This window comes from Oreochromis niloticus, linkage group LG2 (genome assembly GCF_001858045.2).
Source record: "Oreochromis niloticus isolate F11D_XX linkage group LG2, O_niloticus_UMD_NMBU, whole genome shotgun sequence".
NCBI lineage: Eukaryota > Metazoa > Chordata > Actinopteri > Cichliformes > Cichlidae > Oreochromis > Oreochromis niloticus.
Genome location: NC_031966.2, coordinates 9922124 through 10066302, shown reverse-complemented (window position 1 = coordinate 10066302; position 144179 = coordinate 9922124). Strand labels below are relative to the sequence as shown.

The following is a 144179-nucleotide window of genomic DNA, read 5'->3' as shown; positions in this document are numbered from 1 at the left end:
TTATGATGATTTATAGGTTTCTGTAGTGAATATATTCAACACGCTGTTTTAAAGTCCTTGAGTATAATTTAGTGTATTGTCTCACTAAGTGTACCACTGCCTCTGTCACCAAGTGTGGAGTGCTTAGCGTAATCACAAGTGGCCCCGTTTGTCCTGGAAATGATGCCAACTCAGTGTTGTTTTTGGAAGTTCGCAATTCACAGAGCTCTCTCGATAGAGTGAACGCCGTTCTGAGGTTTATACAGACTGGCGTTCGGTTTCTATCACTCTCCCTCTTTGCTGGTGTTGCCTCCTTCGACAGCTCAGAATTCAGTTGTTCCATCATCTAACCTATGTCTTCCTTGCAAAACAAGAACTTCATCCTCTTCGTGCTTAGGTGCACGATTGAGGCCTTATCGTGCCAGACATACAGCAGTTTTGAGAAGAAAGTGATCAATCTAAAAGTGGCAGTGTTGTCATTCTAGTGTGTGTTCTATTAGACTGTGGAATCTATATTTTCTTCATTAAAAATTAAAGTGAATAAAACTTTAATCTGTTGCAATCCCTCAGTCTCCAGGAGGGATACTGTACAGAATAGAGACATCACCATCTTTCTAATCCATTTAAGCCATTTGTCTGGATTTCACTAAAGTTATTACCATAAACTAGATAAAAGCTTTTTTTTTTCCTCTTTTTCTTTCATGGTCCTACTTACTGCACCACATGGGACTGTTATAATCAGACAAACAATAAAGAAAGATCATTTAAAAATGATTACATAAAGATTTTTAGATACTGGCTTGTTTCTCTGAAGAATTGCTGAAGAATATGCAAAAAGTATTTTTCTTACCCTTCGAGCTATAAAAATTAAAAATGGAAAAAACACAGCTCTTATTATAGAAGTATATTTAATCTCTGAGGAGTCCAAAATAGCAGGATAATTAACCAGAGAATTCTAACATTGTTACATTGTTATACAAGTTATGTTAGAAGTTCACTTTTACATAAACATTTTGGGTCTAATTAGATCTTAGAGAATATTTCAGAATGTATGTGTAAGAATTAAGAAGCTTTATGGGGAGACGGTGAGTCGCGTCACCAATAACTTTGAGCATCAGAAATATTCTATGCCAAATATCTGTCCTCTAACACGCCCTTCACCACACTTTCATCTGCTGATCAATGCTTAATTGAATATAATGAGTTTTGGGCACTGCCCCTATAGTGCTAATGTACTGTCATAATCAAGTTCTCACCACTAGTGCCGTGTTTATGAGTCGGGGCCAAATTGGTTTTTCTCTGCACAAGGACAAAAAAGGAGCAATTCTGAATGCTGCATCTCACAGTGTCTTAGATAACACAGCATAACAGCTGCTGTTTCCTGTCGCACCTGTGAGAAAAGTCCTTTTAGAGTTTTGTACCACACTTTTAAAACCAGAGCTCTGTGAAGCCTAGGCATGAAATATTCACATGAACCTGCACTTGAGGTTCAGGTACAGAGATCTGATTTTTTTTTCTTGGAACAAAAATGTCTTGTTCCTGGACTAACAGCTCAGTTTTATACCAGTGAAAATTATGCAATGAGTTTTGAGAAACTTCCTTAAAAGAAACGTATTTAAAGTCATGCAGTAATAAAAAGAGCGCAGATAGAAAATATTTCAAAGAATAATGCAAAATAATTAGAAGAATCCTTGAGGATTTGAATATAATATAAGTTAACTTATTTAGAAAGGTATCAAATATCATGGGTTTGTCTCTCTCAAGATAAAAATGTTAGAAACATGGTGTCTAACCAGATATTTGCCCTGGATGGTAATACCTTGCTCTCCGGTAACACTGTGCTCAATCTTGAAGTCATTGTGTATTCATATTAAACAAATATGTTCGTCTTCTGTCATTTGCGCTACATCTCTAAAATTAGAAACATCCTGTCTCAGACTGATGCTGAAAAACTAGTTCATGCATATTTCTTCTAGTCTGGACTGCTGTAAATCATTATTATCAGGATGGTCTAGAAACTCATTGAAACGCTGTCCGTTGATCCAAAATGCTGCAGCAAGAGTCCTGACAGGGACTAGAAAGAGAAAGCAGATTTCCCCTATACTGGCTTCTCTTCATTGGCTCCCTGTTAAATCCAGAATTTAATTTAAAATTTTCTCATCACATACAAGATCTTGAATAATCAGGCCCCATCTTTTCTGACCTTATATTGTACCCCCTTATATCACCCCATTAGAGCTCTTTGCTCTCAGACTGACGGTTTACTTGTGGTTTGAAAAGTAGAATGGGAGGCAGCTTTTAGGCCCCTCTTCTGCAGAACCAGCTCCCAGTTTGGATTCAGGAGACAGACACCGTCTCTACTTTTAAGATTAAGTTTAAAACTTTCCTTTCTCTGGCTCTCTTCCACAGTATTTCTTTGTCCTGTCCTCACCCCCAACCAGTCAGGGCAGATGGCCACCCCTCCCTGAGCCTGGTTCTGCTGGAGGTTTCTTCCTGTTAAGTTTTTCCGTCCCACCTATGACTTGCTCATAGGGGGTTATCTGATTGCTGAAGTTTTCTCTTATTCTAGGGTCTTTGCCTTTCATTATAAAGTGCCTTGAGGCTACTATTGTTGTGCTTTAGTGCTATAAAAATAAAATTAATATGAAAATTAAAAAAACAAACAAACAACAAAATGTTGTGATTTTGTTATTAGGGTTAAAGTGGGATTAGTCAGGTGGGAGATCCTGGTACAGTGGTGCAGCTGGGAGAAATAATTCTCTTTATATAAAGTCCCAGCTTGTACTGTGAGCTCCCCTGGATGTGTTTTCTGTGTGGTCAGCTGAGCTTTGTGACTGCTGTGGCCTTGAGATTTACAGATCTGCAGATTTAATACGCATTTTCAAAGAAATTCTAAAACACACATTCACAAGCAAACAGATTTAACCTGATAACACAGAAGATGCAGAAGATCAAACAATTTTGTCATATTGCATTTCAGTTGAGCTTTAGGATATAAATTAACTTTTGTCAGAAACACTAAATCATTGAGGATATGACTAGCTTTGACTGTCAAAGACTGAATAATTCTAAATTTGTCTTCCAAGGAATGTTTTTGTCTAATCAGAAGAAATTCCCTGCAATAAGCAGCTCATACCTTAGTTATATACGGTTTTAAAAATCTACTCAACAACAACAGGACAGTGGTATGCAGGAGATATAACAAAACAGCCTGCATTTTGGAAAAATGAAAAATGCCCTCTTCATTAAGTCCTTCTGTTGCATCTCCGCTCCAATTAGCTTGTGTAGGAGACTACTCTGCTGCACTAATGATGCTATAGTAGGCCCTGCTGGTCCGATAGAGCACATAGTTCACCCAAAGCCCCTTAAAAACAGATCCATACTGGATTTACAGCAGCAGCCTGAAGGAGAACAACCACATATTTGTTGGCTGTGCAGCTACATCACAGTTTGTGAGACCGATAGGCAATAAGCACACGAGGCGCACATTAAATACATCTCTGTGTTTCATGCTGGCTGCTTTGCATTAAAAATGATTACCAACGATAATTATTTTCTTCGACTCTCGTTCAACCCCAAGGTGTGCTGATTAGGCACAATGCTAAACAATAACAAGTGACTTAAGCCAGTAGAAGCAACTTCCTTGATAGCTTGCAGCTAAGGACTCAAAGGTGATAATGATTTTTTCAGGTTACTTTTTAAAGGGTCATTTATCTGCATGTAACAGGATATTAACTTAATGATGGTGTACTAATTAAAAACTATCCTAAGACTCCTGTAGACTACTCTACTGACAAACTGATTCTTTTTTCAGCTGATGAAAAGATGGATATAGCTAAAACTTGCATTAGCCTATAGTCTGTGTTAGACATACAGCTTGCTAACAGTGCTCCATCTCGTCTGGTTGTGTAAATATGTACAAGAGCTCCATTCAGAGTTTAACATATTTATGTTACTCATTGCTAGGATGCAGCAGTCAGTGTTGCTAATTTATCCCAGCAAGTAAATAAATCACTGGAGCAAAAACACTCATCTAGAGCTCTAAAGCTTGTGTAATTATTACAAAACAGACTCTGTAGATGTGCAAAACTCTTTAAAACATATTCTAAGTGTCACATGGTTGTGTTGGTATCCTTGGGCAAGACATCAACATGTGTGTTAACATAATGTCACAATCTTCCCACGAGTGGACAACCAAGCAAATTCCCCTTTAAGGTCAGACTGTGCAATGCTCAGAGAAGTTGCCAGTTAGCATGTTAAATGTTAAAGTTAATGACAGTAGAATTAGAAAATGACAGAACAAGTGTGGATTATTTTAAAGGGAAAAGTCTCTCTCTCTCTCTAAAACGAACATGACAGCACTGATTAGGTTTCCAAAGTTGCATCTAAACAACAACATGGCCTCTGGAACAATGTCATTTTGGACAGACGAGACTAAAGTGGGGGTGTTTGTCTGTAGCACAGCACCATGTTTGGAGAAAACAAACACTGTCATGAGGGGCAGGACAGACTCACGTGCAGACTGAGAATCACAAATTAGAGTCTTTATTCACACAACACCAGGTGCTCTATATACAAGTGGGGGGAGAGGGTGTCCAGGGGTTCCAAGGTTCACGGGAAGGGTAATCGGGAAACGTGGTCTCCACTCTTGCACACAGCTCCACGCACTCGTTCCATTCGCTCCTCACGGGGGATCTTCCTCCATGCACACTTGTCAGGCAAACCCACGTACAGGCTCAGGGGGACGAGGTGAATCTATATGCAAAGACGAGATATTAACACTAGGAAAACACAAAGGAATACTCTGAATAATAAGAGCCAGAATTTCACTAACGAGGGTTACTCAACAGTCCAGCAACGAGATGCTCACAGCCACTGCCTCAAGTAGTGATAAGCAGACGGGGTGATGAACCACAGGTGAGTGATTGCTTGCAGGTGCGAGGGCCAGGGGCGGGAGCCCGTAATGAACAGGCAGCACGGAGCGAGCGCACAAAGACCTCATAATAAATGTGAGCACTGTGGTGGAGGGGTGATGATTTGGGCATCTTGCGGTCATCGAATCAACCATGAGCTCTTTAGAGTCAAACGTGAGGCCATCAGTCTTACAGCTAAAGCTTGACCCAAACTGGAAAATGATCATAAGCACAACTGCAAAGTTACTGCCATTAAAAGTGTTTGGATAAGCTATTGAAACACGGGTTTAATAAATTTTCACACGGCTACACAGAGTCCTATGAAAACTAAATTTTTTTACATGCATCTTTTTCTATAGTTCTTGTTGTGGCAAAGCTTTGATTTCCAAAGCTGACCATGGACAGATGGACTGATGGACTTTTATAGTCAGAATTTCCAGGCTTTAAAACGCAAGGTTACAAAGTTACAAGGTTCAGCGTATTCTTTTTTTTTTTTTTTTTAAATTCATTTTCTTCTGTCTTTCAACAGTCATTTATCTTTACAATTAGATGGATGTCCTGTTTAAGAAGAGCTAACAAAGTGAAACACAAGCAGGAATTTTCTTGCTTAGGCATTATTTTTTTGACTCCAGAGAGCTGGATTGGTGTGAAACAGGAAACCTGATCCTCTAATTATCAGCGAACACAGTGGGACTGCATTCTTCATGCTGTTTGACATTTTGATTTGAGACAAAATAATGGAAGCAATCAGAAGCTCAGCCCGGCTCTCCAACTGGGCTCACAACCCATTTGTGGCATGTTTACTCTCGGCTTTGAAGACCTCCACACTTCTGCTCGTCTGCTCCTGGGTCTGTCCCCATCACCACCATTGTTTAGAAAAACGCAAAAAGCCTGTAAACCATATGTGAAAGGAAAGTTATAACTTCCTGTGTGCTTGGTGTGTTTGCGTTAACTGAGTCATTAATGTCTATGTTATTAATTTAAAGAGTGGTACCCTTTTCTACTGAATTTTGAACACTCAAAGCGCTTTCCTACTCATTCACAGATTCATACAAGTGTTTTTTGTTTTCTATGCCTTTTCTGAGCTTTTAACTGTGTGTGTGTGAACTTTTAACGTTCTCACACACACACACACACACACACACACACACACACACACACACACACACACACACACACACACTCTCTGATGGATGCATTGGGAAACGCTGAGGTCAGCATCTTGCCCAAAGATACTTTGACATGGAACTTGGAGGAGCTAAGCATCCTGCATCGAATCACTGATATTCTGATTATTTAACGACCTGCTCTTTGTGATAATATACAGTATAGTATATAACAAAGTTAAGCAAATCCAGTAAAATGTATTGCAAAAGTAGTGAAAACACAAATAAAGTAATTTCTGATACAAAATACTCAAATTTGTTTAAAATCTCTTTAATTTATTCCATTTTATAAGCTGCTTCTTATGTTATGAAGTTGGTTTTATAGAAGCAGACATGCACTTAGACAGTATTGTCTTAATGGAGAGGTATGAGATATGACTTCTTTGTTCTCTGTCCTCTTGCCAACAGATAAATAATCCACAAGAACGAAAACACATTTTCAGTCTCAACAATAGATTTCTTTTTTCTCATCCTAAAGGTGCATCAGTGGCTTTGATTAGGTCTTGATTATGGAATAAATGAGCCCTTCTGCTAATAAGACCACTCCTTTCATGATGAACTGAGCATGTTTCCTCAGTTGTTTGTATTGTTTGCTCACCATGTATTGGTGTGTAGTAAATGTATTCTATTTTGATACCTAAAAAAAAAAGCACACAGTTTGGGTTTTTATTATTTTGAGTTTAAAGATGATTTCCAAACTGTGAAAGTCACTGCAGCACTTAAAAAGATGAACAAATTATGTGTTTTGCTACCGATGCAGCAAAGTAGCTGAACTCTATTCCCAAAAGCTGATATCATTCTGAAAGGATTGTTAAGTTCTCTGAGCTTGGTCTGCTCCATTTGAGTGACGCTGACATCAAATCTGCAGGTCGATACGACCTGACAGTACAACTGCTACTGCCGTCGCCTCAGACAGTAGTCTGTGTCCTCAGCTCACATCTGGTGTAGACACATTCGTATAAATCCCCCCAAATAACTGTGCAGGCAGGTTAGCCGAGCCCAATCTTTCTCAGCTGCATATGTAGGTTTTTTTTTGTTCTCTGAGTAACCTACATTAGGGAAACTAAGCTACTTTTTATAGTTAACCTAAAACCTAAATCTATCCTATGTTGTTTTATTACAGCAGAAGATTTCTGGTATTTTTAATCCTGTATTGCTTCCACCTGTGCTTACTACAGATAGCACTCTTGATTTGAGGTCTTAACGTAAATTACCATATGCTTCGGTTATTGTGCTTACATATTGGTAATGGCGAACAATAGGATTGACACTCAAACCGACACTGAGCTTCATCTATCCATTCTCTGCTTTGTATGCAGTGGTATAAAGTACACCATCGCTGGATTCTAGAGCCATGCAGCCGTGTTCTCTGGAGTCACGTTTTTCCATCCGCCAATCTGATGGTTGAATCTGGGTTTGTTGGTTGTCAGGAGAACGGAGTAGAGTTGGTGGAGGGGGGATTATGGTGTGGGCTTGTTTTTCAGGAGTTGGGCTCGGCCCCTTAATTCCAGTTGAAGGAACTCTTAACACTCCACCATGCCAAGGCAGTTTGAACTTAAGATGATCAAAATTCCAGACCTTTTCTTACCCTGCAGAGCTGTAAATGTAGTTATGCTACGGCTATAGTTAGTACTGGTATGTACTCTAAAAACTAAAGATGATATTCTGGTAAAAAAGTTCAGTACTGGAGGGTTGCAGATTAACATGAACCCTGCGATGCTGCAATCAATTTAATATGTCTCTGGACCATATTAGGCTTCAGCTGCCAAAACTAACCTGTCTCACGACGGTCTAATCCCAGCTCACATTCCCTATTAGTGGGTGAACAATCCAACGCTTGGTGAATTCTGCTTCACAATGATAGGAAGACCTTTCTTTGTCTCTTTGCTATTGTTAACTCAGCTGCAGGCTGTGTGTGAGCTCACTTAAAGTTAACTGGTAGATATATTTATCTTAGCACTTCGCACACTCTCACTGCTGCTTGAGAGTTGTTAGTGTTAAAAAAAAAGTAAAGGTGAGTGAGAACCCATTTGAACTCATTTTGTTTATTTAGATTTCAGCTCCTCTGTGAGTGACTGTAACCTTTTGTAAAGCACGATGTGTCACATCTTCTTCACTTCATCATAACTGTGTGAGCGCGGTTCAGTTAAGAAATGTCTAGATTTTTGCACAGTAATTGCAGTGTTTTAAAATCAAACCTCTCTGTCACATTGTGTTGTAAAAAGGCCCCAAATGCATCACACCTGCAGACAAAATAAAAAACCCCAATTAAGATTAAAATACTGAGGTTAAAATATCGAAAGACAAAATAGTCCAAAATTGACAGAGGGCTGATGGGAGATTAGATTAGAAACAGGAAGGAAATGAGACACAGGTGCACTTAATTAACACAAGTGAGACATTCAGACAGACAGCAAAAAAACCCTGAAATAAGACACTTGAGATTAACCAGAATAAAAAAGAAATAACAAAGGAAGAAACACTAAACACAACTGAGGCAGGAGTAGAGATAAAACAGTGATGCGCTGTAAAAAACAAGAATCAAAAACTTAAGTACAAGAACAGTAACCAGAACTCAAGCAATACAAGAAGAACTAAAGAATCAGAATCAGAATACTTTATTGATCCCAAGGGGAGATTATGTTGGTTACAGTGCTCTAGTACAAACAGTAACAAAAACAGACAATACAAGAAGTATGAAATAGCACAACATATACAACATATATATATATATATATATATATATATATATATATATATATATATATATATATATAATAAAAGTCACTTACTCTTCTTTTTTATTCAGATATTTATTAGTATGTGCAAAAAGGGTGTAGCTGTTGCAGTGTTTACAGTGTATTAGGTGGATGAGTTGTACAGGGAGATGGCCACAGGCAGGAATGATTTCCTGTGTTGTTCAGTGGTGCTTTTTGGTAATCTCAGTCTCTCATTGAACGTGCTCCTGTGGCTAGCCAGCACGTCATGGAGCGGGTGGGAGGAATTATCCAACATTGTCTTTATCCTGGACAACATTCACCTCTCCATCACCATCCTAAGAGAGTCCAGCTCCATCCCCACAACATTGCTGGCCTTGCAGATCAGTTTATTGAGTCTGTTAGCATCAGCAACCCTCAATCTGCTCCCCCAGCATGCAACAGCACAGAGGATCGCACTGGCCACAACACACTCGTAGAAAATCCTGAGCATTGTCCGACAGATGTAGAAGAACCTCAGCCGCCTCAAAAATAGAGTCGGCTCTGGCCTTTCCTGTAAAGTGCTGTGGTGTTTTTAGCCCAGTCCAGTTTATTGTCAATGTGTACTCCAAGGTATTTATAGTCATCCACAATGTCAACATCGACCCCCTGGATTGAAACAGGGGACAAGTGTTTCCTGGTCTTCCTGAAGTCCACAACTAATTTCTTGGTCTTTGCCACGTTGAGCTGCAGATGATTCTGCTCACACCATGTGACAAATGAGTCGACCACAGCCCGGTACTCTGTCTCATCATCCCTGCTGATGTGTCCAACCACCGCAGAGTCATCAGAAAACTTCTGAAAATGGCAGGTCTCTGTGCAGTGGCTGAAGTCTGCGGTGTAGAGGGTGAAGAGGAGAGGACAGTCCCTGTGGTGCCCCTGTGTTGCTGATTACCTTGTCAGACACACACTGTGGGAGACGCACATATTGTGGTCTTCCTGTCAGGTAATCAACAATCCAGGACACCAGAGATGCATCCACCTGCATCACTGTTAGCTTATCACCCAGGAGGGTTGGCCTGATGGTGCACTGGAAAAGTCAAAAAGCATGACCCTCACAGTGCTCTCCGGCTGGTCCAGGTGGGTGTAGACACGATTGAGTAAAGCTCTGCATTACTACACTGGAAAGTAGGACTATCATCTTGGATCATGGGTTTGAATCCAGCAGCTGGTTCTGGTTTCCTCTGAGGAGTTTGCATGTTCTCTTTGTGCCTGCATGGGTTCTCTTCAGGTACTCCAGCCTCCTGCCACTTCCAAACACATGCATGTTTGGGTATCTGTTGATTCTAAACTGGCAGTAGGTCTTATGTGAGTGTGACTGGTTGTTTGTTACCCTGTTGGAGTGACAGACGGCTGAGGCTCACATCCATGGTTTGGTCAGTATTTGCAAAGTAGGTGACATATATGTCAATGATGTTTTAGTGAAAGAAAAGGCTCTACTGTGGGGTTGTTGCTACAAATGTGTGCAGCTGTGTGACTGACTGGACCGTGCTACACACAATAGGTCACCAGAAGAGCATTCCTATTACCCATTCTAGACGCTTAATAACTTCCTGAACACACAGCCGCTCTAGCAGCTGGTCACTGACTCCAGATGATGCATGCTTGGTGCAGAGCAGCACACAGACAATCAATCACATGCACATGCAGTTCAGAGAGGCATTTTCTGTGCTGTGCACATGCACGTGCACACAGCAAGTTAATAGATGCATAAATTGTTATGGAAATTTCCCTGCATGTTCAAAATGACACAAAGATGGCTCCAAGGCTGTCCACATGACAAAGAAAGCAATCGCTCTGAGCTGGATAACATGTCAGACTGTCAGCTGATAAGAAATTTGTTTAGGAGGAGGTTGCTGAAAGATGAGCGTTCTCCCTGTTTGGTGTCAGGATGAGATTTTATCCATTTGGCAGTGTTTTGCAGTCAAAATTGGTCTGCAATACAATAGAGAGGATTCAGATTGGTTCAAGGCACTTTCCAGACGTGTATAAACAGCTGTGATTTATCCTTGATATTATCTGATGGTAATAGTTAATGCGCTAATTGTTCAGATTATTGTGTGCTGGGTTAGTTATTTAAAGACGAGCCCAAAAAGCCTTGGAGTGAAGCTCAGTGTGGACAATGTGGTTCTTCGAGTCCCTGATACCAAAGGCAACTAGCAGGGAAGGTTTGAAAACAGCTCTCAAGAGCTCATTGAGAGAGTGAACCCTTCAAGTGGAACTAAGCTCCCAAAATATGATACATTGCCATGTCAGGAATCTTGTGAAAATAAGCCAATTCAATTATGATTATGAAGCTAATATCATTTGTTTACATCAGAGTGGGAGCACATGATTAATGTACTTCCATGTTTGCATTTATTTTTGTGAATCCTGGTTTGCACATTCAGTGGGAGTGCCTTCAGTCAAGGCTCTCTTATTAATATGAGGATATTATGGGCATAATCTACTTACAGCCTAATTTTTAATAGAGACTTGGCATTTAATGTGTGCAGAGTGGCTTCAAGTAGTTACAAGAGTCATGCAGCCATGATGATGGAGGAATAATAAAAAGTGTGGCAAAACGTCCAATAACAGCAGTGAAACAGCCTCTAGGGTTATACAAACAACCACTGTTTTTGCTGAACTTCGTCTAAGAGACACTAATGCTGTGTTCACACATACAGAGTCAAAGCAGCAGCCTCTATCTTCTCTGTCACACGCTTTTAAGCTTACAGACATGGCTGGTGTTGTGTATCTAATTTATATTCTCTCCTTGGGTTGTGATGGGTTTTTGTCTCCTTTTTCCAAATTAGTCAGTTACTGTATGCACACGTCCCATTCTGGTTCAGTTTGGACTTGCATCTTATTAATCTATCAAACATTCCAGCTATTTAATTTTATTAAGAAATATGAAGGAGTTTAATAAAACATTTAATAAAACTCCCTATTTATTAAGGAGTTTTATTAAATGAAATTCAGTTTTCAGATGGAAACAAGCCAGTTAAACTGGGTGAATTGGGGTTAATGCTCTCATGCATCTTTATCTTATATTTATATTTTCACCAAGTGGAAAGTTCCTCAGTTTCTTTGAGACCCCACAGCTGGTGAGCATTGAGCTGTTAAATTTCTGGGCTTTAATAGAAATGTGTATAAATAGCCTCCATAATACAGGAAAAAAAATCCATGCATATCCTCAGCACCATGTGGGGCAGGTGCAGGCTAGAATTCCAATTTTCTTATTTATTGCATCTAGTTTATGATAATATGTATCACTTGCGAGTGTTTTTCAGCTGTTTATCCTACACAAAATGAGGCAGTGACTGAATATTATTGGCATTGGTAATGGTCACGTCACCTATGGCATGTGATTTACGTTGGCGTTGCCCTTCATCGTCTTAAGAGATGGTGTGCTCGAAATGTCACACACTATTAGATGCAATAAATAAATATTACTATAGGCACTATTTTGTGATTCTTCCATATTTTTATTTTTATCTTTTTATAAATTTTTTGGAAGACACTTTGGAAGTAAGCCTAATTATAAATGTCTGCATTGGACATCTCTCTTGTGTTCAGATGAGCAATAACTCCTTACCTTAATCTGACCAATCCTTACCCATGAAAATAATAATTTTTCTAATATGGCAATATACATTTTGAAATTTTCTCTCAAATGCAGACAGCTGGATCAGATAATATTTGTTTGGTAAGCTCTCGTAAACTTTTGATTTGGAGGAATTACAAGCATCCACCGCCCCAGTGATCTGTATATCCACCAGAAACTGTTCTGCAACTTCTTCACAGGACACTGTGAACTAACCTAATTGAACAAGTATCCCTGGTTTCTGCTACAAGACCACAGCTGTTAAGGTGCACCTGTGAAGATGGGACTTGTGTTCTGGGCAGCTTCCTGTGAGTTTAATTACATGGATGTACAGCAGGATTATAAAAGAGATGAGAAGGGCACACTCAGTGGGTCTACACTCACTATTCTGTTTCCAGCCTTTAATTTTACAACTATTTGTAATAATGTTTAATGCAGATCATCCAGCACGAAAGAAACAAATGTATTTAATATGCACTTCGTACATTTATTCCCAAACGTTTTTGAGCAGCAACTCAATACAAAACTATCCAACTCAAACAGCAGTCCCCCCCACCCCCCGCCCCACATACTACTACTGAAAATAAGAGCTCTGTTTTAAAGGCTCTTCGGATTTATCAAAACAGCAGGAATTGCAGCACAGTCAGCACAGAGTCTCCTCCCTCCTGACTGAGCCTCTTCATCATTTAGTCATTTCGTGACATAGTCTGTCAGAGCGGAAAATTCTATATTTGCCATAGACACGGCAAAGCAGACAAAGTTAGCAAGCACACTGGTTTATAAGCTAGGAGATTATTACTAATATTTGTGGTTAACGGGAATATGTTTGATCTGAAGGAAGGAAAATGGATATAAAATCTGAAAAGGAAGGAGATGTTAGCTTCTCCAACTTTCCCTATTCCCTCAGTGTCCCCTTTAGGGCCATTTCATATTCCCTGAGGATCTGTTTCTCGTTCGCCATGGGAATAGGGAATAGCTATAAAATGGCAGATCATAAAATATTTATTTAAACAACCCAAATGCCCCTGTGTTGTATGGGGCAGATGGTTTACTGATTTAGAAACAATTAACCAAATAACTGAACCATGTTTATGTTGCTTTGTCACTGCTGTTTCCAAGGTGACAGATGAAATGTCAGTCTTCCATTAAATATCTGTTTATACAAAGTGCCAGATTCTTTTATACAGTTTTCCAATTTATATTAGCAGTTATATAAGTAAATAGGATTTTTGTGGTAAGTATAAGTGTGTAAGGAAGTGCAGTTTCATTTGGCACCAGGTACAGACACACTAAGCTCTCACTATGGTGCAACGCTTCCATCCAAGATCATGAATGTCAATTAAGCCCATTTGATAACGCTCCCATCATGTGGCGGAGCTGCATAATTAGTGGCTATAATTCAGAAACAATGATCTGGGCTCCAGCTGCCCACACTGGCCTCCAGGCACTGCACAGGACAAGATGAACGGCCCTGCTCACTGGCTCCACACAGCCAACAGCACCCATGGGTGAAGTCCAGAACCCTTGTGACAGATTGACTTTGTTATTAAGTAGCAGCTAGTAACGGGCTCCGGGTCCCGTGAACAGATCCCGACACATCGTTACTCATTAGGTAAGGGGTAGTGACTAATTAATATGCCTGGACATTAATCATTGTGTAATGAAGTGCAGTTTTTATTTTAATTTAATTTTATTTAATTTTAAATTTGTTTGCCACCAACATAGTGTGAAAAGCAACACAGTAACAATAATGCAGTGGAGTTTACATAAAATACCACCAAATGTAAGACATCAAAGCACATGCCATAAGACATCTTCATTCCACATTATACCCTTTGTCAAGAATAACTGAAAAATGTGACTTAATTCTTGTCACTTTTGAACCCAAATCCAGTGTTGATATGAAGATATGCAGCTCAAAGAGGTGAAAAAAAGGCATGCAGGACAGCAGGTCATCTATACTGATATAAAGGGTTAGAAATAGAAGGATGCCACATTGTTGGACTCCTACAGATCACTTATTTTTATTGATATGCCAGTGTCTCTGACCGCACATCAATGCTACACTTTAACTGTGTTTAACCTCCTTAAGTCGTGAGAGAGACCGTGCTGTTACCTGTTATTTTACTTGCGTTGCGTCGGGAACCTAAACTATCAAATCCTGCAAAGATTTTGGTTTGGGTTAAAATATTCCTCTTCAATAATGTGTAGACTGCATGTTGATGAATCACTGCTGTGTTTAAATATGATGCCAATCATTCACAAACAAACATGCATATATCAGGAGAGATACTGCCATAACCCAGTAAGGTACAGACACAAACAGCAGTATTTAAAACACCAGGACTGACAGTTAGTTCAAATACATCATTATCAGTGTGTGGTACTTGTACCAAATCAAAATGTCTGCTGAGAACTATTTTGTGTATTTAGATCATGCTTGCAGGTTTCATCCACATCACTCCAATTGTTGAACTGTGAATAACAGCCAGCTCTGTGCAGTGACCTTTAAAAAACACGATGATTGCATAAATTGATCACATAAATCTTTATCTGAACTCTCTGCGCCTTTCACAACTGGAAAGATCAATTTAGAAAATTAGGTTTGTTGTAGTGTAGTAACCTGATCAGACATGCTTGATACTTTAAAGTAAAATGAAAATATATTACAGTGGCTGATAAGAGAGACAGAAACATTCAAATTTTCACTGTGCTTAGAAAGAAAACAAACCAATGAAACCTAAAAGTGTGAGCTACTGCCTTTTATTAATGTGTTTTATACAACACTTAAACTGCAGGCACTGGCTACATGCACAGATAAATATCCTTTTAAGAGAAGCAGATCGTAGAGATCTTTTTGTCCGGCCTCTCTTTGTATCCCTGGTCACTCACAGACATCAGTCATCACTCAGGCGGCCCTCCCAAATGTTTTTGTTTATCTCGAGGAGGAAAATGCCGCAGTATTTTTCTTTGTCACGAAGGAAATACTGACGTGACAGAGTGACACCACTTCGACTGCAGCTCATCACTGAGATGACACTTCAGTCCCTTGCAGGATGCTTCAGTGTGTGTGTTTGTATAGTGTAGGAGGTGGTGGCGGGGTGTGGTACGTACAGACAGTTTTATCTGAACTACTGTTGCTAGGAGACATGAAAACCTTCTAGTAGAATGTTAATTAAGTGAATCTTCTCATAGTTAACGAAAACTTGTATCATTTATGACTATTTTGGTTTACTGTTCTCACATAAGTAGACATACAAAATGTTTAGACTTTTACTAACAAGATTCATTTTTTAAAATACAGTTTTAATGATTAATAGATTTTTGGTTAATTTGGCTTTTCAGCCAGGACAGATCTGCTGAGTAATGTGATTACTAAAAACACCAAAATGAAATTTTTCAGTTATTTCTACTTGTATCCAGCCTCTATAGTTGCACCTGCTTTATTCAGTTGCATAATGATCCCTGTAAGGCCCAAAATAACTTGAGTTGCTTTGCTTGTTGTGGCTGCTAACTTCCAAATTTAAATTAGAAGCTTATGGTTTAGTCAAACTAGAATAACAATAGGATGGCAGTCTTCTTGCAACTAGGGAAAAAAAGTGGTTGCTCAATGGCTGACTGACTTTCAATCAGGAGGTCACCTGGTGGAAGGTAACCTGTCTCCAAATAATTGCAGTTAGATTGAAGCTGACTGCAGTCACCTCTCAGACAGAGAAGTAAAGATTTGCAAATAACTGCTGTCTAATTAATAAATGCAGACAGACACTGCAATCAGCATGACTCAGTCTGCGGTGATTAGGGCAACTTGTCTCAACTCAACTGGTTGCCAGCTGGTTGTATTCTGGTTCTATTCCTGTGTAAAACCAAGGTTGCCGTGTGTCTCTCATTTTGAAGTTAAATCGTCATCAGGTAGCAACTATCTATGAGGTTCTGTCTGGACCTCACAGATCTGAATGGCAACAGATCTTGCTGTATTATTACAAACACTGTATTGTATGTAAATAACAGCAACATGACCCCATTCAAATGCAAACTGGCAACTGAAAGCAGACAACTCCATCTCATTGCTGTTCTAATGCTGTATTGTCGCAACAAAGTTGCTTTGAACACGACGACCTGGTTCCTGTCAGTTTCAAAAGCGATGATTGTTCACGGTGCACGCGGTGGAAACACTTTTGGTGATGCTGCAGTCTCCAGCCACTTTTTGTCCTAGTGTGACTGTCGCATTAACAACACTTATTTCTATTCAGGCATTCTAGAAACTCACAAAGGACGTCAAAATACAAAATTCTAGGCCTCTGGACTGGAGCACCTACAAGATTCTTTCACTTTTTTTTTTTTTTTACATTTGAGTTTTGACTACATACACCTATGAAAATATCATCTGTGATACATGCAGTTTGTTTTAGTGATAATATGTTAATGATTTTCTCTTGGTTTCTTAAAGTACGAAACTCTCTTCTCTTGGACTATTCAGCAGGAAAACTAAAGGAAAGAGAAAAGAAGAGCTCGGGGAGTCCATTATAAGACTTTTGAGTGACATTTAATTGAATCAGATAACATAAAAGAGAACACAATGCACTGACACGATAAAAGAATAACAGAAATGCTTAATTCTAGCTCCAGAGAGTGATTTAATACAGCTAGCACACATGGGTATTTAACAACATTCTAACACTGTCTTTAGATTTTGCAAGCTGCTGCATCCCATAAAGAGAGACATGGTCCATGTTATTGGTGCTTCTAATGGCTTCTATCTTCAATTTGAGGCCTTGCACACCCATGTATTTATTTCAACCAGTGCCTCAATAAGAAGTTTATATTGGCTATGTGGTTAGATTTGGGGACATAAACTAACATAAACTAACAATATAGCTTGGTTTGGGTTAAAATATGACTTAAAAGGAGTTTGGCAGAAGTTGAATTGAGACCCCTTTTGAAATTTGTTATGATACAGTTGAAAGTACCAATGTTGTTTGTATGGCGTTCTGTTGGCAGTTAGGTCAAACCTCACGAGAACAAAAAGATGTAAGCTGATTGTACCTTAACAGATGGAGAGTAGGGAGGTGTCAGTCTCTCACAGGCAAAATAATTAAATTGGCTGTTTCAAAGAAAAATGGTTAGAACCTTTGCTGTCAGCATTTAAAGTGGTTCAGTATTCATCAGCGTGCTAAACAGCTTTTAGATCTCTAAGGAAGTGGTATTCTTTATCTTGGTATTGAACTCGACAGATTCATAAATATTCAGGATGCAAAAAGATTAAGTAAGCTACTTGACAGCTTGAAAGTGACTCATTTTTCTCCACACTGTAATTATTTGCTTTATGGGTATTTATGTATTTATTATGGTTAATGTCTATGATCCCAAAACCTCCATAGTTGTGGAAATTAGTTAAAAATGTATAAACTGCTTGGTGTATCTTTGAAGGAAAATCATGTATATGTCATCAATAACAATGGTAAAACCATCATCATAATCTCATAATTACAGGACTGGATGTGTTTTGACAAAATGAGCCATTATAAAACAAAGAAGAAATATCTGATGTTACATTCATGCATCTTGTTTAGTGTCGAGGTTGTGTTTGAACAGCAGCGTCTGTGATGAGCCAAATTCAATTAGGACCTTATCTCTTATTCAAAGTCAATTAAAATGACAAAGAACTGTCACAACGCTGCAGACTGCTGCACCGGCTGCCTGCCAGGTAACCTTTAAAGTCACTTTTACCAGAAAACAATGAACACAAGGCAACATTCACCACAGCAAAGGCAGAAAGGTTTGGTACTTGGGTTAAATGTGAGTTGTTATATTTGTTTGCACACAAACAAATATAACAGGTCTCTTCCTGTCAAAGGGGATTTCTTTCTTCCCACTTTGGCCAAGTGTTTTTTTTAAAGGGATTCTCTATTGTAATATCTTTATATTAGAGTACATAAAACATCTTGAGGGTACCACTGTTGTGAATTGGCACAATATAAATACTGATTTGCACTGAGATGAATTAAATAGTAATTTTTCAGCTAGAGTATTTAACATCTGATAGTTTTTGGGTGTCGTTTATGACCACAATGGATGATGTACTTTTAACCTCATGGTATCTTGAAGAGGAACTTCAGAACGATGTTTTGAAAGTCAAAGTGAGTAAAAGGTAAAACAATTTACTGTTATGCATTCAATGTTATAAGGCTTTGGTATCGCTGTAATTAGAAAGTATTACTGGTGATTATAATAGGTATAAATAATAGGAGTGACAAATTCCAAAATAAACACGTTGGGTTATTAGATTTTAATAAAATATCACATAGTTGGAAGAGATTTTCCAAAATATTTGCAGTTACTTTTCAGAAGCTGCTTAGTGAGGCATTCCCAGTGCAAATTCCCAATGCTTAGACAGCGTGTCGTCTTCTGAATGTTTTACTCTCAACTTAAATCGCCTTACAATGAGAACTTGAGAAATATTGAGCAGCAAATTTCCTATATATTTCCAGGCAAATGTTAGAACAAGTTAGAACAAAAGAGACAAATTCAGTTTGAAGTTTAGTCCCGCAGAGCTGTGGTGATGCAAGAACCTGGTTTTAACAGAGCTTCTTTGAAATGGCACCGGCTTTGTGTGGTTTTGAAGTGAAAAAGAACAAACAGGCATGTATTCTGAGTTTTTTTCCTGCACCTTGCAGAATGAGTTCATTGGCAAGTTGCTTTATTTAGAAACAAACAGACGTCTGCTCGCCTTGAGACCTCAGTTTCCCACAGAAAGCCCAGATGTAATATGCTAATGCAATCATGCACTTCTTCTGGCTCTCTGAGAAAGTAGTGCTGCACCCTCGTAACACTTCACAATGATTTAAACTTGCCATTTGTATAAATCCCCCCCATTCAAATCACTCACAACTCCAAATAATACTAATTTCTGATCCTCTTTTGAATTTTTAACCATTATAAATGTGGTATTTGCATCCAGACTTGTCTGCATTGATGCTTAGCCAAATGTTACAAAATTGTTTTGTGTTGCAGGGATTTGGGACACACTGAAGGTCCCGCTGGTGCTGATCCACAGCACACAGAACAAGCATGAATCATTAAAGGGAGGCTTTGCTTTGATGTTTATCAGTGGCTGCCTGAGTCTCTACGCATATTTCCCACAGGGATGGGGAATCTCTTCCCTTCCAGATGTGGCTGTAACCTGGAACAACCTGCACTTTTATGTACTTGTAGCCAACAGATCTGTTAGATCTAGCCTGGGTCTTAGTGTGTCACTGATATTCTCAGGTAAATTCAGAAATGTGCACGATCTTTAGATCTTAATATTTAATGATGTGATGAGCATTATACGTTAACAGTTTATATATTTATTTATATAGCTTGAAGCTTATGGATCAGTGGAATTGGGGTGAAATTGACAGTAACACCAGATTACAGCCTAACGTGTACAGTGTAAGTAATCTAATCCACAACTGCAGGTCCAAAGGAAAAGACTTACATTTTTATGGAACAACAAAAGCACGGTTATTCCAAATCAGATCCCGATCTGCTCTCATTATGAGCTATGTATAGCCATTACTGTAGGCTACTTGCTGTGAGTTTGGGGGAAGATGGGATCATTGATTCTGTAACCATTATTATTCAGAGATTGTATTTTTAAATTAACATGGCCTACTTACCAGCACTGGAGGGGGAAACACAAAATAACAAAGCAAAATGGGGGTAGGCAGAGGACACACTTCTTTTTATAGGTTTTGGGGTTTTGTTGTGTAACTAGAAGGGAATCTCAGTTTCTGAACACTTCATCAGCAAACTATTGTTTTGATGCTCATCTATGAGTCATATGAGCTCATCAATGATCCACAGGACATCTGAAAATACCCTGCCATCAGTGGCACACAGCCTATCTTGAGCATAATAACTGTAACATAGTGATTGTTCGCTTAATTTGAAGTGCTGTTTCATTTTGCTCAACAAAATGAATATTGTGCTTATGATTTTTGTATAATCTGTATTAAAACATCCCTGCAAAATTAGTAAATGTGTGAATTTGATTAGACTACACTAATGGCTTAAATTGAAAATATTATGTTAATCTATAAATGTATTCATGGTGACTATAGAACTACTGCTGGGTGAAGCCAAATCATGATAAGGTACAAATGTTGACTCTAATGCAGGACTCCAAAATGTAATATATTCTTAATAAAACAATCTCACTAGGAAAAATGGCACCATAAGGAATTGATTCCACATGACCAAAGGGGCAAAACGAGTATCCAAATGGTCCAGGAAATGGACCGTAAGGTAACGAGGGTTAAGAATTGGAAGGCAGAAACTCCTGAGAATTTCTGTGTTGTAGGTGAAACAAGTAAGGTAAGCCAAGTAACAAGGAACAAAGTACCTACAAAGTCCTTAGAGGCACCTGAGTGATACTACCACTGTGCATATCCATGTTCTATTGAAGAATAGAAGACTTACAGTACAGGTGAGTGGACGTGAATAACAGCTACACCAACAGAAGAAATACTGAGAACACCACACCATCCAGAAACAAAATCCATGCATCAAGCAAAATAAAATAAACAGAAATGAGGTGCAAGTGTACTAAAAACAAGCTGTAACTTTCTTTTCCTTCCTCACTCCTTCCTTCTTTCCTCCTCACTGTAACTAGTGTGTCGTTGATGCCTAAACTTAATGACATCCTTGTGAATCCTGGGCTCTGTTTATGTGCCATCCACCCAGATACATTCACATATTCTGCTTCAGTTAATATAGTCTCTGTACACGGTCCGGCCAGAAATTATATTTGTTACCATATAAAACTGTTTCAGTATTATTCAAAACAAGTGGCAACCTGCTCTCTTAGAATTGACACTTACTGGTCACTTTATTACGTAAACCCTTTCAACTGCTCATTAGCACAAATACCTAATCAGCCAATCACATGGCAGTAACTCAATGCCTTCTAGCATGTACACATGGTCAAGATAACCTGCTGACGTTCAGTAGAGTTGAACTGAGCTGTTGCCACATTCACATGGTAGGGTTATGTATCAACAGTTTGGGCAGCTGGTGGTGGTGTTGGGGTGTTATCTTGGCACAAAGGAAGCTTTCCAGCATCTTCCTGAAAATGTTAAACAGCTCTGAAGACTGGAGGGTCAGAGTGAAAGTTAATTTTTGCTCTCAATTAGTATGTAACCATTCAACTTATTATCAAAATATTAAAAATTTGACATTGAAAAGAAAATACAAATGTACTAAATTTCTGGAGCAGAACTTGTATCAAACCTCTTCTGATAGAACAGTCGGAACAGTTATTATATATTAATACATTTCTAAGTTTGTTGCAGGCCACTTTTTGACAGTATGAGTGAAGTTTTACTGTGAATGGAAATCCAAGATTTAAAAGACGACAAAGCTGGCTGCCCTGTTGCCTCAGAATTCTTACGAATTATTTAGTCTGGCTCTGAAATGACCTGAAAGATGTTTTTCTTGAGCTGCACTGTTTCATGTTTTCCTAGTTAAATGCATTTTTAATGGAACAAGGGGCGAGTAAAACCCCTGCTAAGTAAAGACAGTTAAATACTTTTTCTGGCAGGCGGTTTCATTCAAAGTCACTTTCCTGATATAAGTGTTTGACAATAGGCTTGCCACACGCCCACACAGGTTTGCCTATGCTGATGAAAACACATTCTGTGTGACGCTTCAAGTTGATAGTATCTATCATTTTCTATAAGACAACAGGCACTGAACTACTGCTGGGTTTCATTTCTGCTTCCATTGCAGTTTTTCTAAGCCCTGAAGCAGCTGTCAGCCAGTACAAATTTACGAAACCACATTGGTGGACTTAGTCTGCATATGGTGTGGTGATTCAGATCATTATTACTGACCCAGAGGAGCTAATACACATCCAGTGGTACTGTTAATGATTAAAATGCAAAAGGCTTCCTGTTTACTACACATCTTATGAGTACGGAGCCTTTCAGTATACTCTGCTTCTTTATTAATATAATTATTTACATTTTTCTAAACTCAATAGGAAGTTTTTTGTGCACTGGGATTCATGCAAATATTTTGGTTTCTAATACAAAAGCTATAGAAATACATTTCATTGATGTTTATGTCGAAATATGCAATGATGCAGAATTCACATTTAGTCCAATTCTATACAAAGTCACAAAATTGAGACCTGGACGTAAGTTAGTTAAAGCACTTTTATTAAAAACTAACCAAGTCTGGCTGATCACATTGAATTTTGAATTTAATGACACTTGCTACTCCACACCAGTCAGTTTGATGAAGGCAGAGCTTGATCCAGCTCAGGCATACAAAGATATGTTATGGTGTTAAAAGTGGAAAAGTTAACCATACCAAAACCAGAACATGTGTGCATTGGTAGTGCTTGGATGATTCCACATGGTACACATCAGTCTTAACTAATCTGGAAGCACTTTTAATAACAGGCCAATGTTATGGCCTCATTTGCATGTAAACGTGAATCCAGCTTTGAGTAAAAAAGATGCTTAGTAGCATCAATGTATTGAGCCTAGGAATTTTCCATATCAACCTCACATCTTGGTCTTCATTTAGACATGACCAGACCTCCCTCTGCCCGGCCGCTTCCTCCAACTCCTCCAGTGGGACACCGAGGAGTTCTCAGACCAGCCAAGAGATGTAACCTCTCCAGCCTCGTCCCAGTAGGACATGCCCCAAACGGAGGCATCCCGGTCAGATGCTTAAACCACCTTTACTGCCTCCTTTCAATGTGGAGGAGTAGCAGCTCTACTCTGGGCTCAAGAAGGAGCTCGTTCATTTGGGAGAAGCTCAGACAACCTACAAAAAACCTTCATTCCTATTGCTTGTATCTTCTGTATATTCTTTTGGTCACTACCAAGAGATTGTGACTGCTCCACTCTCACCTCACTCGTGACGATAACCAAAATAAGTAAATTCCCATCTGTGAGCACTGGGAGATGCTTCATGCTCAGCTGCAACCCGCTCCAGTTCATAAAAATTATAAACAGATTTGGTGACACAGTGGCAGAGTCCATGACCTACAGCCCATGGGCTTTCAAATCATTAAAACAAAAAAAAACCATCTAAACATACTGATGAAGATGATTATGGATTTTGTGCTCAGCTACTTTGTAGGTTGGAACGGTTTGTTCGGTGACCTGCAGTTAGCCAATTAAAGCTCTCTCCACAGCTTTTGCTCTCTTCTTAAAAACATTTCCTGTACTAAACAAAAGAACACCTGAAAATAAACACAATGCACTGACTGATTGTCTTTTCTTTCTTTCTCTGTGGGCCACAAAATAACTGCAGTAATTGGTTTTAGCTATAGGGCTGAAAAAGGTCAGAGATTGTTTAGTGCTTACATTTATTTAAAAATGTTATGCAAATGTATTCATGGTTCTTATTATGCTTTTCTGCTTACAACAGGGAATAACTGCTGTTGTACTTTCCTCTGATGGAAGCTTTTGTAATGTTTGATGTTAAAACTTGGAGCCAAATTTGCAGCTTTAATGGAGAAAATGTACTGGAAGACTACACAATGGCTGCCAGGAGTCCAATAAAGTCCTTCCTCTCACTGTACAGACACGTAAATTTCCTGTGTCTGCATTAAAACCTGACAAATGATAACAAAAATATTGTTTTGAACACCATTTCCAAGCACACACATTTCTGTCAAAACAACTGGAGGCAATGAAGCTGAACAAAAATCAGCTATGACGGAGCTTGTGTGCTGACCGGGTGACGCACACTCCAAACATTCACTGCTGGGGGTTTCATTTTCAACCACTAGATATCAAATTTGTGATGTTCTTGTTTTAATCAGCAATTCAAAGCAAAAAAAAATGTAAATGTCAGAGATTGTTTATAGGCCTTACTTTTCATGCCAGCAGTCATTTTGGATTAAAGAAAGATATCCGTCTTTCTCCCCCCCAAGAGTGAACTCACATTTGCAGAGAATGAACCATAAAAGCTGGTGACACCCATGGGTTTTCATCCTGTTATAAGCAGCACAGGTGCATCATGGCTGTGGTATCACCTCCCGTCATTGGCTGCGCATTACATCGCCTGTCCATGAGCTGGTCGCCAGAAAATGTGGCAGCAAAGTGAGGCGGTGGAAATCAAACAGGAAAAAAAAAGTAAAATAGGGTTTACTGTGGCACAATGACAGTTCACTCGGCACGCGGTCTTTGGAGCGAATCTCCGATGGGTTACACAGCCTCAGTGTTTAGCTGTCCCTATGTAAATGTCATAGACAAAGCAGAAATGCCAGGCTTTGTGTATTTTCTGGCTGTTGCATGTCCTGCAGCAGAACAAAAGGAGTTATTTACATAAACGCGGTGCAGATGTCCGTCACGTGTGTGATTTGGCAGCATTGGGCCTCACACAGAAAGGACTACGGGAAAATAACTGCTTTATGTGAGCTTCTTTTTTTTTTTAAGGGTCTAAAAGGTACTGTGATTAGTAGGTAGATCTGCTGTGGCTGGTACAGCTTTGTTTCTAAAATATTTTCAGTAGGTTTATTATGCCCGGTTTAAGGGGGCTGAGATGCAAAATGAAAAGCATCCATTTTCCCAGAGCAGCCTCATGAACAGCTAACTAATGATGAATAAAGGTTTTATTTATTAATCAACACTTTTACAAACACAGGAGATTAAATTAGTGTTGGGGTGAGTTAGGGCCAGAATAACAAATCAGTCCACAAGTCCCAAACAAGATAAACCCAACCAAAACACGAAGGCTTACCTTACCAAACCAAAATAAAAAGGCCCATGCCTGCTTTAAGTTTGAGCACAAAGCTCACAGCAGAAGTTACAGAAAACCACTTGTGTTGCTGGCTGGGAGCCGGTTCCTTATGTATTGTGTGGTCATCAGGTTGGAGCCAAAATCTTTGAACTCAATATACCTTTGCACAAAAGGAGAAAACACCACCTTACCCCAAATTAAGCATCTTACTGCAATGTTTATTTCAAGAATAAAGCCACTTTAATTAAAAGCAGGTGATTGGTTATAGGCTAATCTATACCCTGGTAGTCTAGTGGAAAAGCATGACTTACACCAAATACATTAGTGTTAAGCTTAAGTTTAAAAGGAAGAGCAAAACTGGCAAGTCAAAGGACCAAACAAAGGGCTTTAATAAACTAATCAAAATTGTTAGATGAGTCACTAAATTACAGTCAATCGTAAAGAAAAATCTAAGCTAACAACAATACTTTCCTATAAAACAGCCTTTCTCTCTGCATTTTTTATTCATTCATTTATTTTTCATTCCCTTGTCTTAATTTTTGGCACAGGGCCCACATCCTTGCAGACATTCTGCTGAGCATTTTCAACAAGTTTCCGTTCACTTCTATTCAGTTTAAATTAATTTTTTTTATAAAACACCAAATCGCAACAACAGTTGCCTTAAGGCTCTTTATATTGCAAGATAAAAACACTATTCGCTGTGATATATTTTATTAGAACAGCACAGCAATTGCAAACATATGCATAAATAACAATGACAATGTTAGTAAAAATCACACAGTACTGATAATACAAGATATTTTTACAGGCAGTAGCACCCCAAGATAGTATGTGTCTATGGGTACCTGTGTGTACACCTATGTGAACACTTGTGTACACCTGTGTGTGTGAGCGTGCATATGTTCATAAGGTTTCTCCATGTAGTGTCTCATAGTGGGTGTGGGGAGCCACAGCCCCGCCTCCTAGGACCTGAAGCAGGCATGGAAGAGACCCGGACCACAGTCATCCAAAGACCCGAGACCCAAGGGCACCTTAGTCCCCAGCAGGGATCCGACAGAGCCAGGGGGCTGAGGCCCCGCCAAGCAGCTCCCGGGAGTGAGCCAGCACACAACCGAGCATCCACCCAGTGGGGAGTCTGACACTTGACCTCACACATAGACAAACAGGCACACACAGTCACAAGCATGCATTCCCACCCTCATGCACACATACACACCCAACATGAAGACACACAGCAGACAGACACGCAGATGGCCCCTGCCCAGAACCCTCAATGTCCACATGCAATTTAAAACTGACAAGCGCGCACCGGCTCCAGAGGTGAGGCTGAATGAATAGATCCCCCTCTGGATGTCGTTCAGTGTGTCCACCCCTAAGACCCTATATGTGTCTTGAGAATGTAAGGAATGAGAGTGTCTAAGTTGTGAAGTGAAATTGAGACACAGATGGCCATGGGGGCAGAGAGAAGGAGGACCACCCCTGCACCTCAGTGATGCACCTGCATCCCAAGGTCCTGCATGTGTGGTTTGATGGAACACGAGGATGGATGTAATTAGGGATGGGGAGGAAAGGACCAGCTGGGCAAAATACCCCCCGGACCACAATAGGCACCTCTGTTCCCCAAAATCCACCAAGGGCAGGGAGGCCCATGCCCATCTAGCCCAGGGCCCATTGCTTTTGCTCCATGGAGCACCACAGAGCCCCACGGAGCATGGGCAGCCCACCCAACCCCACCGCAGAGGAAAAACTACACCCTTTCGCGCATTCAGTCAACCACGCCTGCACAGTGGTCCCCTCAAACATAAAAAGCATCTGCAAATGATGGTAAAACTCATTTTCATCCTCAGTAGCCAAGAATGACAAATTAACAGCTTTAACAAACTTATGAGGCTTCTCACATGCAGCTGTGCAGAGTGGGACAAATTTAGCCTCACTGAGGGAGGGATGGAAATTTGAGAACAGAGGAGATTCAGCAATTTCAGGTGTAGGTGTAAACATTTCCTACAGCTACACCTTTACCAAAAATGATCATCAAAATTCTCTGGAGTGACAATTATGGACACATCACTACTTCAACAGATCCTTCCACTAGGGTCGAATGCAGGTGCACCATATGTGTGGGTGCTTTGAGAACATCTTAACTCCCCCTACCAGCATGTTAGAGTTGAAGGAAGTCTTATAGAAAGCAGCAAAACAGAACTCCACATGAACAAATTGTAAGTACCTGTCCCTCTAAGAACAGTGATTCACACCAACTGTATGTGTGGAGAGAACGTGAGACCCCAGCTTATTAATTTATTTTGTTCTGATCTTCAATTACTGCTCACATCAATACACACAACTGGGAATCTCCAATGCAGCTGACTTGGAACTTAACACAGACCCTCAAAGATCAAATATTTGTCTGTCTCATGTCACTAAAAGTCTGTTATTCAGGGTAATTACACTCAAGTTTTCAGGATGTAATGTTATTTGATCAAAGCGCAGTTTTAATTCAAGCACTGTCAGACAGCAGAGTCAAACATGCAAATATTTCTCAGCTCGAATAAATTTACTAGGCCACATAAACACGTACTCCTTCAAATAAGAGAAATTTTGTCAGTTTAAAGCTCATCAACTTTTTAAGCTTTTACTTAAAATATGACATGTTTTTTGCTTTAAATAATTTGCAACAGGCAGAGAAATGACTGCCTGTGAAGTGAATTTTGCAGTTTGTGTGACTGAAGCATAATGCTCCTTGTCATGGGCTTGGGTATTGGGACCCAGGGCTCATGTGTTATTTTTGGGAGTACTGAATATGATAAGTCTTATTAGACTATCTGATTGTTTATTGTTGTTTGTGGGTGTGACTGCTCCTTGTCTCTCGTTTCCCTGTGTACACGTTTGAGTGTGTGTGTGCTGTGTGAGTTTTGCTGCCACACCAGGTATGGAGAGTCGTCTCACCTTTGAGCCAGCCACACCTGGGAGTAATCACTCACCTGTTGCCAATCAGCCTAATCAAGGAAGCCCTACTTAAGAGAGTAGTGGAGCGGCAGTCTGCGTGGCAGTGTTAAACTGGGAGAGGGGTAGGCAACTCCAGGCCTCAAGTGCCGGTGTCCTGCAGGTTTTAGATCTCACCCTGGGTCAACACAACTGGATCAAATGATTCGTTCGTTACCAGTCCTCTGGAGAACTTCAAGACATGTTGAGGAGGTAATTTAGCAATTTGAATCAGCTGTGTTGGATCAAGGACACATCTAAAACCTGCTGGACACCGGCTCTCGAGGCCTGGAGTTGCCTACCCCTGAACTAGGAACATAGAGGACTGCGGAAATGTGTGGAGGGAGCAGAACATAGGCACCGAGGAGGACACAACACTTACAATGAATCAAGGAGGAGAATCACTGCATGGGGATTGGAAATGGGTGCACGGAGGACTCACACCCTGTGGATTGTTGGCACTGTTTTATGTTTTTTTTTTCGTTGTAAATAAACACACTGTCTTCATTCAGAAAGTCCTGCATTTGGGTCCTACTTCAACCAACCCTGACACCTTATCATATCTAGTATTTTACTTGTCACCACTAAACTCTTGGGTAAAAAAAGTCAGAAAAGAGAACAATAGAAAAATAGTGCAAGGAAAAAAATATTTGTGTCCTAACTGTCACACAACAAGATTTCAGCCTAAAATAGGACATAAATTAGGGCTTGGTTCAGTCATGATTTGAGACAGTCTGCATTTAAACCTGAAGGTGTGTGTTATAAATGTAGCCCAGGTTCTGTTACACAATACTGCTTGTCCTCTTCAGCTTGATGAATCCAAAAACTCATCAGACTGAGTCTGAAGAAGTCACTTGGATGAGTGACGGAACGTTTCTTCCACTGAAAACTTTACATCCAGATGAACAGAATTAATTTTTTAGGATTTCCTTACCTGGGTGATTGAGCGTACATCAAGACAAATCCATGAACACGTTCCCAAATAGCCACTTGAAGAGCATGTGAGGCTTCGGAGACGAGAATTTTCAGAGAATGAGCGAGCCGTATTCAACGCTGCTGACAGAATCTTTTATCCACAGCGAGTGCGTAAGAGGTTACCTTGGAGAGAAGTGCACTTGTTAGAAGTCCTTCAGTTTTCCTGAAATCGCTCACAAGTTGGAACAGTGCAAGTTCTTTAAATGTTCCATTTGAGTGAGGTTGTGAAATAACTCAAATGCTGCACCGTTATCGTTAATATTGAGCAGTCTAGGTGCACCGAACGGATCAATAAAACAACCACTGGCACAGGCTTCATTAGAAATATCCAGGCTAAATGTTGCAGAAGCTTTAGAACAGTTTTGGAGTAGCACTCATTTAATTTGTCTCAGGTTACAGAGGTCTTCAAATTAGAGTCAAACAGAAAATCTACCAGAGACAAAAACATTTCTCTCTTTAAAACGCAGAAAGTGAAATGAATGAGAAATTATTTTTCGCCCTGTTCTCTGTCAGACATGACGGTTGAGCCTGTACTCAAAATATCAAATATGTGTTATTGTTGATAAAAAATCTCCACTCAATTATTACCTGGGACTGCAGTAAAGCTTCATACCTCAACAAATGCACACTCATATAGCAGGGCTCATTGTCTCTCACCTTTATTTATTTTGAACAATTCATTACGTCTTTGCCCTCTGAGGCATAACCGATTCCTGCTGTAAGTATGTTAAGCTACTTCAACATACATTTTGAGTAATACATCACATGGGTTTATGAAATGTTGAAATTTGACATTTCGATATGACAGTGATCATCAGTCATCAGTGTTTTGAGGGCAGCGTCTAAAATATCTACTAAAATGTGTGATAAATCATATCTGGGGCAATTCTTCCCACATGTACCTTTCTATCTGACATGACATGAATATTTCAGAATCAGCTCCTTTGTTTCCTGCTGAGGAATGTCAGATTTTGTACTAATCTCTGTGTCAACATTGACTCTCTCCCTGTTGTTCAAAAGGAAGCAGAGCACTTACTCAGTTTCTGATTTGCTGCTTCACAGCTGATGATGAACTGCTTAAGCAGTTCATGGCACGTCCTATCATTAAGGTCCTATTTCTGTTGGTGGTTGCTTATTTTTACCCGCACATATGTGTGCTCTGCTAAACCAAAACACTTAAAACACTGTGACAACACTTCCACCTCTCAGGTAATGTCCCTCCCTCCTGGCTACAAAGTAAAAAGTTGAAATGGCTCCGCACACCCCGGCACTTCTTTCATCGCCCTCTTCCTGCTCTGCCCTTGAAGATGGTGGGCCTTTTCTTTGGGAAACCCCCAAAGGCAGCCTGGCTTGTGGTCTTTGATGTTTTATCCCCGTCTCCCATCTTAGAGACCCCAAGTGCTGAGAAAATGGCTGGAGAACTGACATCTGGGATACATGAAAAGACAGGTTAAAATGCCCATCAATTAGATATATTATTTGAAACTTAAGTATTACAAACACAAGCAGATAACTTCTAATAAATTATTCATAGGGGCCCTCTAATTGGGCCTATTTTCTTAAAATGTGAACTTGGGAAATGTTAGATTAGTTCAAAAATTCCCCACTTGCTGGAAAAAAAAAAAAAAGATTTTGGCTTCTTTCCCAAGTGGTGTGGAAAGAAAGTCGGGCAAACTCTTAAAGCACTTTTACTAATAATGAAAAACTGAACTGACTCTGAGATATTTCCTTGAGGCCAAGGAGGTCAATATCCTGGGAGAAAAAGTGTTTCAGTTTTTCCCTTTCTGAAGATAAATGTGTTTGTACCTGTTAATAATTGCCACACATAGAGGAAAGGTGAAAAACCTGCCGTCACAAACTCATCCTGGTATCATCACTCTTCCTCTGTGATCTTTCATAGCTATATGGCTTTCTTACACTAAAAACAGTGGACTGCGATGCACACATGTGGACGCTCTCAAGGAACTCATTAAGCAGCCTGAAAAGAATTGCAGAAAAAAAAATTTCAGTCAATTTACGATCAAACAAGACTTTATTATCTTAAACCTATTTCTTAAAAATGTTAGCCAGAAAACAGCATCTTAACATTTTTTTAAAGATTTAGTAGTAAATTTAAAACTTTAAGTCATCATTGTAATGCAGCTCACGCTTCAGTGGTTCAGGTAACATCATAAACATATCCCCAGTGTCACAGTGGGGAAAAAATCCATAAATAAATAGCACAAACATGCATGGTTCTGTTCCTCAGTGAATTCATGACCATAAACAGTCAATCAATCATGTCTTCGATTCAGCTGAAGCCCCCTGGGAAATTTGTGGCGTTGCAGATGATCCCTCGTCGTCGTCTTAGAACCGACTCCCCCTCTGAGAATTACGTTTTTGTGTGACTGTGGGGAAATAAAAGCAGGTGGATATTTTGATTTGAATAAACCAACCAATAAAACCACAGATGGGTGACGTAAATAGCACTGATTACTTCATTCCGGTGCAAGTTTTTGCTGGAACACACTGGATACTGTGATCTATCTGGGTATTAGCTTGATGTGTACCACTCATCTAAACAGACCCCACATAGGGACAACCTCTGCCAAGAGGACTAGCTAGTTTATTCTGAAATGTATAACATCACAGTGCATAAGAAAATAAAAATAGGCCCAAGCTTAGTTCAAAGAACATGACAAATGGCCCAAGACGTTATACAGCCTCCAAAATCATCACATCCCTGAGTGTACAGACTCTGTCAGGCACCAGAGTACACCCTGGGGGTCCTATGACCCTGCCAGCTAACCACGCCTCTGCTGTGCTGGAGGTGTTTTGCCGGAGTGACCGATACAATACTAGCCAGGCCTTGTTTAAGTTGTGGTTTGTGTATGTGTGTTCAGTGTTGGTACAAAGTCTCATTTTTCTTGGTCTTTTGTCTTTGAAAACGAGCCGTTTTGTTCGCATTGTTTTTGTCGTCACCAGTGTTGGGCAAGTTACTTTGAAAAAGTAATTCAATTATAGTTACTTCTTCAAAAAAGTAACTGAGTTAGTAACTGAGTTACAGTATTCTAAAAGTAATTAATTACTTGAAAAGTAACTATTTACTAACTATTTTTTTTACTTTAAAAAAAAAAAGTTTAACCCTCTGGCGTCCAGGGTACAATTGGCCATTTTTTACTACTTTTGATTTTCTCTCCACATTTTACCTTTAAAAACTATTTGCTTTGCCTTGTTTGGTATCATTCTTTTCAGCACAACCTCACGTGCCTGAATTAACAGTTATGTTCTCATTTTGACATACTGTATAATCAGAATTGATCTAAAATCAGACAAAAAACATAAAATCAGAGTAGAAAAGGTGATATTTTTACTGTAACAACCATAAACATCTTTAATGAATCATATTTCATAACTTCAAATATTAATTGTCAATTTTAAAATCCTATGCACAAGTTTTGCAAACAACAAAGTTATTTGCATCCATTTACCTTTTACCCTTTTTTTAAAATAACCATTTCAAACTATTTACAGAACAATCAGCTGTTCTTCAATAAGATGCCACACAAATTATTTGTGCCACTCCAAAAAAATAATTTCTGTCCACTATAAAGGAGAACATCACAGCCTGATACCTGCAGGTCTGACAGCAGCAGGTGTATCACTCCTGTTTCTACCTGGAGACAGCAGTCACCTCATTGTTCTGACACACAACACAAAACTATCCACAACACTACACACTAACTACACAAGACAACACATTAACTACACACTCCAAACACGCTAAACGTCACAAATCTCTCACATCTCAAAACTCGCTCTCTCTCTCTTTCTGCTCTCTCTCTCTCGCCGTCACTCCTAAAACTTCCCCTGTTTTGTTTTGTTTTTTGCTCATAAGCAGAGAGTGCTTGCTAGCGCTAACGTGGTGAAACTATTGAGGAAAAAACGCCGCGTATATCTTGTTTATCATGACTCTGGTTTGTGGCCTATCGACACAATTTAAAAACTGGTATATATCACTGTGTTGTTTTGTCTTTAAGTGGTCATGTGATTAACTTACCACGACTACTTTATTCTTCTACTTCAGTCAAACAGCAGCACTTATGCCCCCTTAGCTCCAGGTGTTGTGCTAGACCAGGGCCGGTGTCCTGCAGGTTTTAGATCTCACCTTGGGTCAACACACCTGAATCACATGATTAGTTTGTTACCAGGCCTCTGGAGAACTTCAGGACATGTTGAGGAGGTAATTTAGCCATTTAAATCAGCTGTGTTGGATCAAGGACACATCTAAAACCTGCAGGGACACCGGCCCTTGAGGCCTGGAGTTGCCCACCCCTGTGCTAGACAGTGATCGTGATTGCCCTCCGCGGGAGCGCGCAGCTGCTTAAAGCTGTAGCGTCCAGATTACTTACAGCTACTTCCGTGCAACTGATATAAGATGCGGTAAGCTGAACACAGCTTCAACCGTCTGTTTGTTGAAAAATAGTAACGGACCGCGTTTCCTTGTTAGTAACTGTAACGCCGTTGTAACGATAGGAATAGTAATTAGTTAGATTACTCGTTACTGAAAAAAGTAACGCCGTTACTTGTAACACCGTTATTTCCATCACTGGTCGTCACTCATCCATCAGCAGTCTCCAACCTAATAATTCATATCTGGAGTCATTTCCATCAAATAACAGACAGCGATGCCTATTGATTTGTGAGCATTTGTACTATAAGCATCACACAGTGTTTGAAATAGTTTCTTGAGATATATTTCCTACATTTCTTATTCATTCATTAGGAAGAGTTGTATCCCCTCCTTTACCTCAAAGAAATAAGAGTAGCAACTAAACAGAGACTAGATTAAAGTCCAGTGCTGTAGGTGTTTCAGGATCATGTAAAAAAAGAAAGAAAAAAAAGCTCTTTCTTTACAATCCTGAGTTAGTGATTTGGAATTTAAAGTGTAATTTGATATGCCTTAATTATACCCAGATAAAAGTGTAACAGTTTTGTTTCTGTAACTCTTAATTTGGTGAGGATGTAAATATAAACAGCATCATCTAGCAGCGTGGTTGTTGTCCCACTTACATGTCGTGGGCAGAAGCAGGCAGCTCTGCGGAGAAGAACACTCTCAGCATGGAGGTGGCCAAAAGGCAGAACACTGTTTGGCAAGAACATAATGTGTCTGGGTCTGTGCTTCATGGTCCTCTGCTACCAGTGGAGCAGCTTTTGGGTACGTACTGGAAAATAAAATATTTTTAGTCCATTTTTTTTTCTCAATACATCACACGAGGCAGTGGAAGCATATTTCAATATCACTGTTCAACACCAAAATGTCTTTTCAGAGATTACACACACACACACACACACACACACATATATTTTTTTTGGCGGGGGGGAGTTGATAGAGCCTTTACCCATTTAGCCATTTATAGGAAGACCTGAGCTTGGCTAGCTGCTTGTTTATTGTGTAAAACCACACTGAATGCTCTTTCCTGCATGAGAAAGTGCATGTAGGCGCTGTGTGGAAACGTAAACCATGAAAAGGGGATGTTCACGCCTGCTGCTGATCTCCTCTGCTATGATAAAGTAACTTTTGATGGATCCTTTTTTCATAAGGCATCACCACAGGAGGTTGCTCTGCATGTTTGATTTGGGAGGGTTGGCAAATCTCCCTCTTCAAATTTGGCAGATGTGTAAATCACTACACTTCGAGCCTTCTCCTCTACTTGACATGAAGCAGAAAAATATACATACACGCTCATCCTCCCATTTCTACCTGAAAAAACCTGGTCTGACCCACATTTTTAAACATTTAGACAAAAAATTAGAGAAAACAAAAAGCTCTGCTACACAATCCTTCCTCAAATGAAATGATCCAAAAAGAAGAACTGAAATAATCTGCAGACTTAGTTCAATTTGAAGGTTTGCCAATGGAGAAAAAAAGTTTAAATTTCAGTGATTTTCAGCCAGTGTCAGGGTTTGTATCTTATTTGATATGAACATTTAAAACAAACTGAATCCAATAGCACTTATTTAAAATTTCAAGACAGCTTGGTAAATGTAGAAATCAATACATAATAAGATGTTGTAACACTCATTTAATACAGAACAGAGAGTTCAAGGTAGGATTTCAGCTATTTTACAACATAATACGTCTCGGAATGAATGCGGTCTTCATATGTAAATACATGGAGGTACACCATCTGCTGCTCTGAAGCTCTCTCTCTGCACTCCTGTTTCTTTGTAGGGGTTTTTCATTCAAGACTTCTTCATGAATATATTCCTCCTGAACAGTTACTTTCATCTGCATACAGCACAGACAGCGCACCCCATTCAGTACAATTTCTTCTTTTTGTTGCCCCACTTTTTTCTTTCCCCTGCTGAGGAGAATCTATAAAAGCAGCTGTGGCTTCAAACAAGACATACACACTGAGGAAAAAACAGGGAGGTGGTTGAATGATGAAGAAAAAGGAACAACTCTTTAGGAGGGGGAACTATCAGTCAGTGCTGTTGCTGCTGATTAACGTTTAATTGTTGAAATTTAAAAATGCTTTCATCGCTTCACCGCTAAATGCATCCAAACAGAAGACCTTAAAAGTAAAAGCTTATGTAAAACTGTCTCAGCTCTTTGCTCGTCAGAAGCTTAAATAAGCTACTTTGCCTTGTTTGCGAGGGGTCTCCACAGTGGATAGCTCCACATGTTTGATTTGGCAGTGGGGTTTTTTTGCCCTGATGCCCTTCCTGACAACTCCAAAGGGGATTTGTCTTGAACCATGGATCTTTCTCTTGTTAAGCTAAAATAGGTCAAAAAAAGAAAAAGGTTAAGGTTTGGCAGCAGTCAGCAAACATAGATGCGTGCTCAAACACCAATAGCGCACACAAGTGCTGCTAAATGGCTGCAGCATAGCTTAATAACAACATTTGACATGCTGCAGGGATCAGTTGGTCGACTGAGGGTAATGGCTTCAGCAGTGCATAGAATCTGACCGTACCGCCGCTGGTAATCCTGTAGGGAATTGTGGCTATTATAGAGATGTAGGCGACAGCCACCTTGACCAGCTCTGCAATGTGGCGAGTGACCTCTAAGCGCAAGCAAGGCAATTAACAGCAAATGAAATCCATGGAAAAGACTTGATTGGATTATTTTGGTTGCCTCTGCAGTGAGGTTTTTTTTATTTTTTATTTTTTCGGCATGGGGAAATGAGAAGGGAGCACATGCACATGCCGGGAAACCTATTTTTGCCCCAATTACTGTGGTGTCTGTGTCTTTTACTAGACAGACAGGATGGAGTGCACCATGATACAGCTCTCAGGGTAAGCACAGTGGACTTCTTGTTGTGGTTCAGTAAGCTTTGGGCTACTGTCGCATCAAACATCGGACTTCAAAGGTTTGTGGCGTCATCAGAGAGAGTTCCCTACCAGGTGTGCTGACTCTAAAAAAGGGCCCAAGCATAGAAAACGTTATTGCTTGCTCTCTCAAACCTCAAATACAACATATTCACCTATTATGGCTGAGACAAAAGCATCTCTGTGCACTAATGCTATCCTAGAAGCTTGGTGGTAGAATTATTAGGGTGAACACTTGTATCCTGCCGCTGCTATCCCATCTGTAGCCTCTGGCTCACATTTTTCTGATTACTTAAGCTACGTTCACACTGCAGGTCTTAATGCTCAATTCCGGTTTTTTGATCAAATACGATTTTTTTTGTCTGGTTGTTCAAACCATTCAAACAGCAGATATCAAGCATCAGATATGTATCGAATTCAGTACCACATACGAAAGTGACCAAGGTCGGATATGAAATAATAATACATCAGATATGGGTCACATAGGGTCAAAAAAGTCGGATTTGATGCACTTTCGCCTGCAGTGTGAACGTAGCCTTAGTTTAAAGATTTTACCTGTTTAATATGTATGGTGGATTTATTATAGGTGCAGCTTCAGGCCATTTATTCAAAACCTCACAGTTCTCTACTTCAAAAGCATGCATGCAAAGTATCTTCTTTACTTGGACAAACCTATTTGCGTCAGTACTTTTGTATTTACATAGCATTAGGTCCCCATATGGCACCACGTTTTGCATTTCATTACACCGATAGTGGTTTTTTACTAAGCAGGAAGGCTAAACGTACAGGCAGTGAATCATTTATCAGCTGAACAGTGATGTAAATGAGTGTATTTGTCTTTTTTACTGTGCCGGTCACACAGCGGTCGAAACACAAACACGCCGTTTAAATTTGCAGAGCAAGAGTGATGAGCAGAATGCTGTGCCAGGCATCAGGAGTGTCACAGGAGATTTACTTTATATGACGACCAACATATTTAACACAGGCACTGCCATCAGTATATTGTTCTGTCATTTGTACGATCCATGTTTAGATTGCCAGTTTGTCTGGCAAACATGCTTCTGAAATGGCAATTGCTTGAAAGAGCACTTTTAATCTTAATGTCATAAATTGCAAGACTGGGAATCCCACTGACATGAAAAAAAATGACTAGCTTTCAAACAAACAAGAGACAGAACAAAGGTTTGGTTTTCTCATCTCTTTTAGTGAGCATCCAGAGCTTTACTCTCTCGGGAGAGTGACTCACAGCTTCTGCACGTATCAGTTCATCCAAGGATTCAAACCGTAGTGGTTCCAATTACATATGTTTTTATGCTACCTTTAAAGTACAGCTGACCTTTAAGTTGGTCAGGAGCTAAGTGACTATTCCTGTAGAAATCCCTGATGAGATTCTCAAAGACAGTGTCAATCAAGACTTGATAAAGTAGACCAAAATAAAAGAGTAGCCTTAATCATCATGCTGAATCCAAACTCAAACACGCCACAGAACCCTGGGACCATAATATCATTATTTTAACCATCATGATCATAAAAAAGTTATTTTTATGCGCAGTTCTTTCAACAAAGGCAGTGAAAAGTGGGCGCTGTTGGTTTAGCTGGTGAATGACCGTGGCACGTGCTTCATTTGTATGCACGAGCAATAGGGGGAGTGGTGCAGCCAAACTAATCGCGTAAAGCTGTTAATTCCAGTTCAGGGAGGAAAAAAAACTATTCGAGATGAATGTTGCACCAGTATGATTGGCTCTGTTCAAATTAGTTGCAGTCCTGTAAGGCTGAACTTGTGAAGTTGGAGGAGGAGGAGCATTTGAGCACATGCATCAGGGCTGTAATTATGTTTCTACAAGCCACCGGCACACCACATATTGCCTTGGGAAGTAGATGTGAGAAACTGATAAACACGGACCCTCCCCAGTCACTTGTTCACTGTATAAATTTGCATATGGAGCTTCTCCTACTCATTGTAACAGCTAAGTGTTTAGCCTCCCAGTTTCATCTTTGAAACTGCAGAAATTCACAAATGTAGCAGCAAATCATTCATTTGCCCTTAGGTTTGAAAACATATTTATATATTCTATGAATAATAAAAAATATTCAATGAATCACTTCAACATGTAATCAAAGTTTGAAAAGAAAGCATACCTCTTTCTTTTTACTTTGTTTTTTGTTGGTGGTTCAGCATTAGGCAAATATAAAAACATCTCCAGGAAAAAAAAAATAAATAAAATTGGATCAAATTGATTTTCAAACTTCTTGTTGTGCGGTGAAATAAATGTTTCTGTAAATTTTAGCAGGTTGAATCTTCCATTCCAAAAATGAGAATTTTTTCTTTTTCCTTTTTGAGTTGCTCTTGTTTCTGTCTTATTTTCACAGGCCAGTGGTAATAAATCCTCCACTGTTTCTATTGTATTCTAAATACATTTGGAGTACAACACAATCTGTAATTAGAGAATGCTTTGAGATTTGTAAAAGCTTTTAATGGGCGTGTGAGAGGTGGAACCTAGACTCTTTGCTTGAAGCTGAGGCATTAAGTGAGAGCCTTTAGTGCAGACTGGTGGTGTGACTGACTGTCTTGATTTTCCAAAGGTAGACTGAGTTGTAGACCCCTGCCGACAGATTAGGCCATAGAAATTGATGTATTTTATTGTGTCAATGTGGAGCTTAGTGTTAAGGGTTATGCTTAATCCTTAGAAGACCCTATTTTTGATTCCAGTCAGAAGCTCACAGCACACCTAACCACCTCTTCCTGTGTTACCTATTACAGTGAAAACTTAGTCTTGGGTCTGGGAGCTTAAAGCAGATGGAAATAGGACCAATATCCCCTCTGAGGTACCGTTTTATTTCTAACTGTACTCATGCCCTACTCCAACTCAGATTTCCAGGATTGACTGCTGTCATGCCTACATGAATCCCAGACGACATGGCTGTGGCTACTGCACACATACTGTTAAATGTATGCCGTCTTAATTTCATTTTGGGAGAGGTTCTTAATTCTCTGTTTGCTTTTAGTAATTATACACAGCATTGTATGTCATGGATATGACACACTATAGGTACTGTCAGCTGTCTTGGAGTGACTTAACCTTGTTTTTTTAGGCAGTGGGAATAAAACTACAGTATTTGTTTACACTCCACTGTTGTCTTGCACCAGTATAACATAAAGATTCAGTTTCGCAGACTGTGTCTATGGCTCTTGTCCAGGCTCTGCTGACTGTTAAATTTAGTAAAGTAAAAACAAAACTACAAAGACAACAATACAGGACATGACCCACAGTCTCCAGTTAACTTAGTAAAACTTATAAATTTGCATTTAAGCCACTCTTTACTTAAGTCTAATTACCAGTTCATCTAAGATAGTTCTTGTAAAGTGTTGCTGATGGCTTTAACAAGTCATTCACTCAGGCTGACCCTCCTACAGCCCCTGCTTGGCCCCTGCTTGGTGAAAATAACTTCTGGGGGAGAGAGCAAGATAAATAAAAGCTAATTTCCATCACTGGGTGTAATTTCTGCTTCACTCCTCCTGACAGCTGGACAAGAATTGAGAAGCAGAGGCCCATAAATCAATCCACTGGGGAGTTTGCCCCAAGACAATGCTTTCGCGGCACACAGTAGTAACAATGCTAAATTGGTTGGATAAGGACAAAGGCATGAGGAAAATTCAATAGTTTTCATGTAGCCTGGAGTCTGGAGCAAAGAAAATGACAGAAGCTCTCACAGAATAAAATATTTTAGAGTCAATATTCAAGAAGGGAGTAAGCTTCCATATCCAGATGAAGACATTTTGGAAGTTTAACTACATTACAGCAGCACCAGTGCTTCATCTCCAAGAGAATCAGGTGCTGTTTTTAAAGCAGCTCATTCGTCAGTCATCTGTGATTGCACCGACCCAGTACAGAGGGGCGCTTCATTCACCAAACATTGGAAAACCAAAAACTCGCAATCATGACATGCGTTTGTTGTTATGAGACACAGATCACAAAAGGGATAACAGCAAGATACAATTAGGACTAACTACAATTACATTTTTTTTTACATTCCTTATAGCTGTAGGTGACTCTTGTCATGTCCTTCTCCCAAAAACAGTAAGAACATGCCGAGCTATCCACTGCAATAAAACAACAAAATATCCCTTCAGGAGCCTGTGGATGGTGTTTTTTCTTCAGGCTGTGATTACACTAAATAAGCATGTAGATTTAAAACACGATACAAATTTAATACACTGGAATCAAGAAAACTGTGTTTCCAGGAATCCCTAGTCAAGAAAAAGTAGTACTTTTCTTATCTTTGTATCTAAGCCTCAGGGCAACAGACTACAAATCCCATGTGAGTCCCATGTTGGAAAGGTTAGGTAGCCTTTGCCTCCAGGGCCAAGCATGCAGGCAAAGGTATAAAAGAAGCTGCTGACCTGAAGCAATGGAGCACATATCTCAGATGTTTAGTGCAGTTTTCCCTGGACAGATAAACTAGTATGTAACATTAGCATTAACCCAGGAATATTTGGAAGAAGGTAAACTTACCTGAAAAATCACCTTTAAAAAAAAAGATTTTCTAGACACAACGAAAAAATGAGCAACATTTGAGTCTTTTCTTATGCTTCTACACAACTCATACGTCTGATTTGTCACCTTCCTGTCTACTGAGGAGTTTATAGTACAAACAGAAAAATCCAATTAACCAGCTCGTGTGATAAATTTTCATCCACAGGAAGTGAATAATCTTGTACTGTTGTTACCTTCTGTAACTACGTGCTATGTTTCTTTGTCTTTTTTTCCCCACAGCAGGCAGCAGATACAAACACAACCACAAGCACATCTGTCAGAGAGCAATAAAACAGACAGCAATTCCAGCAGCCTCATTGATACAAACAAAGACGCAAGCTGCAACTGAGGAGAACCAATACATCAACTCACTATGAGCCTATCACACAAGGATACGAGCCAGCTTGCCATCTTAAGGAGATATGATTATTCCTCCACAAGCTGTAGCTGACAGCAGAACATTTGAAGAAATGAGACCTGACAAATTGCATGCCTTAGATTTCATGTGTAGCAGGCCCCGACCTGGTAAACGATATCTAGTCAAATCTGTATTTTCCCCATTTAAATCTTCATGAGTCATTTTAAATTGAAAACCAAAATTCTTCACATTCTGAAAGGTCTTTTTTCCCCATTTTTTAAAAGTGTCAGGCCTGTTAATGCCCTGTCCTTATCTTCAATGTCATGCTGCTCTGTTGTATCTTAATTGCCCCTTGGGGATAAATAAAGTCTTTCTGATTCTGAGATTTGATGGTCTTCTAGTATGGACCTTGGTCTTCAGTTCAGCCCACAGATTTTCAGAGGATTCAAATCAGGGGTTTGTGCGGGTCAGTCAGTAATGTTCACTTTGCACCTTTGGAGGTAGTTCTTCACCAGAAGCAACATATTTTTTGGCATCATTGTTGTTTTGGAAGACAACGTAATCACCTAGACCCAGTTTTGCTGCTTACTGCTTGAAGTTTTCTTTCAAAATCTTCACGTCTTTTGTTCATGATTCTTTCCATCTTGACGAGATTCCCAGTTCCAGACATACTGATACTCCCGCCACCACCGTTACTGTGGGGGATGCTGTTCTTTGGTTTGTTAAAGTTAAAGAACATCATTGTTGTTTGTGCTATGGCTCAATAAAAATGTCAGCTTTTCCAGGGGGCTGATAATATTGGTAATTATTGGAAATACTGGAAAATGGAAGAAAACTGCTTTGGTTAGAAAGGCTATACTGAAAATCACTTGCTCTGTTAAAAACAAAAGCATTTGGGGAGATTGACAAAAACTGTTATTTTTGCTAGCAGTGGTCTGTGCATTTTATTGTATTGTTTATTAGTTTATATTTACTAAGTCTGAAGCTATACATATATATATATATATATATATATATATATATATATATATGATAGCTTATGTGTTGGGCATTAGAGTTTTAGTTAACATCATAATTAAGTATTTTAAAGGAAAACACTGTTTTTGGTTTGCTTAGACATTGTCCCTCACCTTTTGTGGCATTTCAATGATAGTTATGTGTCTCTATTGTGCATTTTCTAGCGCACTCTCTCCCTTGCCTCCATCAGCATGGACATTATTCCTTAGTTGTTTTTGTTGCTGTTTATTTTTTTAATTAAGTTCAGAGTTCAAACAGAACAGGTAGTGCTGCTTTCAGTTTAGTTTGCAAATATTAGTTTAGGGTAGTGCTTTGCAATTCTGCAAATTTTGGTTTCAATCCTGTACCAAGTAAATAGTATTGCTGATACCTTTAACCTTTAAAGGCAGGTTATGTAGTGTGTTATGATTTATGACATGAATCATCATCATTATCTAAACTGGTTATTGGACTGGATCTTACGCAGCACTTTTCTACTCTGAACAGTCAAAGCACTTTTTTTCTATGTACCTGATTCACAAGCATACAAGCACTTTTTTCCATGTTAAAATGCTTTTTAACATTCACAGGCATCACACTCCTATGGATGCATCGGAGAGGAACTTGGGGTTATTATCTTGGCCGAGGATATTTGGCATACAGACTGGAGCAGCCAGGGACAGAACCACCAACCTTCTGATTAGTAGCTGATTTGCTCTGTCGCCGGAGCTACAACCTAAACACATTTTAATGAGCACTGCATCACTGTTATTTATGCTTTCCACAATAATTAGTTAATACAGGAAAAAAAAAAACAACTCCACACATTACAGCTGACATTTTGAAGCTGTTTTTTTTTTTTTGGAGACTTTTAATGTAAATGTTTCTGCCTCTAAAGCACGTTGCATCAACTTCTGTTCTTTAAATCTGCTATGTCGTCTATAATGCAGAACTGAAATATAAAAGATGGAGAAGCCAGGTGTCTAATGCAGCCACACTTTGTGAGTACCAGTAATAAACATGCCAGGGTGCCTATTAAATATAAAATCTGCCACATGCAGCTGTAAATTAAGGATCGAAACACATCAAAACTTAAAACACTCAGCTCTTCTTACTTAGGTATTGCCCTTCCCCCGGGCTTTGTGATGGCTGTTGACAGGCACTGTGACTACTGATGTGCTGTAACTCCCGGTTCAAATCCACTTTTGAGCATTGTTTGGAGGACAGCAGTGTTTGACTAGTCTTCCAGAAAAACTTAGGCACTTTGAAAGCCCATGAGTTCATGCATTACTTTGGGAAAGTTTGAGGCAGGCTGATCAGATTCATCCTTTTTTAAGGGAGAACCCAGGAGAGCTAATTTTGATTCATCCGTTTTCACACCTCATTACATTTTTAGACTTCTGTGCCCTGAGGCAGAGATGCCTCCTTTCTTTCTTTTGTATCATAGTTTGATGGGAAGACCAAAATGTCCAAAAGAATAGAGAAAAAAACTAAAACGTCCAGCTTATCTTTGAGGCGATGACAAGTGAGGATTCAGGAAACAGTCAAGGCACAAAGAAGAGTTTCTAAAATGTCTTGGTGAGTGAAGACCACCTAACTCAGTAGCTTTCCAGCTCCATCTTTCCTGCAAGCATACACTCACATTACCCATGAAGCTCAGGGCTCAAGCTGACAGCAGCGTGTACCATGCCAGGCACAGTTAGAAACGTCGAAATTTTGATTTGTTGCATGAAAATATGTCTGTCTCCCTCACCAGAGACACTAACTCTAATTAAGAAAAACAAACTAAAATAGAGCTAATGTATGAGTGTATTTGCAATTACAAAAAATTCATGAGAAAAGTCTCTGAGATCCAAAATGAAATTCTGGCCTCAGTTTGGTGCCAGCGGAAAACTTAATGGGGGTCTCAGAGTATTGATCCCAAGTCCAGTGTCCCAGCGCCATCATTGCATCTTTATATAAGACTATTAAAACTTGTGAAGCATTAAATTAAATACAGGAACATATTCATCATTTGCTATGAAAGCTTAATTAAAAGGAGAGAAATTAAAATCATATTTTTAACATCTTTTTTCTTTATTTGGACATTTAGCATTGATATAACTAGAAGAAAAACATGTCTGTATTTGCTAAATGTAGATCCTCCTAAATAGCCATTATAACTATGCTTTATTCATGATTATTTTACACCACTGGTGGGTAAAAATATACACTGTATATAACTAAATGAGGTGAATGATGGTCCAGATCTTCTGCAGATTTGAGATAATGGCTTACCACTTAATACAGGAGCACAACACGGCAGCTGTGAAGTTTTACAAACTGAAAACTGACTTTAAAGAACCTAGATGTAAAACAAAGTGTAACTTGAAGAGTAAGTAGGGATAGAAATGCAGTGCAGGGCGTCAGTGCACAAAACTGTGACGCTTCCCTGTTTGTGCTTCAGTGCTCTCAGCTCTGGTGCTGAATGTTAGTGAAGCCAGGATGCTGGCAGAACCTCCCTCCCTGTTCTCATGAGAGGTTTACTCTTCAGTTAACAGTGCTTTCTGCCCAGCAAGAGAGATGCTCGGTGATGGACTGGAATTTTTCAATGCCATACTCGTTATTTATGTGTGTGGAAATCTGATATTTTCACATCACAGGTGATGAAAAAAATATAATAAAATGAGACTTACTTGTGTGGGCTGTGTCACAGGATTATTAGGGGACTGCTGATATTAACTTGCACCATAATGTGCAGTTACTGGAATGGACACTAAAAATTCTCAAGAAAAAAAACAACAGTTTAACAGTAATTACAGCCTTAAGTCTTTTTGAATATGTTACTGCAAGCGTGGGACACCTATTTTGAGCAGATTCTCCCTTTGCTGAACCTCTCTAGCTCCATCAGGTTGGATGGAGAGTGTTGATGCACAGCCAGAGATGTTCAATTAGGTTCAAACTATGGGCTCTGTCTAAGCCATTTAAGGACATTGAGAGTTTGCTTCCAAAGCTGCTCCTTTGTTATCTTGGCCTGTGCTTAGGGTTCTATATCCTATTGTCCTATAGGAAGATGAACCTTAACTGCAGTCCGAGATCCAAAGCACTCTGGAGCAGGTTATCATCAAGGATGTCTCTATACGTTGCTGCATTCAACTTTTCCTTGACCCCGACTAGTCACCCAGTTCCTGCTGCTGAAGAACATCCCCACAGGATTGTGCTGTCACCACCATGTTTCACTGTATGGATGCAGGTGCTGAGCAGTGCCTGGTTTCCTCCAGACATGACGATTGGCATTCAGGCTAAAGAGTTCGATTGTCTAAATTCTCTGGTCTGAAGAACAGAAACAGAAATGGTTGTCCTTCTGGGAGGTTCTTCTCTTCAAAGAGCAATCCTGAAGCTCTGACAGAATGATCATCGAGTTTTTGGTCACCACCCTGACTAAGGCCCCCCCTAATGCAGATTGTCTCGGTGCCCAGATCTTGGAACAGTCCTGGTAGTTCCAAACAAATCTTTTTTGATACAACTTCACTTGCCAATTCATCAATTACAGCTTGATAGTCCTGGGTTGGAAGAACCCATGTGAAATGCATCTTCATAGAATCAATTCAACAAGGTGAAACAACAAAAACGCTCCTGAGAGATTTTGGTTCACATTGAAACAATAGCATCAAACAGTTCCTGCAGATTTTTTGGTTGCACATCAATGAGAATCCATTGGATTGAGATCTGGTGACTATGAAGGCCATTAGATTACAATGAACTCATTTTTATGTTCATGACTCATCCCTATGTGACCCATCTCTGAGGGATGGAAATTGATGACTTTACAATCAAGATTCACAGTCATAAAGAGTCTTTGGGGTACTGCTGCCCTTTCTGTCAGCTCGCAGCAGTCTGGGCTTTCTTCTCTAACCTCTGACATCAACAATGCATTTCCACAAAGAGAATTAAACTAAATGCGTATTTTTCCTTTTTTAAAATGAATCTCTGTAAAGGCTAGTGATGGTTGTGCAGAAAATCACAATAGGTCACCAGTTTCTTAAACACTCACACCTGCCTGTCTGGTACCAACAATCATGCCTTTCTTCCCCATTTTGATGCTCTGTTAGTTCGTGACCATGTCTACATGCCAAAATGGGTTGCTGCAATGTGATTGGTTCATTAGGTATTTGTGTTAACAAACAGTTAAACCGGTATACCCAAAAAAGTAGCCAGTGAGTGAAAGAAAGATACAGAGACTCTGGTCCGGTGTGAAATGCAGTGTCATTTTTACGGCGCATGCTCGTTTCCTGACTGTCACATCCAAATATTCAATTAACTGAAGTTGTCATCCATGACCAGTAATGTCAGCTGATAGAGCAAATCTGTCGCACATAAATTAGTCTTCGAGATACCTCCGTGCTCCCTACATCAAACATGGCACAACTAATTGGTAGTTTGAAAGTGAAAACACAAAGTTGAATGTCACTCTAAAGAAAGTTAAAGTGCATAAATGGAATACAAAACAGAAGCCCCAGGAGAGCCAGGTCGACCTGAATGCCTTTGTGGTAGCACATTTTTATTTTTTATTTTTTTATTAACCTTTATCACATCAACAGATGATGAACATGAACTTCTTGGGTGACCTTTCAGGGTTATCTGTTAGGAAGTGGTGGGGGAAGAGAGAACACCGGCAAGCTTTGAGAATGCTGATGAGGAGGTCAAGAGTCGGAAACGAGAAAGTTTGAAACTTTTCAGCCATCTGGGCCTCAGGTGTGGATAATAGCATGACGCTAATCATCACAGCTTTGGCGCTATGTGACTGAAGTTAATGAGCCTTTGTGCTCTTTTTCCTGTGCACATCAAAGGAGGGTAAGACTGAGGTATTGCTGTCCTTCATGTATCACTGACTCACACACCTGCCAATCAAACTCCGAGCTGGACCACAGAGCACCTGCACACAGCTTTTAAATATTCACTGTGCCGAGTCTTTGATGCCTGAACAGTTTCTTTGTCCCTCTGATGACAAACGTGTCAGACGTAGCTCACTGCATTAATGTTCTGGTAACTGACTGATTTAGGGCACACATATCCTTTTCCATATACTGATTTTTGATATATATTTTCTTTTTTGAGCAACAGACTTGAGATTTTAGGCTTTTGTTACCAAATTCTAGTGACTTGTTGAAATTAAAAGAGAATTTTTCAGTGAATAGCTACCATCAGGGTTTCCTTCGACAAAGAATTTAATTGTTAATTGAATGCTATTTTTGAAATCTTTCTCTCAGTGCATGAAATGAATGGGGGATTAAGCACTGGTTGAATGGATCTCACATGAAAAAAAAGTTATGTAGTCTACTGTGTCCAAAGAAAGTTCTCAATTTAAAAAAAATACAAAAACAACATGATGAAAGGACATTTAATTTATGAAAAGACAGACTGCTTCATTACTGAAGTCAACATGTTACACGTGAACTATCTAAAATGCTCTTTAGGTCTGACCACATGAGCTTAACTGATGCAGACAGCTGGGCATGTTTTCTTCCTGTTACTTTCCTGGCTCCTCCACCTCCTCACTCTGTCTCATTGTATGTCTCCCTTTAAATCAGATCTTGTATACATATTCATATTTAAAGTAAATGTTTTCCATATAGTGCCCTTTATCCTGTGAGATTAGTGAAACTGGACTAAAAGTATCTAAAGAAACATCAGTGATTTTATGACAAGGACAGTTTCAAAATAAATCCCCAACATCTTCTCCCTTTAGGTAGGACACCATCAAAAGTCTTCAGTATCTTAATATGCTTTTATTTTATGCTGAGAGAACCCACTAGAAGTGGTAGTAGCAGTAGTAGTTGCTTGTTATTAGGGTAGCTGGCATAATTATCTCAACATTTAGAACAGAACATGTGTAATACTGCAGTCAGTATGATAAACCTTTATGACTAGGGATGGGTATCGAAAACCGGTTCTTGTTGAGAACCGGTTCCCACTGTTTCAATTCCTTGGAATTGTTTGCCGTTTTTGCAAACGATTCCCTTATCGATTCCAGTCGCCCTGAATGACGTCACCACGTTGCGGAGCGTCATTTACCTGGCAGGAAACATGGCGGCTCAAACACTCAAAAGTTTGGTTATACTTTACGAGAACGGATGACAACAGGGCAACTTGCAATACTTGCAAAGTAGATATTTCATTTAAAGGAGGAAACACTACGAATATGCAAAAGCATTTGCTCACAAAACACGCGATGACCTTAAATGAATGTCGTGTTTTTAATTCCGCTCCGGAGTCGTGAATCTCAACCCAGCAGCAGTGGTAACGTTTGCACGTCATCTCCCGTTAATGCGGCAGGTAAATAATCAACTAACAGTGCATATTATGTTAGCGCGATCTGCCTTAATACAAAACCTGCCATAACTGTGCATTTAGGTGACCATGATGAGAGAGACAGACAGAGTCTGGCTGGCAGTTCTCGCTGCAGTCTACCGGTAGCGTCTCCTTTCAGGCCAGGATAGACGGCTGTCACCGAGCAGTGACTAAGTTTGTGGTCAAAGGCTTGCACCCATTTGCCACAGCAGATGCCCCCGATATTCAGTAAGTGAATGTGTTTAATTGTAGGCAGGGACATTACTGGATATTCTTGTGTAATTGCTACAGAATAATTTATGTTATACTTTGTTATTGCTACAGAAGAATATTTATTTTTTTATTTTACATTTACAATTTTTTTTCCTGGGGACCCTGTGACACCCCATTGAAGAGCCGTAGGCTGTGGATCTCTTAAGATCTCACTGTTGGGTTTGTAAGGCCATGTTACTCCTAAATTTCTATCTTGTTCAAAGAGAAGATATAAAACAAAGTTCTAAGCTAATCGACCTTAGTGTTCTCTTTTTTTAAAAAGAATCGAATCGTTAAATAGAATCGAAAATGGAATCGGAATCGTGAAAATCTTATCAATACCCATCCCTATTTATGACACAGTATTTTATTCCAAATAATCATTTTCAAAGAATCAAGGAATTTTTGTGTATAACTATAATGATGACAAAAGTATTTTTATTTAATTTTTAACCAGCATCTACGCTGGTTTCGTTTTGCCTAGATATTAGAAGGTTTCTAGGTGCTGTGGTGGGCGCAGACAAACATGTCTTAATTTGAAGGAAAAATTGAAATATGAAAATATCTGACTAAAGTTTGTCCAGCTATAGCAAAATCCTGGTTGACACAGTCAAATACACATCTGCAACTAACAAAAAAAAAAAAAAAAAAAAAAAAAAATATCAACTGTCAACTGTGACCTCAATGAATATTTCCTTCAATTAAATAAATTCTCTCCAGTCTTAACATATGTGACTCATCACTCACTAAAGCAATAGTGTCAATGACTTTGTCCCATTTCTGCCATTTCATCGGCAAGCGGCGACTTTCATTAAGGACGACAAAATATTACACAGCACCACGGGGACCCTTCTGAGGTGACAACATGCATTTTCAGAGTCTTGCTACATTCATTTCCCATTTTCCCTTCAATCATATCTTCGTGCCTGTGTATAGAGTGAGCATGCTCTATAGGGAATTGATTTAATTATGCATGCAAGCAAATTGATACTCTGAGCTAAAGGTGGTCCTTATCATTAATTTTCCTCCTCTTCATTATCCTGTTATAATTCAAATAAATAATTGAAAATTCAATATCGTCAGTGTAATCAAAAGATGTCTGTAAGTGAAGAGTCAGCTCTTCATTTTTAGATATTATGGATTGTCATGGGTGAAGCAAGCAGAAAAAAAATGAGACTTAGATCTGAACTTTCCCTCTTATCTGCATCATTACTAATTCTTATAAATCGCCACTGCCGTTCCAAATGTGACAGGGATGGTGATCCGAGTGAATCTTGATTAAAAGAAACCCTACTAATGTTTTCAAGGGTTTTCAGCCTCATAAGTACGCATTCATTTTTCAGATTTTGGCCCACTGCAGTGAGTGGACAGATGCGTTTATCCAAAACAAACTGCCGTAACATACCGTACAAAAAAGGTGGGAAGTGCAAGGTTTGGACCCAAATGCAGAAGCCTGGAGGCAGACTTGGCATTTGTTAGAGTGGAAGAACAGAGTCCACAACAAAACTACAAAATGTGAAAAAGATGAATTTCATTCATGAGACTAAAGAAAGATTGGATATTACAAAGGACCAGAAATGGCAGAAAGACAACCATAACAAGCTCTATGACAAAGGATCAGGGGAAGACAGGACAATTTATAAACACATGGCTGGTCAGGGAAGTGAAAACATCTGGGAAATGAGACACAGGTGTAAACAATCAGTAACATCGCAGGGTGACAGTAAAACTCAAGACAGACTTACAGAGTCTTGGAATGAGGAAATTGAGACAGGAACCAAAACATCAGTCAACAGACGAGTCCAAACTCCAGACCAAATTAGTGATGTGTTGTTCATGAACAAGCTAGCTCTAAGTGCCAATTCGTTATAGCAAACAGCTATTTTCTGCCCTGCTGGAAAACCATGTAAGCCAGGGCCGGACTTTATTTTCATAAGCACACCATGTAGCCAGTGATATGCAAAGACAGAGTAGGAACATACCATGATGTGCAAGAAGGAAGGGGGGAAGACACTCTAGCTAGTGTAGTGGTACAGGCCAGGTAAACAGATTGGTTCTCCCTAGTAGTCAATACAATGAAATTAGGCTTTTAAGAAGTCCCTGAAAAAATAAATAAATAAAACAGTAAAAGAAAATTAAAGGCTAAGAAATACCACTCCTGACTTTGAGTTATTTGCAGCCTCCTGTCTGCTTTATCTGTGATTTACCAACAACCAACAAACAAGGTAATTTACCTAAACTACAGTGACAAACCAAAAGCACTTAGGTGCAGCACTCCTACAACCTAAATGTGTCTAACTAGACAAGCCTTCAGGATCCATGGTATGGTGGAAGGTGTAATCTAGGGCTTGGCTAGAGAGGCTCTTCACAGGTACAAGAAAGCACCTTTCAGTCTGTAAAGCAAACCAGCACATAAAAGGTGGGAGTCAAGGATTTCAGCCCACACCTACAAGTGTGCTTCATTAATGACTCACAAAACAAGAGTACCACTGCAGCAAATGTAAAACAAGGTACAGAGCTCTAATTAAAAATAGAGAGCAGCAACAAGGTGCTAAAATAAAATCCCAGCCACCATAGCTAACAGCTTAGCTGCTTCTTTAGGTAGGTGAGATAGTGAGCTGGGGCACCCTGATTGGACCGTGTGGCTGGGGTGGAAACTCAATAAGACAGTGTGAAGGAAAAGCAGAACTGGAACACGGTACATGCCTACAGGAAGAAAAATAAAACAGGAGCAGGAATACAGGACACAACACCGTGTTTAATACAATATAAAGCAGTTAAAGTGCAATATATCTGCCAAGACAGTGCTACGCTCTTTCATAACCTTTATGAACTGTTGTTTTCATTTGTATTATCCCCTACCTCTCAGTGCTGCTGCCAGACAAACCCACCTGTCCATCTTGATTTCATCTTGCAGTACTCTTATCAGTGACCTTGAGGAAAAGATACTTGCGATCATGCAGCTTTTTGTATGAGCAAAATCTTCACAAATGGGACTAATTTAAAACGATCTTGTTTACACTGTAATGCAAAAACAATGTCACACACTTAAAGTGATAAAAGCACTTAAATAAGCACAGTAAACAGCATTAAAAGCTATCATAGGCTATACAGGCTGTTGAAAGGGGCCGATCGATAAGAGAGGACCAGTGGGTGTTGGTCAGTGAGAGACTCACAAGCTGCACTGCACCAATCCATCATTTTGAATTTTCTAATCTTTTCCACACCTACTGCATATTGACATAGTGGATAATACAGGGTCATGAGGTACTTGGATTTTATAATGCAGTGTATAGATTTTTTTTGTTGACAGACAGCAACATATATGTTCTTTCAACCACTCCAGTGACTTTGTGAATAATTTATTCGCCATCTCTTGTGTGGTAGCTCAAGTGTATGTAGGTCAACATGTCTGACGGCATTGTGAAAGCCCTTCTTCTGCTTCCCCATGGTAAATCTGTGCAGTTTGATAGCACTGGATATTAACCAGCTTCCTTTCAGCTCTACAATTGTGGCTTTGATGCCAAGTCCAGTCTGTGTTTTGATCTCAGATCACAAAAGCCAGCAAAAATCTGGTCTGGCAGTCATTTTCAGTTCAGATGGCAGATCAGGGGGGGAAAAAATCCAGATCAAGTAAAAACCAGCAATGATCACAAACTGGAAGGTAGTCATCTCCAAGGAAACTCCCCCCAGTCTGTGACTGTTGTACTGTAAGACAGAAATATGCTTTCATTATAATTTCCTTGCTCTTGTAATTTAAAAAAAGAAGATGATTATTGTTTTTTGTTTTTTACTTTTCTCGCATAATGTGTGGGGTTTTTTATATTTAAAAAGAATAATACAGGGTTATCCTAATTATCCTAATATCCTAACCTGTTCCGCAGCTGCTAACATCCTTATGGCTGTTCTGCCCTTATAATATCATTCAAAACACATAGAGAATGGTGTGTAACAGATTTATAATGGCACTAATCAATTTGTAATGTAAAGTTAAAAAAATAAAAAATTAATATGGTGTACTATCAGTGTCAGCTATGATATTAGGACGTCTTTTTAAAATGTTTTTAAATGAATGAAGTGCAAGGGGTTTTGAACTGTTGATGGGTGGGCAGTTGTTATAAAAAGTAATTAACTCTCCTGCTTGAGATCTGGTTTCAAGTCAGACAATCCTGCCTGTGGCTTAGGCAACAAAGGCACAAGAGAACTCAAATCACAAATCTGGATATTAAAAATATGCCCTTTCACTCATACATATCACTAATACACACAGTGGTATGAAAAAGTGTTTGCCCCCTTCCTGATTTCCAAATTTTTTGTATGTTTCTCACACTTCAGTGTTTCAGATCATCAAACAAATGTAAATATTGGCTATAGATAAAAAAAAAAAAAGTAAACGCAACATGCAATTTCTAAATGAAAATGTTATTTAATAAGGGGAAATAAAACCCAAAGGTACATGGCCCTGTGTGAAAAACTGATTGTGCTTCAGGACCCGGAAGACTTGCTGTGGTAAATGGAGCCGTGGTTTCTGCTGTCTACCAAAACATCCTGAAGGAGAACGTCCAGCCATCTGTTCATGACCTCAAGCTGAAGCACACTTGGGTCTGCAGCAGGGCAATGATCAAAAACACACCAGCAAGTCCACCTCTGAATGGCTTAAGAAAAACAAAATGAATACTTTAGAGTGGCCTGGTCACAGTCCCAACTTTGATCCGATTGAGATGCTGTGGCATGACCATAAAAGGTGGTTAATGCTCGAAAACCCTTCAATGTGGCTGAATTACAGCAATTCTGCAAAGGTGAGTGGGCTAAAGTTTCTCCACAGTGCGGTAAAAGACTCATTACCAGTTATCCCAAGTATCTGTTTGCAATTGTTGTTGGTGGCCCAACCAGGTATTAGGTTTAGGAAGTTTAGATGGAGGTTTGGATTTTTTATCCCCTTAATAATAAATATGGCCACCCTACCTGAGCCTATGCTTCAGTTGTAGATTTCTTCCTCTTAAAAAGGACTTTCTTTCTCCCCACTCTTGAATCATGGACTTTAATGTAGTATATCTTACAACTTAACAAACTAACTTTAAATTTGCTTAAGGTTACTATTTCTATATTTGAATTCAAACTAAATGCTTGCTGTTGCTGCTTGTTGTGTTGAGCAGATTGCAAACTTTGCTGTAAGTAACACAAAAATAACCACGAGTCAAATATTCAAAATCTTGGAGTTATATTTGATTCTTCTCTGGGCCTTAACTCACATGTAAAGTCTTTGTCTCGTTCCTGTTTCTTTCATTTAAGAACATTTCTAAACTCCGAAATATGGTTTCCTCAGCTGAATTAGAAAAAATTGTTCATGCATTCGTGTCATCGCGTTTAGATTATTGTAATGCCCTGTTTACAAGCTTGGGCAAATCATCTCTTTCTCGCCTCCAAGCTATACAAAATGCAGCAGCCAGGCTACTAACACGTTCTAGTAAGCGTGCTCACATTACTCCCATTTTATATTCTTTACATTGGCTCCCAAAAGATTTTAGAATTTGTCTTAAAATTCTTGGTTTAACATATAGAGCACTAAATGGCCAGGCCCCAGATTATTTATCCAAGCTTCTTATAAAATATACCGCTGCTTGTTGTCTTAACTCACAGGCTCAGAGTTTGTTGGTTGTTCCCCGAACACGACTGAAGACGGAAGGGGACAGAGCCTTTAAGTCTTTGGCACCACGGCTGTGGAACAGTTTACCACCACAACTATGTTTGGTTGACTCTGTGGAATCCTTTAAAAAGCAGTTAAAAACTTTTTTGTTTAAACAAACCTTCTTTTAATCAACGTTTTTGAATTGTTTTGAATTTGCATTGTTTATATAGTCTATTTTATTTTACTTAACGTTTTCTTTATTTTAACATTTGTGTACAGCGCTTTCTGACTGCCTGTCGACGAAAAGCGCTTAATAAATAAACCTTACTTACTCACTTCCATAGTTCAACAAGGGTGAGGTTATAAGGGCAGACTTTGTTCTGTAAGATTCATATCTAAGAACTAATGCCCTTGTGTGGCTGCATCGTGAGGGGATCTGGTGTAAAAATTAAAAATTGCCAAACTCTGCCAAACATGCAGAGCTACCTGCTGTCATGACTTCCTGTGACAAAGGAGCGTCCACAAGTAGCTTTTATATCAGTAAAAAAATGAAACTTAAACTGACATGTAACACAGACTCTTCGTCACTTGGATCAACATGCGAGTTTTCTCCCTCCACTCTTCATCGGCAAGTTAAAAGCGAAAATATTTGTCAGATGTCACACATCATCAGGCTTCTGTGAGAGAAAATTAATAAGATTTTCCCAATATACCATCTCAGTGTTGTCACAGCTGGACTTGGAGTGGTTCAGTGCCCTCACTGGGGATCCTTGGTGATAAATCTTGTTATTCCTGAATTAATGGCTAACTATAGCACACCACAGGATGACAGTTTGTCATTAGTTTCTGAAATATCGAGCAAAACTGCTTTGCTAAATGAGCTGCTGCTCTAATTTTACTCCATAACATACATCTTCCCTTTTTACTATAACAGGACAGTGAAGAAAATGGTTTAAGTTATTTAGAAGATTCTACTATATTAGTGTTTCCTGGAGGTGACTGGGACTCTGTGTAGTGCCAGGGGACGAGTACATGTGTGCCTTCCACATCAATGTTTCAGGGTCTGTTCACTCCACTGGTCCCCACAGAAACGAGAGCACTGCTCTTTTTGCTGTAGGCCACCAACAAACACAGCATATGGATGCAAAGCAGGGGTGAAGCAGGGACTGTGTTATCTGCTGAACTTTTTACACACAGGAGAAAAAAAGCATCTTTCTTTATTTAATCAAACATGACCTCCCACAGTTCAGCAGCTAGAGTAAGACTTTTATTAAACAGATCCTCATGAGCCTTATTAAAAAAGAAATTAAAAAATACAAACTATCACCTGTTAATCCAACTCATCAACAGATTTTTTTTTTTTAGAGACTGTAAAATATTGTTATTTTTGCCAACCACTACTTCTAGTATCAACAATTAAATTTCACCACAATATTTAGAACAACATTAATTAAAAGTCCTTAAGATTGTCTTGAAAATGGAAATATAAATCCTCCATTGCGAAGATCAGTAGCTCCCATTGTCATTAACAGCTACAGGAATACTTTTATCAGTACAATTTTCTGTACATTTTACATTGTAACTCTCCCTTCTTGAGTCTGATAGGATACAGTAACTACATTATGAATAAGAGAGAGGATTTTGCAACCCTTCCTGCATTTAATTACACATAATTGTTAAACACTTGGTTATAATCAAGATCATTATGAATGAACTGAATATTTATAAGGCCTAAGAATAGGTCATGTGAAGATAATGGTGTTAAGCAAGTACCAAATGAAATTTAAATGACTGGCCTAATTAAATATCTAAGCGGGCTTCTTTTGTGAGGGCATATGGTTCTTTGAAAAGTGCCACACTTGTCTTTATTTCTAATAAAGCTGCAAAGTCTGCTGGACCTGGATGAGTTTGGAAAATTCTTTGCAAATAATCACCAGATTATATTCAGTGATGTGACTGCATATCTTCATTCATGCTTTACAGCAGTGTTTTGAATCATAAATTGTAATTTTTGCATGAATATCTATTGCAGGAAGAGCTAAATTATCCTAGGACAAATCCCCTGGGAACCCTCAGCAGATCTTGTTTACAAAAACACTGTGAATCAATCAAAAGCAAGTCCTGACATGATAAATGGCAGCCCTTACCAACACAAAGTGAATTAAACAGCCTCACAGCGAGGTAGGTGGAAACTGGGTGTCAGGCTACAATCAGAGGCAGAGGCCCCTTGAGGTTAATCTGATCTCTCAAAGAAATCCAATTAAAAGACCACAATTAAAGAGTCATACATTACTGGGCATCTTTTATTTTACATAGCTTCTGTACAAGAGAAACAAATCACCATGACACCTGGGGAAATAAAGCCTGGTTGCTGTGGCTATTATAAAAGTCAGCATTTCCTTTTGTTCAGGGGAAATGTGGAGTCTGTCTGATATGAAGACTCTTTGTTTTTCTGCTCCGATTGTTTTCCTGGGGTCACTTTGCCATCTTTCTTTGAGGTGACAGAAGGGAAACGTTAAGACCGCAGTAGTAGCCACAATTAAAGTAAACAACAGGAGAAGCTTTGCACCAAGAACATTTCTGCTTTTACTGGCTCATGTTGTGAAAAGAGGAAATTAAACCTTGAAACCATGCTATGCTCCAGCCAGCCACCAATTATTCAGCATCCATCATCCCCATCGAAACTAAAACGGCCTAGTCAGTGTTTTTCTCCTTTTCACTATTTCTCCTTTCTTGGATCTGTATAGATATTAGTGTGACCATAAAATATGTACCTTTCTTGTAATTTTTTTCTAAAAAAGGATTAAATATAAGTATCTCCCTGGTCACTGATAAATAAAAGCAGTATGAGAGCTATGTCTCAAAAACTCTGACTCTACATGTTATTTGATCTTTATTATAAATCGAATATTTCCTTAAAACAAAATCATGTGCAAGTCTTCACCATAGAAATATCGTGCTAGTTCAGTCCTTTAAAAGTAAAATAAAGCAAGTTTAAGTAACCACTGCAGATATTGAGTACAAACTACTTTTTCTTCTGCTCCAAATCTTAACATTAGTGGAGAAAGCCTTGCTCAGAAACACAGGCCTGTGGTGCTGCTATGTGATTTACCTTAAATAAAAAGAACATGAGGTCTTGAGAAGTCACAATCACAGATGAATCCTAAATCCTGTCTTAATCCACCGCAGCAGCAATGAATAAGAAAGCTGAGTGAATTAGCTCCTGTAGTTACCCATCTAGCTGATCGCTAGATGCTGCCATTTTCTACAGATCAGAGAGAAGTGATGCAAGGAAAGTCTAAATAATGCAAGAAAACATAAAACTTGAAATGAGGGAAGCTCCTAAAACTTGTGAAGAAAGGCATAACTTATTCTAAGTGATTGCAGAAGTAGTTAAAATTCCCAATTTGACCCTTTGGTACTCTAAAAATCTGATTATTTCTTGTTGAAATATTGCATGTATTAAAAAAACTAGCCATTCACATTATTGGATAGGGAATTATAAAAACACTATTTATTACCTGGAGCTGAAGTATGTGATGAGTCATGACTTCTGTGGGCTAGTTGATGCTCCCAAATGTCTTGTGGGGACCGAAGTGTTCGAGTGACCCATGCTCTTCTTTTTTCCAATTATACTGACATGCAAGTGGATCATGTTTGTTCTCAGTAGTCCTACGTCATACTATAGACATGGAGGTTCACTAAATAATTTGGTACTGTGCTCACCTGGTGTCCTTCAAGGTCTCAGTTTCTATTTTTAGTTCCAATTAAAGCTGCGAGAATCTCTACTGTTGAATTCGCCGCAGAGAAAATTGCATGTGTTTTAGGTGCACTCAAGCAATCTCATGCTGTGCCTGGTTTAATGAGCAGTCTTATCTGGAGCTTCTAATATTACTGGATGCAAGTCGAATGTGTTTAATGAAAAGGCATGTCGCTTTTCTAACTTACATTGATTGAAGAAAATCATTTTGTTTGGATTTATTGGTTCCCAACAATCATAAACATTAGTTAGGATGACTTTAGACGCTGTGTGTTGTAGATCTGTTAACAGACTATTTTAGACTCACATTGTCACCATTTTATCAGCTCTGTGATTTCTAGGTGAGAAAATCCACCTATCCCTAATATCAACACAACCATCTTTTATACATTTTTCAGTTTATTCTTGCTGAAGCTGAACATCCATGTGGAGTCAGAGATAAGGAATGTACCACAATAAAAAACAAAAATATGGGTGATCTATTCTCATCTCTAAATGGAAATTTTTAAGTGATTGCAAGATGACTGTCCTAGTTTATAATCCGACGTCTGATTTTAAAGACTTCAAAAGAGGAGCCCATGAGAAAAATCAGGTCAGAAATCTTACAGGCATCAGCATGGAAGATTACCTAGACAGGGAACTGGACCTGGGAACCAATAACACTCAGATTTCTGACCCAGTCGATGTATGATGCTCTGCCCAACCCTTCTAACTTGCATTGCTGGGTTCTTGCAGATACCCTAGCACACCTAATGTGCCAGGCAAGATGTTTCCTTGAGCATGTTTTGAGCTGCTACCTCAAAGCCTTGGTAAAGTAAAGAGATGCATGGTGCCACAATCAGTAGCTGAAGGCAGTAGCTGACGCCATCTGCACCTGGATCCAACAGGCCTAAACTGGCCGTCAGCAAGGCGAAATATTGCTTTCACTGAGGCAGCGTTTCTTTAAACAAAGGTAACTTCCAGTCACATAGCATTAAAATGAAATGTTGTATTTCAGTGTTAAATTTTAGGTTAGCCATATAAAGCAGAGCTCTGCTGCTTTAAGTAATTGGGAATCTGCATTTTAAGCACATGAATCTCCTAAAACACACTGCACTGACAGGGATCTCAAATTAAACGACCTGCTCTTTAAGTCACTGGCTTCAGATTGAAGATCATAAGCTGCCCACTGGTTCCTCTTATACAAAAGCCAGCATTTCAATTTCAAAGCTGCCCATTTGTTCAAAGCAACACAGGGCCTCTTCTGCATAAATCTCAGCCCATCTCTTGACAGTGGAACAAATGAACGACTTAAATTAAATTTGAGTCAATTAGGCCGTCTGCTATATGTAATTGGTTTTCTGGATGGATCACAGCGCCAGCTAATGCTTGGATAAGAGGAAATGTGGGTGGATTCAAAGATGCAACAAGGGGGAACATGGACTGAGGAGTTCCAGATGGTTCAACAAATAAAATACTAATAGGATATAACAGTTTTTGACTGGGGACCTGTGCAATCTTTACCTCATAGTCGGATTTCCTCTTTTTGTTTTTTCCACCTTTACTACAATGCCAACCCACTGATAGCCATATAGAGGGTGATTTACCTTACAGCGCTCTCTGCCACAGCTACTTCAGAGTGAGAATTCAGACATCAGGCTCAGAGCATTACCCTCTGTTATCAAATTTCCATAGACGACTGGCAGTTCAATTTTGCAGCTCAGCAGAGCTTATTCCAAAGAGCACTTTCTGGGAAGTAAGGCTTCAGATTGAGCTCGACTAAATGTACTGTTATAGTTCATGCATCACGTTTGAAAGTAAGTAAGAGTACACTGAGGAAGCTAGACCAAGACACTGATGTTGTGAGATACAAGGAGGTCTTTTTATGACCATAACATGTAATGTACTGTGTGGGATCAATAACCAAGAAATAATTTTGGTGACAAAGTGTGTCACATATTTTTTAACAGACACCAAGAGAACAATGCATGAAATCTTTTTAAGTTTAAAAGGGAAAATTTATGATCTCCCTTGTCCCCTAGAAGCAGCATAAAAATGTAAACGGAGAAGGCAAGTGAAGATGCCTAAAATGAAGTTAATGCAATCAATGAATGAAATCCACACAGATGATTTTTCCTAATGTGTAAAGAAGCGGCGTCAGTCAGTCTCTAAAGACTGTTGATGTCTCTGAGGCAATGGGCCATAATTTCCATGCTCAATCAGTGTAACATAGTTCCAGTTTTAATTAGAAACAGCAGTCCTCCCAGTCTGCTCATCAGAAACCATCTCCAGATCACATAAACCCAACTCTTTCAGTTACGACTTTTAGCTGTAAAAACAGAGTAAAATGTGAAGGACGTGACACACACGAGACAAAACCAGTTACATGTATTAGTGTCTAAAGAGATCTTAACCTTAGAAAAATAAAAACAGGTTGGAAAAAGTTTATAACTCAGCTGCTTAAATTTTTTCATCGGGGTGGAAAAATAGTGAAGATAAAAAATAAATAAATTCTCAAGCATTTCTAATGCCTTTTGACTTGATGCCACGATGCCAGTTCTCTCTTGGAAATGAGATTTTTACCTGGGTAAATAAAGGATGTTTGCTTTTGTACAGATCATTAAGGAAGTCTGTACTCTGGTTTTAGTGAGAAAAGTCGAGGAATCAATTTGGATGTTAATGAGCATATACACATGTTCACTTATAGATCCAAAAAATCATCATGGAGGTGGCCAAAATGCAAAAAAACAAAAACAAGAGAGGCTTCATAATAGTACTTCTCAAACCAAAGATTGACGTCATGCTGGCTGCAGTATGTCCACCTTTTATATTCAGCCTAGTCAAGGTCAAAGCCTGCAGGATTGTCATCACAGTGTCTCTATTGTAGAAAAAAGGGTAGGGGAAACAGTTACACACTCTAGACAATTGAAGGAAAGAGTTACAGGTTAAGAAAGAAGAGAATGATCTTACCTGGATACATGAAGGGCAGTGACACTAGAAAAAAAACTATGTCAGGTAGTACCACATTTATTTAGCTCTAAAAACAGAATAACAGAAAAGTTTGGGAATCCTGAGACACATCAGCTGAATCTATAGCACAGCTGCTATCCCAGTGTGAATGCTGGTTGATTTATTTTCTTTTTCTTTTGGGAGACAGAAGAAGCAGCACTTCCGACTGACAGATTCCCAGAAGGAGACGTTACTGAAGCGCTGTGGTATTTATGGAAGGAGGAAAACATCCTGTTTACCTCCTTCAAATCCTGATTGGAGGGTTCATGCAGTATTCATATTCCCAGTCTCCATCTTCTGTTTTTAGATGGAGGAAGTTTTATATATAATGCAGGTCAACTCGCATAAGGTTTCGAGGAACAGTGACAAAGACTACACATCATCGCATGTCAGCTATGTAGCACTTCATACTCGGAGGAGAAATGCTCGTTAATTGAGGTCAGGAGTGCTCTTTAACTGAACTTTTTAAATCCTTTTCTGCCCATTTGTCTGCTCCTTTTAACACAGTGAAATGGAAGATTGTTCCCTGGGAGTCCTCTGCTTAAATTAAACGCCTTATAATACGTCCGACCTCTTGTCACCAAGGTGGATAAAAAAACCGCAGCTCCCTTGTCTGTTGCTGATATGTGTGGGGAAGGTCTCTGGGCTACTTTTTCATTAAATGGACCTATTATAGCTTCACCTGAGCTTTGCCGGCTGCTGCAATCTTATGTCAGTGGACTTGTCAATCACAGGGTCCCCAGGATGCTGCTGATACCTATCTGAGTCCAGTGGATACGGGGCTGAAAATGGAGAGTGAGGTGTTTTCACAGACTTGAATCACATTTACTTCCCAAGAGTTAATTTGCATATACATAATCACCATATGCTAATCAGAGGAGTCAGCAGGCTTATCTGTTTGGAGCAGTGTGTCCATTTTGGATTTAGTTGAATGAGAAAACACACAAACCTTTTTCAGAGTGATTGCCTGTTTCTTTGTTTTGGTTTTGCTCTGTAGAAATATGACCACGCTGAATGCACACTGTTGGTTTTACTGTATGTTTCACTACTGTTGTTGTTCGCAGACCTAAGAATAAACTTAAACTTACAGGAGACAGAGCTTCTTTGAAAGTAAGGTGTCAGTGTGTGGAACGGGTTAACCAACTTGCTGTTAATCAAATGATTGTGGGCTTGAAATTATGCAATGAGCCAGAGAATTAAGAACAGTAATCAGTCTGCTGGTATTTTGGTTGCTGCCAAAAGCTACAGGATCTCTGAGCTGATGGCCTGTGGGATATCATACAAGGACATCAGGTGCTGATCCTTTAAGCCTGTAAGTTGCAATTTAGGATAGCTCTTCATGTATTCCCAGCATGAGTTGTTACAACATGCTTATTACAACTGACTGTACCTGTACAGATTATGTAATTATGTAATAAAAACTTATTAATTTCATCTGTCAGATGTGTTTTGGCATCTGATTCAGAAAACGATTCCCTCCAGCATCCCCGTAAGTATGTATCATGACATCCTTTCTGATAATTGATAAATAAAATGTAACACAGAATAGCAGGTCTCTTGCAGTCATGTTAGTAAGAGCACATAAAATATGCACTGATATTGTCAGTGTCACATGTTGCCTCACCTTGTTATTAAAAAGCTTCTTCTCTGGCAAATATAACCAAACTTAGATCTTTTCTGAAAGCTGAAGTAGTTCTGTTGCTGTAACCTAACCAAACAATAACTTAAAGCAAAACCTCACAAACTAAAGTCTAAAAACACTCTTCTGACATTACAAGGCACAAGTCTCTTGGTAAACAGTCCAGGAAATGACCTGTCCATTCACAATAGCCAATAGTTTTTCAGCAAACATGCATATACTGTATGTAGAACGCTCCTTCCATTCAGTGAAGACCTGAGCATCCATCTTGAAGAGTTATTATTCTCAGGTATGATCAGCAAGAGCTGTAACAACTGTTGATGACTTTTTAATGGTCTGATGAATGAAAAATGACAAATCCACTTCAATGTTGGAGCTGTGATTTGTGTCCACAGAGATTGGAGAGTCACACTCCATGAAAGCCTCTCAGCTGAATCAAACTGAATTCAGTTCACCTGAATTCAGTTTTATTTTCAAAGCGCTAAATCAACACACAGGTGCCTTAAGATACTTTTAATTGTAAAGACCCTACAATAATACAGAGAAAACCCCAGCAATCAGGCAACCGCCTGTCAGCAAGCACTCGGCGACAGTGTGAAGGAAAAACTCCCTTTTACCAGAAGAAACGTCCGACAGAACCAGACTCAGGGAGGGGCGGCCATCAGCCGTGACCAGCTGGTGGTGGTTTAGGATCTATACGCTAAATAAATTACGTAAAGAACTAAATGCAGAATGGCTGAGTGTTCTTCATTTGCTTCATTCATTATTGTGGGATTATGAAAAAAGCTATCAAACCTGGATTGTTAAATCATGAATTAACTGTGGTTAACCACAAAAAGCATCAAGTCATGCTAGCTTTAGTTGGACATTTACTTTTTCACGTACAGACAGGTAGGTTTGGATAGCCTCAGGTTATCACTCAGGTTATCTGTCTATTATTATCATTTGGATTTATTGTTAATAGAGTTATATATTATATCACAACAGTGCGACAGCAGTTCTGTCCATGTTCCCATGAAGTTTTTCATAAAAGAGAAAAAAACACCGATTCCAGTTTCAGTGTGAATGGTGGAAAGCCAGGAGTCAGTGCCCAGTAGAGAGCAGTTAATTGACATCGACTGTTGCATGTCTATAGGACACCAATAGAGCCGTGGCTCTCCTGCTGCCTAAGTGCTGCTCAGAGAGCACAAAGGCTGCTTGGTTTGAAAAAGCTGCCTCAGTGCATGAATGCTAATGGAATTGATTTATACCTCCATTTCCTGCAGGGAGACTTGTGGACTTTTATTGCAGAGGGGGAACCAAGACCCTTCTGTGTGCTCAAAAGTGTGAGGAGGTTGAAATCATAGGAGGCAACTACAATCACGATTTAAACAGAGTCCAGAGCTGTTATGAAAATCCACTGGGGAAATGACTCTGAGAATATAGTGGCACACACAGAGACAGATGTTGGTGGTTTGGGGTGTGTTTTAATTTAGTTTTTAAACTTTTTAAAACGTATGTAAAGTGAAAGAGAAAATCTGTCCCGTCTTTTCTTTAACCGTGATCTCAGTTAGCGTAGTAGTAATTTTGCAGCCTCGACTCTGGTGAAAATAGAAGAATATATGGGCTTATGTACAAACACAACTGACATAAGCCTTGTTTCTCTGAGTTAAGCTTGAGGAAATGCTTTGAATACATCTTTGCTTCATTTGGTGTTGTGAATGACTCCAGGTAACTCTAGAAAAGACATTTAGTCCATTTTTTATTCAAAAATATTAAGGTTGTATTTAGTTGTTAATCTTAATATATTGCTGCTAATGGCATTTTAAATACTAATAATAACAACCTGTCAAATGATGGGAGTATCTATGCGTGAAGAGCCGGCAGAGCATAAATTGCTCAGCATCTGTTGGAACAGACAGTAAGAAAGATTTTTCCCCATGTGCACTGGAAACCACATGTGGTTTCTGAAGTGCAACAGAATGCAACCAAATTGCCTGATTTATCAGACAAGTGAAAATACTATTATTTATGGATACATTAACGTGTTTATTCTTGAAAAAAAGCTGTGTGTTTCTGAAAACGCACGGCAGCACTGCAGAGAAGAATGAAGAATGTCAGCATACCTTTACCAAGTGGAATTTGCTGATGCATGAGTGGGAGGTACATAAATGACAAGCCTTGAACAGTAAATGCTTAAATGTGATGCTTGCAACCTTGTGGGTAAGCAACATTAGAAATCCAAAGTAGTGAGAGAAGCAATAAACTCAGAAATGTCAAAACAGATTAATTGAATAATTTGGTTTTACTTTCAGCCTCCTTTCTGTTCCCAAATTAAAACCAGCTCAAAAGTCGGGCGCCATCCCTGATCCCTCCTCGGCATTCCTCCATTATCTTTTCAGTGGATTTGTTTAACGTTAAAGGTCTGCCGTTACCCGTAAACCCATTATCACAGACGCGCTTATGGCAACCAGTTCGCTATAAGAGATATCCCATTTGCATCTCTTTGATGTCTATGTACTCACTGTGACACGATCACAAGTCAGGTCTGCCTCCAATCGCGATTTGAACGACACACTGCATTCTGTTTACAGCCCTTTTCGCTTTTATTGAATAGATGTTGAAATTCCTTCTGAGAAAAAAAAAGTAAAAAATGCACAACAGTCATGTTGAGATGAAAAACAGGTTTGACTGACACAAACAGTAACATGTGAAATACATTAAAGGTCTTTGCACATACTTCCTCACCGAATGCCATGCAATGGGATATGATCCATGACGGCAGGTCACGTCTCAGAGTCACAAAGCGGGGATGATCCCGCCTCCCAGAAACACACTACATGACTCTACCATTCCTTCCATATATTGTTTTTTTTTTTCTTTTGTACACACAGGTAGCCAAAGACTTGCTGCTGTACTGTTTGAATGCAGAAACACAAGACGATGAAAAATCATATGAAATCACTTTATTCTCAGTGTGCGGTGATTCCATTTTTGCAGGAAAGTTACAGACCGAAATATTAGTCTAAAATGGCATGCAGTGAGGCTAACAGGTGGCGCTTTGAAACACAGAGAGGACACGGAACGATTATATCAACAACCTTGCCTACATCGCACACCATAAGCATGCATACATGTTGGTCAACAAATAGGGAGCTACAGAGAGAGAGAGAGAGGGGGGAGGAGGGTGAGAAGATTTTGCAGTACAAAAGAATACATCAAATGAACATGTTTTTTTCTCTCAAAATACCAACCACCAGAGGACAGGACCGGCTACAGACAAGAAAGAAAAACATACTGCACCAGACTAAATATCTTCTCAACAAGTACAGAAAAGAGAGAGACAGATGCAAGAAGAGAGAAACGTCAGACAGTTACATTCAAGTCACATCAAAAGATTTTTTTTTTTTGTCCTTTTTTGTGCCATGTTTTTCAGGCAGCTTTTTAAATTCCATCAATGGCTGTATGAGCGGCACAAATGACTGACTGGGTGTCTGACACAGTCTACTGGACAACAGGATATTGATTACGCATGACTTGGGCAGTTTGTTTAGGCAGTGATCAAAAAGCCATTTGGAGCGCAATCAACCGACATTTACAAGATGATGATGATGATGATGATAAATGAGTCCATGATGATGTCAGTGGATGAGAAGCAAAGGTTGATCTGATTTCAGAGCACACTCACTCATAGCCTGAAGGAATGCACGCGCTAACGACGTTTGCTAAGGTGTTGTCGTCCTTTGCAGGGGCAGTAATTGTAGCTTTCTAGATTATTATCTGGGCCAAAAAAAGAGATATGTCACTCATAAAGAAAGACTGTAGCTATAGGCTAATTCGCTAGCAATGAAAATATAAAATTCTTTAGCCGAGAACCCAATGAAGACTCTAAGTGAAGGCTAGTTATGGTAAACGTCTATGAAAAACATTACTAGAATACCTGAGAATTTTAAAATAAATCAGATATGCAGGAACTAAATGGGAATGACACCCCTTGTCTAGGTCTAATACTACCAGCACTATTCTTTGGTTTGACTGAATAACTGCTGTGATGATGGATTTGAGTGCATGAAACATCTACTGGCTTCTAGCTAGCTGCTAACACACAGTAGGAACAGAGGCTGGCAAAGGCAGTTTACAGGTACAATAAAATCACAGGAAGTTCAATAAATGTGCTCTACAGATGATCTTACCACACTGTGCCATTTGATTTTGTTTTAACATATTCAGGGTATATATGTATATATTCACCATGATTACAGAGCTCACAAAACACAGAGAGAAGCTAAATTCCCCTTTCTCTACGCCACAGAAATACACAAGATCAGAATTAGTGTCATTTCATGTTTAGCTAGCTTAATAAAAAAAACAGTGATAATGTGGCAAAACAGCTGGTTTTGAAAACCCTAATTTAACACCTACCTATGGCTACTGTGCACAAGTGGATCACAAAAGTAATTTCCTACCAAAATCTTCACAAAATTTAAATGATCACTGCAAAAAGCACATTTATGATTTCCCCTAGACTTCATGTGGGACTTTTCCTAAATGGCAGCTAATATAACCTCTCCGCAGCAACATTTTAGTGCCATTAATCAGATTCAGTCTAGATAAATTTTGCGGTTACAGCATCAAATTTAAGTTATTCATTGTGATGTACTTGTAGGCTGAAAAGGCATTTACTGAGGTGTAGTGTAAATCTAAGTTTGCGTGTTACCAGCTCGAGTCTGGTGGAATGTCTGAAATATCTGGAATGTTTAACAAGACACTGGGAATGATGGAGAAATTTAAAGAAGAAAAGGCATGAGGAGAATAAGTATATTCTGTCCTCATTTTTTAAATTTGTGCCGTTACAGTTACCTGCAAGGCAGAGTAAACTGTAAACTGTAAAGAGCAGGTAAATTTCCTTTTTTCAAGATGCCAACGTGACTTTGATTTTTTAATGTCTGCTTGTAAAAACCTGCAGTTTGTAACTGTGAACACAAATCCTGGATGCCGTATGTCGTGTGGATGAACACTTTTAACAACATTAAACGAATCATCCCACTTTCTCTCTTCCTCGTTTAATTAAATACCTCTGACTGATGAAGGCTTAACTCTCACTACAGTAAGTAGCCACCCTTGCATCTTTAACATCGACTAACATTAAGGATTCACTTTAAACACACAACAATGAAGATTGTCTGTTATTGCTGATTTGGGACTTGACTCCCATCAGTTAAACCAACGGACACGAGACAACTTCATTTCGAACAATATATTGCACTATTGTCACTGTCTGCTCACATATAGTGTATTCACAACATAGTTGTGTTTGGGAAGTGTCTTTTTAAAAAGTAAAATGATGAAAGTGTTAGCACGATTCAAAACTAATGAGCCCGGCCAAACGTTTACACTTCCTATTACAAAAAGCTCAGTGCGCAACACCACAGAAGAAAAGGAACTTTGTTTTTTTAAGCCTCAAACATGTATAGCCAGTGACTTTATAGAATTTAAGGATTTAACTTTACTCTTTTTAAGACAAACTTTATGGAGAACATTTATAGTTTCCTCCATGGAAGAACATTTTAGACACAAAGTCAATTATCGCTTACTGTACACGTCGGTGGATGAGACATTAACTAAATAAAAATGGAAAACCAGTTATTGCCTCAAATTTCAGTGTATTTTGCTTCATCATAACAAAGGAAATGGTATCCATATAAGTACTTCACAACAGTTTACTGCATGCTTAAAAAAAAGTAAACAAAACAAAGCAAAAAAAAGTTTCATTTCAACTGAATTCCTTCACTTTTGAGTTTACAGATGTATTGGCTTTGCCAGTGTTCGTACTACACGTTTACATTAAAACACTGAGAACATAAGGGACAGTTTTTGGAACTGATCCTAACCAAGGAGAACCAATAAAAATGCAAGTATATACACTGTATGTATCAAATATTAGCAAGAACATAACAGGACGATTCAATTAAATTTGATATGATTTGGATAATTTCTTACAGGTTAAAAATATGGCTTATACTCTTAGTTATCTTGTTATACGTCATATTTCACTCATATATAGTACTCTTTTTATATAACCGAGGCTATTTACAAACAAAAAGGGTGGATGATGGGTGATATCTGGTCGTATTCTAAGTGCTGGGCATTTTGAAAACATGGCATCAGTTCGCCTTAAGTAAAGACATTCGATCTGTGTATGTGTTGCATACTTTTTAAAACACGATAATAATCACAGGTTATCAAGAAAGATCTCTGTCAGAGATATTAAAAAGTATGAATCACGGTGAGATCAGAAAGTTTAACTTAAGGGCAAAATCACAGCATGTTGTGTAATTCCAGGACACTTAGAAGTTGAGTTGACTGGGTGGGAGGGAGGTGAAGAAAGGTGTGGCTGCAGCTGGAGGTGGGGCAGGGTGGTACAGCATTGATTAGATGGACATTGTAAGAAGTTAACCATTTTTCAGCCAGAACGCTGTTACTTTTTATTGAACATATCCATGAGTGGTGCAGGGATGAATTTCATGACCGTATCCACGATGCTCTCTTCTTCCTCCTCATCGCCGCAGCCAGCGGGAACTGCTTTTTTCGGGCGGGTGAGGCTGCCCTCGGAGGCCTGCTCCATAGCAGCTGCTGCCTCGGCTTCCTTCTCCTCCTTCTTCTTGATGCCATACTGCACGGTGAAAGGGAAAACAGGTAAAAACAAAAAATAGTTAGAAAATGAACATCCTGTAGAGGTTGTAATCAAGACAGAAGCAAAGACAGAAGCCTGAAGGATGTTACCATAAAACCACCAAGTCTGTACAGGTAGGATAGATGGATGAGTTGACAAAAAATTGAATTTTAGCACAATTCCTTTAAGTTAAGGTAGTCAGTTTTGTTACAATGATGAAAATGCTTTTTTCAGTTGTATAAATTCTATCCTTCAAGCTCGGATCCTCTACCAGAGGCCTGGGAGCTTGAGGGTCCTGCGCAGTATCTTAGCTGTTCCTAGGACTGCGCTCTTCTGGACAGAGATCTCCGATGTTGTTCCTGGGATCTGCTGGAGCCACTCGCCTAGCTTGGGAGTCACTGCACCTAACGCTCCGATATACTTTCTCCAGCTCTTCTCTGAGCTCTTGGTATTTCTCGAGTTTCTCGTGTTCCTTCTTCCTGATGTTGCTGTCATTCAGAAGCGCTACATCTATCACTACAGCTGTCTTCTTGCGGTTGGTTAGCCGCCACCATTTTGTCCGTTTGTATCTGGAAGTCCCACAGAATCCTTGCTCTGTCATTCTCCATCACCCTTGGGGGCTCTCCTATTTTGACCTCGGGACTTCCAGGTCATACTTGGCACAGATGTTTCTGTATACTACGCCGGCCACTTGGTTATGGCGTTCCATGTATGCCCTGCCTGCTAGCATCTTGCACCCTGCTGTGCTGGATTGTCTCAGGAGCATCTTTACACAGCCTGCACCTGGGCTATGCTTCATGCATGAAACAACACCCCATTCTCATTCGCATACTTCCACTATGTGTCAAACCCGCTTGAGTCTCACAAGATATACAAAGTGTCCTTTGGTGTTGGCGATACTTCAGGGTATGGCAGTAGTGTCTCTGATTCCCAGCTCATCATATATGGATACCTATAAGGAGTCATTTATTTGCACTAAGCCTAGTTTAATAAATTCCCTTGTAACATTTCATTAAGCAGTATATTTGCCTCTTTTTAAACTCAACCCTTTATAAAGTCTATTCATTCTGATAATTAGTGCCTTTCCAAAAACTTATTTATTATATTTGTAGACACAAGGCCTTAAGCTAGTTTTTTTTGTTTTTTTTGCATTAATGCTGGTGACGAGGCTTGCAGAGAAAACTAGGATTCACTTTCTTTTAAATATGGGGACATAAAGACATGAATATTTCAAGCAATTCCAGGAAGTTGCAACTGGTTAATTGTAAAGCAATAAGTATTCTTACAAAGTAACAGATTTCTTGTTTTGCATGGCTTAGCTTGAGGCTGCACGCAAATTAGGCTAAACACAATGTATACAGCAACCTTTTAGGTCCTGTTGCGACTGATTTCTGCAATTAGATGCAGAAAGAAGTTCAGGTTCTTGTTTTATTTTTGGTTATGTTTTTGTGGGTGTATATGGAGGCTTGAACTGCTGCTAGCTCTAATTTAGCCTTCCTGGATATTTTATGTACCAATTACAGAGGCAGAGGCACTTGGCAGGTGTCCTGGACAAGGTTTGCTTTTAAAAAGCCCATTTTTAAGACTACTACTAAATCAAGAGTATGTTTGGAGAACAACAAGCTTGTTAAAACATTAAAGACATCAGCTGGGAAATGCACTCTCACAGCCATACTGTAATGTCTGTGAAGAACTGCATGGAAGATAGTATGGACGTGATTTTGTAATTTATCAGTGATATGCCCATAACTAACCAAACACTGTGACAATAACATGAAACAAACAAGTCCGGACAGGCTGAAATAATTCATCGTTATTGCAACATGTTACTTCAAGCACCACAATTGAACCTGAAGCTTTTATGAATTCAGAATAGATGGATAGATTGAATTTGTTGCCATTCGGAAACTAGGATCCTGACCTCAATTTCTGCATTAAACCTGAGGATCTGTGTCCAGTTTGTTGTATTTTGTGCATTTGTGATCATAGATTGAGAAAAATCAATACAGGAGGACTGCAAGGAAAAGGTTGCAGTGCACGGGGAGGTCAGCGGGCCGAGTGATAGTTGATCTTGAGGCAGGGAAGGGGAAAATGAGCTGCACTGCTCCATGACCTCTTGACTGCTTTGCCAGGCACACACTAATGTGATTCTGTGGCAATAAATATCTTAAAGGAGGAGTCGCAGTGTCCATTTCCACTGCAGAGAGGAACACAGGGGCATGTGTGGGTGTGTTTGTGGAGTGAAGCTGTACGACTGTTTGAGGGAACAACAGCTGAAAAAAAAACCTGTTGCTTTAAATATTTTTTGGTTTTTTGCCTTCATGACTAAACCTCTCTTTTGTCAAGATCTTATGTTTTTTCTCTTTGAGGTTTGAGCCTCAAAGACTTGATTACAGTTTAAAAAATGAAAAGATAATCTTGGAAATAAATATGTATCAAAGAGCTGAATCAACAGAGTTGGACACACTGACAAAGAACTTGTTATTTCTGGTTTCTCATTATTTTACTTGAAGCAGTTATTCTGGAGCCAGTCATGGCAGAGACATCTAACATGATCTGGTCTCTATCCTCAGAATGTCTTTGTCTAAAAATACTGGCTACTTACAACAACTTCCAGTGCTTTATTACATTTTGACAATTTTAGGCCTAAATCAGGTATCATAGGGAAAGAGTGGGAGTAGACCCTGACAGGTCAACAGTCTATCACAGCACAAACACAGCCACAGACTATAAATCACATTTATGGCTGATTTGGATTAGCCAACAATGATTTTAGACATTATTTTTCAATTATACCGCATACTAAATTATGTTATATTACAATATATTATTTTAGGCTAGACTGGCTCAGATCAGGTCAACAGAAGAATCCTTCAGAACTGTTGAATTGTAGGTTTTCATTTCCTCCTCGGGTCAGTTAAATCCACTGATTTTCAGAAACAGCATCAAATACTGATGTTTTGTCACATCTCAGCCTTAACCATCAAATGGTGAGGAACGACATCAATGCCAAAGGACAAAGTTTGTGTATCTTTAAGTGGGTCTAACTCACAGCTCATCAGGTGTATTTGCTTGTAAACAATCCCTTACATACATACACTGGTAATATGCAATGTTAATGTTAAGCTACCATCTTTTCCAAAACCCAACCAAATGCTTTTGGTGTCTAAAACTAAGATGTGTCTGAAAATGGAAAGGAAAAAAGAAAACCGAAGTGAAAATTAAGCAAAATAAAAACGATAAAATTCCCTATAGGACACAAACTGCAGTCCCTAGCAAACATTTGACTCACTACACTCCAGGCTGCAAATGGACTTTCAAATGTCGAGTGGTTGGTGGATGTTGTTGCCACTTTAAAGAATAACCTAATCTCTCAGCACTGATGCTTTCCTGTGTCCTGAGTAGTACACATGAGCATAGATACCTCTTACGGTGCTGACTGCTTTATTGACAAAATTTTATATAATAATTCATAGACTGTCACAAATCTTTCAATACAAAAAAATATATTAACAGCACTCCAGCTGCTGCAGTTGGAAAATGTGGGAATCCTCATATACATACCTTCAACAATGACTATTTTAAAGATGTGACTATGAAGAAAAGTTTAACTTGAGCAAGATCGAGAAACAAAATATTTTTTGACTGGGTGGAAGGGTGTATCTTACTTCAGTACCTAAGAAATAGTTCTTCTGAATTTCTGACAGAAATAAAACAAACATTGGTGTAATTGGTTGATGTAGCTCTCTTCTATAACTCCCTGTGTTTCCACTCGGTCTCTCTCTCTTTCTCAGACTTGTTCCACAGTAACAAAGACTTGCATCAGTTGAAACGAACAGCCGTGCTTAGTCAGCCCCTCTCCCCTTGCTATAATCAAACACTTCCCAAAGATATGCTGTCATATTGTTCTTTTTTGCCTCTTTTCTACCACTGTTTAAAAAAAAAAAAAAGACAGAGAGAGCGAGAAGAAAAAGTGCTGGGCCTCAGCAGAGTTTAGAGTTGATCCCCAAACTCCAAACATAGTTTTATAAGAGCTACACATAGAAAAGTTTCAGTCTCTCTCAGGGCATTCAAGTCAAATATCTAATGCATTATTAGCAGTGTCAAGGGTAACCCTTCCCAGCAAGCTGCAGACACTTTGATCATCTTATATCTTATTACAGCTTAATCAAATATTAATTTAGACATTATCAAAGCCAGAATCATCTTGGTGATATAAAAAGGGCCACTAAGTCAAGAATTCCCATTGAACTTTGAAAATGAACTTCAGAAGGGAATATGTTTAAGGACCTATATCCAGTAATTAAAAAAAAAAATTAAGAGTGCAGTGTTTTAAATCAAAACATAGAACTAATATAAAGTAGTCCAGTTTTTTAAACCTCCATTCTCCATTAGCTAATTCATTTGAAAGTGCAATTTGCAGTATAAAGGCTTGATTTATAGTACTTGTTGAATCCTTATAGAGCCATGCCAGAGAGGCTGATGCTGTTGATTATATTTGTGCGACGGTCTCGCGGTAAGACCGTGGACGGTCTGTTTTGTGACCATGAGTGAAGCTGAGCTGTTTATGACGGGCCTGAAGCTAATAGGTCTCGAACAACAGTCACCGAAATGCAAGAGATGTTTTTTTAGAGCTGGTTGAATTTATTGCAGTCAATGTATAAAAGATGGATGTAACCACCATGACTTCACCCTCTGGTTTTGACCCTGCAGTTTGAAGCCTCAGTATGTTTATCAGCATGTTTTTTTCTTTGATTGTTTTGTTTTTTGAGTCAGACGTTGCAGTTTTTGGATCAGAAAGGGTAACTGTTCAGTTATTAGCTAATACCACCTGGACTGGTTTGCAGCCTGGATTCATGGCCCTGTGTGGGCTGAACACAGACAGATATATCACTGCTGACTTTAGTTAACAAACTAGTAAAACCAAAACTGAAGCACAACTTCTGGACAGTCTGTACCTCACCACAAAGACGAATATTTCTCAAATAATTTCATTACAAAAGCTCAAGCAGCATAAAATGAGCAGAAAGGTCCAGATCAGTGACTCCAATTGTCATCAAACACTTGCAAAAAGTGCAAGTTTTTGAGGAAGCCTGAGGAAATGCAGTTTTTGGGATGTTGAGGTTGCTGCTTGGTTTATAGACATGTTAGCAGAACTATACGAGAAGCAAAAGCAGCATCTCTCTACGACTAAAGCCAATCCCACTTTGTTTTACAGAAGTTATATTTGTTTATTTACACTGTTTCTATCCTCTCCTTGTCCAATTTAGGGTCAAGGGGAGGCTGGAGCCTATTCCAGCTGCCATAGGGCAAGAGGCGTGGTAGGCAGGCCAGTCTGTCACAGGGCTAATACAGACAGACGGGCAAGCGTTCACACTCACATTCACAGCTAGCGTCAATTTAGAATCACCAATTAACCTAACCCTACTACTTGCATGTGCTTGGACTGGGGGAGAAAGCTGGGGGAGTACCCGGAGAAATGACACAACCAATCTCCACACAGAAAGGCCCTGGACAGGTGGCGGAGCCGAACTCACAACCTCACGACTTCACGACCTTCTTGCTGTGAGGCTGTAACCATGCTGCCCAAGTTTACATTGCATATTTCTACCAAACAGACCTGTCACAGTTGTTTGGGGTCTGCATTGGTTTGACATGTAGTTACACCTCTGTGAAGGTGCACATCATGCCACACTGAAGATGTAATGAAGTACTATAAATCAAGTGTAGGAGCTTTATTTGCTGAGTGGAACGTTCTCGTTGTACCAGAAAAACTCTTGAATGTAAGCATGTGTAACAGCTGAACAGCAGTTTGTTTAGTCTGTGGACTGGATAACAGTTTAAGAACAATGAGAGCACTTCGACCATGATTAACTCGTGAGGCTCTATTAGTATTGAAGTTTACCTTATCCCTGATGCCCTGTCGGATGTTTTCTCTCTCTGCCTCCATTCTTGCATATTTGGCCTTCCTCTCCTCTTCCTGTTGCCTCAGCGCTTCTTGCCTTTCCTCTTCTTTTTTCTGAGCATCAGGATCCTTCTCCTCCTCTCCACCAAGCATCTTGCCCATGTCTTTGGTGGCCCCTGTTGTTGGTAATAGACAGAAAAAAAAAGTGTTAAATGAAAGAAATTCAATCAATCATTTCTTTTATGGAGTGACACTGGCAGTTCATAGTGATTGCACATAATAGATCACAGCTATTGGGCTGGTTTTCAACATTTGATGTGCGCAGCAGTACATCTGAAATCTGGATAATTCAATAGATACTGCTTTGTATTTAAATCCTCTCTCAGGCCAGTGAAAGAGCAGCACTCGACTGAACCAAAGACAAAAGGGTCTGACAATGGAGAGAACAAGAGGTGAGCAGCACCATGAGAGCTGAGATAAAAGACACTGTAATAAATTATTAGCAATTCTCTTGATTGCCTTTGTGCTGCTCATTTTGGCCCTTTACTATCTCCAAGAGGAATTTAGATACAAGCGCCACTTGGACCATGGGTTAAGACCAGAGAACAAAAGGCATGGAGAGCTGTTGAAGGGACAATAACAATCAGACACTGGGGCTCATTCTGCTACTCATGTCTGAACTTATTAGATATGTAAAAACTGAGAATGGAGAATGTGGTAAAAAGATCATATCTTCTGTGCTTCACAGCTGGCTGCTGATGGTTTAACCAATGTGTGTCTTATCTGCTCAATTTAAATGCCGCTTATCTTGGAAATTAAACATTCTATCACTTCACCACACTGATCTGTATCTTAAATGTGAATGTTGAGCTTTTTGTCAGCGATGTTTACGTGGCATTAATGAAACACCGGATTCTGAATTTGGGGAAGTATACAAAAGAATGCCAAAAAGTCTTTTTGATGAGGTGCTCTCTTGATGAAGGCCGGATTATCGAAAGTCCTGCTGGCGCTAGCAAAGCTGCAGCAGGCACTGACATACTGCTTTATCTGGACCACTTCTTTTGTGTATGTGTGTGTGTGTTAGTGGAGCATCTGGTGTGTGTGCTGCAGGCGTCAATTGACATTGCTCATACGTCACTATATGGCCAGTGTGTTTGTTTCCACCCCAGTGCCTCTTGGAATCATTCTGTAATTTACATCACGCTTCAGCCAAGGAACACGCCTGCCTTTGTAGAAATACACGGGATGTAAGGGTCTGAACATTAATCACACGCGGCAACCGTGAACTTTTTATAGGAAGAAAGAATATTAAAACATTGGCTTTGGAAAAAAAAATGCATTAAACGTGCCGACTCCACACTGTCAAAGCTGTCAGAGCTCAAAGTAAGCCAAATACTGCACTTAAAATTAATCAAATAAAAATATCTTCCACAAAGATTTTTGCCCCTGAGAGGAAATATTTTGTTTGTTTTCCATTTTATCGTGTTTTAAAAGGTATGATTACTGGCCTAAGATACAAATCCATCCAGGAAAACATAACACTCACAGGTATCGATGCTTTATACTTGAAATGATGCCCGGGGTCATTTCAAAATTAAGCAATTCAGCTAACCAGTTCACGACCCTTTTAGTGTCCTTCAGGATGAGTGTCCCACAGGCTTATTCAATACACTCAGAGCAACAAGAATGTTGGTTTAAGTGAAAACCCTCCGCTATCATCCTTAAAGTGACAATCACTTGAAAAGCCAAAGATCAAATCAGGAAGTTGCCCAGGCTAATCCTGACTGTCAGTCTGCATGTTGAGCTGCTCCCGAGGTGTTTTTGCACACTGGCGTAACACGGAGCCCCGCCTGTATGTGCGGACTCCAGAGGCATTAGCTCTTCTTTCCGGCTCGCTGGCTGGAAGCAAGCCAGCACTCTAACAGTGGTCTGACGAATCTTGAACCCATGACTCTGCTCACTTCCAGCTTGAAAGAAGGGAATTGATTTTAATGAGAACTGGACCTTTGGACATGGGTAAATTTGAAATACACTCGGTTCTCCGTCTGCCCTTGGCCCAGCGTACTTGCTTTCACTGTTAGGGCTTTTGCTTCCTCCGCCGCTCTGGGCTTGACTGTAAAGCTGAGCTTCACTGGTTCTCTGGAGGAAACACTCAAAGACTGAGCCATCTGTTTAGGCGGTGAAATTGATGAGACAGTGATGACCTTAAGGTTCTTGGCTGTAGTTTGAGCTTGCCGTATTGACATACCAGTACAAGCCCCGGTCGTTACTCATAAAGCGCAGGGTGATTGCTAATTAATGTTTCTTCACGGTTACTCTTTAATGTCTCTCATGCTGTCATATTGAGAAGGTAGTGCATCACCATCATTGATATCTGTGAGTTTTTATGATATATATGTCAAACATCTGCTTGTACAGTGAGCAAACATGAGTCCTTTAAAGGCAGTCTATGTAAAGTCTTATTTTGATAGTTTTATCACCGCTAACCCGGTAGCACGTTGCTTTTGATAGTCCTCAGTGTCATTCAGCTGCCTCTTCAGTAAGTCTCCTCGTCTCTCAGTGACCACAGACAGACTCTCTATGCCATCTTGGGCAGCATGTTCTTGTTCTGCTCTCCAGCCTTGGGGAGCTTGGCATAGTAGCCTTTCTACAAGTGCAGTTTCTGGTGGGAGTAGCCCTACAACTTGCAACAAAAGACTGCTGCTGCTAACTGAAATCATGAAATCACAGAAAGAAGAGAATCACTGGAGATGCCACGACAACAGTGGCCTTGCTAACCTGCAGGTAGGAAAACTAAAGATGGGACGAGGTGGAGGAGGATGGTTGGTTACTTAAAACTACAAGTTTTACAATAAAGATTGTATTTGTTGTCAGTTTTTATTGTCTCTGCGGGTAGAAAGAAATAGCTGCTAGCTGTCATTATAGTTTAGTCTCTCTATGAGGCTATTATCTGTTCATATTTGCTATAGATGCTATAGTTTATTTCCATTTCTTAAGATTAGTTAATTGACTTTACAGTGCCTACAATAAGGAGAGAAATTCAAATTAATTTCTGACTTCAGTCCAAAGTTGGACTGTGATTAATCTCATCTCCACACTCAACGTGAGGTAAAAACTAACAAATGATGTTTTAGGAAAAAAGCTGCAAAAGCGTGTTTTGTAAAAGACACATGCTATCAGGATTATGATGCTGTTTTCATCTGCTGTTATGATCCTCTTGCTTTCTGTGCAATCACACGATTTCCTTGCAGGCACCAAGGAACTCTGGGGTTTAATTATTTAAAACATTTTCTATGCATTTCTAAAGAATTCAGGTTTTTTTAGGTTACTTTTTTGGTATAACACAGAATATGTGTAGCCTAGAGATTATTTCTTTTTGTCTGTGCCTTGCCTCAGGATGAAGTGCTGAATTCGACTGTAAACTTTGTTTTCCTGTGACTTTGTTGGTAGCTTGAGGAGATTTCCCAAATTTTGTATGAGCAGCAATTGTCACAGAAGCTGAGTAGACTCTACAAAGAAGATACCCTTAATCACTTACGGCTAATACAGTCTTCTTTGGCCAAGCTGAACAGAGAAACTTTTAAAACTCAAAGTAGTTATTAAACGTTAGAGTCTGCAGATACAAATTAAAATGCAGCACGGCAGATACTGTTACCTTGTCTGGGTTTATACTTTATTAGATATATATTCCTACATTCCTGTCATCATGAGCTATTCTCACCATCTCATTTGCACTTCCACTGATACTGAAATGGAAATTTATGCTAGCAAAGTCCACAAAATTGGATCACACTGTGCAGAAAATGTATTTCTACCCCAAATTAAAGTCATATGTAAAGGAAGTTTTGAAGGGTGTTTGATTTTTGGTTGATTTGTTTGATTAAATTGTACTCATCAGTATTGTCTCATATGAATAGGTTTTCAAAGTGAATCATATTCTTCTTTTCCAGTTAACTGACATATTTCTAATTGTCCAGATGAATTAGCTGTGTTATATTTAGGCATTTTTCAATAGAAAGAAGCTGTAACATCACACTGATATATCTTCTGTGACTGATGTAACTTTTTCTTCCTGAGTTTTTTGTCAGTTCCCATGTTGCTGTTATTCTACGCTCGCTTCTCCCAAACCTCTGCATGACTAATCTCAATGCTCAAGCCTAATTAGCTCATCTGATTGTGACAAAGTTGTTGTGTAGAACTATGAGACATTTATTGTTCCCCAAAGCCTTGGTATCATCAAAAGATGCCAGCTATGAAGTCTTGAAGTAGTGCTTTGAGAAAGCCCTAGAGGAAGAGCTAAGAGCCTCAGTTATGGTTAGAAAAACATCGTAAAATGGTTTAGAGTACTCCATTAGAAGACACAATGCACCACAAAATCAGTGTTTTACAGATTTATAAGATCACTTGTTGTTTTTTATGTTAAGACCATGAAAGGTTTTTAGTGGGTTGCTACATTTCCTGCCCTTAGAAATTATTTAACCAAGCCAATCAAGCTCATGCACAAGGAGAAATGATCGTCCAAGTCAACCCGGTTAATGTATCCAAAAAAACATTATATTATAAACCTTTTGTCAAACCAATGGCTCTTTTTTTAATGTAAAGAGAAAGAGAGCGGTTCTTCATGGTATCTTATAATGTCTGTTAAGTAAGAAAACACTGTTGAAATAACTCAATATATCAATATTATATATCAAAGCAATGCAGACTGTATGAGGATACCAGATCCAAACTGCAACATGGTCAGCAATCAGCCAGGAAACAATGAACAGTAACAATAATAATCTTAAACACAACCGCCTCCAAAGTCTCAAGACTATTTGTTGTACTATTTAAAAACAAAAATATCAATGTTTTAGCTCAGACTGTGAATAAATCCACGCATAATATACATTTCATTCCACACATATTAAAAAAAGTTGACTTCTTTATCTTAAACTCAGAATGTATTTTCATTAATTCAGAATGATTCCATCAATACTTTAAAAACGAATACAGCTCATTAAATCTAAGCGCTACGGTGCAACGACTTGAAACATGACATGAAACAAGACAGTTATGTCTGTCTGCATGCTAACACATGCAAAATTCACACTGAAGAAAACCAAACTTTTAGTTTCAGTATATAATGAAATTTTTGGACTGATTAAACACTTGAGATTTAAACACGGGGAAAAAAGCCTAAGGAAAAGACCCTAAAATCTGACATTGAAATTGAGCCACCAATCTGGATATTTCAATCTGAGCCACAAATCTAAAACTGCTGGTATTGCTGGAGGAAAATATAACAACAGCACCACTGAGTTCTGTAGCAAAGTTCATGGCAATCCATTCAATACTTGTTGAGACATCTAGTTATAAAAAATGTCAACCTTAGGGTTGGTGAGCAAAAATCTCTTTCAGGGTACCATGAAAGGCAGAACCAAATTCTGCAATTGACTGAGTGGCTGAACTCATTCAATACCTGACAGACAGGTAATGTTGCCATTTCATGAGTTATAACGCTTGAGTGTCTAAAACCATTTTTTCAGTCACTGCAATACACCAGAAGCACAGTATCAACGCTAATAATCACATCACTTCTATGAATACAGTAAGCTGTATTTATATGTGTCGTCTCATTAAGGCTTTTAGGGGCCTTTTTTTTTTTTAGTTCAGCTGAGACATAGGGGCTGATTTTAAAGGACGAAAAGACTTGGTGAGAATAAGGGTGAAAATTTAAAAGGGGATAAAAAAAGACGGAAAGTTGTGGATGGTTGAGTCTAGGGATGGATTAAACTGTGCAGAGTTACATAAAAGCTGGAAAAATGTGGAAGCATCAGTGGCACTCTGCATGTGTGCGTGGATGAAACACTGGAAAATGAAAACAAAATGTACAGCTCTCCATTGTGCTATTAAAGTAAGATTGAGTGCATGTCCTCCAGGTGCATTTGAGCTCCAAGAGCATTTCCTCTGAGTAAGTGCGTGAGCTACAGTAGCATGTTTCATCCTGATAGACTCTGTGAGATCATGAGATGTGTCCCCTGTGGAGCACAACACATCTGAAGGACAGAAAGGGAAATGGGAGCAAAGTCAAAAGAAGGAAAAAGGAAAAGGAAAAAATAAATAAATAAACAAGGTAACATGTAAAGTGTGAGCAAGCAAATTAGAGAGGTTGTAATAAAAACTGGCAGTGCAGTAGATTTAGAAGAAAACAGTATATCTGAGATAAGTTAAAGAGCTAAAAAAGAAAACAAGAGAAGAGAAGAAACTTTTGTGTATTCAGTTAGGAGAAAAGACATAAGCAGAAAGACAGGGCAGTGACTGGTAACAAAGGAAAAGCACAGAGAATGATGACTGAATGATAAATGAAGAAGTTAGGTGGCAGAACAAAAGGATAATGAACATATACCTAAATGTGAAACAGGAAAGACAAAAGATTTCTCAAAAATGATTTAGGGCACTGTGAGAATGAGAGTGCTGCTGCAGAAAAAAAAGTGATAGCATAAGAGAGGAAAACAGCGGGACCAGCTCAAGGACTCTGTGTTCCTGCTCTCCCATCTGTCACTACTCCTCAGGAGTCCCATAGCTGCCTACAGGCAGGTCCCCCCGTCTTGACTCCAGTGGGTCAGACCATCTTCATCAGCTTCCCACCCCAACCTGGATGGTCAAAAATCCCAGTGGGAAAACTACTAAAGACACCATGCATGGCTGCATTCTCTTTCAGTGCCTTCCACAAGTGGGATCCCACATTTTTTAGAAACTATGATTCGTTCCGTCAAATTACAAAACAAAATAATATATAAAATATATTTTTAAAAAACCTCAGAATGGCATAATGTTACAGAGGAGGAAATTCACAATATTGCTATGATGGGGTAAAAAAAGGTGGGGCACATCCTGGAAAGGTCAGCAGCCCATCACAGGGAGAGCACAGAGAGAAACAATCACATCCACGCCAGTTAAGTTAACAAGCATGTCTTGGAAATCTAAATTGAGTTATTTAGATCAATGAATGGGCATGACGGACAACAGAGGAGGTATTATGTACCATGACTCATCAAAATCCAAAGTAAAGTAAGGACAAAGCTTTTACATTTACTGATAGATTAAAAAGGATGCTCCAGTTTTTGGACCAGATTTTAGATTAAAATATTCTAAAATCATGTTAACTGTGTGACAAAATTGCTGACCATTTTTTAATTGGATTTAATAATTACCTCGCATGCATTTTTCCTTGACTGGGTTAAAACAGTCTTGCTGATGTCAAGGAACCAATCGGGCGTCAGCGTAGGTGTTTATAAAGTGTCAAAATTTCTTGCCAACTTTTTAGAGGTGTCATAGAAGTTGTGGTTGCATCGTGATGCTTTAGATCTGTGGCTGTGTTTCAACTCCTACACAAAGTTTTATCAGTGTCAGACCTTGAAAAGATCTTTTGTTGAAGCAGCACTGAGTCACTTTTCGCACTGAGCTGTCTGTTCCCGTCCTAACTATTGACTCCTTCTCTGAGACTGTTCTGGTTTTTGGAACACAGCTGTCCTTGGAGAGCTCTAGCCACACTTAGTGTTGGAGAAAAGGAGAAAGCCCCGTTCAGTACAGAAGATTACTTCTTTATTGCTATGAGTGACAGGCTGACCAGGGAAAGATTATTTTATAGTGCAACTGCGCCAAGTTAAATCTTCTCTGTCCTTGAGCGAGAGACAGAACCATTTCCTTTTCATTCCTTGTACATTCTTGTGGATAAGAGTGTCCTTTAAGTGGCCTTATGTATAACACTTTTCTTCTACCAAGGTAATTGAAAGCATTAACTCACTAAAATGAAAGCATTACCCTACGACAATAATAAGGAAAAACGGATGGCATATTGGTGGATAGAAAACAGATTCACTGTACAAGTTTGTATGGGGATCCTATTGTTTCTTTATTAACACTTTGCATTATAGCATATCATTACAACAAGCCAATAAGGATCAATTTTATTTAAAAGAATAACATGAAAGAGACCGTGTAGCCTTCATGGGGGACATGGCTAGCAGAAATAAAAATACTATGGAAATGAGGCATAAAAGAAACACCGAGCATTCTGACTTCCGAGTAATCACATCTATGAAACCATAAAACTCCAGATTTTTTTGAGTGTACACAGTAGTCCAATGACACTGAGAGAAAAGACTGGTGTAATACCAACCTAATGCCTAATTATGGTAACCAAGGAAAAGCCATGCAATGTGTTTGTCATTAAGCATGCGTTTAAAGCCATTAAAGCCATTATTCTCTGTAAATGTAACCAAAGTGACAGAAAAGTTAAAGTCAAAACCAAAGTAACATGAAACCAACCCCGCCCCATTGTGTTCAATTATTTTTGGAAGAGTGAAACAATATGATGAGGTTGGGAATTGAGTCTGTCCTTGCTGTCATAGGTTAAAAGGCAGTATGACAAAGGTAAGCTCAGCAGTCTTTTGCGGGGCCAGTACTGACAGACAGAAAGACATTCACACCTATGACCAATTTATAATCAGGACACCTGCACAGCCACAGGGAGAACATGCAAACTCCACACACACGGATGCTACAGTAAAATTTGGATGTCTTGTTTGATCTGAACAGGACACATTAGACTCCTCTCCTTCCCTGTCAGCCACACACAGCCAAGCAGTTCCAGTGATGTTAAAGTGACACTAGAGAGTGTTGTTTTTAACTTCCTCTGGTATTTTTAGTGATTGCTTGAGAGGATCAGGAGTATCACAACCCTCTAAAGTGGAGTGCGACTGGCCCTGATTTGTATCCATCTCAGGAAATCCTAGATGGATGAGTTCAGATTTACTGAAGAGATGCAATACAGAAAAAGATACATGAAATAAAGAAGTGTGAATGAGGCCATATTGTCACCATCTGCAAATTCAGAGGAAAAACAATGTTTACTGCCCTATTTGATTACAACATTTGATTTATGATGATTTGACAATCAATCTAGATGATTTTGGTTGAGTATTTTTCTTTAATTTTACTTCAGGAATGAATGTTATTCAAAGCCAATTTGAAGAACTGATGTGGACATTCCAGTGTTCCAGCAAGTAAAAACTGATAATGCACGATGGGGGTAAAGTGCCCCCCATTTTTCCAGATTCACTGAATACCTCAGTAAATCTCTGGGGCACATGGGAAAAGGAGGCTTGAGCTACATCATTCCTGTTCTTTATCACCCATTTGCAACCATTATCATTGGAAGACAGCCTCGCAGAGGTTGGCCTTGGAGATGTGCAAGCAGCGACAGAGCACATTAATCACCTCTGAGGATGGCACCAAGCATGAGGCAATCCATCCATCCTCTTAAACACACACACCACACGCAGAGTTGTGTATCAGTAACTTGAGAAGACATGAACTTAAATCAATTTCCTAAAGACTGTAACTCAATCTCTACCCAAACCAAACATTACTAATACAGGAAACACATACCTACACAGTTACACAAACAAAAACAAATCAAAGTGTTCAATTGAAAATCAAAACAGCTGTATTATCGCATCATATTATGCAAGACGAACATTTTATAAGAACTGTATTTATCTGGGGGGGGAAAAGGCAAATCCAAGTAAGCCTTGAACAACAATCTCAAGTCAGGGATCATTTCCTTCTAAGATTACATAAAAAAAACCCAAATAACCCTAAATGTAATCATTTCTGCCACAGTTATCTCCAGGGTAATATCACTCTAGGAGCCACTTTCATCATGACATCCAGGCCTCATTATGATAACTGGCTTTGTATATGGAATCTAGGTCTGATTTCCTTTTCTGCATCTTCCAATAAGGACTATCAGCGTTAGAGCGTGTTCACCCAACCCCCAAAGCTCAGGGTGTCACGTTTGGTCGCGTGCCAGAGATCACTGAGAGCAATAGCAGAACTTCATAAGCAATTACTCTGGAGTCACTGCAGTAATGAGTCATAGAAGGGGACACTGCAGCAGGAAACTCAACCAGCAGCACCAAAGACGCTGCCCCCATTGGATGAAGAGGAGCAAGAAAACAGCGAGAAAATAAAGATCAAATCTTAAAGTTTTAAATGGGAAATTTCCCAAAAAACAGATTAAGTTGGAAGAAACACACACACACACACACACACACACACACACACCAAGTGCATCTGATGCAGATATATGAATGTTGCCAGCTCGGTGCGTGGTGCTGTTCTCAGCCACGCCCTGCACAGTAACCTTTAAGCAAAAGTCACATAACTAACTTGAAAAGAAGGTAGGAGTACTTTAGGATGATGGACAGCAAACATTTTGGCATTAGAATATCCTCGATAGATAGATTCTAGTTTCATTCATCAGATTTTTGGTTCCTACATTGTTCCGGCTGTTGTTTTGCTGTCCAAGGGGACAGCAAGGAGACCAAAAGGCAGTTTACTGGTATAAAAAATGACTTTACTGCAGGACTGCAGTATTCAAGTACTTCAGTTAACTGATGACAGCAAATCTAGTTTTACGGACTGAATAGCTGATGAACATGTGATGTAGATTTAATGTATACAAATTTCTCATCCTAAGATGAGAAGATGGCAGATGGCCCCGCCCCTCCCTGAGCCTGGTTCTGCCGGAGGCTTCTTCCTGTTAAAAAGGAGTTTTTCCTTCCCACTGTCGCCAAAGTGGTGCTCATAGGGGGTCATATGATTGTTGGGTTTTTCTCTGTATGTATTATTGTTGGGTCTACCTTACAATATAAAGGACCTTTAGGCGACTGTTGTTGTGATTTGGCGCTGTATAAATAAAATTTATTTGAACTGAATACATGAAATTAATCCATTTATCCATCCACTGCTTCACTGCTTCACAGAGTGAATGGGTTAAATGCAGAGAGGAATTTCCCCACGGGGATCAATAAAGTATACATTATTGTTATTATTATTATGACACTAAGCTTTTGGTGACTGTGGGTGGCTTGGTAATAAAGATTTCAACAATCTGCCATAATAAATTTTCCAATTAGTTGAGGAAATTAAAAAGTGTGATATCATAAAAACCTCATTGTCTCCTATGCCATCTGTTGTTTAAGCATTAAAAATTTGGCTTCTTCTAAAAGTTATTCATTGACTGTCCCCAAACGTACTCAGTCAACATATGCAACCATGAAAACATCCATGAAAACACATATAGGAGCTTTTTACAAACACATCTGCTTCAATTGGGAGACAATTTGACTTTCAACTGGGACCAATTTTTAGGTCTTGATTTCACTTCCTGTTCACTTGTGTTTGGTATCTACCCTTACTCTTATTGGAAACCCCAACTGTGTAGGTTTCCAACTCCATCTGAAAAACAATCTAAAAATGTGATAAAACAAGCAGGCGTTTAAGTGCCTGTTTAAAATATAGCTACAGTACAGGTTATAATAACAGCTTGCACAAATGACCTATCGGATCATTTACTGGGGGAGGGCAGTCTCCACAATTTATGAAACCGCATGACTGTGTGGAGGTTAAGTCATCAATTCAAGGTTTCAACCTCTATCACAGCACTGCTGAAGAGTTCTTCAGCAAATTACTGCATATTTGACTGCTTCAAGGGCCCTGCTCTAAAAACCACAGATCTGTTATGGCAGACTCTGACCTGTCGACAGGGGATGAGAGATCAATAAGGTATCAGACAGTGCTTTGAAGGCATAATCTTACACCACGGCTCTTTTATTGCTATGTCTGGCTTTCTGAGCATTGCATGTGCTCACATTAAAGAAAATATCCAAACACAGCCAGCAAGACAGCTCATTAAAGCAGCGAGAGATGAAGTATAAAAGTTGGCTTTCTAAATAAAATAAAGAGCCTTTGTGCACTGAAGGCCAAATTTACAGTCATCTTCAGGTCAGATTTTAAGTTTTAGTTACAAAAAGTAGATGAAAAGTGGGAGCTACCTCTACTGACCTGTCATTTCCCCTTCCAGTTCAAATCTTCTTAGCCCATTGAACTGTCTAAACAGTTCAATGGGCTGCATCAAGTTAGTGATCCCAGAAGGTGAATAACCCCAGAAGTAACTCCTTTTGCATCAGTCTGAAGAAACACTGTGGAGAAGTATCCTCTACAAATCTGTTTCATTTTGGTGCACTTATGTTCAGAAACATTTGGCTGCATGTATCTATACATTTTTGTGTGTTAAAATGTGTAGAGTGTTACTGAGTGTTTCTTATGCTTGGTGCTTTTCAAGTCTTCGATTGTTCACTGTACATTTTCAGGCATTTACTGATGAAAATTAAAAAGCACCTGTTCCATCTGCACCACACGCAAAACAAACAGCAGCTGTCAGCTGAAGACCACCTGGAACAGAATAAAGCAAGGCTTGACATCCATTTTTGATCCTTACCGTCAAGATAACATGCACTCTGCACTCTGCTATAGCATAGGACGTGTTTGAAGTAGTGTTTTAGTTACATAAAGCCACAGTGACATGTGAGAGCTCACCTGGAGGATGTGTTCTGAAAAATTCAGACATTCCTCTGGTTTACTGTCCTCATTTTAAGGAATTATTAAACATAGCACTGCAGCTTTAAGCCTAAAAAGTTATTTTAGCATTAGTTACTGCTCTACTACTTATCCACACATTCACTCCATTCATATTTCACTTCAGCTCTCCAGTGCAGTTCAGACACAAATGTTGACTAGCAAGCTAATTAGCTCTGTGAAGACGCTGTTATGTGACAGGGGAAAAGTGAGCAGGTAATCGGCTCTACAATCACATTTAAATGAAATGTTCATTGATTAAACTTTTATTGCTTTTCTATGAATGAACAATGGGAGTGTACTAAAGAGTTTTTTTTCAGTATGCTGGGGTAGTTCAGCACATTTTAAGGGCATTTCGCTGAAGCTAACAACCAGTTAGCTTTTAGCAAATTTTATCTGAACCAAAAATCTGATTCACTGTCAGCTTTGTAGCTCTCTTATTGACAAGAATATTATCAAGGACGTGCTACAATACAGCAATGAAAGACAAGTTAAGCCAAGGAGCCATGCAAGAGATTTGCTTTGAGATAGTAAACAGAGAAATTAGTTTTTTGTAGACAAATATTTTATTAATATGACGACCTGTGGCTGTATGTCTATATAAACTAAAGACAATTTTAATATCCTATAGAATCTATGATTTGATTTTTACATATTTCGGCCACTTTAATGTTAAAAACATGTCTTGATGCATTCTCAATCATCCAGGAAAGTAAAAACATGGTTTTACAGCAGTTGCTACATTTAAAATTTCCTCATGTCTTAAGCTGTAAAAGTGTAAACTACCAATGAGTCACTTTCAGGGCTGATTCATTAAAAGTGTTTTTAAAATGTTATTTGCACTACCTTGCCTGGTTTACACTTATTTGCACTACCTTGCCTGGTTTACACTCAAAGTCATTTACCCTTACCTGAATATTGTATATTGTATAGCTTTTTTTTGTTATATGTAAAATTGTACTGTATTTATTTAAATTTTTACTTTTTAATTATTTTACTTGCATTTTTAATCACTCTCTTATATTTAAATGTTCATTTGGGTTTGAGAGTAACGAAATTTCTATTCTCTATATGTCCTGTACATGTGGCAGAATTGACAAATAAAGTTGACTTTGACTTTGACTTTGAAAACAAGCTGTACAAACCTGTAGCTGTAAATTATTCCTTCCTCACATATTCCTGAAAACATTCGCTTTATTTTCGTGTCCTATTTATACATCTTTTTTTTTTCTACATGTGAGATGTGACTTCTAACACATCAGAATTCATATCAGAGCTAATTAACAGGTTGATTAACAGATTCCTTCATTTTCCCTTATTACAGCTCAGATGAACAAACTCGTGCTTTATAATATTCATTAATGATAACCAGGCAACCAGGCGCTATGTTTAGGAGATTCCATCATTCCTACATTTACATTTAGAAATAATATTTCCCACATGGTTAAAGGTGCAAATGCAACTCCCTCGTCAGCTCTGCGATAAAATTCCCCATCAGCTATTCAGCAGACAGACTCTTTGATGTTATGGACGACAGCCTTTTCCAACATGACTTTCACTTTAACCCAGTTCTGCATCTGTCATCTAAAACCCAATGATCCAATCACTGCCATAATGACATCCCGATCTGCCTGAACGGCCCATCACATCTAAAGGCTAACATTAAAGTAAAAGATCCTTTTGATCATTTAAAATACATGAATAAGTACAACTAGACTTTTTAAACCAACCAGTGAGATTAAGAATCTAAGCCTGCAGCATTCAAATCCCACCAAGATGATTAAAGAGGGGAAAAGCTATAGATGTTTACAGTTTAACAGACTTCTTCAAGTGGGTCAAACTTTTTTATAAGCCAACTTGTTTACTTTATTAGTAAGGAATTGGGGCATCACAAAGAGTCAGTTCTCTGCTGCAGTGATATTAATGAAAAGCTGCCTTTATAAATTGATATTCAAAAATTCAATCTGAAATACATAAGCCAAGGTAAACAGAGTCTAAATCGAATCCCAAATTGCAGAATGACCTTTTAGGAAAGTCATCTTTTCAAATCCTGCAGCTCCTTAGAGAGTACCGTGACGCTGCTGTCGCCTCCTGAAACAGGAATTATGAAAAAGCCAATGGAACCGAGCTTGCTGAGATCCTCCTCAGGTATGTGTTGTCAGTATTATGCACATGCATATTGATCCCTAAGACCCTAGGCTTTGCTTGCCTTTCACCCTCCCCTAATATGCTTTTAGCTTTGTAGCTCCAGTTTTGCCTCCTGCCTCTAATATCAGGGGCTGTGATTCAATCCTCTGTGCCTCCTGACAGCTTTGGAGAGCTTCAGTTTGGGAATTAGCTAGATGGATTCATGGTATCCTGCTATGCATTATCACTCTAGTCTCATCTTCCCCTGCCACTCCCTGAGTATACTCATCGATCATGTGAGGGAAATCTGATTTCAATGATAACCTAACACCATTACTCAAACATGAGATCGCGCCGACCTCCACGCCGTCACCCGTGGTTTGGATTTGTGCAGCTTTGGAGCATTTTGAGTGTGTGAAATATGAAAATGCAATTCATACCAATCCCTCGCACAGCATGAGTGGTCATGCAGGAGCGAAGACAGTGCGTGCATACAGAGCTGGACTGTGGAGCTCTGCATGACTCAGATGAGGTTGCAATTTATAAATCTGCAGCTACAAGTGTGAAAAACAACAACTGCCACTTTATTTTATTTAATCTGCTGAACTATGCTTGTCTGCAGTCCAATGTTCAACTCATCTCATTTTGAGGTACTTGTACTTTAAATATTTCTATTATAGACTACTTAATGAAGGAAGGCACACTGTACTTTGCTGACAGAGCAATTTTGCTGCTGCTCCTTTATGTGCCACCATAACAGCCATGACCCACTGAGGCTTGGAGTGCACACGATTTCCCTGTTGTCCCTAACACCAGTATGTTAATAGCCACTAATTTAAACTAAGACTGGGAGCCAGCATTGATCAGTCTCATTACAGCACATTTTCCATCACATAGAAGCTTTAACCTGATTAACGATAGTTCTCCTCATTGAGTATTTTGACCAGCTTTCTGACTTACTGCCAAATACTAATTTATATCTGACAATCATTAAAATCTTAGATAACAGAAAAGTTTTATAAACATGTTTTTTAGGTTGATACAAGCACCAATAAAAATAGGTCCACGTAAACCACCTAAACCCTGGGTGTCGAAAATAAGACCAGGGACTCAATCCGGATCACTTTGGAAAATGTGAAGGAGAGCATACATTTTTGGACTTTTAAATGTTTTTTAATACCTTTTACATCTTTTTCTGGTGATGAAGAACTCCCATATGGCCATTCATACTACACCACACTAATGAAATAACAGATAAACAATTAAATGACAATTAAATAACTAAAGAAATCCGCCTCCACAAAGAGGCCTTTTTTTAAATTAACATAAACTTTTGTATTCCATAATTACAGGACAGTATGGTCAGTGTGATGCCAGATTTGTTTCTGTAATTTTACACATTTATTTCTTAAAACTTAAGCTGAAACAACCATATTCAAAAATGTATTTTATTTATTACAGCAGCATTTCTGTATCGTGAAAAATTTGGGACTGTTGGAACTGCACTTCTTTGTCTTATATTAAGCTATCTCAGGGATTACATGTGCTGTCAATTTACATATTCCCACTCTCACCTATGGTCATGAGCTGTGAGCAGTGATGGAAAGAATAGGAACATGGGTAGAGCGAGCAGAAATGAGCTTGGGTCGAAGAGGTTCAGGCATCTGACCAGGATGCCTCCGGGGCACCTCTTAGCGTGAGGTGTGGAAGGAGGTCTTGGGGCAGAACCCGGACACGATGGAGCGATTACACCTCAGTGATCCTCCAGAAAACCTGGAGGAGGGCACCAGGGAGAGGGAGGTCTGGGCAACTGGTTTTAAACTGCTACAATCTGGACCCGGATAAGAGGAACAAACGTTTTATGAGGGAGAATAAAATTTAAAACTACATTTAAAAGTGTAAAGGAAAAATACCTCTAAATATTTGCAGTAACATTAGCATCAAGATTCCTGAACAATCTGCATCCTTATACACAAATTACTCCCTTCTGTTTCGAAGATTAAAAAGTCTCTCTGTCTCTCATTAGTGACGATTCAAAGAGTGAATTCTAAATTTCAAAATCAAAATGGGGTCATATCGTTCCCTTGAATTGATTTCCTATGATTACACTTCTACTGAGAGACCAGGTGCTCTTCATATTTTATACATTCAGACTTGAGAACTGGGTGAGCGCAAAACAACGTAAAAAATGTGAAACTTCGAAGTCAACCTGGGCTTAATGAACAAGTCTGACTGGCAGAGAAAGGGATGAATACAAATGCTAAAATATATTTTAACTCTTGGCACCGAGAGTAATAGAAACTCTGACTTTCCACTCCTGACTTATCATCCCGTCTGGAAGTAAAGCGACAGTTGGTAATGGGATACAGCTGAGCTGATTCATACTGTGAATCAGAGCCTGTTGAATAATTACGGCCTCTCCCTTTGTCTTCAGCGCCATAGAATCTTCCACTGAAATGATATGTCATGTGATATTATGCAATAAAACGTTTCCTGTACCCCATCATAAAGGGTGGCCTTATTAATTATCAGACTTATGAATTTGCAGAAGATACATTTGGATTTATACCATTGCTTTACACATCATGAAACGCATTAGTAGCTTTATTAGGAGCCTCAATTCAGCTTTTGCTCTGCAGCCGCTCGCCATTTTGATTTCTCACTTTGCATTTCTATCTTACCTGTAAAATACTCTTGTCATTATACCTGATTAGACAGTAGGCATACATTACTGTCTTTAAGTTTACTAATTCATGTTATAAGAGTGGAAAAATTAGATAAAAGCATCAATCAAGGTATTTGTGAGGGTGACCAGGCAGTCCATTAAACAAATTACATCAGAACTTCTTATTCAGTGAGCTTTACATGTGCTGGTAGGCAGGCACTCATCTCCCAGTAGAGCTGTTTTTAGCTTTTATGCTTAACCTATAACAATAGCCCTCCTGTCGCGTTCACCTCCCGTCCCTTACTTTAGCGTTCCCAGTCTAAATTGAACGGTCTGTTTTAACAGCTCTTAAATTAGCACAACAAACATTTTTCACCACCAAATCCAGTTCAGTGGGGGTCGTTCGGTGGGTCGTTCAGTGGGTCATTCAGTGGGTCATTGAGTAGGTGAGTGGATTTCCATTAATTTCCTATGGCTGTCACTTTTGACCGGGAACACCATAGGTGTCACGGACCTGGGCCTGTGACCCAGTGTTTTGTTTTGTTTAATGTTTATTTACATGGTTATTACTGTCTGTGCTTTGGTTTTGGTTTTGTATTTCTAGATCTTTGGTTTTGATCCCATTTGTTCCTGCTGTTTTCAAGTCAGTCATGTCCCTGTGTGAAGCCCATGTCCTTGAGTCTGTGTACTTCCTGTTTTACTTTGGTAGTCTTCAGTCTGTGTGCGTCAGGTTCTGTTTTGCTGTCCTCCGTCTCGTCTTTGTAATTCATGTCAGCTGTGTCGCCAAGGTGTTTGCTCTTTGCCGTTTCCCTTTTGTATTTAGTGTCTGCGTCTGCTCCTGCTCGTTGTCGCGTCGTACCCTCAACCGGTTGTGTGTTCTGTCTATCTGCCTGCCTGCATACTTAGTTTGTATTCTCAGTTTAGTTCAGTTTGTATACAGCAATAAACGGTTTTTCAGTTCACTTTCCACCTCCGTGAGTCTGCATATTGGGTCCTTTTTCTGCCTGCCTGCACACAGTCATGACAATAGGTGTAACAAGGTCGATTAAAACACTCAAAATTCAGTGAAAGAGGTGATCATCACTTTTATACATTCAAGTGCATAGTGTGGAGGATATCATAAGGCCTTCAGATGTAAAACACAATATTTATGAGTGTTTTAAGTTGTAAATCGGTCAGATTTGACCCGAACACAACGGGAAGGCTACGTCAAGTCTTAAAATTTCTTATGGTCCACATATATTTAATGGTTTTCTAGTTTCTGTGTTTTCCTATTTATGGCTTCATGTTTCCCAGATATGCACTCTTTGAAGGTTATTTTCCCCCATGAGTGTTACTGTCTTTGTTCTCAATGTTCTGCACTGGCTTGATTTTTTCCACCTGTGTCTTGTTTCTCAATCAGCCCTCTCCCCATCAGTTGGTCCTGTTTGCATCACCTTCTCCCTTCTTCATGCTCCTTTCTGTATTTTGAGTTTCTTTGATTTCTAGTTTGTTTATCTGTGGGTTTTGTGTAGTTGGTCGTGCATTTGCGTTGGTTAAAGCTCATTTTTTGTTGTTATTCATCCTCATGTGTCCTCTATTTAGATTTTTCTCCCATGGATCTTAAAAAAAAAAAAAAAACACCTTTCAAAAAGAAAGATGAGGTGATAATGTGAAAATGAAAAGTTTTATTATTTGTATGCTACAGAGGACAACGATAACTTAAAAAGCTCTTACATATGTAAACAATGTTTTTGGCTCGCACCTTTCTCCAAATAGACGACTCCTACTTGTCACCCACTGTGAGAGCGGTACGGTAAGTAGGTGTAGCTGACAGCAATCCAACTAAAAACAAGCCGAAAGGTTATCTCTGCACAGCACACATTTACTTTATTTCACTTTCACTATTAATCCTAAGAAAGTCGTGTGGCTGCAAATGGCATTTCATAAATGAAAAGAACTTCCATTAAATGAATTTTTTTCCCCTCTTAAAACCTGGCTTGACCTCCAGTTTGACAACCTCTGCTGTGACACGTCCACTAAGTTAGGTGTGAAAAGTGGAACTGTCTGCAGCATAAAAATCCCATCATGCCTTTCGTCTTGACTGATTCTTAATCATGCCACATGCTCTGGCATGCTTTCAGGCTTACTTGATGCCTGAGTATTTCTAGAGGTCCTCTGATGTTCACCGGGTGACTGGTCCCCTGCCTAACCCACAGCTCTTTGAAGTTCTTCTCAGGCAAAAAGAGGACAAGAAAATTGTAAGAATCAAACTCAGAATTCGGGTCAGCACATTTTCTGAGGCCTGATATACCCTCGCTTTTTCTGTCTGCGTTTCAAGAAATATATTACCTACGTCATAGAAAATGGAGTAATAGGAGAGGGTGAAGGTGAAAGAAGGAGAGAATCAAAGAGAGATTGGAGCAGCAGACAAAAGGAAACCAGGGAACCAAAAAAAAAAAAAAAAAAAAAAATCAAGAGAAAAAGAAAGAGGTTGAGAAACATCCTTTTTCTCCTGGGGAGAAAAAGGAAGTAGAGTGTGACAGCAGGGCTTGCGATGCTGACTCATCCATATCGGTGACCTTGGCTGGCAGAGGAAGAGGAGCAGCACAGAATATCAATGTTTTCCCTTCGGATATAGAGTAGAAGGAAATGGGTCATACTTTACATGTTAAAACCTGACAAATCTGACAATTGAGGAGTTTTCTAACAATGTTTTTGGTTGCATTCAAACATAACCACACCTTTTTTTTATTTAAGGAGCTTTGTTGATGAACTAGCCGTACTAATGAGTTAATTTATTGGGTGGTACAACTGGGATTCCAATGACAGCATTGAGATACTTACTCAGTAATAAGAAAAATAAGAAAATCATCTCACTGCCTGCTTTCCTTCTTATTGCTGTGATGTGTTCATGGTGCAAATGGTTTTTTTGTCATGGTACTAAATGGAGTGACCTTTTTTGTTAGTGGCAACTCAAATGCAAGTTCTTAAACAGCTCAACAAATAAAAGAATTCAAACTAAATGTACAACTACTGTGTGATAAATAAATGTGTGACACATAGATGGAGGAGAGAGAAGGAGAGGAAGATGAGATTATTTTCAAAGATAAGGACTGCTCGGCTCATGAGATTACATAAACTAGAGTTTTAAATCGTATAAATAATGTCCTCAGTCATTTTAGAGTTTTGAAATCCGATATTGTGTTATTTAGAGGTTGCATGAAAGTACTCTACTAGCCCGTTTAGTGCGGGCAAACCCGGTTAGCTTGCAGTATTGTGGTGAAACCTGGTGCAGGGCATGCTGTGCTGTTTATGGTCAATGTACATCAAGGGTAGCAAACATCAGTTTATATTCCAGCTGATTAGATCCACTGAATCCTTTTAAACTAGCTTTATCGTGTCAAGAAGGTAAACAGAGCTTTTGAAAAATCTGCATCTTGTTGAATTTAGTTAGCTAAACAAAGGGCAGTGGTGCAGGTCAGCTGATCCCAGCCTGTAACATTTTATTAGGCAACTTATTTCAAAGTGATTCTTCTCGCCTTGCTACAGCACTACACACTTTAACTACACTTTAACCCCTGACTGTAGTACAGAGGCAGTGGTCTCCTCTATTAAGCAAATGCAGTATACTCCTGCTTTCACATGCTAACAGATTGTTTGCTAGCTAAATAAACAGCAAGCTAAACATAAGGGATGTTTAGTGAAAAGCAGGCTGATGGTGATAACTTTCATGTCTCCTGGCTTGGTTTCAACCAATAAATATATTTAGTTCAATTATTTGAGCAGTGGGTGGACTCAGCCCTTTAAAAGACCACACTTCAGGTACATTATATGTGTGAAGGGAGTGGTGTTGGTGAGTGTCACTCCTGATAAAAGTGCCCCTCTGTGAGCTACACAATCACCTCCAGCTGCAGACCTGCTGCTGTTTCTCTGATGTGTGACCTCAGAACGGAGGAAGGGCAGAAAAAACTGCATTTAATAATAAATATTTTGTTTCTTGCTTCTATTGCTTTGGATTCATCATGTCAAACAAATTCAATGAAATCTGATGAAGTCAGGGAGTCTTTTGAGAATTTTCTGACCTCTAAGAACAGAGCTGTATCAAAACACATTTCAAAGCTGCTTGACCATAAATGATCCGCCAGTATGCTGATGTATCATGGGACGCTGTGGAGGTAAGGTCAGCGAGGACAGACAGAACAGAGATGGATGTTCTATACTGGAACTCTGAGGGAAAATCATTAGTGCTAGTTTATGGTGTCTTTATTACGAACATTGATAAAATTACATAAAAGGATTTCCCACATGAAAAGGTAATTATGTTCTTCAGTGAACCCACCTAGTCCCAGTGGGAGAGTGCATATGGAGGGCATGCATTTGACTGTCTTTGGATAATTACAATGTCTTGGAATAAGCATGGAATACCACACAACACAGGAACGCACACAAACAGACAACCATAAAAAGACAGTATTCTCCCAAGGTTGGAGGAATTAGGGGTGCTGAGGGTGCTGCATCACCCCCTGGTGAGTGACGGAGGACTTGCATGTTCACGACGACAAAATAAATCAACAAATGAGTTTTCATTTCACTTTTTCCCTTATATTACAGACCCTATGATATTTTAATTAGAATATTAATCATTTTAACCTAAGTATTTAACAGTTGGTCTTTGGTGTGGTTTGCTTTAAGTCTTCCAAACAGGAGCAACAGCAAAGACAAAATTTAGTATTTCCTCATGGATCCATCAAAGAGAGCAAAACCAGATTATCAGCAGCTCACAGCAGCACCTACAGTTCACAGCTAACTTACCTGTACCTTGCTAACTCTTTGGATGCAAGAAAGCAGAAGGTAATATTTATGAAGCTAGTAAATGGATAAAACCATTTTTTAATTCTCTGCCACCATACAGTCGGCTTATATGCACATTAGTCTAATATTAACTGTCGCTTAATGAGCCAATGCAGCTTGCTTTGCCTGCAAACTCTGTGTCTTATCATTAATAGATTAGATCATTGTAGGCTTTGCTGGTAAATAACGGAGTAGCTGCTTGCCATTTCTTTGTGAACATTATTGCCAGATACTGTGTCTGATGTATAATATATTTTGTGCATGTTTTTTGTTCTCACATTATTATCGTCATTATGAATTTAATACTCAACCATGATTGTTCTGTCATGTATATAAATGTATTTAACATACAATCCAAAGAGAAAGCATGAATAGAAAATGTATTTTAAAGCAACATCACTGATGCACATCTTTCTTGTATCTGTGTTCAGGCTGTCACGCGTCAGCTCATGCAGCTTTTCCTCCCTGAAACAACTTCCCTCAGGTGTGCATTATATCAAGTACTCAAAGCAGAAGCAAAAGCATTTCCAAGAACTCTTACAGTACTCTGTTTTCATGTGTGCTGATCCTTTGAGTGGCACAGAGGATTATCACTGTAGCAGGGTGTTGGTTTGCTTTAAACGGCAGAACATGGAACATGAGCAGTTATCCAAACACCTTTTGTCTCATGAATTAAACACGTACAATAAAACATCACTCAAAACGCCACAAAATTCTTCAAGCAGCAACAGATTATTTGGCAGAGGCAAACAGGAAGCTGAAGGAAATATTCATGACTCTTTGTTTGCAGAGAGTATCCGTTAGCATCACTAGTCCCCGTTACTTTCTTTCACTACATTTGTATATAATCTTATGAACTGAACATTAAGCCGTGCCCTTTCCCCTTTTATATAAATCTGAAAAAAGTGTAACAACATTCACTTGCATAACCACAAAGCACAGCAATTTTTGAGGTGCTCGTTTGTTTTTTTAACCACAAAGTAAAACTGAATTTTAGTATCCTTGTATTGGTAATCCTAGGTGTAATCTGAAATCAGATTTTGAAACAGAAGGACAAGTATAACCCAATTCGTCCGCCTCCTACAGCAAAGAAACATTTAGGCATCTTTTAAATCACCGTTTTTGTGTTGCAGCCCACAACTTGACTAATTTTGGTTCAGCCTCAGCTCTTAGACTAACTCTTGCTTCCCGTCCCAGCAAACAAGCTGTTTTCAGTGATAATACCACCACTACCCACCAGCAAATGGCAAGCAAATTTAGGAAATAGACATGAGACTGTGCAACATTTAGCTACTAAAGAGGCTTTAGGAGATGTTGGAGAGCCAAAAAGAGCTGAAAGGAGAAAGAATACAGGAGCGGCTGCTTGATCGCTGCTTGATGTTTGTAACCATATATAAGATTATAAGACAAGATAATGTGTTATGTATAGATATACAGTGGATCATCTGCCTTCACCTCATCCTATTTCCAGCATCCTCCTCTGTCACATCAACCCTCTGCAGGTCCTTCATTACATCCATGAATCTCTGAGGTTTTCCTCTGTTCCTCCTGCCTGGGAGCCCCATATTCAACATCAGTAGTCCAATAAATTCATCCAGTCCTCATGTCCAAACCCTCTCAGCCTTTCCTCTCTTTGTTTCCACACCAATAAACTTGAGCTGTCCCTCTGACATAGTCATTTCTAATTCTGTGCATCCTGGTAACTCCCAATGAAAAATCTTCCGCTCAACCTGCTGTCTTTTTGTCAGCACCACCATCTCATAGCAGGTTTATCATGTTGTAAACCTTCCCTTTAACTCCCGCTGCTACTGTCACAAATCATCCCTGACACTCGTCTACACCCTTGGAGACCTCGTTGGATGTAAGCAAGGTTTTAATGAATTGTTAACATAACCCTGCTCTGCACCCCTAAAAAGTTTTTATCAGAATTCATTTACAACTTTTCAAACTGCCATATTTACAGATTGTTGTGTGCGTGTGTAAATAAAGCATACTGAAACCAAGAGAACCGTGGTCCCATCGTGACTCTTACCCGTCACAGCTACCAAAAAAACAAACTCCTTAGGGGAGGTAAACATATTGTATATACTCGTAGACAAAGTATTGAATATATTAAGTTACTAAAAAATGTTAAAATGTGTAAGTTCCAGTACCTAAATAGCAGATTTGATGTTTCCAGGTAATGAATGTATTAAGCATCGAGCATCAGTTATGATGACTAGCGGGTTTCAGTGAGTAATTTTATCCCGATATAGCAGAAATCTGTCTTTGTGGGACTGATTGAAAGTGTCACACACACACACACACACACACAAAATATGAAAACACTCACCACTCATATTCAGCTTTTTTTTTGTTCTTCCTGTGTCTGAGCTGGACAGCAGTACCAGTCATGCCAGAGCTCACTGAAACCTTCTGACAGTCTCGATGTCCAAGAGTCACAATGAGTCACACAAAGACATGAGAGGGCAAGATACACTCTCTGCCTGGAGTTGTATACATACCAACACAGAGCCACTACACAGTTTATGAATTAGCATGTTAATGCATGTGACAGGAGCAGCTCAGTCGGAAAATTAACCTTTTTTCCTCAGGGTTGAATGGCGGTGGCTGGCCATGTTCAACCCGGGAGGAGAAGCTTGTGTTTACCAGGTTTCAGGAGGCTAAATGGACCTGGAAGATGTCAGATGTGGAGTAAAGTGATGTCAGACCAACTTAGATCACTCAGTTGCCTGAAGGTTGGCAGGAACATCACACTGTCAAAATAAGAGCGTGAGTACTTACATCATAAAATCGGAGACTGAAATCTCTCAATTTATAATATATGTACAGTATCTCACAAAAGTGAGTACACCCCTCACATTTCTGTAAATATTCTATCTTTTCATGGAACAACATTGACGATATGACACTTTAAAACAATGTAAAGTAGTCAGTGTACAGCTTGTATAACAGTGTAAATTTGATGTCACCTCAAAATAACTCAACATACAGCCATTATTGCCTAAACCACTGGAAACAAAAAGTGAGTATACCCTAAAAGAAAATGTCCAAATTGTGCCCAATTAGACATTTTCCATTCCTGGTGTCATGTGATTCGTTAGTGTTACAAGGTCTCAGGTGCAAATGAGGCGAAGGTGTGTTGAATTTGGTGCTATTGCTCTCACACTCTCTCATACTGGTCACTGGAAGTTTAACATGGCACATCATAGCAAAGAATTCTCTGAGGATCTGTAAAAAAGAATTTTTACTCTACATAAAGATGGCCTAGGCTATAAGAATATTGCCAATACCCTGAAACTGAGCTGCAGCATGGCCAAGACCACAGAGCAGTTTAACAGGACAGGTTTCCACTCAGAAAAACAAACCTCGCCACGGTCGACCAAAGAAATTGAGTGCACATGCTTAGCGTCATAATCAGAGGTTGTCTTTTGAAAATAGACGTATGAGTGCTGCCAGCATTGCTGCAGAGGTTGAAAGCATGGAGGGTCACCCTGTCAGTGTTCAGACCATACCTGCACACTGCATCAAATGGCTGTCGTCCCAGAAAGAATCCTCCTCTAAAGATAATGCACAAGAACTGCAAACAGTTTACTGAAGACAAGCAGACTAAGGACATGGATTACCTGTGGCCTGACGAGACCAAGATGAACTTATTTGGTTCAGATAGTGTCAAGAATGTTTGGCGGCAACCAGGTGAGGAGTACAAAGACAAGTGTGTTTTGCCTACAGTCAAGCATGGCGATGGGAGTGTCACAGTTTGGGGCTGCATGTGTACTGCTGGCACTGGGGAACCATGAATGCCAACATGTACTGTGATATACTGAAGCAGAGCATGATCCCCTCCCTTCAGATAATGGGCCATGGGGCAGTATTCCAATATGATAATGACCCTAAAAACATCTCCAAAAAGACCAGTGCCTTGCTTAATAAACTGAGGGTAAAGGTACTTGACTGGCCAATCATGTCTCCAGGCTTAAAGCCTGTTGAGCATCTGTGGGGCATCCTCAAATGGAAGGTGGAGGAACGCAAGGTCTCTAACATCCACCTGCTCCATGATGTCATCATGGAGGAGTAGAAGATGATTCAACCTGTGAACCTCTAGTGAACTCCATGCCCAACAGAGTTAAGGCAGTGTTGGAAAATAATGGTTGTCACACAAAATATTGAAATTTTAGGCTGTACACTGACTACTTTACATTGTATCAAAGTGTCATATCTTCAATGTGAGGAGTACAAAGACAAGTGTGTTTTGCCTACAGTCAAGCATGGCGATGGGAGTGTCACAGTTTGGGTGAGATATGAAAAGATATAATAGAATATTTACAAAAATGTAAGGGGTGTACTCCCTTTTGTGAGTAACTGGATATAGCTTACAGTGACCTGAGTGCAAAAGGACCTTCAAAGTACAGCTTTTCTTTCTAGCAGTGCTCCAATCACAGTGCTTTTGTTAAGAATCTTGTGAGAGAAGGATTATTTCTTCTCTTACAAGCCAATCAAAATCAAGAAGGTGACTTATGATATCAACACTACAAAATGGCGGAGGGAAAACTGACCCTTGGTGTTTTGCAACAGCAGAGATTTGCCCCTTTGGTGTGGCTTTTCAGTTAACTTGATGCTGACAGTATTGTTTTTAATCTGCCTACTCAAACGTAAGGCCTCTTTGACGTATTGCCACTTTGGCGTTTCTCCCGTTATTCAAGTGTTGCCCCCTGACAGCGAAAACAAAAGAAAACTAATTAATCAAAACTTCTTAAGTCACGTGACTCAGTATCATCTCATTTTTCACACCAGCTAGAACCCTCATTAATTAGCAGCTTTACATTAGCATGCCATCAGTGCTGCTTTGCAAATCACTCTCTCCCTCTCTCATTTGCATGCTCTTCATCACGTCTTCTGTCTCTCATTATGTTTTTCTCAGCTTTGAGCTGAGCTTGACAAGCACAGGAACACACAACAGCCTTCAAGTGTAACCTCCTGTTAGGATTTCTTCTGTTTCCTTTTTGTAAATGTTGCCTAATGTGAGTCTTTGATGCCCCTGGAAATGTTAACGATATCTGCATTGAAGATAAATGAAGTAAAAGTTTAGTAAAGATATAAACTAATGTGATTGATGCAGAGTGAGCCTATATGGGGAGTGAGCGCACATACATTTTTCAGCCTAATGGACTGTGGTTGCTGGCATGTATGCATTAGCTGGTAAATGAATAGCTCTAATGAAACCTTTATTGTACTCCCCAGTGCTTTGTTTTCTGCCGGTGCATCTCAAATCTTAACGCGGTTACCTCTTGTAGTGTTGGAAATAAACTCAAAGGTCTGAAATCTCAAACCTGTTTTTCCTTCTGTAACTCTGGAGGTAAAATGGCAGGTTGCCGCATTTACAGGCTGCTCAGCGAACTGTTAAGAGGTACAAATATCAAAGATTGTCATTCATTAGTGACATAGCTGTGAGACAGCGAAAATATAATTCATTATTGTTAAAACATTTTAAAGCATTTTTTCTTCTTTGATTTTAAAGACCAGCTAAAAAAGTACATTTTAAAAAATCAAAAATCACTTTCCACCACCGGCATTTCACACAATAGCCAAGGACTTTTTTTTTCCCTTTTTTTTTTTTGTTGACAAATGTCAACATGCAGTGTTTAAGTTTTCATGAGTACATACAATAAAATAAAAGAGGTGGATACAAAATAACAAGCAGTATGTGTTCACTGAGAATGTTGGTGATAGATTTGAGAGCTAAACATATAGTTTCTTGTCAAGTAACTATAAGATTTCACTTTAAAAGGTTGAATCAACCTCATCACAGCGCAGACACCAAGCTTGCTGTTATGCCTGCAGTAGACGACACAATCAAATTAAAGCCTACTACTCAGAAGCCAGGAAGGCAGAAATTCCCCCGAGGAGATGTTCGTGTGTACTGGATCTTTCGCAGGACAAAAGAACAAACTTGTTTGGATGCTCTGATGGGTTCTGTTTAACAACACCTACAAGGCAATGGGCAGATGCAAAGATGCTGCTAGTTACATAACCCACACAGATGCACCTCCACACTGAAGTGACTGTGTGGCATTTCACGTCTGTGGTGTGATAAATGTGCCACGTAAAGCCAGTTAATGCGTTTCTGATGAATGTGTAGCTTCAGTTCAGGAGAATTTCTGAGCTTTTCTTATATATTTATAACTATTTTTCTGGCAAATGTATGACTTTATACTGTTTTTATACTTTTTTTTTTTTTTATGCACCCATTTTGACTTTAATGACTTTAATCTCAGCAGTTGTAAATATTTTCTCAAAATAACAGCCCTATCCTCATACACTACTTTAAAGAAGACACACTTTATTGCCTAAAATTGTTATCTCTGAAGCGTACGAGTGCATAAAGTCTTTTTTCCTCCTGAACAGCTGCTGTCCTGTTCCTTATCTGCTCTGACAGGTCGAGGTTTTTATGCTGGCATGTGGGACAAGTCTCTTTGTAGCTCTATAGATATGGATTGAGGGGATATCTTCTCTATTGTCTTGGAGGACAAAAACCAGCATTGGCGTGCAAACTGTGCACTACCCTGATAACAAAGCTGTCAATTCTCTGTCACGATCACAGTGGCAGTAGAAAGAGCAGCATGGCCCTCGCGCTGTTATCGATTACTTGTTTTTTCACCTGTGAAGAGTCAGGAAGGTGACACGATTACACTAAAAATATATGTAGCTTTGAGTCAGTGATAGTCTGAATGCCTATAGAGAGAGTGACCTTTACAGCAAAGGTGCATCTCTACCTCTCTTTTAGAGACTTGTGAAATATATTCATGTCTGCATCCTTGGGCAGCGTGCTCATAAATGTCTGACAGGAGCTAATTTTTCATTCACCTCATTTCTGACCCTTAAATCTGAGAGGCAGGCTCACCTAGGACTATTTGCATCAAGGTATGCACAAATAAATCATGTAAACAACAACTGCCTTTTAACTTGCTTATTATTTCTCCCATCTAAACACATCATTATATCTCTTAAATGTTCACCACACATACCCAGAATCTGATAGTTCAGTGCATCTGTTGTTGTGGCTTGAGGTGCTAGTTTTGTTGGGAGGTATTTGTTAATGTGGTGCTTATGTTCAAATCGCACCTTAATACTTTCCGGATGTCCTCAGTGATTCATTATTCAGCTGGGAGGGATATAAGCGAGGCACACTAATTTGATGCCTCTCTCTTTTCCTGCCAGTGACACATTTAACTGTCCCCAAAATTGAGGCACTTGCCATCCAATTCACATCTGCAACCTAATTAGCGCTCCATTGTGGCAGTTGGCTTCATTTTTATGCCTGTTTTTTTTTTTTTTCCCTGGAGTTTCTCTCTTCTCAGTGGCTTGGCATCTTACAGAGGATGTATTTGCTCAGTTCTGTAAACTGGCCTTCAGTTAAACACTGCACAGCCCGTGGACACCGTTTAGCTTAGAAAATGCTACTATCACAAAGACCAAATATGTCAGATTATGCAGATAAAAAAGCAGATATATCAAAATAGGGCTTTTTTGGATAGAAATAGTAAAGGAGAAAAGCCACCTGAAGCACTAGAGTGATAGTCAGTTGAATATAAAGTGTAGTTCCTATAAGTTTTACTCCAGTTCCTGCAGAGATTTGTTCTTTTTATTCATCCCCATGGCACAGACATGTGACTCAAAAGCTGCTTCCCTTGTGGGCAATGGTCAGTGAGAGTCAGTGAGGCATGCATAGTGTGCTTCAAGTGCACTGGCTGGAAGCTTAAAGGTCCTGAACATATATGTCTACACCGAGAGCCAACAGTTATGCCTGCAGCGAACTAGCAAGAGCTCAGTGAGACAGCCCAGAGCTGAAGGAGTGACCTAGTTTATGAGGGGGACTCTCACCCTCTTGGTCATGACTGGATGAGAGACCAATGTCAGGTGACTTATGGTCTCAATCTTGCTGCTAAACACAATTTTCCATTACTAGTTAAAAACAGCTAATCTCAGGTCTCTTCTGCCAACAGTGATGGTTTGATCCAGTTTCTTGAATCCCACCTACTGCTCTTTAGGTGGAACAATCCAGGTAGCTTCATAAAACCTTTTAGCAGTCGGTAGAAGTTAATGCCCCCACTCACAGCAACCCAACTGCTTTTTCTCCACACTCATACTGCATGTACCTTCACAAATGTTCACAATATGAAGGTAACCCAAGCAAAATCTGCAGCACTTTGCCTTTAGTACTGTAGGGGGAAGAACTGATGTTTCAAAAACCTACAAAAACAAGGTCAAAATGGCTAAAAATCTATTATGAAGTTTCTTTCTGAAATCTGTTGTTGCGTAGTGTTTCTGCTGTCACGCAGGTCTTGTTTAAACAATTGATCTGCTTCATGAAGAAAAATTCAGCACTGAAACGGTACAGTATCTAGATTTGCTTGTTTCTTTTATGAAGGGATCTCATAGAAATCCACTCAGACAAGTATTTTTTAACCAATATCTGTAAAATATTGAACTTTAGCAAAATGGAAAACTAAATCATGTTATCTTTTAATTTGCCAGAACAGCTTAGATTTGTATCATTTCACAGAATTTTTGTTTTTAATGAAGAAACTGTTCGAAAAGTAAATCAAGGAAGCAAATTGCTTCTACAAAGCAGTAGTTGTTATTGGAAGACTTGTGTAGGGAACATTGACAAAAGTTCACATAGTAAATGTTGTACGCTCTGCAGAAGGTAAATGCTGAAGGCAAACTCTAGTTTTGTTGAAGTGTCCACAAAGCAGAGCTGTATGAAAACTCGAAAATCCTTAATCAGCTTCAGGATTGGTGAGTTTATTCACCACAATCATCACCTGAGGTCAGGAGTTTGCTGGAGGATACATGAATCATGTTATGACTCAGTTCATGAGGGATATGCACTAGAGAACACAAAAAAAAGAACTAGTAAGAATAAATAAAAAAGGGATTCCATCCTCCGAAGGATTTCAGGTCAGTAAGAGACAAACCATGATACTCAATCAGCTGTGCTATTTTTACAGCACTTCCTTCTTTAAATCGATATAAAAATAAATACTCTGTTTATGCTCTACTGTTTTAAACAAGAGTAGAGCATGTGGAAAAAATATAATTCTACCGTAACGTGCTTCTACCTCCCTGTACTTCACTTCTGTCTGTACAAACTTCCCTGAAATATGCGGAGGCTAACGTGGTCCTGAGCTTGGCAGCATAGTCAGGGCAGCATTGGGCGCTTGCCATCATCCTGTTCTCATCTTCATGTCCCGTTCTCCAGCAAGTTCACTGCTACCAGGCCAAATACCACAAGCTATTAATCCCCAGTACCATACAATATCGTGAGTGTATACATTTTCCGCTTGGCTTGTCCCAGCAGGATTCGAACCACAGAAACCTTGGCAGTGCTTGAGACCAAGGACTGTTGAGGACACTCGGCATATGACAACCAGCAGGCTATAAAGCTTGTCCTGCATGTACAGAGTGCAAAAAGATAATGTTCATAGTTACGCTTCTAGAAAACATCTAGATGCATGGGATAAGCTGGAAGGGTGACATAAATAGTAGAATTGGAATTTTTATTAATGCATGACTTCCTGATTCAGTTCTGTTTGAACTGGACTTCACAGCGTTGTCGATGAAAACAAAAGTTCCTGCTCGCAGTCCTTTGGATCCAAAGTCCTGTTGGCTTTTATTCCTGCCAGCTAATCAGGGGCTAATCTACACCTGGGAAGCCATGTGAATTCTGTTAACACCAATTAACTAAGAAGAAAAACCAGCAGTAGTCATATCTGTAAAATACAGAGGAAAGAACTACCCATGATTAAACAGAGGAAAAGAATTGGCTTAAGGTATTTAGACCTAAACTAGTGCATATGATCATGGCTGCTTTATATGCCAGGTGGGCCTATTCAGAGTTAATGTATTAAGATAAACTAATGAGTTTGTTTATTTTTAGTTTATTTTGGATAGCTAGAATCTAACATCCCATTTAACTTCACTTAACTAAACATCTGAACAATTTTTAAGGAAAAAGTATCAATACAGGCAGAATTTTTCTCCACTTGTTTGTATTCTGTGAACACGGTTCAATGTTTTTTACATTTTCGTGACATGCTAGACTTGTGGTGTGCTCAAATCTGACACTAGTCTGACTGACAGACTTATGTTGCTCTACCTTTACCAAAGATGTCTGAAGCATGTGCGTGTCTGTGTCCAGTTTTAGTATTTATAAATTAAATATTTGCCAAAAAAAATCTGTTTACCTAAAAAAAAGTAAAAGATTCCTCATGATTCATGTTGAATCATGTACAGATGCAGTTACATTTGATTAGAGTTGACTAACTTGCCCTATCCATCATATCAAACCACACGTATCTTCTCATGGTCTTCTTGTAAATATATCCATATCGAACATGGAAGCATGTCTCTCTGTATGCTTCTCTCTGTATGGATATAATATGGATGAGGGAGATGCTGGAGGAGGCCAAAAGTCCACTATACCTTACAAAGCTCTCTTCAGTGATCTAAAGGATTAAATTACTTCCCTCCTCTAAGTACACCCTGCCTTCTTATTTCATTTGAGTCAGAAAATAAAATCCAAGTGATGGAAGCTAAAGATGGTGTAACTGCTGTTCACTGACTTTAAAAGAAAGAACACATATTTTAGATAACGGCTGTCCTCTAGGTATTGACCATTTGTTCCACCAGCAGAGTTGAGATGAGCAGAATCATAATTGTTCTGCTTCCTGGCTGAAAATCTCCTTGTAACCTTCACTGAAGCCTCAGTGGGCGTTCTGTTGTGTCTCTTTGATCTGCTGGCTTTCAGCTCCACCTTTCATTGCATTTCAGATAAAATCACCGGTTTGAATCCTTCGGGCTCACAACAACAGCACTAAACATGTCTGGATGAATACCTGTGTGCAGGGTTAAGAAACGCACACTTGCAGTGTTTGCAGCAGGCGTTAGAAGTGTTGTGATTAATGATATAGCAGAACAAATGCAGCAGAACAGTTTAATGGACCCACAGCAGCTCAGCCTGCAGTAGATATAACTGACGGTCCTGTTTGTTTTCCATGAGAAATGTGTGTGTGCCCAGAGCGTGCATCCATATGTTTGTGGATACGCCGTGCAACGTAAAGGGGAAACACCCCAAATCCCATGTTCCTCAGCAATGGAGCGGAGAGCAATCCCATGCCAAGATGACATATTGAAGGGGGCGGCCATTTTGGATGCTGGTCAGGAAGGTGTAGCGAAGGTCAGCTGTTGCTTTTTGCCTTCGCCAGAGAATTACACATTGTTCTCATTGGAAAGAGCTGCACAGTGTGCTGCAGCAGAGAGCCAAGTGGAAAATTAGTGATTATCTAAGTAGGGAAACGTCACAATAGATATTTTAGGCAACAGTGTTTCCTTTACATAATCAGCCACAAATTTTGCATTAAATTCAAAGAGTCTTCTTAGCACAAGCTTTTTTTAAGCACTGTAATCCATTAAAACAAAATTTAAAAAAAGATACTATTTTGTTCTTGCCTTCATAAATAGTCTGCAGCCTTAAGCAGCCTGTAGCTATCAACACTTTATAGATTATCATTAAAACAGAAAACAATATTTATACATAATTATCATATATTACCATAAAAACACAATATTTTTTATATATCCCTGTTGTTTTGTGTATAGCTGTTTTTATTCCTATTTTGTATTTCTTTTTATTGTGATTATTTTGCCAGTAACAATTAGTTGATAAAGAGTCACTGAAGGAAATTTTATCTTTCCAGAATGACAAAGTATCTTAATCTTATTCTTATCTTACAAAACTTGATCTTCAATCACAAAACAGGAGTTTTTCCAGAAGTAAAACTGGCAGTTTGTGCACTTCCAAGCGTTGGGATACCACAAAATCCTTAAGCAACAGCCTTAAAAAGTATCTGCTTTGTTACAGATGTAGTACCCATTATCTTGGGTAAATAGTTAATAATAGTACACTTTAATTTTATTCTTCAGATTAGTTCTAGATGACTCGGCTGTCTTTGTGCTGTACTTTACAATAACAAGGAGTTCTTTATTCAAACATCTGATGGTCTTCCTCTCCACGGCGCCGGTATTGTGTTTAAAGCCATTTGACCGACATCACACAACACGAAGCAGCCATTTTGACATGTTGTTGCAAGGATTAACACAGGTGCAGGTAATTAAAATAAATATGACCATTACATTTAGTTGAGCGTAGAGCTGCTGGTTTGGGAACTCGTGGTATCTTTCAGATAAAGATACGGGACAGGGAAGCCTGCTCATGTCTCTCTACTGGATAAACAGTATAAAATAAATGAACAGATAAACCGATACGCTTCCAGGGCCAGGGTATCTGCTGACTTACTGGAACACACAGTAAACAGAATGAAACTATAATTAATGTTATAAATTACACCTGTGTTTACCCTGCTAAGACAGGTCACGATGGCTGCTGTGAATGGGGCCTATTCACTGAAGAGTTTCCTGCTATGAATAAGAGCCTTTAGTGGCAGAACTGATTAACTACACTGTGCACATTTTTTTTCCTCTCTTTATATTCAAAATTTTCCCCAAAGTTATTGCAGAGGCGCTTCTTTATCTCCCCGAGTCCCCTGACTCAAACTAAAGCAGTGTTGCTTGATGTTAAATCGCCATTAAGTGGAGGGTGGAGGTCGGCACAGTGTTCCATGCATAATGTAGGTGCAAATATCCAGGACAAACAGATGACTCGTGTCCTCACAATTCAACCGCTGCCGAGGTAGCGAGCGAGCCCATCTGTGGTGTGCATATGAGCGGCTAACGTGCTGTGATGTATGTTTCTGCACACTGTTACATGCGAGTGTTAGCGTATATGTTTATTTCTGCATCTCCCGCCTTCATGCATGCCAATATGCACACATGAATCGGTCCCAGTTTGGCATGTTTGTGTTTGTAAGTGTTGTGTATTTGTACTGTGTGTGTGGAAGTAACATTGCTCCCGTTTATAGGCAAATTTATTCATGAGCATATTTATTTTTTTGTGTATATGGTACTCTTGGTGGACACTCATATGTTTATGAGCGTATGTTTTATTGCCGTTGCCACTTGATGGATTAAACTGGCTTCACTACATCTGCAGGGGTTTTTTAAGGTTACAGAATGACTCAGTCACTTCTTGGCCACGTGCATGAAAATTCACTTCACAACCCAACTTGTGCAAAGGAAAACAAACTGCAATATCTAACACTCCTGCAGCAGCCATTGATAACTTCTCACCCCTTGGTGAGTGCATGTGTCACAGTGGCAGGCGGTGTCTCTTTGCATCAGGATCCTACGGGTGGCACAGCGGGCCACAACACATCACTGATTCCTTCTGCCCTTGGTTCAGACAGCCCTGCCACTGCCAGTGTGTGTGTGTGTTTGCCAAATGTACAGCTGCTGACCCCTGCAGAAAGTTCTGGATGCTGCTGGGCTTCTGACAGGATGTCCTGGCCAATTCTTCTCTCTGTGCACTGTGCAAAGCCTGAGATGCAAACTACATGCTAATTTAAGAGCAGCCTTTTCGGATTTCCAGGGCATCAAGTATTGCACTGTCATTTTGTCAAAACCCCTGGTGTCTCACACTTAATGTACAAAGTGTCTGAGCCAGGTTGAGCACTAGGTTATGGCAACAATGATACGGGTCCATCATGTAGCTGTAAAGGAACTCTGGTGTCTTATTTAAAGACAGTAGTTCTGCCATTTTTGGACAGTCAAGCCTAATGTTGTAATTCTGCGCATTATAACCCAATTAATTACATTTTGGTTGCTAAAACTGAGTGAATCTAAGAGGCAAAGGAAAATTAAAGAGTGAGTGAAGGAAAAGTGGAAAAACAAAGCTCCCATGAACCATGGTCTCCACGGTCTCTTCCTGCTGTGCGATACTGCAGATTTTGGTATTGATCCAATACCAAATAAATACAGGACCACTACTGACAATACTGATACTGATCATTTTAAATTATAAAGGCAGCTTTGCGTTTGTTTGTTTTTTTAATTATTCTAGGGTCTTTACCTTCCAATATGAAGCGTCTTGAGCAAACTGCTTTTTCATTTATTTTTAAGGAGTTTTTTGGTGACCCAGAACGTAAATGTGGTTGTCGTTGAAGCACTTTGGTAATCATCTGATGTTTAAATCTGCCATGGACTATGAAAAACATTTTTCATATTGCATGGCTGAGGTATATTTTTTGTCATATTCCCCCAAAATTAGTTAACAGAAGTCAGTGGGCTGCATACTCAACTTATAGGATAGAAACAAAGTATCGGTCCTATTGCACTAGTTTTTGATACCAATATCAGCTTTGGTATTGATTCTATGGATATTTTTCTTTGTTCTACTACCTGATTCCACCCTGAGCTCTTTAACTTCCAAATGATTCACTAGACAAAGACATTTTATGACTGTTTATTCACTACATCTTGGTGTTTTTGTGGTATCTCAAAATGACACTTATTGTACATATCTGAAACACTGTAACATCACTGGTATCTGACAGAGAAGCCCTAATTGATAATTGATGCTCTGAGATTGAAATGCATCTGTTATTCACTTTATCAATGATTAAAGGTAGGGAAAAAAACCCAAAGGCGTTACCCAAGCATACAAGAAAATTTTACTTCATTTTAGAGAAAGGCAATTTTTTGGAAATCACCATCCTTCCTCTCAGCATAATAACTTTCATTTTTACAGCCAGCCAGTACGTAACACTGGATATTTCATGGTCTTTATCCTACAATACTGTCTATATATTGGAATGAACTAAATTGGAACTGCGACGTAATTCATTTCTTTTGGTGCTTGTCATCATAACATTACATTTAAGTCTATCCTCGATATACAGCAAGCCTTTTACAGCCTTCTATAGCTGCATGGACAAAGCATTATAGTATATAAGATGCCTTCCATTATGTGTGTCTGGGGTGAGAGCAGCAGGCCCAGCAGGAAGCCCTTTAGCTTCACTTTTACATTCGTGCACTGTACCACTGTGCAGAGCTGGGAAAAGTCATCCTACTGCCAGCAAATCATACACGATTAGTTTTCATCTGATTAAATGTCAGGTTTCGGAGGAACGCTCACTGGTGATGCATAAAACCAATGAGCAGAATATGTTAAAGAAATTATAATTGGCTTAGAATATATTTCTTAAGTTTTATTGAATAAATTTGAAGGAACAACAAGATAGGAGGCAGAGCTGAAGGTGGAAAAATTGAAGATTTTTGATGCGAGTAACCAGGATGGATGAATTAAAAATGAGTGCATCGGAAAAAGGAAGGCTGAGATGGCTTAGACAAAGGATGATGAACCTCAAGCTGCCAGGGAGGAAGAAAAATGGATTTTACAGATGGGCTAAAACGTTTTCTATCTTATTTATGTTTTTCAGTTTTGCAGTTACCGAGCATGTTTACTGTAGTTTTCAAACTTTTGCCACAAAACCACGTGTTAAAATAAAAGATGTTTGGTGTCTTATAACTGACATTTCAGCTACACTTATCTTTGTTCACCATTTTAATTTCTGAGATATAAGAACAACAGGATCAGTTTTTGGAGCAGATTTATGAAAATACAATAATGTTTTCAAGTACAGGACTACTTCTCTATCAAATCCAACCTGCCATGCTGGTGTTACCGTAAATATTTGACAACGATATCAAAAGTGTACGAAATGTCAGCGTACAGCCAACAAAAACAATATCATGTTCTGCATTAAGCAGTGAAGCCGTTATGTACATGTACAGAAGCTGTCAAAAGTATAACATTAATATTTCTATACAGTTATATTTTACATTACATCTGAAAGCACTCGAGAGCCACAAACCTGTCCATAAAAATAAGAGGTGAGTCAACTGCAGATGTTGGCACCGTTCCTACCAGATAATGCTGATATACTGTATAACACTGCACGCACAAACTCAATCAAGTAGGTGCTCCATAACATTAATGCGTGCTATCCAGTCATCCTTCTCACTAGCGTATAGTTAAGTGCCATGCCGGCTCGGCGTACACTATTAACTGCTTTCTAGGTCAAAGCGTGAATCAGTAATAAGCATCAGTGGCTCTCACGCAGAACAGTGTCTCTCAGCTCTCTGGCGAGGCAGGTAGGAGTGTTTTGATTCCCTGAACTCCTCGCCAAGATCACACACACACACACACGCACAAAAAAAAATCCATTCGGAGTTGTAATTAGCACCGAGAAGCAAGAGAACTGTGGTGTTTGTATGTTTAGGTTCAGAAAGGCTCATTTGTCTGCACGGCTCACTGAGCGGAACTGCCACGTGGTGAAACTGTGCGTGTTTTTGCTTATTTGTCATGCCGATGGCAGTCCTAGTAATGCCATTTGCATTATTTAGTAAATATGGATTCACTCTGTTAATTAGCAAGAGACATGGATTTGCTCACCTCTTCAAACAAGAAGGTGAAGGGCAATAATCAAACCAAGGATAAATGGATATTCAGCTGAGCACAAAGACAAAATGGATGCATCTATCAGTGAACTTTGTTTCTGAGGCTGATGAGACATGTTAGAAAGAGAGCAGAAAGATTTTCACTAATTACATGTGTGATAACATCACTGATCTACATGCAGATACACACAGTAAGTTGCTTATACACTGCTACAGTATTAATGTGGGGAAAATGAGTCTAAAAATCTAAAGAAAACCAGCACAAAAAACACTTTTCTTTTGTGATGCTTATTGATATTCCTGATCTGTAGCTCCCTTTCCCTCTACAGGTTACTCAGTGACTAGCTTATGAATCATTTTCACCTCATTTAATCACATTTAAACAAGAATGTTTGTTTTGGCTTTTTGGTGTCCAGAATAGGTGTGCGTTCACGCCTGTATTCTGCTTATTTCTTTCATGTCTTCACTCACAATAGAAGCCTAAGGGAATTTCCCTGCTGAAAGTGAAAAGTTTAGATTGACAGACGTGTTGGTCACATGGGGACTCCCTTTTCAGTTGATGGGCTGCCCACTCACGGCAAGTTGTTGCAGGGCAGAAAACCCCCACAGACTTCTGAATGTCAGTCTATTGTTGTTACTATATAAGGAATATAATTATATAACACTTTGCAAAGAGCATCTGGTAGGTTGTAGCTCCCGTAACCCGAGAAACTTGTGCCTTGATTCACACTAAAACCTTGTTTTTGTCTTTGCATCACTGAAGGCCTCTGATGTCAGATTTTTACAGACTTGTATTAATTTAAACACCAAGTCAACTGCTGCTTTTGTCTTTTAACACTTTTTGCCAATAAGTGGAGATTTTATTACGTATCACGAGTCACTAAGCTGCTTGGGCTGAGATGTTTGGTTTTTTGTTCACTTAAAGACAGTAACACAGTTCAAGAATATGGTATTTTTTTCTGATTTGCTACTATTTGTGTGCCCCAGTTAGACTCAGAATTATTCAAGGTTAAGAGAAGATAATTTTCCTTTTTAAATGATAACAGTATCCTTGTGTGTATATACCCTAATTTCCATCAAAACCTATGAGAGATGATTTGTTAAAAAGACTGGCCAGTGCGCAAATCAGAATTTAATTCAGTTCAATTCAATTCAAGGACTTTATATTGTAAGGTAGACCCTGCAATAATAGAAAGAAAACAGAGAAAACCTCAACAATCATATGACCCCATATGAGTAAGTGCTTTGTCCAACTTCCCCTGACAGATGACAGGAAAGGGCTGTTTACATTTCTGGCCCAGCTGCAGCTGTAACACTGGCTGGTAGCCTTTGTGATGTTTTTTAAGTGGTCATCTGAATTGTTAGTTAGTTGTGGTTTTGCCTACAGAAGAATGCGATTATTGTTCTTCTTCACTCACATAACTTGTGAGATAGTGACTCATCACAACTGACAGAAGGGGACATGTGCACACAAAGCTGATACAATAAATTCACTTTTTGTGTAGCTGTTGCCATTAAATCCCATGCCACACCTGGACTTGTATCACGGCACACCAGCGTCGCTCTGCACACCATTTGGAAACCACTAGGCTGTAACTTGAGTTTCAGAAAATTCCCCCAGGTTAGTCCCTGTCACTTGCTCTGTGATCATCGCCCAGACAAAAACACAGTGTGACATGAAGGCCTTCAGGGTGATTTGCTGGACCATGATGACAAGTAAAACATCCATACATCAATCATCTTCAGGCAGACATTTTTTTAAATTGGCCCTTTCAGTTCAGCCAGGTGGAGGGAAACAAAATCATCTTTCATGTGGACATTCTTCCTTTTTCATGGTGGTTTTGAAAGTATTTCTTAAGTATAACTTTAGTGCCAAGTACACAAATATGCAGTTAGCATCTAGCGTTTGTCTAACATCTGTCCGCTCCTGATAGAAGTATATTACATTTTATTTGAAGGTGGTAATGTGTCCTTTCCGCCTTCTAGTGTATTACATTTAAATCCCATTACACTATAATGTAGTTCAGAACCATGTTACCGTTGATGTTTTTAAAGTGAGTTTGTGAACCTTTGGATAGTTAGCTAATTTTGATGGAATCTGATTAAGATACATCACAATTACTCAGTTTAAAATGTTTCCAGACACAATGAGCAATTTGGGATTTATTTTTGTCATGTAAAGATTGATCCATTGATCCATGCATTTTCTTCCAGTTATTCAACTGAGCTTCAAAGGGATATGTAAAAAAAATTAAAAAATAAAAATAAAACGTGCATTTATAAAGCCTGCCAGAATACAGCAGTTGGTCACATTGTGGTTCAAAGGAGCTGAATTCTGTATTCAGAGATGTGAACTCTTAAAAAAAAACGTCTCTGCACCACGCATGATAAAAACCGCTGCAGCGGAGGTGTCTAAAAATGGCAGATATCATTACCGCAGCTCAATTTATCAGCATTACATTGCCTTCCTTCTTGCCTCATTTCTTTGAATTCACTTAAAATTGGTTAATATCCACCATAAAACATTATTCTTATGTGCCAAGTCAGCTGAAAGCCATTTAAGTGTGGAGAAACTCATCTGAATTGTTCACAGAGACTGCACACTGGGGCCCGGAGGTTTTACGTGAAATCCAGCAGGACGTGTGTGTCATGTTGAAATTACATGTCATGTTATCTAAGCTTGTGGTTTAATAGTTAACTCTTCTAAATAAAATAACTTATGTTTTAAAACAGATGATTTTTTTTTCATTACAGGCCTGAGGGACCAAAATAGCTTGTTGCAATAACACAAGCATGCCGGCAGGACTTCAGCTGCTTTACGATCGCACAATAATTTAAATGAAAGAATAACTAAAAGAAGAAAATCGTGCCTTTACAGTTTTAAAACTGACTCTCTATTATCAGTGCAAAGGCTGCTCTGTTTAAGGACAGTAAGAGGATGGAGGTCATGCCTGTAGCTCTAAGGCTCATTAGTGAGAGTGGACAGAGCGTGAGGATGAGTGGGGTGGAAGATGAAAAGCAGAACTCTATGAGGACAAGCAAAGAGTAAAAGCATGGAGTAGAGGGCACGGAAAAGCCATTAATTTACAAATGTAGGTTTGTTTAAGGATGGTTCTTTGAGGGAAAGGAAATCCACATTAGTGCTAAGAAAAGTGTGATTTGAAAGCACAAAAGTAATTATATGAAACTCATGGCGCTGTCTGAGTGAGTAAACAGCAGTCCATCCATCAGGGGTTGAGTAAGGTCATGTGGGAGTTATATATCTTCATACAGACATATATGCTCCAGGGTTCTCCAGCTAATCCTAATTAATCCTTTAGGATAATTATGTTTTATCACCTATGTAATCGCACAGCCACAGTAACACTGCCACTATTAGTCATGACACTTCAAATTAATGCTTTTTTTTTTTTTTTTTTTTTTTACACACAACTCTATGTGGACTGTATTTTCACACAAACATGGCACCCACGTTAGCTTAACATACACACGTTATGTGAGTATTTGTGCGACTAAATGTAACAATGCTGTTATTTTCAGCTGTGGTCATAAAAGTTTAGCTTGGTCATAAAACAACAAATTTTTCTCTTTTGCTCAGTAGGCCTGGTGAAGTCGCAGTAGAAGCATTCAGTACAAATACACAGATGTGTTTATGAGTACCAAACATTATTTTTAGGTAAACCGCTGAGAATCAGAGGGATGCAATGAGATATGACATAACTATGATCAGTCGGAAATTCTGATAAACACTGAGACTCAACAGATCTTAAAAGCAGATAAAAATTAGGATAGGTCTGTTTGTCTTCCAGTTTTTATGGAAACCCATTTGGAAATCACTGGATGCCTGAAGGTTAAAATATTCTTCCTGTCTGTACCTGATACTGTGCGCTCTTGGTTCACGTCTCCGACCTTCGTTACCACAACTGAACTACCCTTGAGGACTACCTTCAGTCCATACGCACTTGTACTCTGGACACTGAAAGCACAAGTCATTGTCAGAGGTAGTCGCTATGTTTGACAGCAATTATACACAAAATGTAAAATTCATTTTCTCTTTTAAATCACATACTGCTGGTAAATCACATGTAACCTATGAGGTAAGAAACGTGTCAGAGAAGAGCTGGAGCTGAAAACTGACAGTATTGTGGGCGTTCTTTTATGTCCCTCTAACAGCTGACTTTGAATGTGTATATCGGTATTGGCATTCCCCCCAAATGCATGGCATAATAGTATTATATGCAACAGTGTTATCTAGTGTTATTATCCGTTGACACAGAAGTTTGTCTAGAGAATGTTTACATGTTTGCCAAGTGGATGTGTGAAGCTGCAAGCTGCTGTATCTGCACTGTTGTGGTGCTGTTTGCCCTCCTGTGGTTTATAGCTGGGGGCACGAGGCCTGTCGCATCCCACTGATTATGACTCCCAGAGTGCATGCGTGCATGTGTGTGGGTGTGCATGCATGTGCGTGTGTGTGTATATGTGTGTGTGTGTGTGTATGATCCTCGGTTTGTTTATCATGTCACTAACTTTGAACGTGATGTTTTTCTCTTGGTTGTGTGTGTCCGTGTTCATGCATCTGTGTGTTGTTTGCCAGTTTCATGTTGTTTGTGTGTGTTTGTGTGTTTGTCATTTCTGTTGCAGTCTTACTTGGAAACCCAAAAACCCCAGAAACACACACACACACACACACACACACACACACACACACACACACACACACACCTTATCATCTAATGCCAGCTAAAGCCAACTACTAAGGTCCACCCTAGTCTCTCTGTTTGTCACACTCTCCCTCTAGCTTACTCACTCTCTATCCCTCTGTTGCCACGCACAAAAACCACATTAAGAAATGCACACATGCACACACACACCTACACACATGTTCAGACAAACATATCCTTCTTTCCCCTGTGGCTGCCTGATTGAGGTTTCTTTGCCTCGCCCTTTAGATTTACTGTAATCGCCGAAGGAAGATGGCAGGAAAGAAATAGATGGAAAGTTAAATTGAAGGATGGGAGAGCAAAGAAGGGATAAAATGAGTGATGCAGTAAAATGAGAGAGGCTTAGGAGGCTGATCTGGGAGGGTGGGGGGGTGATGTGGAAGTGAGTGAGGCGGTGACACAAGGTGGAGTAAAGGTTTGGTCTCAAAGAGGGATACAGTGATGCAACAAAAACCTTGGTTGGTTGCTAGCAGTGCTGAAATTGAGTACAGAGTACAGAAAAGAGTGACACAAACTGAAAACAGAGACTGTTTACCTTCAAAGTAAAAGTTGCACATTTTGAAGCATGTTGGTTGGAGAAATAAGGCACAACTTTTACTTTGGAGGTGAACGTTCTGTCCCAGTTTGTGCCAGTGACGGCGTAATACCATCCTGCACCATAAGATGGTACATTGAGTTAATGTAACTTTAATTTAACCAGGCACATGAATACCTTTCAGTGGCAGCCGGGCAAAAATAAAAAATATCAAAAGTGAAACACCAGCACACGTCAAACAACATCAACACACTCAGAGGTAAAGCGCTGCCCCCTGGTGGTGAAAGGGTAATTACAAAATGTAACTTCCAAAAAATAACAATTTTAAAAATACATAAAATTGTATAAATCATTTTTCTATGACCTTTTACCACAACTTCAGCTAATCAGATGATGCCATGGCAGAGAAGAAGAAAAAAACAGAAATCGAAGAATGATGAGCTTTGAAAGCTAGCAAGCCGCTAGTGAATGCAAAACTGAATAAAGTCACCTTCAATAAAAGAGGATTGGGGGAACCATCCATCTCATCTGAACAGCATCCATAGCTGCAAACTAAGTGGCTTATAGTTTCTCATATGAGGCTGACTGGTCCAAACTGAGCATGAGTACAAGCTCATTGGTTGAAGCCTAGCAACATGGATGCTCTCGTAAACTTCCATGACGCCAGCTGCTTTGCAGGATATAATTTCTTCCTGCTGCAATGAGTTTCTCCACCACTTCCGTCGCCTTTCTACAAAGGTCAGACATTTTACATGCACTTATGTACACATGCATGTGCACCAGTCATTTTAACTTCCTTAAAAAAAAAGAAATCAGCTGCTATTGTCATTTCTGTGTTGAGGTCAGACTGGGAGGCGAGAGAGAGAGAGACTCAGAGGCTGCTGGGCACAGAAAACAACTCCAATTAAAGAGAGATTACAGCTTCTCCCGGTCCACAGTGCAGCGTGACTTTACAACATCTGCCGTCAGTGGCTGATGATAAAACACCAAGTTTTAAAGATCAATTTGTCACTTTTCATCTCCTCCTACACCTCATTTACTTCCAAGGCTGAGGGCAGGAGGAGGCCAGAAGAGAAGGGGGGAGGAGGAAGGAGATGGAACTGCAGCCTTATTGCGAGAAAGAGGTGAGAGTGAGAGAGCTGACTTCTCTTTACGAGCACTTTTGATGATGTCATTTGGAATAAATCCTTCCCTCTGCCCCCTGGCATGGATTCCCGTTTTTGAGATAAGAGCTCTTCATGCACACACAAACATGCACACATTGCTTTAACTGCAATGGAGATCAAATCAATTCCTCATTTGTCCTGATTTTTTTCTCCCTGTGTGACACTAATGAGCTGTATCAAGCAGTTCTAAAACACAGATCCAGGAAGTTCAGGGTGGGATTTATCCCAATAAAATGTTTAGTCTGCATACAAGTTGTACATTGTAATATGTGTATAAGAAACCTTTTATTTTGTGTCATATTTCCACCACACATAACTGTTTGAAGCAAGAACCGTTTTGAAATATGTCCTTGGAGAAGTGAAGGTTAGAGAGCTAAACCTGATGTAAACAAAGCCAAACACACAGAAGGATTGCATGCTTAGGAAGAAGCTCTCACTTTCGTAACCTTCTTTCTCTTTTTCACTTCTTTCTCACACTGTTTTTATTCCGGCTCAATAAAGGTTTGAATCTGGGTTAAGCTTTGTTCGGGATTACATGTTTTATTAATAATAATGATGAATTTGCTTCACCCACACTGGTACATGACAGCTAATGATAGGGTGATGCGATGTCAATCAAGCACAGACTGTACACATTCACACAATCAAACTCTTCGTCACGCTCATTGTGTCCACACTCTTTTTACTGTTTCTCTGTAATTAGCATGATGCTGGACCTTCACTGTGAAAATACAAATCCATATGTTTAGTGTGTTTGTCACAAATCACATGAATTGCCAGATTGTCTGTGAAGTACAAATTAAGAATCTATTTTAGCAGATTTAATTTGGTTATTGCAAACACTGTCTGTTCTGCTATACACATCTGACTGTGGTTACTCCCAGCATTAGCTTGAAATATTTTTAACAAGCATAAAATCCCTCATATAAACCAACACTTTAAAAAAGTCCTGCAAAATTAAGAAAAGTAATTATTTTTGACACTTAAAAGCTGATAAGCACAATCTTGAAATTAACGTAAGGAGGCCAAATGAAAGAAAGCACATGAATGACTATTAATCATTTCATAGCTGGATTAGCTGTCTTAGGTGAGTTTAAATTTATATACAGTTGAACCCCGACTTACGAAATTAATTCATTCCCGAGGGTCTTTCGTAAGTCGAAAATTTTCGTAAGTCGAAGCACCCATCGGGCCTTTTGAGTGAATGATAGGCTACAGGCTAATTGCTAACGGCAACAACAATACGTGTTCAAATGGAACAGCGAAGCCCAAAGCCAAGGGATTGTCACATGATTCGGAAGGCATTGTAGGCATTCTGGGCTCAGCCAATCAGAGCCTGCGGATTTCGTAACACGGGCATTTTGCCGTAACACGGGCAGAAATATTGCCGCTCAGTGCCTTCGTAACTTGAATTTTTCGTTTAACGGGGTATTCGTAAGTCGGGGTTCCACTGTATTTGTGAAAAGTGACTAGAAACAGCAGAAGGCAGTTAATTATGCTACCTTGATCTGTTCAATATAGACCACACCAGAAAGAGCCACTGCAGCACTATGGTGCGCTTAGGTGGCATATTGACTAGTGAGAGGAATGAACTGTTAAGCTACCACAGAAAGCTAACACCCAGCCACTGGGCATGGCAGGATTCGTCATGTTCTCCGAGCTAGCTGACATACTAAGTTTCACCATCCAGTTAATAATCAAGAAATAAATGAATAATAAATAATTAAATTCACATTTGGGAAACTGATCTGAATAGTTTAGGTTGTTGTGGAGCAGCTCCCTCACTCTCTGAACTCAGTAAATATTTTCCTGATGACTTTAAAGGCTCTGTTGTTAGTTTCAGGTTATTTTAATTAAAACGTGAAGTTCATTTTGTAAGTTTTAAGCAGTATTACCGGATTATCCAGAGTATCCAGGGTATTCGACAACTTCTGAATCACAAATCTTTAACCAATCAGGGTGCAGTGTCCTTAAATTCACAGTCAGATCCACCACTCCCTTGCCGTGTCCGGTTTCAAGCAACCAAGATGGTGAAGGTGAAAAAACATGACTTAAGGCTTCATAACAGGACTTTGCTCACCAATGAGTGACATCACATATTTTATACCCTCTATGGTAGCAGGGGGCTTGGGTAGAAGTGGATATAGGTGCAACAGTGAGGATGTTTTGTGATAACTTCTACTGTTTTTGCCTCTCTGGGTGTCTCCTGCCTCACAGCTCAGTGTTGTACAGAGTTATATGTCAAAATACACCAAAATGGAGGATGAGGGGTTAAGGATGGAGTATGTAGTTACCACTGGTTAGCATCATTACTCTATCATTACATACAAACTGTGACTGACAGACTAAACACACAAACACAAACCAGCGTATGTGTTCTCACATCTTTTTCAAAGTCTTCTCTGTGTGGATCCTTAAAATGAAAAAATTTTGAGACCTCCTGATCGATGACTTGCATTTCAAAGGATGAAAGGGTCGCGGATGGCAGATGAGTACACCTTGCAAGGCGACCTTTCTCTTCAGCGTATGAAAGAGACAGAGCACAGATCGGTGCCTAGATGGGAGCAGATGGAGTGTGAGTTTCTCCTAAGAGCGCGCAGAGAGAACGAGAAGTGAGATAATAGCTCACAGCTAATCCACTGCACACTAAAAACTCATTACTTCTTAAGAAGGAAACAAAAAACTTGCTCCCCGAGATGGAATGAAATACTCTGCTCAAGGTGAAGACCTTGGCACAGCCTGCCTGATTTTCCTCATGTGTGCAATTTCTTTTATGCGCGGTTCAGCAGATTTGACTCGTCTTTATTGACGGGCAGCTTTGTACCAGCCTGGCAGTGGGCACCTGCAGCTCCCAGGACACCCACTAACTTAACAGCCAAATGTTTGAACACATGATGAACGCATTGCTACGGAACCTGTCAAAAACACAAAACGGGAAGCTTCGTAAGTACAAATAATAAATATTTTACATGTGTAGACTTTTCGATGTCATATTAATCATCAGTGCCAATGAATTATAAGTATTCTATGGGTTTTTCTTTGCTTAAATCATAACAATTTCTTAACGAATTTGTCTTGGATCATATAGACTGGAACAAAAGTAGCTGTGTGTTTTACATCAGTAATGGCTGAAGGTTTAAAAGAAGATCACGCACCTATTTCACCTTGCATTTCACTTGATTATTCAGTAAATGCTTCCAGATTGCTTTGATGCTACCCTGACTAGTAACAGGGAGCATTATGCTGCTTTTATCTTCACCCCGTACCTTGAGCACCTGTTTTTTGCATGATGTAACTTGGGATGATTGGTTACAACAGCCTTTAGGGCACTACGTCAAACTGCAACCCAACTGTGACCTTCAGCTACCTCTAAGAAGATGTTAGCTAAGTATCTGGAGATCATGGCGGAGAAGAATTGGGGAAAAGGTGGCCAAGCAGGAGGTCCAGTTACAGTAAAGTGGCTTTTAGTTTGGTTTTTGAGAGCTTCATGAAACAAAAGTCTGCGAGACAGACAATGAGCTGATCTTTTTGTTGTGGTAAAGGTAATATTAGCATGCTTGCTTTTTATCTTACTGTAATACACTAGCATTGCATTTCACAGTTTCACTGCGTTTGACCAGCGACTAGCTCTCCAAATCTTTTAACTTGTTAAAAACATGCATGTGTAGCTGTCCATATGGTGGGCAGTGGAGGGTTGCCAGGGTGGGATTTCTGAGTCTTACAGTGGTGTAAAAATGAATCACGATCCAAACATGTGGATCGTGACATTTAGCAAGAAATGAAATTCAATCCCAAAATTTAACATTTTAATAACAAATACCTGCTCGTCAAAGAATTGTGATTAAAATAAATAACTAAAGCTAGATTTGTGCATTTCACTTGATTATTCTGTAAATGATTAATTAGTAGTTTCCATCCAAATGTTTTTAATGTTCTATTTAATTAATGCACTTATTTGGAGAGACCTCCTTGTAGAAAAGTGGAGTCGGCAGGTTTGTGTCTCCTATAAGGATGTAAAGGCTAAAGAGCGCATGGAAGAAGAAGAAGAAGAAGAAGACGCCATTGTAGCATCGTCATCATATTAATGAATCGCTGACAAAAAATAAAATAGAATTAAAAAAAAATGTCCAACTGGCAAAATGACAAGTTCACAAAATGACACCAGATACCAGAAGCATGATTTTAAATCCAGCATCTTTGCTCAAGCGAAAATGTCGCAATTCTGTTATATATTCATGAATAAAGACAATCAGAAAATACATTCCCCGCCATTCATTATGTACTACATTACAGTTTCAAAGAAATTTACTGTGCTTCATGTTAAAATATGTTGGATCATCCCTCGATAAAATAATTCACATCGTCATCGAGTTTTATGAAAATTTTTATTTATTTATTTTTTGCGTAACGTCGAAAACAGACACGCAGTTGGAGAGATTAACTGCTCTGATCACAAAGCGACCTCCGCAAACGCAGTTTACATGTGCTTGAAAAGTCAAACAGCCCCAGTTTCGGTACCTTTGCTGTTCAGGGGGAAGGTGGGCCACTTTCATTCTTTGAACTGTCCAACGAATCATCATGAACCATCCGCTGCTTTGTGAAACCCATCTCGGTCATTTCACCTTTCACTGCACTGTCTGTATATTCATAACAAGTTCATACTCCTTCAAAATTCATTACTCTGTTATGGTATTCACATGTTCAGGGAGTCACTGCAGCACAAGCCATTAGAAAATCATCCCCGTGCCTGCACGCGGGAATGAAATTATTTAAGATTAGATTGTGCCTTGATTATCTTTTCTCCCTCAGGTGAAAAATGTGCTGCAGAGTCCCGGTCAAAAGGTATCTCTGTGTTTGTGATGGGTAAGACTGAAAAATGATAAAAACGTTTTTAACTCATCTTGGTGAACAGTTTGAACTTCTTCGAACATAAAATGCCCCTTTGGCCGCAGTGGTTTAATCAGCGTTAGAAATCACGAGCTCACTGAAGTATGCGCCACAGGGGCCAACTGCGCCACGCGCGCAAAGAGCCACCAGCAGATGTGGAAGAAACGCGCAAAAAAGCACCAAAGCGCAAAACGGCGGGGGGGGAAAGAGAGAGAGAAATTCTTGAGATGTGACAATCCAATGATGTTTGCGTGGAAAAGGAGGGTGTTGGATACAAAAGTAATCACTTTGGAGAGTAATTAAACCCCTACGAGAAGCAGAAACATCAGCGGACTCACACTCATCACATCCGTCGTTACAGCGGATAAAAAGGAAAGAACTTACCTCCCAGCGCTTGTTTCATAACGAAATTCATGATGATGGCTTTTAATTCCCTGCCTTCCTTATCCGAGCGATGTTACATTCAATAGTTGCGGAAGATGAGAAGTCCTTTGTTGCCAGATCTGCAAATTAAAACGACAAGCACGTTAAGCACGGAGACGTGTATTCAGTTTAGACTACAGTCGACGCTCTTTATATTACATTTGTTAAGCTGAAATATGAAACGGTGATTTCTGAAACGTTTGCAGGAGGTGCTTTTGCGTGTAAAGCACATTTCTTCGATACGCCAACTGAAGGGCACCGAGGTCAATGGTTCAAACACAAAAGCGCCAAACATGTCACAACTACTGACCAGCTCAGAAACTACTGCTCGCGGTTTATCTGCGAACGTTTTGCTGTAAAAAAAAATTTCCAGGACAGTTGACGGTCGTTCAAACCGTGTGCGGCTGAGCTTTGCCTGCAGTCAGAGGACTTCTGAGAAAGTGCACCGTGAAAGACCCTCAGTCTGGCAGGACGGTCTGCTGTCACGCATGTGAATCCCGGACTAAACCACTCCTGTGTATTTTTCCTGATCATGTGGTAAAACTTTCCATCCTCCATTGGAGGGACGTGGACTCAGCCATCCCGCTTCAGCATTAGAAAAAAGAAAAAGCTACTCGCACATTAATTAAGCAGAAATATCGAGCTATGCACGCATGTCTACAGCTGAAATTGCAGTTGGAACATATGTCCAAAATGACCCCCCTTTTATGAATGCATGTGCTGGGATTGTGTGAAAGGAGAGGCACACATGCACTTCCTAGTAGCTACGAGGCTGGTTTCAGCACCACGGCGAGTGGATAGCTCCTAAACCGTTGGCTTGTGTTGAAGCAGCCGCATCAAGCGTCGATTTACCTCCGTCCGGCGCCTGAATGAAATTCTCCTGGCACACTCACACACCGAGCACGGATCGAGGAGCAGAGCTTCAGCTGCAGTACCCTCCGGAACGAACTTATCCTGCAGCAGGCAACAGCAGCACGGGCTAATCTAACTGCTCGTTCCTTGCATCTCCGTCTCCCGGGGCTGGAAAAAGGACGTCCTTGGTGCTTCCTCCTGCTTGCCGCTTCGTCTTCCTGCACACACTCACTCACTCACTCACTCGCTCACACTCACACGTAGAGAGAAGGAGGAGGAGTGGAGGGGGTGGCGGTGAAGCAGCTGCCGTTAACACTGTGATGGGAAGCAGAGAATGAATCACATGGAGGGGATGGAGAGAGAAACGTCCCACTAACGTCCCCCTGACCGATAGAGAGAGATCAATTATTCAGCCTGACGCTGGCTGGCTGCTCGGTCCTACAGCCCGCCCTCCCATCTCTGCAACGAGAAGGGGGACTCGGTGTGTGCTTAAAACGGTGGTGCAGAATATCAGCTATAGGCTGGGGGTGTTAAGAGACACAACATTTCTCGCGTCTTGGTTTGGAGGTGTCGTTTTGTTTGAGGTGACCCACATTTGGTTTGCATTCAGGTGGTCCCATGTTGGTGGTGGTGGTGGGGAGGGGGGGGGGGGGGGGGGGGGGGTCACATCATGTTGTAGATGGCTCGCTACCACTATGTCGGAATTCTCTGTATACAACTGTTCGTCCCTACCTTTTTAATTATATCCACTTCTCTCTTTAAACAGCGTCAGTGTCGTGCACAGACTCTGTAACGAACACGGACCTGAGGGGGAAGGAGGCACCTCTGCTGTTTTACATTCATTCATGGTCTGGATCGCGGCGGGTGGGGGGTGGGTGTTCCAGTATTTAAGGATATGCAAAAAAAAACAAAAAACAACAACAAAAAACCCCAAAACAGAAACAGTTCCTCTATGTCCAAGAGAGTGGTGCGTGTCGCTGTAATACTAACCGGCACACAAAGAGATTTTCTACTCTTACTTTTAATTTGACTTTGATTACATAAACACTACCTTTGTGTTAATGTGGGATGTACTTGGCAAGAAAATAAGAATCCCAAAAAACTACAGACATGCATGAAAAAGGAAGGTGTCGGTTGCACAGCGTCAATAAAATTGATAGCAAAAAGAGTAAAAACTGACCTGAAAGAGACTCAGAGAGGACACACAAACTAAATGAACATAAACAACAAAGGGGCAATAAGGCATAAGTGTGCAGGCGGGAAAGAAAGAGAGTACCTCACAAAGAATTAGGCTTTGAAGTAAAGCAGGAAGTAACATTAAAGAAAGACCAAGTCATGCAAAGAGCAGAGAGACAGACACGGGGGACACAACACGAAAAAGGAAAACACTCAGCGAAGCATGAGGAAAGCAAAAATTACCAGGAATAATTACAAAGACCATGACAGTGTTGTAGAGTTTGTTTTATATTGAATTTCTCATTCACCAAAGACTTTCATCAACATCTGGTCTATGAAATAGATAGATTTATGTTTTTTTGCTTTTTCCATCTGCATGGAAACAAAAGTTTATATTTCATCTTTATTAGACATCAAATGCTGATTGAAACTTTAATTGAATAATACAGGATTAGTTTAAAGATTTATGGATGTAGTGAAGAAGGGTTGGTGCAGTAGAGGAGGATTGATTATCTGCTGTGGTGACCGCTACACGGAGGAGGAGGAAAAGGAAGAAGAAGAAGACTTGATGATGTGTTTACTTTTCACAGCAAGTGAAAAGTAAACACGTCTTCTGCAGGTCTGGGGGACCTTTGAGAAAATGTGGAGGTACAGTTTAAAGATTTTATAATGCTGTAAGGAATTTAAGGACTTTGATAGCAGTTCCATCCATCCATTCTCGTCTTCTTATCCTTATCCGGGTCACAGGGGGTTGGAGCCTATTCTAGCTTGAGAGCAATTCATCTTCTGAAAAATAATCCAAGTTCTGTTAGAATTTGACACATAGAAATGATAGACAAGCTCTCTTGGCCTCAGGAGCCTTGATTTTGACATGTTTTTTTGTAAAGTCGTGTCTTGCTATTTACCAATGGTTTGAATTGCAGGAGCACCCAAGAAAATATTCAGACAATTTTTATTTTTTACTCTGAGAGCGCTGTTTTATTGGCTAGGTGCACCGATTTTAGGTATTTTCATAGTTTTTATGTCACGATCTGCAGGTACAGATCATGTATTCGAAGTGAGGACCCAAATGCAGACGCTTGGACTCAAGTTACCAGAAGCAAGCCGTTTATTAAGGCTGCAGAAAAATACAAAACAAAGGTAAGACTAAGACCTTTACTAACAGAAAACTAACACTAAGAACATGGATTGTGGAAGGGATACCCCTCTGACCTGTCTTCCCCATGTGATGTTTGTGTAATGTATGTATGGTCGGAAGGGTAAGATGGCGCTGGCACGGCTGGCAGCCTTAACCCAATTTCCCTCGGGATGAATAACGTATGATCAATCAATCAATCAATCAATCAATCAATCAATCAATCAATCAATCAATCAATCAATCAATCAATCAAACATGGAGGGAGAACTGATGATCTGACAAAAAGCAAAAAAGTGGAACACATGACAGGCTGAGGAGACAAGGAGGAAACACAAGGGGAGGAAACACAAGGGAACAGGTCAGGAGACGAAACACAAAGGCATGACTTAGACACAGGAAGGGTGAGCGAGATACACAGCGCGAGAGAGAGGGGGCAAACAGAGACATGACTGGGGAAAGACACATAAAAACAGGACATGCCAGACTCTCACTGGAGACAAAGGGACGAGACAAAGATACAAAAGGAACCTAATATGAACCAAAAAAACCCAAAACTGAGGGACAGTAGAAGAACTGAACTAAAGAACTAAACTGAAGACTAAGCTGTATAGAGCTTAAATAATCATTATAATACAAAGAAAGAATCAAAAATACAAAACAAACTCAAAATGCTCGGTATTTCTCTTTTTATTTTTTAAATCACCTGTCTTGTGTTCATTAGTGTTTACTTTTTCCCTGTGTCAACATCCATGAAGTGCTCTGCACATTTTTTACCTGGTTTATATCCAGAAACTTTATTTTGTGTATCTTGAATGTTTGTGTTTCTCTTGTGTGTTTTCAGGTCAGCATTTTACCCTCTCTCTCATTTGAAACCTCCTTGTTTTCCAATGTTTTGGGTCTCTTGCTTGAACTTTACTTGGGCTTATCTTGTTTTCCCCTTTCCCGTGTAGCTGTTTTTCAGTATCCATCAGTTGATTAGTAATTTTGGTATCTTACAACCTGTTTCTTTGTGCATTCCGGGAAGATTTTGGAAAGAACCCTGCAACATAAAACCAGAGGCTCAAAAAAGGATCATGTTAATGTGAAGAAAGTCAGAACCACACTGCTCTGACCTCTCAAAGCTTTTTTAAAAATAGATGCAACTAAAATGTTTGAGGTGTGTCAGCTCTTCACAGGATTTAAGGTCTACTCTAGTGTGAAGGCAAACATGCACCAGTTAATAAAGCCTGGTGTATTTGTCTTGCGAATAAAGATGATTAAATGATCATTGTTGTATTGTTTTTGTTGCTTTGATTTTGTAACTATGTATCCACCTGTGTAGTGAATGGGACTCTTTTATTCAGCTTCATTGTACTGAATTATATTCAGCTTTTCTTATTGCTGTGTTTGATGGGAAAATAATGAGCCTCCACTGATTTGCACATCATTTTGTTCACAATATGAATGTCAGTCACTGATGACACAAGCATATATTTTCTCTCTCTTAAAATCAATTTTAAAAGTTTTTTTTCCCCTTTCTTCTCTTAACTCATCTCAGACACTAAATTTCACCCATAAAATTAGTTTAAGCTCTGTTTAAAGAGAGAAATCTACCTTCAGCTATTTTTTTTTATTGATCTGACCTTCGCTGTCTCTTTAGCATTTGGCATGCTGACTGAGGCCTGTAGAACTGAGGTGTAGCTCTTGTTTTTGTTGTTTTTTTGCAGTTTCTCTGAACATTACACGGTCTGACCTTAGGATAGATTCGCTGGGACATCTACTCCTTAGAAGACTGGCAGCCATCTTGAATGTTTCTTACTTGTCAGTGATCCTTCATGCTGAAGAATGAACTGCAGATTATTTGGAAATGGCCTTACAACACTTCTCATACTGACAGGTGGCAGCAGTTGCTTTTTTAAACCCATTGCAGATGTCTTTCCTCCCTGTCATCATGTTAACACACACCTGAAAACCTCCAGACAAGAAAACTGCAAAAAAACTTCTGCTTTCATAGTGGTGCTCACACTCACTGATGATCAGTTAATCAAGTGTATTTGATTAGCAGCACCTGGCTGCTATTTATGCTTTTCGTTTTGAAGCAGTAAGGATGTATTTGACTTTTCAAACAATGTTTCTGCATTTTGTCTTATTTTTTACTAAAAACATAATGACATGGTGCATATGATGTATTTTGTAGTTCATCTGAGGTTGTGTTTAAATAATTTTTAGACATCCTGAGATGCACATTATTCTTTATTATGTCCTGATTATGTCCTTGTACTTTATTTGTTACCACGATTCTGCACCTTCACACTCATCAAACCATTCAGTGAACTTTTTTGTCCTGTGGATGGAGCTTGATTACTCCCATCACGTATCAGAATGATCTCTCAGAGAAATGTAATGGCAGTGACTGTACCAAAACTGTGCTGGCAACATGCCCCCATAGCAATACAAAAACCCAACAGATTATCTCACTGAAGGTCTTAGGCATGTGTGCATTTCCCTTTAATTCATCGCCCATCTGTATCCACTTGTTTCCCCAACTTGTAATAAGAAGTCACATGTATCATTTTATATATTTAGAACATTTGTATATGAAATTTTAACATTCTGTTCAGCACACATTAAATGTAACCCTACCTCTGTCTACCGAGTGAGCTTGAAGCCTGGCAGACTTTATATGATTTTTATTGAGCTTGCTTCAGTCCATAATGCCACTTGAGCCCTTTTTGTTCCCAGTTCATAACATTTTTTCTTATCAGGATCTTGCTCTCAGGGAGGTTTAACCTGCTAGGTGTATCTCCCAACATAATACAGTATTAAATTTTATCCTGATAGATGGTGTGTTCTGCAAATTTATGCAAAGCTGTGACACTAAAACTTCCACGTCTTACATGCTTTCAGCTGTTCCTCATTTAGCATCCCATTCAGCATTCAAAGTTGCTCTTTGGTTTGCATGATTTGTATGTAAAATCATGCCAATATGAGGCCCTTCACCATTCAGCTGTATTGCAGGGACTTGACATGTTTCCTGGAATTAGGCTTCATGTAGAGAATTTTAATCCCCGCTTTCGTTTTATCTTACTTGCTCACCTATTTGAGGATTCTCAGTAACAAAAGGTTGAGCAGTCTGCCAAACTCAGGTAATTAGGCGTCCTCAGTTTTCACGAATACTGTACTCAGATGGGTGAAAATTCAACCAATTTTCTAGGTTATGTGTTTAACTGCATATACATGAAGCTTGACTTTCACGGAAATCACTGCCAGTGAAAAGATATAACAGCAAACTGGAAGGAATATTGTGTCCAAAGCTTTTCCTTCGGTTAAAGCATCACATAGAATGGATTGGCTGTCCTTGGAGAGGCTTCAGCATAAAGGAGAGAGTATGTAAACCTTGTCTTTTAGTTGTATAATTGGTGTTGTATATATACAGAGAAATTATGAATACATTTTTGCAGTTTTGAACTCATTTGGTCAGGAGGTGAACTTAAACTTAAATGTGAGGTGTAGAGTTTCTAAAAAATGATTCCGTTCAGGAAGAGCAGGATTCACCACTGCTGAACCTTTCCTAATCCCTTTGGCTCCTTTTTGACATACGGCATCAACGAGCCACTGGGAAGAAAAGCAAGGATAGATTCTGCATGTCTTGCTAATGTCACCTTACAGGATTTCTGGAAGTCCTTAAACTTCAAAGTGACCTCTCCTTTTCATTTTGCACTGAGTGCTGTTTTCATACAGACTCTCTGTTTTCTATTTCCTGTTTCTTTTTTTCTATTTTATCCAGTTTCTTTATATATGTTTTTAGAGAATATGTCTTTTCAACATAGCACAGCAAGACTCAAGCTTGGATTGATATTTATAGTGAGAGAGACATAAAATGGCATACAGATCTTTGGAAATAGTAAATATGTTGCACAAATAAAGTGGATAAGAGATACAAATAAAATAAATACACCCAGACACTAAAAATATACAGTAACTATCAAATTTGAGTTCTACAGTTGACACAGGCAGCCCTCCAGGATGCCTTCGAGTCAAAGCATGGGTCATTTGAGTCCACCTATAAACCTCCATCTGTGCCTTCCATCCAGTGCAGTCATAATTCACGTGAAGCGATTTGTTAACACAGACCTGATAGGGATTTGTTTGATCATTATTCAGGCATTTGATCAACTGTAATGATCAATTATAGAGCTGTAAATATTCATAGCACTTTTTGTATCTGGGCACTAAACACGACCCTGAATCCTTGAAGCAATCTATTAAACAAAATTATGGTCAAATCAAAAGGCATGTGAAGTTTCATATTTTTAATATGAAACTTAATATTTAATATTTTTATATTTTTAAAGGCATTCTGGTATTTGTTTTTACTTCTGGGGCTCTAACCTAGTAGTAATGTATCCAGTGAGAATAAATAATGTGTTTTGGTTGGCGATAACAAATGGATAAATGCACTGATTCTTATATAGTGCTTTTCTACTCAAATCGCTCTATACAACATGCCACATTCACCCAATCTCACAAGCACTTTCTCTGAACTTAGTGTTTTCTAACTACATTCACACACATTCATACTCCGATGGATGCATCGGCAACTTGGGGTTAGTATCTTGCCCAAGGATACTTGATATCCAGGCTGGAGGAGCCAAGGATCGAACCACCAACCTTCCGATCAGTAGGTGATCTGCTCTACCTCCTGAGCTACAGCCACCCCGATGTAGCTCGGGGATGTAGCCTTCAGGCCAAAATCCTGCATTCTTTCTATAGATCAGCAGGGGGCGACTCCTCTCGTTGCAAAAAGAAGTCAGATTGTATATAATTGCACAAAAAAAATGCCCTCATAGCTGATTTGATTTATGACCCCAATGAATGCTGTTTTGGGGCTGAGTCACAATTTTTAAGTCCTTTTTATTAAAACATTATTTATTATGAGATTATGTCCATTTTGTAAATAATTATTATCCTGTTTACAGTAAGATAACTGAAAAAGCATGATGTGTGTTTTAGAAAACAGCTACCTTAATAAATCGTTGAAATGGTCACTGCTAAAATGCTGTTTTTTGCAGCATATGTATTTTAACTTTTTTTTTTTTTACTTGAAGTAATTAATCAGATTATTAGGGCGTATGTACCTTTTGGTTTATTATTTTTCAAAGCCCAAGTATTTGGAAGTTTTATACCCTGACTAAACCTTTAAAACCCTTTTCATTCGATGATACCAGTGTTCTTATATTTGGAGCCACTGGCGCTGGCAAAAAGACAGGAGGGCGAGCTGAGGAATTTAAGATTTTCATTGGGAGTGACCAGAATGGCCAGAATAAGAAACAAGTACCTCAGAGGGACAGCTCAGGTTGAGCAGTCTGGAGACAAAGAGAGGCAAGGCTAAGGGGATATGGACAGAGGAGGGATAGTGGATATATTTGACAAAAGATGTTGAATATGAGCTGCCGGGTACAGCTCAGAGAGAAGATTCATGGATGTAGTGAAGGAGGACATGCAGAGGGTTGGTGTGACAGATGCTAGGGATAGGGTGTGCTGGAGGCCGATGATGCAGTGTGGCAATCCTTAAAAGGATCGGCCAAAAAAAAAAAGATGATGGAGGAGAGGAAAACGAAGATAAGTAATGAGTACCTTTAAAAATTGCGGAGTTAAATGGACTGTTCACGTCTGTCCACACAGAACACAACTAATGACCTTAGGATCTGCTCTTTATGTATCATCATGTCCTTGAGTTTCTGAGATTAAACCTTTCTCAACTTCAAAGTGAGAGACTGAAATGAGGGATTGCTTTGACTGACATGTGACAGGGTGGAAAATGCATTAGAGCGTTACCTAGACAACTAGAGCATTGAATGTCCACTAGCAGCCAGCCATCACCAGGGATGAGCAACTTCCTGTGTGGACATCCCTTCAATGTCAGAGGTATTGTGCAGTATATACTGAATATTCTGTCTTCGTCCATGGAGAAGAAAAGTTTTACCATTGATACCTTCCAAATCTGCAGAGCGTTTGATTAGATTAAAGTGATGGATGCTCCAAATCTAGCTGTTATTCCAGACCCGAGTTCTACTCTGTGCTTTAAACCTAACCTGATGTAATAACCTTGGGAACTCTGTCAAAGGAGCAACAACATGATAAGTTCACTTTTCCTCGGTGCACGAGGACGGAGTACAAAAAGGCACAACACACACTCACATGTACACTCTCCTCTCTTGCACACATACTGTACTCCCCTGACGTCTTGTTAATGCAGCTCAGGCCCACTCTTACACACTAGATCCTTCTTTCTTTTTCCCTTTCACTGTATATCTACTAGTGACACACTCACATATACATGCACACACACAGAAAGTGTGGCTGAAATCAGAGGATACCCACTGACCTGCCAAACTTCATTTATGCGTATAAGCAGGAAGGTGGCCTGTAGATCAACATGGGAAGCCAGCAAGACACCACTGACGCATTGTATTATTTCCCCTGTGTGGCTGCTGATATGTGCTCAGCTCACAAATTTCCCCGGAGGACGAGTTGTGTGACCTGTAGACTGGAGTATGAGGGCAAACGCTTGCTTCTTGTGTGTTTGTCCTCACTAAATGTACTCACAAGCAGAGAAATCAGGCAATCTGCTTTGAAATGAGGATTATTAGTTGTTTTAAGTAATCTTGCATATATAGTATTATCCTTTATAAAGATAACATACTGTAGACCATGTTTGATTTGATTTATAATGTGTAAATAGCCTTATTTGTCATGATGAATAGAACGACATGTCGACACATGTCGTTCTATTCATCATGGCTTGTTATGGAAATTATGATGAAACCAGGTTTGCCTTGTTCAGGAGACGCCAGTGAGTAATATAAACTTTTATAACTTTTATAATGGAAGGTGCTTGAGATCAAGGATGAGAGAGATGAACATGTTCCAAGTGCTAATCTCACACAGAGTTTCATTTACTCCCTTCTACAGCTACTTTCAACATAAGTATGTCTCTGCTGAGAGGCAAATGAAACACTGGTCACCATTATCCAACAGACTCCACTGGGCGTGACCTTCAAGTCTCCCCAGAACAGAGAAGCCTCATCAAATACAGGGATTGGCACCAAAAACATACATTACACAAACCTTCTATGTCTATACCATATCATATCAAACAACAAAATACTCTGTAAATAATACAGTTTATTGGAAAACATTTTATGTTCCTTCATAAAATGTTTTCAAATTACTGTTGAAAAGTAAACCTGCTATATAACTGATTTAATTAAAAATTTGTTACATTGAGGGAAAGATCACTGCCTGAGTTAAAATAACTGCTTTTGTTACGGTTAGTTCAGTTCAATTTGATTCTGTTTGATTTTATTTATATGGCACTAAATCACAACAACAGGCGCCTCAAGATGTTTATACTGTAAGGTCAAAATCCTACAATAATGCAAAGAAAACCCGAACAATCAAACGACTCCCTCTGAGCAAGTTCTTGGTGACAGTGGCAAAAAACCTCCCTTTTAGCAGGAGGAACCCTCAGAAGAAGGCTCAGGGAGGGGCAGCCATTGGTTGGGGTTGAGAGGAGAAAGAAGGAGAAAAAACACGCTGTGGAAGAGAGACAGAGATGAATAATAACTATGATCAAATGCAAAGAGGTGTATAAACACTCAGAAATACTTAGTACATTATGGGAATCCCTCAGCAGCCTACACCAATTGCAACAAAACTAAGGGAGGATTCAGGCTCACCTGATCCAGCCCTGACTATATAATTTATCAAAAAGAAAAGTTTTAATCCTAATCTTAAAAGTAGAGATAGTGTATATCTCCTGAATCCAAACTGGAAGCTGGTCCCACAGAAGAGGGGCCTGAAAGCTGAAGGCTCTCCCTCCCATTCTACTTTTAAATACTCTAGGAACAACCAGTAAGCCTGCAGTCTGACAGCAAAGAGCTCTAATAGGGTCATACTGTACTATAAGATGAGATGGCGCCTGATTGTTCATTAGCGAAACATCAGATTTGGGTTAAAATGTTTACTTTGCTAAGGTTAGAGGAACCTTTGACGCTGAGATCATAACTGACACTAAAGGAAGAATCTTTACATCTTTAAAGGAGTGATGAAGCAGTTATATATTATTGTAGTACGAGTTGCACAGTGTGACTGCGCATGCTCGAACAATTACATTTAAAAGAAAATTCCCAAATACAGCTGATCAGTGTGTTTTATGGTAAATTGCACACACTTGATTATTTGTGAGTTGTTTCAGGTATCAGTTGGAGTGATGAGTAAGGGATCACATTATCAGTCTGTCAGAATTAACAACCGAGTTTTGTACGGTATAATTAGCTAGTTTATGAATTACCAGCTTACTTTTGAGTGGGTGTGTCACAAACTTATGATTTCTTAATTTTCAGCAGTGATTTAAAATTAGTTGTTTTTCCAGTTATGATGCCAGAAATCCAGCCAGTGTTTACTGTTAGTGTTTTACAGCTTGTGACATTAAAAAAAAAGTATTTGTATAAATACAATAAAATGTATTCACAGTGAGAACAGTCTATTTGTTATTGTACATAATCCCATAATGGCATCCAGTCTAACTCATAGTAGAGTGGTTATGCAGAAATTATATCTTCTACAGTGAGGACTGTAGTTAAATTAAAGTGGTTATTTTATAGCATTTTCTGGTTAGATATGGATGGATGGATGGATGGATGGATGGATGGATGGATGGATGGATGGACGGATGGATGGATGGATGGATGGATGGATGGATGGATGATTATGAAGAGGAGATCAGTGCATCCATTAGCCCTGAAATTAATAAAGAACACTAATTTCCCTCAAGGCCTCCCCACAATGGAACTGTGGGAAGAGATTTCAGTCAAATAGTTTGAATAATTTTCTGTTTTTGTAAATTTTTTTCAATTTCTCTACTTCTAAATATCAAAGTTGCATACAAATTCAAAACTCTTAAATTACATATATCTGCAAGATGGAATCCATCAGCTAAGCCAATATTCAGACTCCTGCTCTGTCTTTCCCCTTTGGTGTTGTTTCTTTTTATTGTTGATAGACCTGGAGAAATTAATGTTTTATTAATATGCATTCACAGTGGCTGCACTTGCATGATTAAATTGCTCACAATTAAGTACTACTGTGGAGTTTTGCACTTTACTCCTACTAAAATAAATGCTTGAGCTGTGCCTCTGAATACCACCCAAAGGCCTTATTCTAGTGGACTAATCCAGGACGATGTTATTAATGCTGCTCTTTACTTGAAACCAAGTAAACCAGTGGGCGCCTCACACGGGAGTGTATAAGTCGACTGCAGCAAGTACAGCAACTGAAATCTGAGTTAGAATCTACGCTGTAGAAGTTTGTATTCCATCACCTTTCCTCTGACAGCTCACTACAGCCAGAGGGAGGTACACAGGCACTGAGACAAATACACTCACAGCTCTTTTGCAGTGAGTTGATACATATCCAGTCATTTCACTGGGATCAAATGACTTTTTTGTGAGATTGTTTTCAGAACAATTGTGGCAACAGAGTGGAAACTCCATCATGAGATCTTAAAAACTGAAAATTGCGAATATAAATAAATATGACTTCCAGTTTCATGCATAGTGATTCATATTTTGTGTGGTGCTTTCCGAAGTCTCATACAGGTTATAGCACTCAAATGTTCACTTAAAAAAATCAAAAACTAAAGTTACCTAATGATCCTGCTCCCTATATTCAACACATTTTTCATTCCTGTAACACATTCATGCTTGCAGATGTCAATCAAAATAAAGTGCTTATCTTCAAATGTTGCAAATGCAAATGCAAATGTCCGACTTGCTGTGTGAACTATATGTCTCAATATCTAAGGAAGTCCTTAATGTGTATTTTGAGGGTAATTTTTGGTCCCTGTTGCACTGCTACATCAGATCTTAGGGTTCCTCCACTGTCCAAATCCTCCTTTAGCCCCTGGACTGAGGTATGACTTCCTGAGTTTTTATTAGATCCAGTTGACTGAAAAGCTGTTTATAGCAGATGCCTGCAATACTGAGCACATATTGCATCCATGTGTCATACAGAACATTAGTCAAAATGTTGTTGTGCAAGAAGAAACATAGATTTTGGATAATTGTGCAGAGTGGTAATTGCACATAAAAGGGTTTTCTTTCCAGTGGTTTCAATCAAGATTTCTTGGCATTTTGTCATGGACTGTTAAATTCTTGATTTTTCTGCTTCAGCCCTTTGATGAAGGAAGCTCTCTGAAGAAGGAAGAGTTTCTGCAGTCACATTTAATTTTTCTTCTTCTTTCTTTTGTACTTGAGTGTCTGTAAAAGCTGTAAAAAAAAATACACCACATTCATATAGGTATGTATGCTATCCACCCACAAGTGTTTTCAGTTTTTTATGACTAACTAAACTATACACTCATATTTACGTTATTATTTTTTTGCCTTCACAATTGTCTCTGTTTTTTGTAACACGGATTCAGCAAGTTGCTGGAAACATTCCTCATGGACTTTGGTCCATATTGACATGATAGAGTCACACAGTTGCCTCAGCTCTCCAAATCCCAAAGGGATTGGGATCTCATTACGGTGGAGGCCATCTGAGTGCAGTAAACTTACTGTCATGTTCAACAAACAGGGCAATCCACCCCAGACGATGGATACACTGTGGCTTTAAAGGAATGGGAATGGTTAGCAACGATGCTCAGGTAGGCTGTGGCATGGAAATTTTGGTTGGTTGGTGTTAAGGGACTGAAAGTGTGTCAGAAAAAATATCTGCCACCATTACACCACCCACAGCAGCCTGAATCATTGATACAAGGTAGGATGGATACATGCTTTCATGCTGTTTATGCCCAATTGTGACCCTACCTTCTGAGTGTTACAGCAGAAATCGAGGCTTGTCAGACCAGAAAACATTTTTCCAGTCTTCTCTTGTCCAATTTTCAGTGAGCCCATGCAGATTGTAGCTTGTTGTTAGTTGACAGTAGTGGCACCTGGTGTGCTGCTTCAAGGTTCAATGTGTCCAGTGTTGGAAGGTATAATTATAATTAGCTATTGTAGGGTCTTTGCCTTACAATATAAAGTGACTTGAGGCAACTGTTGTTTTGATGTGTTGTTTTGCCATGTCAATAAAATTGAATTGAATTGAATTCTTTGGCACTTGTTACCTTTGTTGTAACAAGTGATTATTTGAGTTACCTTTGATTTCCAATTAACTCAGAGCAGTTGGGCCTTTGATGTCCAGCATAAACGGGTCATTTTCAACTGCCGCTCACTGGGTATTTTCTCTTTCTCTGAATATTCTTTCTAAAGCCCAGAGTTGGTTGTGTTGGAAAATCCCAGCTGAACTTCTAAGACCAGCCCATCTGGCACCAACAACCATCCATCCCCATTCTGCTGCTCTGCTTGAGCTTGAGAACGCTGTCTTTACTATGTCTAAAAACCTACATGCATTGAACTGCTAACATGGGATTGGCTAATTCCACTTTTGAATTAAGAAGCAGTTGAAGACATGTAATAACGTAGCCGGCGAACCCATAATGAAGTCAAATCATAATATATAAGTATACAGTTTGATATGCTTCAAACCCCAAACTCTGTTTTGGCAAAAGAAGCTACGTTTGAAATTTCATTAGATTTCAAAGTCCATGTACCAGCTACAGACTCACTTTCTGACAAAAAGTGAAAAGCTGAATATTTTAACAGCTACCACAGAGTGCAGATGATTAATCAGTAAATCTCTCTCTCTCTCTCTCCTCTCAGCTCTGGTGTCAAGCAGGAAATCCTCAGCATTTATTCCTATGGAGATGCCACATGCACTGATAAGGACATAATTGAAAACACCCAGAGGGCTGGATTGTGTGTCACTCATGTTTCACTCAGAACCGCAGCAACCCCCAGACTATTATATATCTTGGAATATATTCCTGCAGTGTTTTCCAGGTTTTGCTTTAGTCTTTTGGTGCAAATTGGCATATTTTTATACTTTATTAACAAATTCATCTTCCTCTGAACCTTGTTAGAGAAGGTCATCATCTTGAGCAAAGGAGCACAGTGATACTGAAATTTTCTATTACGCAACATCATCTGCTACATTCTTTTTTCACCACATCCATCTCTCCTCATGTCTACTTTATTATTTTTACATCAATCAAATTCTTTAAGCTCGCATATATATTTTTGTTATATATCTATATTATATTTTTAGACTGTGTCATATTTTACAGGGGATATTAAAGCATCAGACAATCATCTGCAGACAGATGCGTGCCTACTTATGTGTTTACTCATTTTTTCCAATCATTATCTTTTTTTTCCTGTTTGGTCCCAGCATTTCAGCTCTTGATGATTAGGAAATGGATCACGGGTAATAATGTTCTGTGAAAGAAAATGAGCTGCTGAAATGAATTGTGGCTATGCTCCTGAATTGGTTCAGCGACTGGATGGTGTCTATAATTCACATGTGAAAGGACAGCAGATGTGATGTATCTCTAAAGAGAGGAAAACTGACAGCTAAAATCAGAGGGTACGGCCTCAGAATGCACTTACGTACGAGTCCAGGCTTTCAGGGTTCTGCTAGTAAAATTTGCTCCATTTTGAGCAGTGACTATGGAAGATTAACTATTTTCCCACTTATAAATCACTTATGGCCATAATAAATAACTGTTTCAGAGATTTAGCAGTACTTCCCAAACTCTAATTGAGCATAGTTTTGGTAAGAGGATGTAGCAATGAAGTTAATTAAGTACTCTAATACTGTCTTGGTACGGGCTGTTCCCATAGTTTTCCTTTTGTTTATCCCCTGTGTTTCTAAGTGCTGTCCTTTTCTCCGTCATCTACGCTTTCCTACCTCTCTCTCTCTCTCTCTCTCTCTCGCTCTCTCTCTCTCTTTGTTTTTACTTCTTTTCCTCAGTAGCTACTTATCTATTTATATGTTTGGTGACCTTTCAGATTTTGCTTGCACCTGATTATTCAGTTAGTTCTCAGTGTATTCTCGGTGTCTGTAACCAGATTTGGCAACTGGAGATCAGTCAGCCAGGGTCTCCACAGCACTACAGCTACAGCCTGAGCCTGGATGGGCAGAGGGCTGGCCACCAGGGGTGTTCTGGGCATGTCCAAACTAAGAAAAGACCCTGGGTGATACAGGGATACTCAGGCTGGAGAGATTATATCTCTTGGCTGCCTTGGGAACACCTTCGTGTTCCACCCAAAGAGCTACAAGTGTCACAGTCAGCACTGGTTTGTTTTGATTTTCTGTCCTCTAAGCCTGAACTCTAGCCCTTTGGAGTGGAGTTCTGAAGTTTCCCACTCACAGCCAGACCATCTGTTCATCATCATCCTCATCCGTCACAGTATGTAAGGACCAGCTTTTGCATCCAGTCTCCGCCAGATTGTCTGCCTCCTAAATGGGTAGCCCTCATTTGCTGAAGAACCCAGGCCTCATCTCCATTACCTACTCTTTCCTGTAAACTGACTGTTTTCTCAAGACCACCTGTGGATACTCTCCTCTCACCTGACTGCTCACTCTCCAGCGACAGCCATCCTCCCAAGAACAAACCAGTGTGCTCATCCCCTTCTCTCAATTTATCTCATAAATACCTTTGTGGAAAAATCTGGGCCATGTGGATTAACCTCTGTCTCCCCTCTCTTACAGTGAATCTCCTCAGACCTGGAAAATGAGAACTGTGTTCTGATCCATGCTCGCACTGCTGCCACTTCCCTGTTCAGAATAAAGACTGAAAACTTGTATTTGGGTTTTTTTTGGTCCTGCTGCTCTTGAGCCATTGTATGATTTAATGGACACACAATGGACCTATGAAACTTTTAAAAAGGAATATGAAGTTTGGTTTATGTTCATTAGTCCTGTGGTCACATTAGGGGTCAGATCAATTTTTTTTAATGGACTTCAGTTAAAACTTGACAGAATAGTTAGTCATTTTTCCTCCTTTGTTAAAGAAAGAAAAATAATCTTCTTCCACAGTTGTAACAGTATATTTTAACATGAGACTATTAAATGTCTAGACTCAATATACTATTTTTTCCAAGTTCGAGTGAAAAACCATTTTCCACTTTCTTTTGAAAAGTTTTGGGCTTCTGCTGATTTTAAACAATTTTGGCTGCACAGCATGCCTTTGGAGTGATGGAAACTCCACTGGTCCGTTTGTGTGGTTTCAGAGGTTAGAAAAGGGCACTTGGAGACCCAGTGGGAGAAGCATCATGGGTAGTCCACCCCCACCAAAACTGTGCACACCGCTGCGATCATGTTCCTCAGCTATTAGAGAGAAATATGTTTTCTACAGCTCTGGTTTTTCAAACTACTCTCTGCTTCTCCTTCTTCAACTTCTTTATTAGAAGTAAACAAGTATTTCTTTCACTTCTGTTGAGCATATTTCACAAATGATTTTGATACCAGGTCTGCAAGAAGAAGGATGTGGTACACAATCATAGTTACATGATTATATTGATCTTTCTCTGGACCACTGGGAAAAGTACACTTACTCCCCTCTTCTTCCTCATTTCCCTCTATGTCCTTTTCCTTTTACCTGCAAACATCCACAGATATGAGAGCAATGTGATAGCCATTTATTTTACCTTGAAGTGTGGCAAAAGGGGAATGTTTTTTCTAAGTGTATGAAGCATGCATAATTGGCTTTTTGTCTTGAAGTGCAACAGTTTGGTTAAAATCTAATATTCTTGTGGGAGTCTGTGAATAGGTTCTTTTGTTAGAACAATGACTAGTCATCGTGGGCTGCAAAAGATTCATTTCTGCAGGGAGTTTCCACACCCTGTTTGCTTGAAGGCTGAAGAGGAGGGGTAAACTGAGTCTCTTTAGTATCACTTCTCAGTGTTAATAATGCACCCCACCATGCAGGTCTGAGTCATGATGGAAGCAGGTTTAGCCAGAAGTGCAAATATTATTCAGCTTAACCATGCATTGCACATTCTGAGGTGGATCCAGAGTCATTACCAGGCCTAATGAGATGTGCATTGCCTCTTTTGTATTTTCACTCTGCAATCTTTCTCTCAAGGTAGACCGGTCCCAGGTAAGGTGTTGGCTCAGAGTCAATAAAGGTCTTCAGGGCATATATATATATATATATATATATATATATATATACATATATATATATATAGGGTGATGTTTGAAACATTTCTATCTGAACCACCCTCTGGCTAGGAGCTAGGTTTGTATCATGACAGTAAATGGCACCAGTTGACTAAAATAGAAAATAAATCTCATTCTGTTAGTTTGCCAAAAGGGGCCTGGGCCCAAAGTCTGCTCCTTTGGAGCTGTTAGACTTGATAGACCAAAGAAGCATTAAGTTAATTCCTCA

The 144179-nt window shown here is 39.4% G+C and overlaps 1 protein-coding gene and 2 long non-coding RNA genes across 4 annotated transcripts; 1 reads left to right on the top strand and 2 right to left on the bottom strand.

Moving 5' to 3' along the window:
• Positions 1 to 29663: 29663 nt before the first annotated feature.
• On the bottom strand, positions 29664 to 51012 carry LOC102080485 (uncharacterized). The gene is made up of 5 exons (XR_268995.4): positions 50626 to 51012; positions 34148 to 34299; positions 31323 to 31482; positions 30902 to 31073; positions 29664 to 30523 (listed from the first exon to the last, which is right to left on the bottom strand). It is a non-coding gene; the product is annotated as an uncharacterized LOC102080485 (long non-coding RNA).
• A 14812-nt stretch (positions 51013 to 65824) lies between these two features.
• cplx1 (complexin 1) lies at positions 65825 to 126801 on the bottom strand. Of its 2 annotated transcripts, none has more exons than XM_005467199.4 (4): positions 126005 to 126196; positions 125656 to 125774; positions 75454 to 75629; positions 65825 to 69548 (listed from the first exon to the last, which is right to left on the bottom strand). In XM_005467199.4, exons 2-4 carry the CDS (start codon positions 125684 to 125686, stop codon positions 69354 to 69356), a joined length of 402 nt encoding a protein of 133 aa, XP_005467256.1. In that variant the 5' UTR covers positions 125687 to 125774; positions 126005 to 126196; the 3' UTR covers positions 65825 to 69353. The 2 variants fall into 2 exon arrangements, with proteins under 2 accessions (XP_005467256.1, XP_005467255.1); XM_005467198.4 differs by lacking the exon at positions 126005 to 126196 and adding an exon at positions 126547 to 126801 and having other exon boundaries at positions 65826 to 69548.
• Positions 126802 to 127000: 199 nt separating this feature from the next.
• LOC112847698 (uncharacterized) lies at positions 127001 to 131575 on the top strand. Its single transcript, XR_003221424.1, has 3 exons — positions 127001 to 127130; positions 127313 to 128862; positions 130567 to 131575. It is a non-coding gene; the product is annotated as an uncharacterized LOC112847698 (long non-coding RNA).
• The last annotated feature ends 12604 nt before the right edge of the window (positions 131576 to 144179 follow it).

What these genes read in the sequence shown, in the direction of transcription:
- cplx1 (XM_005467198.4), bottom strand. Translation starts at nt 125,686, where the DNA reads ATGAATTTCGTTATGAAACAAGCGCTGGGAG. An exon ending in TATGAAACAAGCGCTGGGAG is followed by an intron (nt 75,630 to 125,655) that starts GTAAGTTCTTTC and finishes TACCAACAACAG; the next exon opens with GGGCCACCAAAGACATGGGC. An exon ending in GACAGGGCATCAGGGATAAG is followed by an intron (nt 69,549 to 75,453) that starts GTAAACTTCAAT and finishes TTCACCGTGCAG; the next exon opens with TATGGCATCAAGAAGAAGGA.